Below are 131,916 nucleotides of genomic sequence, written 5' to 3' on the forward strand. Positions count from 1 at the left end.
GAAAGAAAGAAAGAAAGAAAGAAAGAAAGAAAGAAAGAAAGAAAGAAAGAAAATATAGCCGAGTCTATCTTAGTCAGACCTCTTTTACTGGTAGATCAGCAGAAGGCCTTTGGTGGGAATTTTGGCACGGTGCTGATAATTTCTTAACTGTCATTTCCATTTTTGTAAGTTTATTTACTTATTTTGAGAGAGAGAGAGAGAGAGAGCACAAGCAGGGGAGGGGCAGAGAGAGAGGGAGAGAGAAAATCTGAAGCGGGCTGCATGCCATCAGTGCGGAGCCCAATGTGGACCTCGAACTCACCAACTGCGAGATCATGACCTGAGCCGAAATCAAGGGTCTGATGCTTAACCGACTGAGGCACCAGGTGCCCCTCCATTTTTTTCTTAACGGTACAGGAGGTTCTGTGGTTGAAGAAGAACCAGAATGCAAGTATGGAAGAAGAATCTAGAGCACTATGCCTGTAATTCACAGTAGGGAGCAGAGGAGAGATTTAAGAAATATTCTTGGGATCCACAGAGAACAGTATGAAAAAAAAAACTGTCTCAAACCTGAAATGTGCTCAGGAAAAGAAATCAGATGACCAAGTATTAAGTGAGAGAAGCTGGGCACTCAGGAAACGATTTATTTCTTAATTCAAAAAAAAAAATGTTTTAAGAGTAAAGGAAATATATTGGGTTTTTTTGTTTTTAATTTTTTTAATGTTTATTATTTTTGAGAGACAGAGTGCAAGCAAGGGAGGGGCAGAGAGAGAGGGAGACACAGGATCCAAAGCAGGCTCCAGGTTCTGAGGTGTCAGCACAGAGCCTGACGTGGGGTTCAAACTCATAGACCTCGAGACCATGACCTGAACTGAAGTCAGCCACTTAACTGACTGAGCCACCCAGGCGCCCTAGTAAAGGAAATATATTGTTAAAGAAAGAATAAGGAGACTGGTTAAAATTGAAAAAGCCTTAACACTTAGATATTGGAATGTTGTATTATCATAAAAACACAACCGATAATTCAGTAATTTGAGTTGATTTTCTCATGCAGAAAGTCGCTAAGCTCTTATTCGTACCTACCGCCTACAATAAGATTTCTTGCTCACTACCCGTCTCAGCCACAGGCACACACTTGTTCTGTTTTACGTGCCTTCTTCATTCAGACTCCAGGCTGAAGAAGTGTCCCGTGTCGAGGACACAGTAATTTTGTGGCAGAGAAAAGAGCTAAGACCAAACCACTTGATGGCGTTTCACGTTTCTGCTTACATTTCATTGACCAAAATAAGTCAAACATCCACGCCTGACATCAACGAGGCAGGAAAGTGTAATCCTCACATAGACACTGCAAGCCAGGTGGTTACAAACAGGAATGGATAATGCTCTTACAGAGAGGGCAGAAAACAATTAGAAACAATAATCCAGTCTACCATTCCACAGAACGCCCATTGTCTAGCACGGGGTCTTGTAAAAAAGGAGATGCTTAATAAATGCTTTGAATTAGTACGTGAATGACATAACTATTATAATTAGTACGTGAATTAGTAAGTGAATGTATGGTAAGCTCACACTAAACGCAGAGAGATTCATCTTCTCTGGTGTAGAGTTTTATCCCATGGAGCATTACAGAATAACTCCACTCTTCTACCATAAATGACCTACTAGGAATAAATCTCACAAACGTGCTGTTAAGCAAAAAAAAAAAAAAAAAAAAAAAAAAAAAAAAGCCAGATGCCAAAAATACCTACTAACTGGTGGATGGATAAAAACCATGGTATATCCATACAAAGAAATACTACTCAGCAGTTAAAAGGAATTGATCTTTTGATACACACAACTGCACGGATGAGTCTTAAACTAATTATAGGGAGTGAAAGACAAAAAAAGAAGAGTACATTCTGTAAGATTGCATTTATATAAAACTCTATAAAATGCAAACTAATCTGTGGTGACAGAAAGTGGTGGCCTGGGGAGAAGAGAGGTAGGAGTGGAGACAGAATAGATAAGGAAACTCTGAGGATGATGGATATGCTCATTATCTTAATCATGGTTTCATGAGTGCATTCATACGTCAAAACCCAGCAAGTTGCACGCTCCAAATATATGCAACTTACTTATGTCAATTATGTCTCGATAAAGCTTTTAATTGATTTTAAAGGAGAACTTACTGTATGGTTACATTTCTATGACATTCAACAACAGGCAAAACTAATCTATGGTGGTTCCTCTCTGGATAGGTCGTGACTGGAAAGGGTGCAGGAAACCTCGCTTCTTGATCTGGATGCACACTGGAGTCACACACGTGTGTTCTATTGGTGAGATCGCATTGAGCCATATGTTTACTATTGGTGCACCTTTCTGTAGACAAATTGCGCTGCTGTTCTTTTTTTTATTTTTTTTATTTATTTTTTTTTAATTTTTTTTTCAACGTTTATTTATTTTTGGGACAGAGAGAGACAGAGCATGAATGGGGGAGGGGCAGAGAGAGAGGGAGACACAGAATCGGAAACAGGCTCCAGGCTCTGAGCCATCAGCCCAGAGCCCGACGCGGGGCTCGAACTCACGGACCGCGAGATCGTGACCTGGCTGAAGTCGGACGCTTAACCGACTGCGCCACCCAGGCGCCCCACGCTGCTGTTCTTTTAACTAATATCAACTATCTTAAAAATATGAAAGAAAGCCATCTTCACCAATAATTTATCCATGGCAGAAAAATAATAGTTATGTGATTGCATTCAGTTATCATCTACCTTTGAGATTCAATTCAAGGGCTGTGAGTGGATTTTTTCTGGCAAGTCTCCATGACTGGGGACAGGCCACAGAGACATATAGGCTGTAGTCAAGGGGAGTGAGCAACCACAGGGACCAGTGGAGGAACGTGTCAGCATGTTGACCAGGGGGGCATTATCTGTCCCCAAAAACCGTGCAAATGCTCATGCTTCTTCTCTCTTTTGTGTCCCTAATTTCAGTCACTGTCACCTGCAGTCTCTTTTTATGTAGGGACACTGGGGAATCCACACATATATCCAAATGGTGCACAGGCACCCAAAGCAACTCGAAAAGCAAGAGAGCCATGTCAGACTCACAGATGGGATAATGCTACTGCAAACAGCTGAGCAAGATAAGAAATAAAAGTTCCCATTTTCATGAACTTATCATTTGCACTTTGTGATATATTTAAAAAAGAAATGGTTCAGTCAATGGTTTGGTGGTCAAAGGGGATTAAATTTCCCTACCTCACAAGAATAAGCTTAAATAGGGGAACCTGGGTGGCTCAGTTGTTTGAGTGCCTGACTTCGGCTCAGGTCATGATCTCATGGTTCGTGAGTTCAAGCCCCGTGTCAGGCTCTGTGCTGACAGCTCAGAGCCTGGAGCCTGCTTCAGATTCTGTGTCTCCCTTTCTCTCTGCCTCTCCCCTGTTCACACTCTGTCTCTGTCTCTCAAAAATAAATAAACATTTAAAAAAAATTTTTTTTAAAGAATAAGCTTAAATAAAAATGATTCAAAAGTTTATCGTTTACAACAACCCCCGCCTCCCAAACAAAATTAGTCTGAATATCAGTCAGAAAATCAGTCTGAATATCAAATAACTTTGACCTTTGTATTTATTTTATACACAATTACTTGGTTACTATGAATGCCCCTATGGAGTAAAAACAAATTACGATGTCTCAAATTGCATGCTTAAGTAATTTTATTTTTTAAATTTATTTATTTACTTTGAAGTATTTTTTTAACATTTATTCATTTTTGAGAGACAGAGTGCGAGAAGGGGAGGGGCAGAGATGGGGTGGGGGTGTGGGCGGGGGGAGACAGAATTTGAAGCAGGCTCCAGGCTCCGAACAGTCAGCACAGACCCCAGCGCGGGGCTCGAACCCACGAACTGTGAGATCATGACCTGAGCTAAAGTCAGACGTCCAATCGACTGAGCCACCCAGGTGCCCCTATGTATTTATTCTGAGAGAGAGAGAGAGAGAGAGAAAGAGAGAGTGGGAAGGGAGAAGGAGAGAGAGAGAGAAGAAGAGAGTCCCAAGCAGGCTCTGCACTACCAACACAGAGCCCAACACAGGGCTTGAACTCATGAACCACAAGATCATGACCTGAGATGAAATCAAGAGTCAAACACTTAACTGACTGAGTCACCCAGGAGCCCCATGTGCTTAAGTAATTTGAAAAGAAAAGTTTTCAAAATGCCATTGATCCATTGTCAAAACCACTACTCTCTTCTCATGCATAAAACTTTAAGACAAGGGGGCACCTGGGTGGCTCAGTTGGCTGAGCGTCCGACTTCAGCTCAGGTCATGATCTCGCGGTCTGTGGGTTCGAGCCCCACATTGGGCTCTGTGCTGACAGCTCAGAACCTGGAGCCTGCTTCGGATTCTGTGTTTCCTTCTCTCTCTGCCCCTTTCCCACTCATGCTCTGTCTCCCTGTCAAAAAATAAACATTTTAAAAAATCTTTTTTAAAAACTGTAAGACAGACTCCATCATTGAAAATGTGAAAACAACAAAAATAAAGAGCTGACAATTCAGTTCCACAGCAAATATCCACTACTCACCAGGTGCTGTGCTGTGGATGACCTAGATAAGTTCAAAACTGATTAAAAAAAAATTTTTTTTAAAGGGACGCCTAGGTGGCTCATTCGTTTAAGCGTCTGACTTTGGCTCAGGTCATGATCTCATGGTTCATGGGTTCGAGTCCCAAGTTGGGCTCTGTGCTGACAGCTCAAAGCCTGGAGCTAGCTTCAGATTCTGTGTCTCCCTGTCTCTCTGCTCTAACCCACGTGTGCATTCTCTCTCTCTCTCTCTCCCTCTTTCTCTCTCTCTCTCAAAAGTAAATAAACATGAAACATTTTTTAATTAAAAAAAAAACAGATTTTGGTACCCAGAAGTAGGGTACTTCCCTCCCCAACAATATCATAGAATACATGCAGGCTTTCAGACTGAGTGGTTGGAAGAAGTCCTGATGACCTTCGGGAGGCTGTTAAGCAGAATCGTGACCATAGCCCTAAGGAGAAGGTTGCCAAATAACTCAAAGGAAAATGAAGAAAATGTTCCAAGAAGCTTAAAGAAAAGGGATCCTTGTGATGTAGTAACAGAAAATTTAGCAACAGCGTTGCTGTGGGAAGGTGGAATAGAAGATGTGTTTCTGGAAGGGATAACCTAGCTCAGGGGATACCCAAGCAGAGTACTGAGAATACAACCTGCCTTTATTTGCTGTGTATGGTAAAATGTGAGTAAGAGAAATAAAGCAAATTAGATAAGCTAAGGAACATATACATACAAAGGATCCAGGATTGCATTCAAAAACAAATTCTTTCTAAGAAATACCTTCTGGGGGCACCCAGGTGGCTCAGTTGGTTAAGCGTCTGACTCTTCATTTCAGTTCAGATCATGATCTCATTGGGGGTATAGCTCAGTGGTAGAGCATTTGACTGCAGATCATGATCTCATGGTTCTCAAGACCAAGCCCTGCATCAGGCTCCATGCTGACAGTGTGGAGCCTGCTTGGGATTCTCTGTCTTCCTCTCTCTTTCTGCCCCTCCCCTGTTCACTCACGCTCTAAATAAATAAATAAATAAATAGATAAATAAATAAAACCTTCGGAACAAAGATCAAATCCAAGGCACGATCAGGAAAACAGTCTAAAGATGAGGCCAAGGGTGTGACCTAAGGGTGAGGACAAGACTGTGACCAAGGGTGTGACAGTCTTTTGTTGATATCTCGAAGACAGTACCCCTTTAAAATAGAAAAAAAGTCATTGTCCCTCAACTGTCTTAGAGGGAATCTAAGCTGCAAAGGGGTTTATTCAGGGGATTTGGAGTGTTGCTTTTGCCTAATGAGATGGGTTACAAACCAAGTCCCAAAAAAAACTTGCAAATTTTTTAAAGGAATAATATTTTTTTTAATTTTTTGTTTCAACATTTATTTATTTTTGGGACAGAGAGAGACAGAGCATGAACGGGGGAGGGGCAGAGAGAGAGGGAGACACAGAATCGGAAACAAGCTCCAGGCTCTGAGCCATCAGCCCAGAGCCCGATGCGGGACTCGAACTCACGGACCGCGAGATCGTGACCTGGCTGAAGTCGGGCGCTTAACCGACTGCGCCACCCAGGCGCCCCTAAAGGAATAATATTAGTTTGAATTGAGAGGGATAGACAGTACAAAGGGAATGCTAAAATTTGCATAGACAGTACAAACGGAATGGTAAAATTTGCATGCTTAGGAATTACTCAGCTTTAAACAAGGGCCACATTTGATGGAAGAGGAAAGCTATTTCAGAGGATGAGGCCAAGAGCCACAGTGAATCATTTCCAATCTTTAAGCCTGAACCCTAGTTGTGGAATTGGCAACACTTGTGCAGCTGGATTTCAGGATTGCTATGAACCCTTAAGGGCTGTGTACCTTCACCTTCTCTGAACAGAATGCTTACAATGGTTATCCCATGCCTATCCCATCATTGTGTATTGGGTTAAATGGGGCCCATATACTGTGTCACTGTACTTACAGCTGTTTCAGTCAAAAGGAAGAGCTCTCATGGTGCCTGGGTGGCTCAGTCGGTGAAGCATCTGACTTTAGATCAGGTCATGATCTCACGGTTCGTGAGTTCGGATCTCTCATTGGGTGAGCAAGAACCCTGCACTGGGTGAGCACGAGCCTTGCTTCAGGTGAGCCCCGCCTCTCTCTCTTTCTCTCTCTCTCTCTCTCTGGCCCTTACTCAATGACACCCTCTCTCTTTCTCAAATAAAAGAAAGAGTTCCCAAGGAGTTGTTTCAGAGGTGTAATGTTCAAAAGCCTGCCTCATCCTCACCTGGACAAGATTTAAATGATGGGACACTGGGGCGCCTGGGTGGCGCAGTCAGTTGGCGTCCGACTTCAGCCAGGTCACGATCTCACAGTCCGTGAGTTCGAGCCCCGCGTCGGGCTCTGGGCTGATGGCTCAGAGCCTGGAGCCTGTTTCCGATTCTGTGTCTCCCTCTCTCTCTGCCCCTCCCCCGTTCATGCTCTGTCTCTCTCTGTCCCAAAAATAAATAAACGTTGAAAAAAAAATAAAATAAAATAAATGATGGGACACTGGACATTGAGTTGGAGCTTGCTCCTGGGATGAGGCTTTGGACGAGTGCGGTTTCCATGCAGGACAGACTTGAATTATTGTGGCCAGAAGGGAGACATTAGCAGATTGTATTTTCTAAAAATGGCTGCAACAATAGTTTTTGTCCCATATGCTCTTCCAGAACTTTGCAGCTACTCTTCCAGAGGCAGAGTCTACTTCCCCTGCCCCTAAATCAGGGCATCCTTGATTAATAGACTAAGATGGAAGTGATACTCTGAGACTTTGAAGGCTTGGTAATTTTAGAGGTAAATTTTTCAAAGTGCCCTTGATCTGTATGAAAGCTGAACCCCTCTTCTCACCCAGCATGCTTTAAGATTCCCCATGAATCCCCACCAGAAGAGAGGGAAAAATTCAATCAAACAGAATAACGTCTGACCATCACTTGAAATGTGAAAGAGGCCAAAAGAAAGAACTAGGAATGGAATTCAGAAGTGGATATCCACCAGTTCTGCTCTGTGAGCCTGGGTGTGCCCAGAGGAAAGAGAAGTGATCTCCTGATGGAGTTCACTGACAGAGGGGACAGAATGTGAGCCATTATTATAACACAAGGTAAGAAGAGCTATTAAAGATGCCCAGATACAATGGTTTAGATATAAAATAGGACAGCAAATAATTCTTTTGTGGAGAAGACCAAAAAAAAAAAAACAAAAAACAAAAACAAAGAAACCTAGTTTCAGAGTGATTATATTGGAATTAAATGCTGAAGGATGAATAAAAATCTTCCAAGTGGACAAAAGTCATTCACATAAAGGTCCTGAAATAATTAGGACTAGGTTTCACTAGGTGTGTGACAGAAAAACACACACACAAACAAAAAAAAAAACTGGCTTCACAAAACAAAGTTTTATTTCACTGTCTCAAAGAAGCACCTGCAGCTGGGATGGCATCTTTATGACCATCAGTGAGTCAGGCTCCTTCCATCTTGTTCATCTGCCATCCTCCACGTGTGTCTTCCTCCTCATGGTCCAAGGTGGTTCTTCCAACGCAAGCCATCATATCCGGACTCCAGCAAAGAAGGGAGAGCTCTTTTGTGTGGTGCTTTCGTTTAAATCATGCTAAGCAGAATGCGGCCTCACCTGGATGCATGAGAGACTGGGAAATGTGGTGTTTATCCTGGACAGTCAAGTGTCCAGGTGAGAATCAAAGGTTCCATAACTAAGGAAGAAGAGAACAAATATTGGAAGATATAATGAGTCTCTGCCACAGCTGTGGAGGAATTAAAGTGTGTGGCCCATGGAGGAGCTGGAGGAAATTCACCATTGTGAGACCATAGCGAGTGCAGAGGTGAGAAAGTAAGAAAGGCAGCTGGGAGATAGGAGGGGGCCACTTGATGATGCGTCCCTCCAAAACTAGGGAATTTTGGAATGGCTGTCTCAACACTAAGGAATCATGAAGAGATGGACTGGATTGAGCATTGTTTTAGGATAATCCTGGCAACAGTGAGGTGATGGCTCTCACAGTGAAAGAGAATACAGGTAATATAGTACGTGTGGCCAACTAGCATCTCTGAATATCCTCCCTACATTCTGGTAATTTCCCTAATTATGAGTTCCACCTTTTCAAGGTAGAAGCTGGAAGCTCTCAACCCCAGACTCCCTTGGAGCTGATAAGTGGAATCCAGGTCACAGCCCCAGACCCCCTTGGGAATTTGTATAATCTATGGATGGGAGAAATGGGATTAAGATCTGGGAATACCCATGAGGGTATCCTGGGTATGCTCCTCAGGAATGGTATAACTTCTGGGATAGGGCCAGTTCTTGAACTAATGGGCCAAATTTGGATTCAATTTTAGCCTTCTTCCTTTTGTTATAATTCCCTGTAGTTGCCTTGACCCTTCAGGAAAATCAGGTGGTGTGAAAGAAAACAAAGGAAGACAGCAGAAACAGTTGTGAAGCCTGCCTATCTTCACCCCTCCACAGGCACACAGAGAGGGAGCAAAATGTATCAAAAAAATGTATCCAGCAGAGAAATGAGTAGATGTCCATGGGAAAGTTGGGAGCAGAGATGGAGAGGGCCAGCAGCCAAGAGAATAGCTCAGGAGGAGCACAAATCAAAATCTTCTCTTTCAATTTACACCAAGACCCTTCAAGACAGGAAAGTTTAAGTTCCCTATAAAATTGAATCATGGGAACTTGAGATATCACCCCAGCCAGCAGTTTCTAAATTCATTTCCTATGGCAGCCCCTGTCTTCAAAGGAAATGTTATAATTGTTGAAACTGAGGGATTGGTAATGGGGATTCATTCTAGTATTCTACTTGGTGTGTGTTTGAAATTTTCGATAAAAAACTATTTTAAAGAAAAACTGCATTGACATTTAATACATAAAACAAACTAAATGTATGCAGTTTGAACACTGTGAAATTAGTCTTCCAAGATCCAGCATACTTGCTAAGAACCATTTCCAAGGAGTCCTTGGCAGATGGTCTACCATTGCCTAAATACTTATAATGACAAGGAGCACACGGATCTTGAGGCACTCGGAGTTGGCTCTGCTTGTCAGAAAATGCTGATATTGATCCAAAATATGACCCCCTTACAACTTCAATTGAGAACCAGATAGTTCCTCTATCAAGGAATTAGATTTATCCTTTTTGCTTCATTCAGTGCATTTTCAAATAATCCCAAATAAGTGGCAAAGTTTGGTATTCTATATCACGGTAATACATGCTACGAAGTCTGCGAGAGAGATGCTATCCTCTGGGTTAAAAAGATGTGAGCAAAATGTTTAAGTTCAATTAAGATGCCTACAGGCAAAACCTGACAGAGTGTTTTACATTGTGCTACATAACAGATTGAGATTTTTTTTTTTAATATCATGGTACTCGTCCGTCTTCACCCACCTGTCAACTCCACATCATTTGTTATTAATTTAACACCAGAGAGCCTGGAAAGAGCTGCAAGCTACCAAGGGCACACAAATCAGGAGCGAAGACAGCAAAGCCTCCCTGGAGATTCTTGTTCACAAACTTTAAGGGAATTTGAAAAATGCCCCTCAATTTGGAAAATGCTTGATATGAAATCAAGGGAAGTCTAGAAACACAAGTCTCAGTTGCCTAATCTCAATGCAGCAACTGAGGATAAGGTACGAACAGACAAGTCATCCGTGGAACTCCAAGACCACTGTGGGAACACATACCTGTCCCCCTGATTTTCTTTGGCATCTCCCTCCTCAATTACATGGACCTGTTTCCAGCACCAGCTGATTCTAACACAGGGACATCTATGCGCACCTCAGCAGGATGAGCTGGAGGAAAAAGCGTGTCTAGTTTGCAGGTTGATCTTTGACGCAATGCCCCCTTACAAAGAATCACAGTTGGCCTTACACTGGAATATTATATGAAACATGCTTTTCCCATGTTAGCCAGAGCCCAGTCTCAGATGAGTGGTGTTCATTCCATGTCTAAATGCCATCCTACTCTCAAAAATGTTTTAAAACAAAGTGACACTTTAGCGTCAAGTACATGGAAAAAAATCCTCCTCTACTAAATGCCCTAATCAAATCCCATCTACTTATGTCGGCATGCATATATATCCAAATCTGTTGAAAGCCAAGGGTGAAACTTAAATATTGGCACTGACCATCATGCAACAGCAACTAACAAAATGCTCAGCAAACCTGCTATCTTTTCCAGTGTAAATCAGGATTCTTGCAGGAAACAGAATCCAACTCCAATGATTCAAGAAACTTTAATGGAAGAACTATTTACAGAGGTGTGGACATGATTAAGGAAAAACAAGAAGGGATGATGAGGTACCCAGGGATTAGCAAGAAGAGAGAGCCATTGCCACTACTAGGTTGCCAGCTGCTCTCAGATAACATGGCCTGTCTTCTGCTCATTCCACACACAGGATGGACTCCTCCTCAAGGCTGGCCATCTTGACTGACAACAGTTCTTCATCCACAAAGAGAGTTGGAAGGAAGTCTATTACACACACCCAACGGACTTCAGGGGAGAGAAGGGTAGGTGCAAGGCAGTCTAGAATGGCAAGAGCAAAGAGCAGAGAAGAATGGCTTTGGCCTTCATCATGCCTAGGGCATCAGAGCGGAGAAGAGTTCCCTTACTCAAGCTAGGACTATGAGGTTCAAATTTCCTGTTGATGTCAAGACCTCAAGGAGGTATGTGGAGTTTCCTTACATAAAGTACCAGATGTGCACTGGTGGGGAAGGGTTAGGTTGATGCCTAAAAGCTGTCAGCCATCAAACCTCAAAACTGGAGTCAGACTCTATCAGACAACCAAACAAATGCAAGAAGGGAGAAAGACATAGAAACTCCAAACTCTAGCCCTCCAATCTCCTGCCTGTGCCTACCACACTGAACCTTTCTGGAAGCCTGAATCTGAATCTGGAAGATTCAGAGATCTTGGGTGATGTCATCCATAGTGTGATGTCAGTCTTCTGGGGCACAGAGCAGAGCTAAAGAGAGTGGAGAATGGAACCAGGGGGCAAAGGAAGAAGAACCAGCTGATACATAGACACCATTACTCAGCCTCTCTTCAGCTAGGTGAGGCTTCATGACAGAGTTCTAGCATGTGGACAGAAGTGATGTGCCACGTTTTTGGTCCTGGCCCATAGCACTTGGCATGGCCCTCAATGCTCTGTCTGTGCTCTCATCTATAGCTCAGACTGAAAGGATCCAGAGGAGGATTTTTGAGGTCTTCAGTGATCATGGCGCCATTAGACTAGCTGAGCCTGGGTATTTAAATGACTGTGTCTGTCACAGACCCACACTCAACAGTGACATGAGTGAGAAACCAATTTGTATGTGCTAAGCTTCTGAGATTACGGAATTACTTATTACATAGACAAATGTAGTCAATACATACATGAATATTTGGGGGGGTGGAGAAAAATTCTAAAATTAACCAAAGTTTGCAAAAGATTTTAAGAATAACTTTAGAAAATCTATCCTAACAATTATTAGCAGAAAAGGACCATGAAACAATAGGTTACCCACTTGGGGCCAAAGCAATCAAACCTTTGCATCTTAAGTTTCTCCTGTACTTTCTGTCAGTATTATAGAAACTGTGCCCTATTGGATGGAGGAAAAGGAAAGAAAAATAGCTTCTGGGTATGAATCCAACAGTAGCTGCCATAAATGGGGACAAGTGCGGCCCTTCAACACCAGCATGTGGACCGATAGTCCTTGAGTATATATATATAGTTTGGACCCCCTTTCTTCAACGCTATTCTGTCTCCCTAAGATTTCATTCCCAAGATTACTATTCATTTAATCATTCCTTCATTCTAGAAACATTTATTGAATGGCGACTCTGCGCCAGTCACCTTCCCAGTGACTTAGTGTCTACTTGTAAGAGACCTACAGGTCAAGTGTAGCAAGTGCTTTGTTGGAAGGACCTATGGGGTTCAGGAGGACCCAAAATGGGGAGTGACCAGCTCTGCCTTGGTCAGGAGCAAGAGTATGGATGGATTAGGAAAGTCTTCAGAAAAAAGGTGACCCTGAGCAGGCTGAAAAGTAGTAGCTATATGGACACCTGTCCTTCTAACAGCCTGTACTCTTACGTGAAAGAATTAACCTGTGCCAAGAGATGGGTCAGTGTATGCTAAGTCTTCACTTTAAGGGTAGCACAGAGGACACGCCGCGCCTGTGGGCCTTCCTCCAGAGAGGTTGGGAAGATATTCTGCCGCTACAAATCCTGTGATTATCTGCCATCATCACCCCCAAGGCTAAGGTTGAAGCTGGGCCAACAGCTCTTCCCTAACGCATTCTCAGCTCAGCAACAATATTGGCACCAGCAGCAGCTGCTGGCAGGCGGGCGAGCCGCCACGGCACAGCAGTGACCCTTGGATGGCTCTCCGGCTGAGTTCTAGCTGAGTTGTGATGAACTGCTGTCCCCAAGAAGAGCCTGGAGCTTCTCGGAATTGCCGCTGAGTCTGAGAGTTATGAGGCTGTGAGAACAGGTCCAGCGGGGGCGGGTCTCAAAACCTACTGGGAACTGGATTATTTCTTTCTTCTAAGGCATTTCCCTCTCTGAATGCTCTAGAAATTCATTTTCTTACCCTTATTTGAGCCTCAATTTCCTCATCTGTAAAATGGGGTTAATAATGGTATTTGCTTCAAAGGTTGTGGTGAGGATCCGTAAGTCAATACAAGAGCCCAGGGCGCTGTCCAGCACACAACAGTGAGTGATAAATGTTTGACAGTCCAATGAACAGGATAAGATGGCTGTGATGAGGTGATAAGTGGCCACTTCCAGAGCTCAAAGAAGGCAGGCAGTTCAGGAAATCAGTAAAGGTGTGACTGGGGGCTGCTGAAAGGAAATGATTTTTCCTTTAGGAAACTGCTTGCCAACTCCTGATTTTAGTTTTCGGAATCGTTTTTATTTGCACTGGCCCACCCATCACATGTGGATTTTTTTGCTTTTAGGGTTTTAATATTTACTTAACGGCAGAACTCTACAATATCTTCATGGTTTGCGTGTTCATTGCTTTGACCCATGGCCCTAGCTTTCAACATCATTCTGTGTCTCTGTGCATCCATTTTTTCATTCAACAAATGAATTTATCGAGTCCCCACTCTGTTCGGAGCCTTGTACAGGTGCCAATGACTCAGCAATACATAGGACGCGGTCTTTGTCCTCAGGGAGCTTGCTGGCGATGGGCAGAGAGACAAGAAAGCGGTTTCAGTGCCATGGGCTACTTCTGCCTTGTGGAGGGAACATTCCCAAGGAGGCCCTGAGAGCTCAGAGCCTCAGCCCTAAGTGAGGGTGGTGGCATTCTTGGTGGGAACAGATGCAAAGACCCAAAGGCAAGAGGGCACATGGAGCTTTCAGGACTGTGAGGAGACAGGCAGGGCTGGAGCAGAGAACACCAGGCAGGAGGCATCGAAAAGTGAGTTTGAAGAAGTCAACAGCAGTCAGGTTATAAAGGACCTTCGTTGGCAGGCTAAGGAATCTGGACTAAATTCTCAGTCCTCGGCAGGGGACTGACAAAATAAACTGGCACTTTAGATAGATGTCTAAAGCTGCAAGGTGGAGGACAGAAGGGAAGAAGCCAAAATGATGTGCGGAGCCCATGTAGGAGCTACCCCAGGTAGCTGAAAAAATTCACACAGTCCATGACAGTATTTATGCTAAGGCATGAGCAGTGAGGATGGGGAACAGCAGATACAAAAAGCAGCTTTCAAGGGCTAACAGTGACCAGAAGGCAGTCTGGGCTCAAGTACAGATCCAGTGTAGACACTCTGAGCCAGTCTGCCCATGCTAGGGAGGCAGGGAGGGCATGGAAGACTGTCTTGGGCCTTGAATCCACCCTGGGTTGTCCTGCAGTGGGACATGAAGGAGACGGAAGACTCAAGATTGGTGCCTGGACTTCTGACTTGGGCAAATGTTTGAATGTCATTCGGTGAGATGGAGACCAGGAGAGAAGGGGTGGCCCTGGGGAAAGGGCATGAGACAGCACAGGGAGCTCAGTTCAGACATGCTGCGTCTGAGGTGCCTAAGAGACTTTGGAGTAAAGACTTCCGAAGCAGCTTACAAGGCTCTTCTGACTCAGCCTCTTCTTACCTGTCCAGCCTCCCCTCTCACTACTCACCCTGAGAGGTTCCTGCAAAGAATCAGGTTCTCCTCACATTACAACCTTTGCACATGCAATTCCCACCACCTGGAACTCTCCCCTAACACCCCACCACCCCAGCTTTCTCCAGACCAATCCATGCATTCTTCAGGTCTTGGGTTCAGTGCCAGGACCTCCTGGAAACTTCCCTGACCTCCCCCAGTTCCACATTAAGTGTCTCTCTGTGTGTTCTTGTCACTCTCTCTATTTCCCAATCATTGCCTGCCACAGGATCCCAATTATCTGTTTTCTAGTCTCTTCCCTCAAGATGCCCTAAACCTTATAGGGCAGGGGGTTGCTCATCAGTGTGTCCCTAGTGTTTGGTTCAGTGCCTGGCACATAGTAATGGCTCAACACACACACGGAACACCTGTAGATGTGTGAGGTACCTGTGACAAAGAGAAACGGGCGCACAGGGTGCAGGCATCACCTATGTACCTCCCAATCGATGTCGCTTAAACACGCGTTCAAAATCCCAACATATTCTGAAATAGAAAGTTACATTCCCCGAAACTGCTAAGAGCAATCTGATACAGTAACAGTTTCTGGCATCTGCAGCTCATTTTAACAGATGCCAATATGACACACAGAAAGCTGTCAGGCCTGCTCCGAAAAGGAAAGTCAGCCAGTTCATGTTCCACTTGCCAAATTAATTTCACTTGACGTTCAATTCATATCCTAAGGTGCTGTGGATTTAAAATTTGACTGTAATAAAAGCAGATTAGAGAAGTGTTCCATCTGACAAACTCAAGTCCCCGAGTTATCTTTATTGTGAGTAAGGCTGCCTCGACAGTGTGCTCTCCGATCAAATATGCGAATCATCTAAGAAATGCGTCCATTGATTATTTTAAATAAAATACCTTTCTCCTCTTTCCTATGCCTGATGTTGACTGGAGAGGAGGCACCAGCTCACCATAATCACAGAGAAAGGAGACAGCAGGAAGTTAGAACTCTAGGGGCTTGAGGACAGAAAACTGAGTTGAAATCTCAGATCCTCTATTTGTTTAATGTTTATTTATTTATTTATTTTGAGAGCACAAGGAGGGGAGGGACAAAGGGAGAGGAAGAGAGAGAATTCCAAGCAGGCTCCGCATTGGAGCCTGACGTGGGGCTTGATCCCATGACCCTAAGATCATGACCTAAGCTGAAATCAAGAGTTGAACACTTACCTGACTGAGCCACACAGGCACCCCTCCTCTATTAAAGGGGGTCTCTATTAAAGGGGGTCTTAACCCCAGTTGCACATTAGAATCACTTGGGGACTGTTTTTTGTTTTCTTGTGGTTTTTTTTTTTTTTTTTTTCTTTTTTTCAATACCAATGCCTGGTCCCAACCCAGATAAAGTAAATCAGGGTCTCCTGGAGTATAGCATGACATCTGCATTTTTTAAAACTCCAGGTGATTCATGCACATATTTATTAGCTATATGAATTTGAGTAAGTAATTTAATATCCCTGGTATGCAAAATGGAATGTGGTCGATGTGTGCCACTGTAATGGCTGACTGCCAACTTTTTTTTAATTTAACAGTTTTTTGCTAGAATTAGGTTTAAGAAAATATCCATACATTGCAATTGATTGATATGTCCCTAGACCTCTTTAAATTTTTAAGTTCTACTTCCCTTTTTTATTTTTTTTTTCACAATTTATTTACTGAAACAGATCATTTGTTCCAAAGAGTTTCCTATAATCTAGAATTTGCTGATGGTTTAACATGTTCTTTCCCCCTATGGGTTGCTAGAGCAAAAAGCTTAATTACATTCAGATTCAATTGGCAAGACTACTTGTTTTTAATTTTTTTTATTTTTTATATGTTTTATTTATTTTTGAGGGAGAGAGAGAAAGAGACAGAGCATGAGCAGGAGAGGGGCAGAGAGAGAGGGAGACACAGAATCTGAAGCAGACTCCAGGCTCTGAGCTGTCAGCACAGAACCTGACGTGGGGCTCGAACCCATGAACCGTGAGATCATGACCTGAGCCAAAGTTGGGTGCTGAACCAACTGAGCCACCCCATGGCCCCACCTACTTGTTAATGTACCTTTCTCTGAAGCACTTTATATCTATTGTCTCCATTTTTGTGATGTGAGCAACTGTTAATAACCATTGCCTAGATCTATTATTTCATTGAAGGATGCAAAACAATGATAGTCTATTGTTTTATCTTCATTTCTTAGCTTGAGCACTTCCATAAAGAGAAAATTACCCCTCAACAGTATTTGGTTTCCCCAAAATGCAGTAACTATATAATAATCGAGGGGGAAAAAAGTTCCCTTTTTTAATTCTATTATTTATCATTTTGCAAAATGATGAACTGGATCTCTAGAATCACCCAAAGGTGATCAATGAGGGTCGCTTTGATTTTGTTCTTTTTTGTTTTTTAGTATCATTATGAATTCATAGATTCAAATATATTTAAAGTGTTTTAATCCACTGCAGTCTTAGTGACACTCAAATGATCTTATCTCACCCTTTCACGCTTCCTTGTCACTCTTTGATAACTTCTTTGCTTTCTGCTCTGACAAGATTATCCAGGATTATCTGATACATGTCTTGTCCCAGATCTGGAATCAGTCAGTTCTCCACAGAACGATTATTCCTTTCAGTGGAAATAGTATTCGAAACTAAAACCTGGGTCTGATTGACTCTCAGTGTTATGCAGTTGTTCCTGTTTCTAAGACTTCTAAGTGAACAGAGCTAGATAGAAAATACCTTTCATTTTCTTTAAGATAAAATCATTATGAGCTCATATTAGGATTTCAATTCAATGAAATCTTGCCATTTGCAACTACGTGGATAGAACTGGAGGGTATTATGCTAAGCGAAATTAGTCAGAGAAAGACAAAAATCATATGACTTCACTCATATGAGGAATTTAAGATACAAAACATGAACATAAGGGAAGGGAAACAAAAATAATATAAAAACAGGGAGGGGACAAAACAGAAGAGACTCATAAATATGGAGAACAAACTGAGAGTTACTGGAGGGGTTGTGGGAGGGGGGATGGGCTAAATGGGTAAGGGGCACTAAGAAATCTCCTGAAATCATTGCTTCACTATATGCTAACTAATTTGGGTGTAAATTTTATTTTATTTTATTTTTTTATAATTTTTGCTTCAACCATCAAAGAAAATTTATTTATTTATTTATTTATTTATTTATTTATTTATTTTAATATATGAAATTTATTGTCAAATTGGTTTCCATACAACACCCAGTGCTCATCCCAAAAGATGCCCTCTTCAATGCCCATCACCTACCCTCCCCTCCCTCCCACCCCCCATCAACCCTCAGTTTATTCTCAGTTTTAAGAGTTTCTTATGCTTTGGCTTTCTCCCACTCTAACCTCTTTTTTTTTTTTCCTTCCCCTCCCACATGGGTTTCTGTTAAGTTTCTCAGGATCCACATAAGAGTGAAAACATAATGGTATCTGTCTTTCTCTGTATGGCTTATTTCACTTAGCATCACATCTCCAGTTCCATCCACGTTGCTACAAAAGGCCATATTTCATTCTTTCTCATTGCCAAGTAGTACTCCATTGTGTATATAAACCACAATTTCTTTATCCATTCATCAGTTGATGGACATTTAGGCTCTTTCCACAATTTGGCTATTGTTGAGAGTGCTGCTATAAACATTGGGGTACAAGTGCCCCTATGCATCAGTACTCCTGTATTCCTTGGGTAAATTCCTAGCAGCGCTACTTCTGGGTCATAGGGTAGGTCTATTTTTTAATTTTTTGAGGAACCTCCACACTGTTTTTAAGAGCAGCTGCACCAATTTGCATTCCCACCAACAGTGCAAGAGGGTTCCCGTTTCTCCACATCCTCTCCAGCATCTATAGTCTCCTGATTTGTTCATTTTGGCCACTCTGACTGGCGTGAGGTGATATCTGAGTGTGGTTTTGATTTCTATTTCCCTGATGAGGAGTGATGTTGAGCATCTTTTCATGTGCCTGTTGGCCATCTGGATGTCTTCTTTAGAGAAGTGTCTATTCATGTTTTCTGCCAATTTCTTCACTGGATTATTTGTTTTTCGGGTGTGGAGTTTGGTGAGCTCTTTATAGATTCTGGATACTAGCCCTTTGCCCGATATGTCATTTGCAAATATCTTTTCCCATTCCGTTGGTTGCCTTTTAGTTTTGTTGATTGTTTCCTTTGCAGTGCAGAAGCTTTTTATCTTCATGAGGTCCCAAAAGTTCATTTTTTTGCTTTTAATTCCCTTGCCTTTGGGGATGTGTCAAGTAAGAAATTGCTGTGGCTGAGGTCAAAGAGGTCTTTTCCTACTTTCTCCTCTAGTGTTTTGATGGTTTCCTGTCTCACATTCAGGTCCTTTATCCATTTTAAGTTTATTTTTGTGAATGGTGTAAGAAAGTGGTCTAGTTTCATCCTTCTACATGTTGCTGTCCAGTTCTCCCAGCACCATTTGTTAAAGAGGCTGTCTTTTTTCCATTGGATGTTCTTCCTGCTTTGTCAAAGATTAGTTGGCCATACTTTTGTGGGTCTAATTCTGGGGTTTCTATTCTATTCCACTGGTCTATGTGTCTGTTTTTGTGCCAATACCATGCTGTCTTGATGATTACAGCTTTGTAGTAGAGGCTAACATCTGGGATTGTGATGCCTCCCACTTTGGTCTTGTTCTTCAAAATTACTTTGGCTATTCAGGGCCTTTTGTGGTTCCATACAAACTTTAGGATTGCTTGCTCTAGCTTCGAGAAGAATGCTGGTGCAATTTTGGTTGGGATTGCATTGAATGTGTAGATAGCTTTGGGTAGTATTGACATTTTAACAATATTTATTCTTCCAATTGGGTGTAAATTTTAAAAAACAAAAAATTAAATTAAAAAAAAAGATTTCAATTCAAGTTCAGAACTGAGGAGCTTTGATTCAACTCTTCTTTCTTGCATCTGCTTCTCTTTTCTTGCAAACCATAATTACTTCTTTGCTTTGTGCCACAGTATACGTGCCTTCGTAGGCATACATAGTGCACACGCCTTAGAATATGAACACTGCCAACATGCTAAACAAACAAACAAACAAACAAACAAACAAAACCCTGCACATCTTCATGAACTTTTGTCTTTAGGGTATATCTCACTAAAGAATGTACAACTAAATTATTGCGTTACAAAGCCATTTAAAAGAGTTCCACACTATGTGATTGTGCCCCCAACTTGACGTACCATTTTGCTTTATTTTGCTTTCAGTATTTTAGGGACAAATTCTTAGATGTGATATGTTTATAATTATGTGAAAATGTGTATCTGGTTCCAAAGTCAAACCTATAAGAAAAAATGTAATCACAAAAGTCTAGTTTCTATTCCTGTCCACTTCATTTTTTTTAAGTTTTTGGTTTATTATTCCCTTTTTAAACAGAAGCAAAAATATACGTGCATTTATACTACCCACACTTCATTCGATGAATGGTAGGATGCCATAAACACCTTGTCTACCTTGCTTTTTTCACTTAACAACATATTCTGGAGATCATTTTCTACCACCATATAAAGACGTTCTTTATTCCTTTTTTAGAGCTACTTAGCACTCTGCTCCCTATTTCTTCAACTCATCCTCTATTTCTTCAACCTGCTCCCTCTTTAAGGACATATGGATGTTTACAGTTTTTTACTATCATAAACAGGATGGCATTCAATAGCCTTATACACATATATCTTCTTGTTTCTATATTTTTATCAGTATTCCGTGGAATCAAGCCTGGTGGTGGAATTTCTGGGCCCAAAAGTAAAGATGTTTGTAATTTTGCTAGGCATCACCCAGTTCCACTCATGGGAATTATATCATTTTGCTGTCATCTGAGATGTATGAGAGCACATATTTCTTCACATAGCGGATCACAGATTGTGATGTCACCCTTTTGGATTGTTGCCAATATGACAGATAAGAAACGGTATCAATGTGGTTTATAATTTTCATTCCCCTTATTGTAAGTACATTTTATATTATTATGAGTACATAGTGTAAGTACAAATTACCCATGTTTTCTTTTGGTACTTGTATGCTTTTATTTTATACACTTAAGTCTCTAATATATTTGGAATTTATCTCTGTGTGTGTGGCGGAGGCTATTGAAAAAGTCCAGGGGCGCCTGGGTGGCTCAGTCGGTTGAGCATCTGACTTCGGCTCAGGTCATGATCTCACAGTTCGTGAGTTCAAGCCCCACATCGGGCTCTGTGCTGACAACTCAGAGCCTGGAGCCTGCTTCAGATTCTCTCTCTCTCTCTCTCTCTCTCTCTCTCTCTCTCTCTCTCTCGTAAATAAACATTTAAAATAATAACAATAAAATAAAATAAACGGTCCATCTTTCCCCCACTAATTTGAGTTTATTGCATATTAACAAATACAACTGGGTATCTATCTGGGTTTTCTATTCTGTTCCACTGATCTGTCTCTTCATATGTCAATACCACCCTGTTTTGATTATAGAGGATTTATAATAAAGTTTTAATATGGTAAAGGGCTCTCCCGGCCCCCAAACTACATTGCTCTTTTTTCACACACAGAATTTTTATGGCTTTTTATTATTATTCCAGAATAATAATAATAATAATAATAATAATAATAATAATAAACTACCTGTTAGATTTTTCTTGCAATTTAGTAATTTATAAATTAATTTACAGAGGCTTGACATCCATATGGCATGCCTGCCCATTTGTTCAAATGTACTTTTGCAGCATTGAGTTTTCATATTGTTTTACATATAAGTGACACCTATGTTTTTACATCTCCGTTTTTTTAATATTTAATACAAATGGGATCTTCTCTTCAATTATAACTTCTAACGATTTTTTTAATGTTGCTATTATAATCTACTGCTTTGGTAAATTCTCCTACTATTTGTAGTTTTCCCACTGATTAGCTTGCGTTTTTGAGATATAAAATCAAATTCTCTACAAACAGATTTGACCTCTCATTTCCATTTGTATGCCTCTAATTACTTTTTCTTACGTAATGATGCATTGGCTAAAACTGTCTCACACAATGTCATGAAATAGTGGAGATGGTGAGCAGTGTTACCTTGTTCCTGATTTTAACAAGAAAGCTTCTAATGTTTTCCCATTAAATAAAAAATAAACTGCTACCTTTGGGATTTTGGCACACACTCACTCATACACATATATGTATATACTAATTGCCATTGTATTCAGTGTTCTTAATGTGAATGAGTATTAAATAATGTCAAATGACTTTTTTGAGCCGGCAAAAGGATTATATGATTTTTCTCCCTAGCCATATTAACATGATGGATTATACTAACAGATTTCCCAGTGTTGGACCACCCTAGCATTCCTGGAATAAAATCCACTTATTCGTGATGTATTTTCTTAATATGCCATTGGATTCTGTTTGCTAATATTTTATTTACGATTTTTACATATATATGTATAACAGATTGTTCTGTGGTTTTCTTGTTAGGAAAAATCTTTGACAGGTTTAGGGATCAATGCCTTCATCTCCTTGTAAAACAAATTTCCAAGTTTTTCTCTTTCTATGTTCTGGAATAATTTCCCCAGCATTGAAATGATTTGATCTCTAATTTTGGTAGACTCCCACTGTGAACACATCTGGAGTTGGTACTTTTTCGTGGGCAGTTCTTCCACTCCTCCCTCTATTTCTTCCCTAGTGACTATTAGTCTCTTTACGATTTTGTTCTCACTGGTGTCAATTTGAAGTCACATTTTTCCAGAAAATAACTCAAAACATTTTTCTAGGAAGCTTCATCTAAGTGTATATTTACAGGGACTTACACAAAACAAATCTCTTATGATTTTGAAAATTTTCTCCGTTATGATGGTTATTGCCCTCCTGTCACTTCTAATTTTGTGTATTTATGCTTTCTCCCTTTTATATCTTTCACTACATACAGTAGCTGGTGGTTTGTTAATTTTGTGAATTTTTCACTTTTGCAATTTGATTTTATTCATAAATTCTACTCTCATTGTTATTGTTTTCTTACACATTTTTTAATATTTATCACTTCTTTTCTTGTGCTTTCTTTTGGCTTATTTTTAAATTCCCTATCTACATTTCAATTTTAATTTATTTTTCATTTTTATTAATATAAATATTTCATAGTATAAATTTTCCTCTCATAACTGTATTCATAGATCCACAAATTCTACTATTTCATCCTGTGTTTCCTCTTTGGTCCAAGAGTCGCTTATTAAAACGTTTTCACATTTCTTTTTTTTTTATTTTTTTAATACTTATTCATTTTTGAGAGACAGAGACAGACAGAATGTGAGTGGGGGAGGGGCAGGGAGAGAGGGCGAGAGATAGAATCCCAAGCAGATTCTAGGCTCTGAGCTGTCAGCACAGAGCCCAACGTGGGGCTAGAACTCATGGACCGCAAGATCAGGACCTGAGCTGAAGTCGGATGCTTAACTGACTGAGCCCCTGTTTTTACGTTCTAAAAGAAGTCTTAAAATGTTTATTTTATTCTTAGTTTATGATTCTACTGCATTGTGGTCAAAAAAGGTGCCCCCCTTTTTACATTTCTAAAAGAAGTCTTTTTAAATTTTTATTTTATTCTTAGTTTCTGATGCTATTGCATTGTGGTCAAAAAAATAATGCTTTTGTTATTTTTATTCTTTAGAATTTGTTACTTTTCAAATTTATTTATTTTCTTTGTGACCAAAGATGCAATGAATGTTCATGAATGATCCAGGGGTGCATGTGAAATGAAGGTATGGTAGGTGACAATTGCCCCCAAGAATATCAGGTCTTATTTCTAGAACATGAAAATATATTACTCTATAAAGCAATATTAAAAAGGTCTGCGCAGATACGATTAAGTTAAGGGTTTGTAGATGGGGAAATTATCCTGGATTATACAACTGAGCCCTATATGCAACTACAGGTGTCTTTATAAGAGAGGGGCAGAGGGAGATGTGACAAACTAAAGAGCAGGGCTGTGTGAAGACGGAACAGAAAGAAATCTGAGGATTCTGGCCTTGAATATTGGAATGAGGCAAGCTGCTGACATCTTGATTTGGGCACAATGAAACTGATTTTGAACTTCTAGCCTCCAGAATGTGACAAAATGAATTTCTGTTGTTTTGATCCACCAAGATGGTAGGAATTTGCCACAGCAGCCATAGGAAAACTAACACATAAGGTGTTTTCTCTATTTATCAGGTTTCAGAGATTTGTTCATATGCATGTGTTCTACATTACTGATTCTCTTATCTGGATTTTCTATATTCTTCCTGATTTTTTTTTTCCACTTGCTCTGTCTCAGATTGAGAGAAATATACTAACAGCCCCTATTATTCCTGAGTTTCTACTTCTCCTACCGTCTCCTGTTGTATCTGCTTTGATAAAAATTTTGTCACATCCTGGGGCATATAATATGGGGTATATATCTTTAGCCCTTAACATTATAAAGTGCCCTTTGTGTTTTTTTGGATGTGGTCTTATAAATAATACAATGTGAATTTTGCTTGTCAGCCAATACTTGGCCTCATTATTTCTGTCATACTGGTAGAGACAGACATACAGTCATCCACTTACATGGGCTGTTCCATTTACTTGCATTATCTCTTTCTTTTGGTGTTTAGGAAAGTTTATATTTTTGTTCTAAGGTTACCTTTAGAGTACTACCTTTATATATTAATCAAATCCTCTCTTCTTTGGGATACTGCTTATCAGTTGTCTATCATGAACCATATTGGAACTAGCTAGAAATCTTTTCTTTCTCCTTCCCTCCTTTTACTTCAGCACCTAATGTAAAATAATAGCTTTTTTTTCCTTCTAATTAACACCAACAGGGCAATCAGCAAGCTGCTCTCATTCCTGTATGTTCATCATCTTATCTTCCCATTTTTGATAGTCTTACAAATAGTTATAATTTTTAATAATTATATATTTTTTATCTTAGAGAGAGAGAGAGAGAGAGAGCATGTGCAAGTTGGGGAGAGGGGCAGAGGGAGAGAGAGAGAATCTCAAGAAGGCTCCACACTGTCAGCACAGAGCTCCACGCAGGGCTTGATCTATGAACCATGAAATCAAGACCTGAACCAAAATCAGAAGTCGGACACTCAACCAACTGAGTCATCCAGGCGCCCCTGCATTTTTTATAGTTATATTGTTCCACATTTCAGAGCAGATAAGCAATGTATAATGACCACCTCCATTATTTCTATAATTTAGATATGATATTAGAGATAAGTGTGAAATCAATTCTTTGAATACTGAATACTGAAGTCAAAACTGAATTTCTCAGATTAGCTTACAGCCAGGACACAAGCAAGTGACTAAATTATGCCAATCAGAACTTTGATCCAGGGGTGCCTGGGTGGCTCAGTTGGTTGAGCGTCCAACTTCGGCTCAGGTCATGATCTCGCAGTTTGTGAGTTTGAGCCCTACATTGGGCTCTGTGCTGACAGCTCAGAGCCTGGAGCCTGCTTCAGATTCTGTCTCCCTCTCTTTCTGCACCTCCCCGCTTGTGCTCTGTCTCTCTCTGTCAAAAATAAATAAACATTTAAAAATAAAAAATAATAAAAAAGAGAGTAGTCAGGGACACCTAAACCGCTCTCTCTATTTCTACCCCTAAATTCTATTTAAAACAAGCAAGCCATGATATTTATATACCACAGCTGGCCACAGCAAAAGGCTTTCCAGCCAACCATACAAAATTGCTTTAGTGGTGCAGTTACATTTCAAGATTACAATTACAAAATTACATTAGTCATACAAAAATACATGTTCACTTTAAGGCAAAAAGTGAAACATATGATCACCTTAAATACTGAAAAACAGAATATCAATGCCAAAAGGAACCAGAGAGAATCCAAGCCCATTGGGTTTATATTTAGGGAAATTGAGTCTCAACAAGGCTAACTCCCTGCCTAGAGTGACATAAACAGCACTGAATAGAGAACAGAATCTTTGGGCTCCTGAAATCCGGTTTAAATTTGCCTCTTTTTATGTGTCACCACCTCCCTTCCTTTTCATCTCAGCAGCCCTGCAGTAGTTAATTTTCTCCCCCAGTCATTAATATCTACAACAAAAGTAAGAATACTAGAGAGTAAAAAGACATCCAGTATTAAAAGTCATCAGGGCTTGAAGGGAAGCTTTCTACATTAAAACAAATTTTCTTTTCAATTACAAATCTATCCACAATAATTCAAATCAAAGTGCATAAATTAAAAGATGATATTCTACCCGATTATCCACTCAAACTTCCCAAAACTATCACTTCTATCATTTAGAGGAATATCCATTCAGTTATTTTTATCCCAGAACTCAAATCATCAGTTCAGGTAATTTAGATCAAGCCTTATTTTAAATACACCATCCACTAGAATCACATAACTGTGGCATCTTTTTTATTGTTTAAAGTTTATTTATTTATTGTAGCAAGAGAGGAAGATGAGCGGGGGAGAGGGAGAGAGAACCCGAGCAGGCTCCACACTGCCAGCGAGGAGCCTGAGGCAGGGCTTGAACTCAGGAACCGTGAGATCATGACCTGAGCAGAAATCAAGAGTTGGAGGCTTAATTGACTGAGCCACCCCAGCGCCCTTAACTGTGGGATTTTTTTAAATGTTTCATTATAAACAGAAACTGAACCTAAATACTGAAAATAGATTATGTGAATTTTCTTAGAGTACTGACCTTTTTAGAAGTAGTGAAATAGTCATTCAATTCTCTGTATTTTGGAAAGTAAAGAGAAAATAGATGTACAACAATCCACTTACACCAGAATTTCTTTTGTATTTTGTTTATGTTGATTTGGCCAAATTCTCTTTTCTCTACATTTAATTCTGCTACCAGTGTTAACTCATTAAGTATTTTGGAGTAAGAAAGGTGCCACACAGGGACAGCACTCTCCATGAAACTTCCATATTTCTGATTTAGTGAACTACCTTGTAGTAATTCTTTTCCATTTTTCTCAGACTGACATAAATTTTGTTTATTCACTCTTTAACTTGGAAAAAAAATCTTTCTAGAAATCTTTTGGAAATTCAAGGCTTCAACATATGCTACCCATTTTCTGTCTTGAAGATGTAAGAATATAGCGGCTCAGGAGGGAAACATCACTGCATTGCTTATTTACATGCCAAAAGCTACTTAAATTACATCATTACTTTATCTTCGTGGCATGGCAAATAAAGCTCATTAAAACTATTAATGGCTGATTTTCTTGGGCCATAGGAATTGCTTGATGTTATCTAACATACCAGTGCTCTATAAATAGTCTTTTCTACTGTTACTATTAAACTGTAGATTGACAGACGGAAAATTAGTTTTTCCAATACAGCATTACGACGCTATTAAAATTCCTATGACTAACACCATGTTAGAAACTCCTCATAGATTGTGAACTCTTTGCTATTCAATTTGATTGTTCAAGTTCACAGATTCCTAAGCCAAACTAAAGTAAATCTTGGTTCCAATTATGCATAAGAAGACTCTTAGCATGCCAAATCAGCTAACCAGTTAACTCTGGCAGCCAGGAAAGCAGCCTGCTGTCTAGAAGTTTGCCGACTCCGTCTACAGCAACAGCAAAGCCCCGCTCTGCCAGTAAGCTCGGGAGCTCCAAGACCTCACACAGCTGTTTGCTACCACCTCTCCCCCTGTCTCACACCCATCCTTCTGCCCCGCCCCTTACCTTGACCCCGCCTCTGCGCTCAGCGAGACTTCCACGCCCCCCCCTTGCGTTCAGCCAATAGATGGTGACATTGGTGGGAGTGGGCCTTCCCTCCCAGCCAATGCAGGAGATCCTTGCTGTCCTGGTCCCGCCCCTGCCAAGAGCTCCTGCCGGAAGATGGCGGCGGCCGCGGAGTTGAAGCTGCTGGAGAAGTCCCTGGGACTGAGTAAAGGGAACAAATACAGCGCTCAGGGCGAGCGCCAGGTGAGAAACGGGGGCGGCGCGGAGGGGGAGAGGTGGACAGGGGCGGGGCTTGCTGAGGTAGGACGGGGTGGCTGGCAGAGGCGGACAGAATGAGGAGGCGGCTTTCCTTCTCCCCACGTGTCTGCGCCGCAGGACCGGCTGGCGTCTCTCGGTCTCCCTCTGCGGCCCTGGCTCCTAGAGGGTGCAGGGGAACCTCCCCAGTTCGGGTTCAGCCTGAACGTTTTCTCCTGGGAAATTGTCGTCATCCCGTTCTGGGAAAGCGAGAAAGGCCCTCAAAGAGTCCAGTCTGGTGGCCCCGCGTTTGCATTCAGTGACAGCATTAACTAGAACACTACCTTTCATTCAGTGTCATTCAGCCACTCCAGAGAGCTAACAGGATGCCAGGTAGCGCTGTGCTGGAGCTGGGGAATGCAGCAGTGGTTGAGACGGACTCACTCCTTCCTCCTCCGGAAGCTTGGTTTTTTCCTAGGTGGACAAACTTTGCTGCTGTTTTAATTACAAGTGAAAAGTGCTCCATTGAAGGGCAGATGTCTGAGAGAATACATAATTGGTTTTGCTCCAATCTGGGAGATTCAAGGAAGATTTTTCTGAGTTTTTCAAGTTCAGTGTGCAGCGTGCAGAAAATGAAGGGGAAAGGTACTGGGTATGAAATTGACTGGGAAGGTATAAGGACTCCCGATTTCTCAGGGCGTTGACAGGGCGTTGAAGAACGTTTGTGTTTCATAAACATCGTTGTGGACGTGGATGGAATGTGTTAGAAAAGAGGAATGATTGTAAGCAGACAACTTTGGATAAATACGTTTTTCGTCCCTTTGAGATTTTTTCCATGTGACACTTTTCTTTTTCTGTTCCTCGGTTTGGTCCATGGTAAAAAGCAGTTTTGTGTCGTTTTTATACATAAGTTAACCTGAAGCCTAGAAAAGTCATGGGACTTGCCTAAGATCAGCCCATTGATTGGTGGCAAAGTAGACATTGGAGACAAAAGGCCTGCTGTTGCGTTTTCCTCTGGCCTCTTGCTGATCCCTTCCCTTCGCCCACTATTCCTTAGTTCGGTTTCTGTTTTTTAGAGAACATTGCCAAGACATGAGTCTTGGAGGCTTATCTAGTATGAGAAACAGTCTTTGGCAATTTAGGGCAGAATGGAATATATACTAAGTGGAGGAAAACATTGTTGAGGAATGTGAAAGGAGAAAGTTAATTTTAACTGTGAGATTGGGTTTGTAAACTTCACAGAAAAGCTGCTATGGAAAGTGTGTAAGACCAAAATTATGAAAGATTGGGAAATTTGGAGCAAGAAGTAGACCAATATGAAAAGTGCTGCAGTGCAAAGTAAGCCCAAAATTATAGTTTGAGGGCAATTGTGAGGGCTTTGGAGTTCAGAGTATGGTTTCTTACTTTATTTTAATTTAAACTTTTTTGTCTTAGCAGAGGGTAGCTATTGAAAGTTTCTATTTGTGTGTTTGGGGAAAGGGTTGGGATTATATGAAAAGATTCAGTCATTTTGGGGGAAGACAGCTGACAGCAGTAAGCCAGCAATGATACGAAAAGTTGGAGTTCAGGAGCAAACAGTCGAGAAAGAATTCTTGACATGTCTTTGGTGCGAAAAGGGTGGTTTTATTAAAGCACAGAGACAGGACCCTTGGGCAGAAAGCTGCACTGGGGTTGTGAGGAGTGGCTAATTATATACTTTCAATTTGGGAGGGGGTTAGGGAGTCTCTAAGGGGTTTGGAATCAAGGTTTCCAGGACCTGGAGGGGCTAGCTGTTGTTAGGAAAAGGTCATTTACTACTGTCTAGTAAAACCTTCTGAGACCCTTCAGATGTATATCAGTGGGCCACATGCTTGGAAGATGATTGGTAACATATATCTTTGAGGAGGGGTAGAGATAAAGAAAGTTTCCAAAGGAATTTTTTTGTGAGACTTACAGGTTCCTGGAGATTAGGCTAATGTTAAGCTTAGGTTGCCTTTTCCCCTTAGCACAGTATTAACATCAAGGCAGTTGAGTTTCTAGAGGAAGGTCACTCTGCCTTTCTCAAGGACTTGTCAATGGATTATAAGTTGTAAGAAAGTTTAATTTTTTTCTTCTGCCTTCATTCTCCACATCAAGCAACAGGCATTCTCTGTAACATTACCAATTATACATTAGTCAACTGTCTACCACCTCCCCATCCATAGTTTCAATGTCTGCAGTTTCAGTTCCCTATGGTTAGTCATGTCCAGAAATAGACACTATGTCAGAAGGTCAGGAGTAGCCTAGCACTATGTCACAATGCTGATGCTGTCCACCTCACTTCATCTAATTATATAGGCATTTCATCATCTCGCATCATTGCAAGAAGGGTGAGTATAGTAGAATAGGATATTTAGAAAGAGAGAGAGAGAGAGACCACATTCACATAACTTTTGTTATATTGTTATAATTGTTCTACTTTATTATCAGTTATTGCTGTTAATTTCTTCCTGTGCCTAATTTATAACTTCAACTTTGTCATAGGTATTTATGTATAGGAAAAAACATAGTATGCATAGATTTGGTACTATCCAAACCTATGGTTTCAGGCATCCACTGGGGGTCTTGGAACATCTTCCCCACAGATAAGGGGGGACTAGTATAATTAAAAATTGACGGGGCACCTGGGTGTCTCAGTCAGTTAAGCTTCCCACTTCAGCTCATGTCATGATATCATGGTCCGTGGGTTCTGAGCCCCACATTAGGCTCTGTGCTGACAGCTCAGAGCCTGGAGTCTGCTTCAGATTCTGTGTCTCCCTCTCTTTCTACCCCTCCCCCCTTGCACTGTTGTCTCTGTCTCTCTCTCTCAAAAATAAATAAACATAAAAAAATTTGTTTTTTTTTTTTTAATTGACAACAATCCAGGGGCACCTGGGTGGCTCAGTTGGTTAAGTGTCTGACTTAGGCTCAGGTCATGATCTCGTGGTTCATGGGTTCAATCCCCACATCAGGCTCTGTGCTGACAGCTCAGAGCCTGGAGCCTGTTTCAGATTCTGTGTCTCCCTCTTTCTCTGCTCCTCCCACACTTGAGCGTTCTCTCTCTCTCTCTCTCTCTCTCTCTCTCTCTTTCAAAAATAATAAAACATTAAAAAAATGTTTAATTGAAAATCCAGGGGCACCTGGCTGGCTCAGTCAGTAAAGGATATGACTCTTAATCTCTTAGGGTTATGAGTTCAAGCCCCACGTTGGGTGTAGAGATTATTTAAAGAAATTTAAAAAAAATTGAAAACAATCCAAAGATGCAGCTTTGGGAGAATGGTTCATTAAATTATGGTACATCAGCACATTGGAATATTACTTATATAGCCACTGATGGTGATTACTTAGAAAACCATGGCGTTCTAAGAATAATATGAAAATAGCATGTGCCCCATGATTGCAGCTATACAAGATTTGTGTACTTTAGGCTGTATAAAGGAAAGAGAATGGACTTTACAAGTCAGTCTTACTTTATCCAAACCCTGACATTATCCACCTTGCCATTACAAAGCAGGTGACCCTGATTCTTTGTAAGATGATGATGAAATTACTTTCCAACTTAGAAGATGTAGTGATTAAATGAGAAGGTAACTGGGAATTTTTTGAGTTAGCATGGTGGGATTGTGGATAATATATTTTTACAAATAATCCTCTTTAGAATTAAGTGTCATTTCCCCACACACAGTCATTGTTTGCAGGTTCTTTTTCAGGTTTTGTAATGTTTTGTTTTTTAAATATAACATACATTCAGAAAAATGAATAAATCTTGATGAGTTGCCACAAAGTGAACACAGGTAGGTAACAACACAGTCAAGGAATAGAACGTTACCAGCAACCCCAGAGGTGCTGACAGCAAAAAGCCTGGTGTAGGACTCAAACTCACAAACCGTGAGATCATAACCTGAGCCACAGTCAGATGTTTAACCGACTGAGCCACTCAGGTGCCCCTCCATGCATTTTTTTTAAAGGATATTATCAGTGATCTTAGAGGTAGAGGCTTCATTTGAGTATGAAGGCAAAAGTGAAATTTCAAGGAGCTAAGTAGTGAATGGGAAGTAGGTAAGGAAGTAGAAAACCAGAAAGTACCTTTTGTTACTTTAATTTTTAGGAGGTAACCTTTGAATTTGTATCTGAAAATGTTAATCTCTCCGTATACTTCACAGGGTCCTGTTGACCTAAATGTGAGCATGAAAGTGCCCCACAAAGTGTAAATCACTTTACAAGTACAGGTACTATTTAGTGACTGGAAAAAGCAGCCATCTTCCCAAGAAGATATTCTTGTTTGGTTTGTTTGGGTCATTTAGACTGTATACTTTTTTTAATGTTTATTTACTTTGAGAGAGAGAGAGAGAGCATGTGTGTGTGTGAGCTCAAGACAGGCAGAGAGAGAATCCCAAGCAGGCTCTGCACTGTCAGCAAGGAGCCTGACACAGGGCTGGATCTCAGGAATCCTGAGATGACCTGACCTGAAATCAAGGGTTGGTCGCTTAACTGACTGAGGCACCCAGGTGCCCTTGTATACTTGTTTTTGAGTAATTGGTCAGTCTCCCCATCAGGTGATACTTTTTCTTTCTTTCTTTCTTTAAGTTTATTTATTTTTGAGAGAGAAGGAGAGGAACAGGGGGAGAGAGAATCCCAAGCAGGCTCAAGAGTTAGATGTTCAACTGACTGAGCCACCCAGGCACCCCACCTCCCCATTTTCTTTTAAATTTCTCATAGGTCTTTGCTTGGTTGTACATCAAAAACATTTAAATTAATTAGCAATTTCTTATAAGCTGACCTTTTGTATTACTTGTTCTAATAAGGGAAACAAAAACAGTATTATTTTTCAGATGATTACCTGAAGCCCAGACTATTATCATTGGCCCCAATTATATTTTAGAACGTTTTTAAAAATATAAGATATTGGCCAACAGTGACCTTACTCTAAATAATTCCAGAATTGATGGATATGCAATTCATAGCAACCAAGTCACCATCACAGTCCATACCTAGTTAATGAGATCGCTAATTATATTAAGATCACATATCACTAAAAGCAGCCTAGATCTCATTTGGTGGTTGTAACTACATCAGCATTAAGTCAGTGTTACTATAATTGTATCTTTTTGTTATTACAGAAGTTAGGTTTATTTAAGTATGTTCATCTTGCTAAAATAGGGTATTGGTAAACTTGATTGAAATTAATGCAGTATTATTAGGCTTTCCATTTTTTCCTCTTGTATAAGCATAGTTATAAATTATGTAGAAATGTACTGATTTTTGCAATGTTACTACAAGTTTTACTCCAAACATCTGTTACCAAATTGTAAATAATAGAACAACTATTTTGCTGATTTTCATATGTATATAATTTAGTACCTTAGAGTAGAATCCTAGATTGTCTTGAAAAAACAGTGAGGGGGGCGCCTGGGTGGCTCAGTCGGTTAAGCGGCCGACTTCGGCTCAGGTCACGATCTCGCCGTCCGTGAGTTCGAGCCCCGCGTCGGGCTCTGCTGACAGCTCAGAGCCTGGAGCCTGTTTCAGATTCTGTGTCTCCCTCTCTCTCTGCCCCTCCCCTGTTCATGCTCTGTCTCTCTCTGTCTCAAAAATAAATAAACGTTAAAAAAAAAATTTTTTTTTTTTTTAAAAAACAGTGAGGGATTTGATACATAGAACTTAAAAACATGATGGTACTTGTTTTTTAAATTTATCTGAAGAATTTTTTCTTTTTAAGATTCCAGTTCTTCAAACAAACAACGGTCCAAGTCTGACAGGACTGACTACTATAGCAGCCCATCTTGTCAAGCAGGCCAACAAAGAATATTTGCTTGGGAGCACCGCAGAAGAAAAAGCAGTAGTTCAGCAGTGGTTGGAGTACAGGGTAACTCGAGTGGATGGGCACTCCAGTAAAGACGATGTCTGCACTCTGTTGAAGGTATTGTGATTCGCTATAAAGGCTAAAATAAATGCGTGAACTGTTAATAGCAGGAAGCTCTCTCTCCCCTGAGATTCAGTAGCTGAAGCTATGGGCCTTCTTGTTTCCTTTTGCCTCAGGGTAGTTTGTACCTGTTATTACCTGTGCTGGTAAGAGTCCACCAGCCCTCCGCCTTCAGATCTCAGCTCAGATACCCCTTCCTCAGAAATGTTCTCAGCCACCTCTCTCTCTCTAACAGATGTAGGTCCTTATTCTGTGTCCTTTTTCTCATAACGTTCATCACAGTCAACAATTACTTGCATGATTTTTATTTAATGTAATGTCTTAATACTTATTTTCTCCATTCAGCAGTAAAGTACTTTGTCAAGGGCAAGAAGGGAATCAGAATCTTTGGGAGTTACTGAAAAACACTGTTAGATTGATCTGAGAAAGCCCACATTTTTTCCCTTGAGACGTATTGCTTTAAGATTTGTATTTTCTTTCCAAAGAACCTAGATCAGAATAAAAGAATCTATTGATATAAGGTATAAACTGAAGATGGCTCCAGAATCACCAATAATAAAAACCATTGTGGGGCACCTGGGTGGCTCAGTCAATTAAGCATCCAACTTCAGCTCAGGTCATGATCTCATGGTTTGTGGGTTCGAGCCCCACATTAGATTTGCTACTGACAGCCCAGAGCCTGGAGCCTGCTTCAGATTCTGTGTCTCCCTTTCTCTCTACCCCTCCCCCCCCCAAAAAAATAAACATTAAAAAATTTTTTTTAATTCCAAATGATATTTTTTATTAATTACATAAAAATAAAGCAGATTAAAAAATTTTTATAGAAGTTTAGAATTTGAAGGAACCTTAGAAATCATCCAGACAACCACATACCACTGCAGGAATCCCTTCTGTTTTCTAATTTTATTCCCATTATATAAATTGGTAGTGTAAGTTGTGTAAGAAGGTCTCATAGTATGAAAAGCTTTTCATTTATCACTCGGGGAAATGGTTTAAACTATATTCTTGATAGATATCATCAAGAGAACTGGTAGATTTCAGGCCTTGTTTCCTTATAGGTGCTATCCTGATCAACTATTCATGCTTAATATCCACACTGACCCTTCCTGCTGGCCTCTGCCGTGCTCAGCAGCATTTCCAAAGGGAAGCAAGCATGTCTGTTCTCTCAGTGAATGTGAGATTTCAGGCAAATGTAACTATCTCTTGTAATTTCCCAGAAGAAAGGATAGTAATAGTACTTAATTCTGAAAGATATGAACAGGATTTCACTGCATTGGGTTTATAAGTCCAAAGTTGTATTCAGAGATTTGGTATTAGGCACATGGAAGTAATTCCGCCAAAATGGTGTATCTGGGATATATAAATAGTATTTGAAACTCCAATCCAGAGAATCTGACCAGAGATACTACCATTTTTGAATGTATAAGGGGATAGGTGACTTGGTTGTCCTTGCCCTGCCACAGTTTCCTAATCTGTACCTACAATGATGTGTCAGATGCAGCTCTAAGGGCTTGTGATCCAGTGACCCATTAAGGGTAGGCTGTAAGAACACAGCCCCTGTCCTTATAGAACGCAGACTGACTAGGGAGACTAATGTAGGGAGACTAATGTATAATGGACTGTAGTGTGGTTTTTGGCCATATGAGCATAGATGAGAAAGTGTTGTCTTCTGTTTGCTTTGCTTTTTGCTATTTCGTGATAGTGTTTTTATCTTAAAGACAGTAAATACTTATTAAAGAAATTTAGGGAATACAAATAAGGGAAAAAAATTTTAAGCATTTATAGTCCCACCAAGAGAGAACTGCTACTAACACTTTAGTTGTCAGATATTATTGAACTCCTTTTGTGCTCTTTCCATGCTTTTCCTTTCTGTATATGCATGTGTGCATTTTATTTTAAAAGTGGGTAGCTATTGGACACTGTAACTTGTTTTTTTGTTGTTCATTGACAGTGAGTTCTGAATATCTTTCATGTCCCTAAATATTCATTTATACTACCTATTTGATAACCTGTTAGTATTGCATCATATAGTTGTACCTGAATTTAAATGATTTTTAAAAATTTGCTTGTATGTATTCTTTGCCCAGTTTTATAATGGGCTATTTATCTTTGTATTACTTATTTTTAAAACTTTTGCTAATAGAATATTATGAAAGGGTTTACTTCTTACTCTCTATAGAGTTCCATTTCAGGCTAAAACCATGATTGTAAGTTTAAATGGCTCACAAATAAGGTAATACAGAATTTCAAAATGGCAGGCATTGCAAAACATTAACATTTGTTGAATCTAGAAAGAGGATATATAGCTGTTTATTATACCACTTTTTCAATATTATTAGGAAGTTTAAAACTAATTAGGAAAACAGAAAACTCAGAACTCTGTAGGGGGAAAATATCTGATAAAGTTGGCAATGGCATGGGAAAGACTTTAAAACAAAGGAAATGAACATCAAACATTAGTTCTGTGACTATCTGAATATGTGAAATTCTGTAATGTGGTAGGGACAATTTGATTTATATCACTAATCAAAAATATTATTTAATTGTAGTTTTTTAGTCTAAAGGTGACAACTTTGAGAGTCTTTATAGCTAAAACATCCATATGAATTCTATTTTAAGGATATATACCCAAAATAATTCACAATGGGTCTTAAAGAGATATTTGTACACTCATGTCCATAGCAATATTATTGACAATAGCTGAGAGATGGAAACAATCCACGGGTCCTTTGATGGATGAATCGATGAACAAAATTTGGTATATGTAAACAATGGAATATTATCAGCCCCAAAAGGAAGAAAATTCTGACTCATGTAAGAGGTTATTATACTAAGTATAAGCTAATCACAAAAAGACAAACTCTCTATGAGTTCAGTTATATGCTGTATTGAAAGTAATCAGTGCATAGAAACAGAAAGAATGGTGGTTGCCAGGGTCTGGGGTGGGGGAGATGGGGAGTTGTTTAATAGGACAGAGTTTTATTTTATTTATTTTTTTATTTTTTTAATGAAATTTATTGTCAAATTGGTTTCCATACCACACCCAGTGCTCATCCCAACAGGTGCCCTTCTCAAAGCCCAAAACCCACTTTCCCCTCCTTCCTACCCCCCATCAACCCTCAGTTTATTCTCAGTTTTTAAGAGTCTCTTATGGTTTGGCTTCCTCCCTCTCTCTTTTTTTTTTTTTCCCTTCCCTTCCCCCATGGTCTTCTGTTAAGTTTCTCAGGATCCACATAAGAGTGAAAACATAATGTTATCTGTCTTTCTCTGTGTGATTTATTTCATTTAGTATAACACTCTCCAGTTCCATCCACATTGCTACAAAAGGCCATATTTCATTCTTTCTCATTGCCAAGTAGTATTCCATTGTGTATAGAAACTACAGTTTCTTTATCCATTCATCAGTTGATGGACATTTAGGCTCTTTCCATAATTTGGCTATTGTTGAAAGTGCTGCTATATAAACATTGGGGTACAAGTGTCCCTATGCATCAGCACTCCTGTATCCCTTGGGTAAATTCCTAGCAGTACTATTGCTGGGTCATAGGGTAGATCTATTTGTAATTTTTTGAGGAACCTCCACACTGTTTTCCAGAGCGGCTGCACCAGTTTGCATTCCCACCAACAGTGCAAGAGGGTTCCCGTTTCTCCACATCCTCTCCAGCATCTATAGTCTCCTGATTTGTTCATCTTAGCCACTCTGACTGGCGTGAGGTGATATCTGAGTGTGGTTTTGATTTGTATTTCCCTGATGAGAAGTGACGTTGAGCATCTTTTCATGTGCCTGTTGGCCATCTGGATGTCTCCTTTAGAAAAGTGTCTATTCATGTTTTCTGCCCATTTCTTCACAGGATTATTTGTTTTTCAGGTGTGGAGTTTGGTGAGCTCTTTATAGATTTTGGATACTAGCCCTTTGTCTGATATGTCATTTGCAAATATCTTTCCCCATTCCGTCGGTTGCCTTTAGTTGATTGTTTCCTTTGTAGTGCAGAAGCTTTTTATCTTCATGAGGTCCCAATAGTTCATTTTTGCTTTTAATTCCCTTGCCTTTGGAGATGTGTCAAGTAAGATATTGCTGCAGCTGAGGTCAGAAAGGTTTTTCTTCTGCTTTCTCCTCTAGGGTTCTGATGGTTTCCTGTCACATTTAGGTCCTTTATCCATTTTGAGTTTATTTTTGTGAATGATGTAAGAAAGTGGTCTAATTTCATTCTTATGCATGTTGCTGTCCAGTTCTCCCAGCACCATTTGTTAAAGAGGCTGTCTTTTTCCATTGAATATTCTTTCCTGCTTTGTCAAAGATTAGTTGGCCATACTTTTGTGGGTCCAATTCTGGAGTCTCTATTCTATTCCATTGGTCTATGTGTCTGTTTTTGTATCAATACCATGCTATCTTGATGATTACAGCTTTGTAGTAGAGGCTAAAGTCTGGGATTGTGATGCCTCCCGCTTTGATCTTCTTCTTCAATAATACTTTGGCTATTTGGGGTCTTTTGTGGTTCCATACAAATTTTAGGATTGCTTGTTCTAGCTTCGAGAAGAATGCTGGTGCAATTTTGATTGGGATTGCATTGAATGTGTACATAGCTTTGGGTAGTATTGACATTTTGACAATATTTATTCTTCCACTCCATGAGCACAGAATGTTTTTCCATTTCTTTGTATCTTCTTCAATTACCTTCATAAGCTTTCTATAGTTTTCAGCATACAGATCTTTTACATCTTTGGTTAGATTTATCCCTAGGTATTTTATGCTTCTTGGTGCAGTTGTGAATGGGATCAGTTTCTTTATTTGTCTTTCTGTTGCTTCATTGTTAGTATATAAGAATGCAACTGATTTCTGTACATTGATTTTGTATCCTGCGACTTTGCTGAATTCATGTATCAGTTCTAGCAGACTTTTGGTGCAGTCTGTCAGGTTTTCCATGTATAATATATCATGTCTGCAAAAAGTGAAAGCTTGACTTCATCTTTGCCAATTTTGATGCCTTTGATTTCTTTTTGTTGTCTGATTGCTGATGCTAGAACTTCCAACACCATGTTAAACAACAGTGGTGAGAGTGGACATCCCTGTCGTGTTCTTGATCTCAGGGGGAAAGCTCAGTTTTTCCCCATTGAGGATATTAGCTGTGGGCTTTTCATAAATGGCTTTTATGATGTTTAAGTATGTTCCTTCTATCCTTACTTTCTCGAGGGTTTTTATTAAGAAAGGATGCTGAATTTTGTCAAATGCTTTTTCTGCATCGATTGACAGGATCATATGGTTCTTTTCTTTTATTAATGTGATGTATCACATTGATTGATTTGTGAATGTTGAACCAGCCCCACAGCCCAGGAATGAATCCCACTTGATCATGGTGAATAACTCTTTTTATATGCTGTTGAATTTGATTTGCTAGTATCTTATTGAGAATATTTGCATCCATATTCATCAGGGATATTGGCCTGTAGTTCTCCTTTTTTGCTGGGTCTCTGGTTTAGGAATCAAAAAAATGCTGGCTTCATAGAATGAGTCTGGAAGTTTTCCTTCCGTTTCTATTTTTTGGAACAGCTTGAGAAGGATAGGTATTATCTCTGCTTTAAATGTGTAGTAGAATTCTCCAGGGAAGCCATCTGGCCTTGGACTCTTATTTGTTGGGAGATTTTTGATAACTGATTCAATTTCTTCGCTGGTTATGGGTCTGTTCAAGTTTTCTATTTCTTCCTGTTTTGAGTTTTGGAAGTGTGTGGGTGTTCAGGAATTTTTCCATTTCTCCCAGGTTGTCCAATTTGTTGGCATATAATTTTTCATAGTATTCCCTGAGAATTGCTTGTATTTCTGAGGGATTGGTTGTAATAATTCCATTTTCATTCATGATTTTATCTATTTGGGTCATCTCCCTTTTCTTTTTGAGAAGCCTGGCTAGAGGTTTATCAATTTTATTTTTTCAAAAAACCAACTCTTGGTTTCATTGATCTGCTCTACAGTTTTTTTAGATTCTATATTGTTTTATTTCTGCTCTGATCTTTATTTCTCTTCTTCTGCTGGGTTTGGGGTGTCTTTGCTGTTCTGCTTCTATTTCCTTTAGGTGTGCTGTTAGATTTTCTTTTGGGGATTTTTCTTGTTTCTTGAGCTAGGCCTGGATTGCAATGTATTTTCCTCTCAGGACTGCCTTTGGTGCATCCCAAAGCGTTTGGATTGTTGTATTTTCATTTTCGTTTGTTTTTTAATTTCTTCTCTAATTGCCTGGTTGACCCATTCATTCTTTAGTAGGGTGTTCTTTAACCTCCATGCTTTTGGAGGTTTTCCAGACTTTTTCCTGTGGTTGATTTCAAGTTTCATAGCATTGTGGTCTGAAAGTGTGCATGCTATGATCTCAATTCTTTTACACTTCCTAAGGACTGTTTTGTGACCCAGTATGTTGTGATATATCTTGAAGAATGTTCCATGTGCACTTGAGAAGAAAGTATATTCTGTTGCCTTGGGATGCAGAGTTCTAAATATATCTGTCAATATAGGACGGAGTTTTAGTTCTGCAAGATGAAAAAATTCCAAAGATTGGTTACACAACAGTATGAATATTCCTGATATTTACACTTAAAAGTGGGTAAGATGATAACATGATTCTACTGCAATTAAAACTTTTTAAGTATGCATGTATAAAAAATACAGCAAGCCAGTAAACTATATAGTACTCTTAAGAGAAATTATTGAAGAGTTTTTTTTATATTTTGATGGAAAAAGTAAATCTAACATCATAATTTACAAAATGATCTCCCCAACCCTGGGGGGGAAAATGCGTGCCTTTGAAATGGACATAGATGGTATTTTGAATAACATTTTTAATGTTTTTTTAATTTCTTTAAAATAAGATTAATAACGTTTACCCTATTTTTTCAAAATGAGGTGATTGGTTTGTGATCGGTTCTTTTGAATGAATCTGAGTCTATTAATGTCAGAAATTAAAAAATTAAAAGTCAGTGTTTTGTTTTCTAATAGTCTTCTAAATGTTCCAAATCTAATGATATGGTAGTTGACTTGATTATTATTGCTTTTTAGATTAATATCTTATTTGTTTTTTCTAGGATCTTAATTCGTATCTTGAAGATAAAGTCTACCTTACAGGATATAACTTTACCTTAGCAGATATCCTGTTGTACTATGGACTCCATCGCTTTATAGTGAGTATTTGAATAGTTGTTAGCTTTTTTCTCTGTAATGTTCAGAATGATTTTTTTATTTGTCTTGAATTTAAATCAAATTTGCATTTCACCTTTTCAAATAAAAATGAATTTTTTTATACAAAGTACCTTATGCACATATTCCTTCCACATAATCCATCAAATGCAGTAGCTTCCTGTTCCTTGACCTGTTTGCTTCCTGTTCTTGTCTCTGCCCCTGTTCGCAGCTACTTCTCTTGCCATTCCGTAGACTTGACTGTCATCATGGCCTGGACTAGCCCCCCATCATCACCCTCCCACTCTCTAATTCCTTTTTTTTTTTTTTTTTTTAACGTTTGTTTATTTATTTTTGAGAGAGAGAGCACAAGCCAGGGAGGGGCAGAGAGAGAGGGAAACACAGAATCTGAAGTAGGCTTCAGGCTCTGAGCTGTCAGCACAGAGCCCGATGCAGGGCTCAAACCCTTGAACTGTGGGATCATAACATAAGCCAAAGTTGGATGCTTAACCAGCTGAGCCACCCAGGTGCCCCTCCTTCTAATTCTTAATTCCAGTACCACGTCTTCTTAGCTCTTAATCTTCTACTTCTTAGCTCTTAATCTCTTACTCATCCCGTCATTATCTGAAACAACTGGATCCCTTCCCTTTTTCCAAACCTACATACTTTCTCTCCATCCAACCTGGATCTCCTTTTGTGTAACTTCAAATACTCTTACTAGTATCTTCAGCTTCTTTGCTCCACTATACATTCACCACCCTTTCCCTGTAAATCCCCACCTCTTGGTCAGTTCTAATAAATGCTTCCATCCTATGTCCTTGTCCAGGCTGAGGTCTGTGGGAGAGATCACAAAGCTGCAGATTGGTGCCACTATGAATTTATACTGTTCAGTTTCAGCCGGGCTCTCATCTGCGTCAGCTCTTCATTCCTCCTAGGCATACTTCAAGACCCTTAGCGCTTTCCTTAACCCCTCCTTTCCCCCCTCCTTTATCTTCATTATCTCGGAGCCTTCCTCCCTCTTTCAGCTATAAGGTGGAGGCTATTGATTTGAATGCCCTCATCTTCCCCCATCTTCCAGCCCCCTTGCCCTGCCCCCATGCATGCATCCCTCTTGTCTCCCTTTTCTGCTCTCTTACTTGAACTCCCCCTCCTGCCCCATTTCTGGATCTTGTCAAATGTTACTTCCTTTCTTCCTCATATCTGCCATTTTTCCCTTTATCTGGTCAATCTCTTTAAATTGTTTCCCATCCTAAATTTATTTACAATTATATGGAACTCACTGTGTTCTCTATTCTTCATAAGTGTTACCTCATTTAATCCTTATAACAGCCCTATCTGGTAGGTAGTATTATTATTATCCCCATTTCACAGATGAAGTAAGAGAGGCATAGAGAGGTCACATGTCTTCTTTGAGATCACACTGTTAGTGGCAAAACCATGTCTGGAAACCAGGCAGTTTGACTCCAGAATTTGGGCTTCCTTATGTCTATCTCCCCCTGAACTTCCTCCCAACACCGATCTTCTTCCTTGTGCAAAAAAACAACCCATTTTCTGTATTCCGTGCCTCGTGCATCCAATTAATCAGGTTCTTTTGTTTTCACCTCCGGGATGCCTCTCACATACATCTTGCTGCGATCCTGGGTGATATTGCCCTAGTTCCAGAATTCATTATCTTCTGCCAGTGCTGTTGAAATGGCCTCCTGCCACCAGTCTCCTCTCATACAGTCCATCTTCATTGCCACCCGAGCGATTTTTCTCATGAATGTGTCTTTCTTTCTCAAAATAATGAAGTAGCTCCTCACTGCCCGGACGGGAGCCCCTTCTTCATGTTGACCCTCCGGCCTCATTGCCATCATTCTCCCCACATGCCTCTCTCTCGGCCGTAACATACTCCCTGGTCTCTTGCCCTGCGCCCCCTCTGCTCAGGGCCCTCACTCTGCTCTTCTCATTCGCTGCCTGGGCCCAGCCCTTATCTTCCTCCCAGATTCACTCACATTTCACCAAGGGTCACTCAGCTACAGCACTGATTTCCTGGTGAGGCCCCTTCGGGCTCCTGAAGCCTACTGAAGTGCTCTTTCCTCGGTTTCTCTTTGTGCCTCCCAGCCTCCCTCAGCTCTGGCTTGTTTCCTTTATACTGTAATTTTCTTGGAAAATTTCTCTTTCAAATCGTAAACTGCTTGAGTCAGAGACTACGGCAATTCGTAACTATAACACCGCTGTCAGACATAATGCCTCCCAAGTACATACCGTCTACACTCCCCTCCACGAACACTGACTAATGTAATTAACATATTTCTCTGTATTTTTCAGTTTTATGTATATTTTCTCCTTGTACCTCAGATAAAGGAGACGGAACTAGTGGTACTACCCTCTTATTATACAGAAGGAAACTAGTGCTTTGTGCAAAGACCGCCTGGGTTTTGGAAGGGCCAAGACAAAGTCTGTCTTCTGCTGCAAGTGTCACAATGTGTGGGGATGCCCTTCTTATGCTGTCAAATACCATAATGTACGATAGTTTTTCTTCACACCCTGCTCAAGCTCGAATTCCTCAGTTGGATTTACTTGGCTTATTAAGCATTGTTCCTCTAAGATCCTTGAGGGATTGTGCTCAGTTCTGTAACATTGTCACGGTAACCACCTAGGTACGGTCCTTCACTCAGCCTAATAGTCTGTGTTCTCACGACGATACTTAAACTGAGTTTATTATTTGTGCCCATTTTACTATCCTTGAGAGACATAAAAGAAGTATAAAGCTTGTTTTCAAGTAACTGTTGATCTCTTCAAAGAAATAAGAACATTTTACAGGAAGAGAATTATTGAATAAAGCAAAGGGCTAATTTCTGGTCAGAATATTATGTGAACAATTAAAGAGGCAGATGGAGTAAAGTAAAATGTAGAATCATCAAATTGTCAGAACAATATCTGCAGGATTTGGGTGGCTTTAGCTATCTAAGGGAATTTTCATTGCTTCAGAAAGCTAATGATAAGTTTGAATATAAATAATTGCATTTAAGTAGGATGATCATAGGATTTCTCGTCCAGAACAACACTTTGACAGTGAAAGGAGGGTTATTAATAATTATTAGTCATTACTGATACAACAAGAATAAAGTGAGACAGATGATTCCTTACGCTTAGAAGAGATAAGACTCCATTTCAGGCAAAATGAGGGGACTGAAGAAGGTCATGTCATATCATGTACACCTCGCAGCTCTTAGCAAACGCATCGTACAACTAGATGCTTATTGAGATCAGCAGTACTTAGCAATCTCTTCCTCTTTGTGTTTCCTGTTTTAGGTTGTAAATCTTGAGAGTGCGATCTTTAGTTTTAAGCTTCAGTATGATTAAATCTAAAATTATCTTATTTGAATGCGAAGCCAGTGGAAGTAGAGCTGAAATTCTTTGATCACCCCAGCCTCCTTTTAGTCCGTTCCAGATTCAAAATATTTTAGTAGCTTTTTGAATGTAGAAGGGTGACATGGCACGGTTTACCTCATTTCCAAATGCAAAAGCCCACAAGCTAAAGATTGCTCTTATGGTATCTGTGTATCTTTATCCTGGTGGGAAACCTCCATCTTTCAACTAGGAGGCATCTGTGGCTTGACTCGAGGGAGAGTTCATAGCCAAGAGCGTGGCTACTTTCCAGAGAGGCACAAGAACAACATCCGTCTAACAACCACAACACTCTTGTTGACATTTTTAAAACATTTGAGTGTGACACTATTTCATTTTAAAGCTTAACACTAGGAGAAATGTAATCTAATCTTACATGTGGCGCTATCCGCAGGTAGGGAAGGCCTGTCGGGCCTTCCCTAGGCCTGCCTCCTTGTAGTGTCGAGCTCTCACTGACAAAGAGCCATTTCTCCCATCTAATTAAAAAAAAAAAAAAAAAAAAAAGACAGTAATGAAGTGTAACTCTTACAACCTGAGTATGTATTTACATTTTTCTCTCTTCTGGCTTATTCAGGTCACGTGGTAGGGAAAGGAAATACTCTGAGAAGGAGGGAGCTTGTATGGAATTTCTTTGCCAGCAGAGTGACCAAGGTCATAATTCTATAATGCAAAATATTCATAGCATGAGCTGCAAAGTTACTTAGGTGCTCCCAAGGGTGTTTGGTTTTCAAGCGGTTTAGAAGTATTTTGTCCAATGCAGCAAGTTAAAATTAGGGTTACGTTAAGAATATTTAATGATCCATGCCTATTTATATTTTCCTGTTTCGGAATGTATACCTTCTTTACATGTAGTGACCTAGGATACTATGATGAAGGATATTATACTTCTCTTTTTCAAAACAAAAGTGAGTAGAATAATATGTACATCATGTGGCAAGGCATGCGTTTGGCTTCATGAAATGAGTACATAACCAAAGCATGTCTCCGACCCCGGTCCAAGTGTAGGCAGAGTACGTCAGAGAACATCTTCTCAAGGAACCCCTCACAGACTAAAACCTCTACTGTGATGGACTTGCACTGTTGTGTTAAATGACATCCCTGTTGAGTTAGGTGTAAATCTATCCATATGAGAAAAGGTGATTACTGGGCATTAAGTTCAGACAGAATCGATGTGCAGTTCAGTTTGGCCACCTGCTCGTATTCATCAGACAGTTTTTGTGCTTCATTTGCTTTGGCGGTATATATTTATCTTTGCCCTCATGCGTTCCTTTGTTTTCACGTTATTAAATACTTCGTATGTAATCAACGCAGTGCACTAAACAGCAGTCAGGGAACCTTCAAGTCCTCAAATAATCCCACAGTATTTCATTTCAGTGTAAGCCCATCGTTAGTTGTGGCTAAGTTACTCTAATTATAAGATCTGGTCTATCATAATTCCCTTTGAGGAATATTACGTTGTTCTCCCTTTGTTAAACTGCCAGTTAGTGTGGCTCTTTATTGTCATACCAGTGACTCATTGCTTTCCTAAAGTGATTTCACTAGTAGATAGCAGTCCCTGTGAGCAGACTGTTGCTCAAGATTATGAAAATCCTTTGTAGCGTTATCTGTTGCCTGACTATCAGATTGTTATCAATTAAATTACATTTGTTCTGAAGTCTGCAACACGAGTGGAGGTATGTCGTTCTTTTAGGAAAGAAAGGAAAAGTAAAAGAAATTGCTGTGGTGCTGTCCAGGAACACTAACCATAAAGATTGTCCCAGGGGTTGCATGGTGCCAGTCGGAAAGATAGCAAACCAGCCTTACAGCCCGATCTGGAATGGGTCACTTAAAGTGTTTCTCATGTGTCTTCATGGGAAATTAGTGTCTAAGAATATTATCTGTTTGGCTTTGAAGTTCAGGCTAGGTATAGAGAGCCAATATAAATAAAAAGGAATGATTAGGTAGAAAGAGTCAAGCATCGTCACTGTAGACACAGTGGCATGTGGGCCAGTGAGAAGCAGGAAATGGTGACTGGAAAGTTGCATTGTGTTTCCTGTTGCAAGAAAGGAAAAGAAGCCGACTAGAAAGGGATGCTGTGAAACCAGTGTTGTAAGTGAAGTGGCCCAGGGGGTCCCATCTAAAAAGTTCTAAAAACCTGTAAGGTTACTTGGGGGGTGGGGTGGGATCTGTTTTTTGTTTGTTTATGGTGAGTTCAGAAATAGAACATCTACCAAAAATGTAGAAGAGCTAACAAATCGATCAGTCATAATTTTCTCAGCCTCAGGGGACAAACTCTACAGTTTAAAAGGAGGGTAAGTGGTAGCCTGAGCCTTTTGGAAAAGCTCTTGTGTATTTCTGTCACTTGAGGTTTTTTGTTTTTTGAGAGAACGAGAGAACGTGCACTTGGCGGGCAAGGGGCAGAGGGAGAGAATCTTAAGCAGGCTCCATGCCCAACGTGGAGCTGGATGCGGGGCTCGATCCCACAACCCTGGGATCATGATCTGAGCCAGAATCAAGAGTCAGATGCGTAACCGATTGAGCCACCAAGGTACCCCACTGGCACAATTTTCTGAGGGAAAATGAACAGATTCACATTCTCTGAAATAGATCCATCTTGTTAGAATAGATTGGAAATGTTAGAAGAAGGTTTAGAAGCTCTTGGAATAGAAATTATTTCACACCATCTACTGATAATCTCTATACTGGAGACTCTAAATGTGAAAGTTTTAAGTTGGAGAATATTGGTTTTGCTGTGTGTTATATTTTATTGTTATTACTTTAAATAATAGTCTGAGCAGCAGCATTAGCCAGTCCTCCCTGATAGCAAATGCTGTTCTGAAATGTAAATAGTAAACAGACATTGCCCTTTTGACTTATGTTTGGAATCTGATTGAATAACTTGAACGTAGATCATAGATCAAACAAGTACTTTATTGTTTGGAAATGCTTTCTTCTCAGTGTGTTTTAATTCATCCTTAAAAATAACATCTCACACAGTGGCTGAGTGGAGACTTTTAAATGGAAGTTTTGAAAAGAGTAAATTGTAAGGAAGCGGTCAGATTTGAATCATATATTGCAGCAGCTAACACAAAATCGAGTTGGAGTGGAACTTGTTCTGTTTGCTTTAACTTTTGGTAAAGAGGTTTGCTGAAGTTGATTTTGAGTTTACATACGTATGTATGTGTGAATGAATGAATGAAGAAAATTCACCCCCCATCTCCTGTTAGACTTGAAATTATGTTTAGCAGTGGTTGAGCTTTTTCAAAACCTTATATTTGGGGGGCACTTGGGTGGCTCAGTCGGTTGAGCGTTGGACTCTTGACTTTGGCTCAGGTCATCATGATCTCGAGCCCCACTTCAGGCTCTGCACTGACACCACAGAGCCTGCTTGGGATTCTCTCTCTTCCTCTCTCTCTGCCCCTCCCTTGCTCACGTGCTCTCTTTCTCAAAATAAATAAGTAGACATTTAAAAACTATATAAAAATAAAGTCTATGTAAAAATTTTTCTTTTAAATCTTACATTTTCTTTTGAAGTCACTGGTGAAGTTCACATATGGAAAGCATTTAGAAAGAACAAAACATTAGCTCTTTTACAAAATGTTTTTTACCTTTTGAAACATAAACTGATAATTCAGTTTATTCAGCAATGTTTATTTCCCTCCTGTTTATAGACCAGACAGTTAGGAATAAGATAATTCTTCACATGTGAAGCCATGAATTCTCTTGTAATAAAAAGTACCTTATACATATAGATGTGTATATATATATATGCACACACATATATATACGTGTATATGTTTATATATACATGCCATAGACTAATGATACTGTAAGTGAAACAGAGTAACAGATTTCTGATAACTAGATTCAACCTTACACTGCCTTAAACAAGAGGAATATGTTTTCATCATTTGTGTAGCAACTTATATGTACGGACTTAAACCTGAAACTTAAATTTTTTATGTAGCAGAGGCAGAAGATTCTCACTGCTGATAATCTAAGTAAACTGAGCCAACAGAGATGGACTTTTGAAACTACCCAAGACAATGTTAAAAGATCAGATATTGATACAGTAGTATCCTCATGTCATCGGTAAAAAGGAAGGCAGGATGATTTGTATCGGTTTTGCTTTTTTAATTGCCTTCTAATAAATATAAAGTGGAAATAATGAGTTCAGCTAAACATCTGAGAGAATATTATGTGACTGCCTTTTAATTTTATCAACATTATTTTATATTCTGCAATAAATTTTGCATACTAGAGTGATTTGTCCTCAGTTTTGTTGACCCAGGCAGAATATTTGCCTGTAGACACAAGTATATGCGAACTTCTAAACAGCCCCAGGACAGCTCTCTCACTAAAAGTGCCTTCCAGTAAGCAGACCTCTAATGGATTTGAACCACAGGAGGCTTTTTCCCTTGTGTAAAATGTTCTAGTCCGTTTTCCAGACATTTGTAATATCTGAATAAATGTGGATTCAACAACAGCAAAAGGAGCCACACTATCGTAAACATGGGCCATGGCTGTTAGTTACTGGCCCACTGGCTCTCTCTTTACCTGACAACTCTCCTTGATTCTAGTTTAAGATTTGGCTTAGAGAAAAGTCGTTGAGTCACCTACTTTGGAATTTGAGCCCAGTGAAATGATAGGACCAACTGTTTTTATTACGTCTTTTTCTAAGGAGATCTTGGGCATTCTTGTAGCTTGACAGGAAATTGTGTGACCTGCTGCACTCAATGGAGATAGATAGAGTTCAGCTTTGTGACAAACTTAATTGAGAAGGTCTGTTCATCTGAGGCACATGCCACTGGAAATAGCCCTTCCTTGTATTAAGCAATAATCACTTGAAATTAAGTGGGTCATTGTCTTCCTGAGTACAGTTCTTCCCCAGAGTTAATGAAAAGAAAGTGATAGTCTCTCTCTATCTGTCTCTCTCCCCCTGTGTGCGTGTGTGTGTGTATATATATATATGGTATATATATGTATGTATATATATATATATACACACACACCAGCCATCTATTAATATGCGTGTATATCCACACATGTATTAGAGTTTACATAGTATTCTCTTGTTAAGCATGTTAGATCCTAATAAACCTTTCTTTTAGATTTGCTAAAAAAAAAAAATATTGTGGAAAGAACCAAGGTCTTACCTTTTGGGAGCTATTCTCTAACTTTCTCCTATCTTCCTTTCCAGTAAAGTAAAAAACAAACTCTTTCGGCCTCCAGATGCTGGGTTAATGTAAACTGTTCATTTGTTGAAAATTTGAGACTTCCTTAGAAAGCATATCTGGTGTTGAACTGAACATAAAAACATTAAACAAATGGCTCTTCTAAGTGGCTGAAATTATTTAATCCTATCCAAATATATTGGCTTTTGAGAACTGGGGTTGGTTTTTTTTTCCCCCAGTTTTTATCTTTTAGTCAAATGATATTGATAATTGTTCTTATGTAATGTCTGTGTTGTGTGTGTTTTTAATCTCTATTTAGGTTGACCTGACAGTTCAAGAAAAGGAAAAATATCTTAATGTGTCTCGCTGGTTTTGTCACATTCAGCATTACCCAGGGATCAGGCAACATCTGTCCACTGTTGTCTTCATCAAGAACAGACTATATACTAATTCCCACTAGAAGCTATCCATGACATACAGAAGCGTGGTCACAAACATTTTAAATGGAAAGTATATTCCGGACCAGAGGACTAACGTAAATTGATACGCAGTCATTCTTTGTTTGCTGAGGTTGATAGAATAAACTTATATCTGAATGTTTTCTGTCTTCTTTAGTTGAAATTTTGCAGCTTTTATATGTAAAAATTCAACTGTCAAAACTTTGAGTTGAGATCAAGTTGTAAATTACTTTGTTTTTATAGATGAAACTTATTTTAGTATATAAACTTGCAAATCAGTGGCTTAATCTTAAGAGAAAAAGTAGTCCTTTCAGTGGCTGACATATTTGACTATTTATTGACCTCTCCCTCATATTTTAAAATTCATTTTCCGCTTATGGATATTTACAGTAATTTGTTTACTAAAAACTGTAATAAATTGTGCCAAGGATACAGAAAGGGAAGACAGATGGATTTGTTTTCAAATATTTATGCAGGCCAGTAAATGCGGTTGAAAAAATCTTTTTTGTTTGTTTCTTTCTTTCCTGTAGCCAGTATTCATTGAGGTGAAACTAACTGCTGAACTGCCCTGGAGGGAGCTGGAATAAGATACATTCATTGGAGTTAATGGTTCTTTTGTTGTTGTTGGGCTTATTGGAATAGGCAGTGGCTAAAGACAAGAGGGGAAATTCTTGCTATCCCACCAATTTTAGGCCTGACAACTACTAGGTTTTTCTGAACTAAGAGCCAACTCAGGCTGCTGTTGAAGCGCTGTAAAGAACAAAGAGGCACATTATTAACAGATCTATACATTTTATAACTTACTTGCTGGGTAAATAATCAATTATTGAGATCTAAAGAACTTATATTTCTAAATAATAAGAATAATAGAGCCTTTGAGCACTTACTGTTTAATACTGTTATTTTGGTGCTGATGCTGAGTCTAAGCGGTATACAGTTCAAAGGTCAAGTGAAAAAAGAGATTTGGGAAATATATAGCCCTTTGGTTGAGTTCTTTTATCCCTTACTAGCTTTATGACCCAAAGCAAATCGGTTAACCATATTTCCTTATCTATAAAAATAAAGATCACTCTCGCTTACAAGGATTAAATGAGGTAATATATGTGGAAAAGCCTAACATAGAGCCCATGTCTATCAGTAAAATGTTCTCTTTTTGTTTGTAAGACCCCCCACCCCCCGCGCCTCCATTTTTGTCCTTTATGTTACTAAGTCAGATTTAAGAGGCCAACTGTGGTGAGTGCTTTGTAAAATAGGACAATTTTTATAGGATTAAATCTCAAAGTGTATTGCTCTTAGGAACATTTTTAATTTTATAATACAGCCTTTAAATTAGAAACTATAAACTTGTATTTGCACACTGAGACTAGAGGGCTCAAGTCAATCTTGGGAGTGCGTATGTGTGCCATAGAGGCAGACCCAGTCTGTGACATTTCGTTCAAACCACCACCCCAGCTGGGTCTGCCACAAGTATTCCGTGTCATGTTTTACTGCTGCAAATTCCTCCTTACCCCTCCCCCCCAACACTTCTCTCTTTTGCCCCTGGAACTGCTGGGGGAAGTAAGCAGGACAGACAGGATAGCTGAGAGATGGCTACCCAGCTTTCCCATTCCAGGCATGTCCCTCGTTCCCTTCAGGGTTAGGTCGGTTGTAAGGAAGCGGCAGGAGGACCCCTGTCTACCTCTTTGCCGAATGCCCCCTCCTCCCACATCTACCTAGCGAGTCCTTGGTACCCTTACGTCTGTTAGTTCTTTATGTAGGTGCATGGCATTGCTTCCACAGGTGTTATCTGGTGCTGCTAGGTACCAGGACTTCCCGTCACTAACTTGGATCTTAGAGGATGAGAGAATGGCAGAAATGTAAGAGACCTGGCTCCAGTAAGCAAAGGTCAGATGATGTTCTCAGCATCTAAAATAGAAACAATTCATTTCCGTGTAGAAATATTGCAGTGCCTCCTAGATCATTTCTGTCAGGTACTTCTCTGCCAGAAATGCCCGTCCCATCTCACCTGATACTCTCTTCAGTATTCAACTATGTCTCGTCCTCCTGAAAGTCAGGTCTATCCTGACTGACCCACCTCCCCCTCCCCCTGCTTCTGGCAGTTGACATTCTGGTACCATTAGGATTCTGTCTCTCTTCTGCCAGACTGTTAATTCCTTGAGAGCAGAGACTTCCCTTACACATCCATCCCTCAAAATAATGACTGGCACGCAACAACAGACGCTAAGCGTATGTTTGTTGAAAGACTATAGTAGGGGCGCCTGGGTGGCGCAGTCGGTTGAGCGTCCGACTTCAGCCAGGTCACGATCTCAGGGTCCGTGAGTTCCAGCCCCGCGTCGGGCTCTGGGCTGATGGCTCAGAGCCTGGAGCCTGTTTCCGATTCTGTGTCTCCCTCTCTCTCTGCCCCTCCCCCGTTCATGCTCTGTCTCTCTCTGTCCCAAAAATAAATAAACGTTGAAAAAAAAAATTAAAAAAAAAAAAAAAAAAAGAAAGACTATAGTATTATTTTAAGTCCATTTTGTACTGACCAAGAAAAATCTAAGGGTGAGCTGCAGTTAGGTACAGCTGTAAGTAGCAGAAAAACCAAGTAACGTCATGAAAGTGGTTGGTTTCCTCTCATGTGAAAGAATGCACACAGTCCACAGTTGGTATTGGGCAGGCAGCTGCCATCTTTCTGCTTCTCGGTACCCAACAGGTAGTTTCCTTTCTCTCAATTTACAGTCCAGGATGGCTACGAGAGCCCCAGACATCAGGGTCCATGATCAAGAACCAGAGAAGGGGGAAGAAAGGAATGGCAAAAAGACTGTCTTCTCCCAACTGAATCAACTGAAGGACCTTTCCTGGAAGCTTTATTCAGCACTATCTGTTTACATGTCTGGCCATCTGAGCTGGGAAGAGGGCCGGAAACCTAGTTCTCTGTCCCACACATTGTCATCCAGAATAAAATTGGTGCTCTGACAAGAAGAAGGGGTGAAAAAGGATACTGGGCAGACAGCTAGTATCTGTCACAGGAAGTAGTGTTTAAATGGGGAAATACCTTCTGAGTGCCAAAGTGTAAAGGAAATTTTATTAGTAAATTGTTGACATTCCATGGATCATCAATTTGCAAACAATTAGAATACAGTAAGTACTTTTCACTGACCACAATTTCCATGCTTCAGAAGCTATTTCAGAATTCTACAATACTCAAGAGTTACCAGGAGGGTCTATTAATGTACTTTTAATAACAATAATAGCTAACACTTTTTGAGCATTTAGTATATAGCAGGCAGACTTCTAAGTGCTTTAAGTGAATTCACTCCTTTAATGATTATTCTCTTTTTTGCAATTAATGAAACTGAGGCACAGATTTGTTAAGGAACTTACCCAGGATCACACAATCAATATCAACGAGCTGGGGTTCAGACAAAAGTTTGGCTCAAACTTAACCTGTAAACTACTTTACCCGTGGACCAGTAAGTTTCTGCTTAAATCAACTTGAGAAATCAGTTTTTACCAACCTTAGGGGAAAAAGCTGCCCTCCTAAGCATTGGATAAAATAAATGAGTAACTTCAAGAATAAATGAGGTAGTTACACATTCTGAATATGCTTAAACTCATAGATATGTACACTTCAGGTGGGTAAAATGAGTAAACTTTGTAATATGTGAGTTATAGCTCAGTGAAGGTTTTTTTTTGTTAGTTTAAGGCTGGAATCATAGGGGGAGCCTGGGTGGTTCAGTTGGTTAAACATCTGACTCTTGATTTTTGGCTCAGGTCATGATCTCATGGTTCTTGAGTTCAAGCCCCACATCAGGCTCTGTGCTGACAGTGCAGAACCTGATTGGTATTCCCTGTCTCCCTCTCTCTCTCAAAAATAAATACATAAACTTAAAAAAAAAAAAAAAAAAGAATGGAATTACGTATCAGCCTCACCATATAAGACCTTGAATAAGTCACTGAACATGAAATTCCTCTTATGAAATAGAGATGAACATTTCTGATCTCATTGTTTAATTTGCAATGAGAATGTATAAAAAGTACATTGTATAGTGCCTAGCACACAGAACGGGATCAGTACAATCTATGGAAAGTTGTAAAATCATAACCTACAATTTTATAAAGTGAAATCCTTAATCTAATTCTTAAGTCTTTTCCCTTCTGCTGTCCCTGGGACACCTGTGCAACATGAGCCCATCTGAGAGAAGACAGTTGGGCAGAGCATCTTATGATTTTGGAAAACATGAATTTGTCATATTACTTACCAACTTAAAAATCTCTGGTCCTTACATCTTTCAAGCTGTTCCAAAAAGGGACCATACTATTCATTTTGTTTTGTTTTGCTTTCTAAAGATCAGTGAGACTCCTCTAAAAGAAAGTGGGGCAATCTTTGTGCATGTTATTTCTTCTGAAGAGTGTATGCCCCTTTCCAACCATTTTCTTTGTTTCGCAGAAGCCTGCATCACTGATCATTCGATAATCCCTCAAATATTTATTTAGCACCTACTATGTATCAGAAACTGCTAGTTCCTGAGGATGACAGTGACATTGGTGCTTACATTTACAATCTAATGGTCTATGACCAAATTTCTGAAACAGCGTGTAAAGTTTCTTTGGGAGGCCACCATCACTCAACATTGTTGGAAAGTAAAAACAATCAGGTACCATTTACTGAATGTCTACTATGTTGCAGACTCTTTACTAGACACTACACATTCAAATTGTCTCATATTAAGAAGTTAGGTTGGGGCATAGGCCAATCCACATGCTAACCAACACCTCACTTAAACTGTCATTGGAATGAGCAGGAATTGTACAATTTCAGAGTCAGAGGACATAGTCTGCCACCATAGTCTGTTACAGGGGTTGATTTGACTGCCCTGAGTGGACAGATGGCCCTGTCTCCATATTCCACATGCAACTTTCAAGAACAGATAAAAAATTTCAAATAGGAAAGGGTCATTCTTCAGTCAAGAATCCATGGATTTTTCATTCATTAAAAATGAACACTGGTGGGGCGCCTGGGTGGCGCAGTCGGTTGAGCGTCCGACTTCAGCCAGGTCACGATCTCGCGGTCCGTGAGTTCGAGCCCCGCGTCGGGCTCTGGGCTGATGGCTCAGAGCCTGGAGCCTGTTTCCGATTCTGTGTCTCCCTCTCTCTGCCCCTCGCCCGTTCATGCTCTGTCTCTCTCTGTCCCAAAAATAAATAAACGTTGAAAAAAAAAATTTTTTTTTTAAAAAAATAAAAAAAATAAAAAAAATAAAAATGAACACTGGTTTTAAAACACACAGATATAGTAGGACTGGAGGCAATTTCTAAAGGTCATCTGACTTTAGGCACAGTTATATCCAAAGCTTCCAGATGTCATGAAATATTTTGTGCAGTTCTGTGGTTGTAAATCTCAAGTAGCTGCTGTCTCAGTGTGGTAGGAAAATGTAACAGAGCTTCAAGAATGACCTAATCACCTATCCATACCTGACTTTCTGGTTGAAACTCCACTCCCTCCTCATCCAAATTCAGAAATAAGATTATTGCACTTAACAGAGGTTCTTAACAGATATGTGGACATTCTCATTTTTACTCCTTGTTAAATGGACGTCCTCCATTGGCTCCACCCAACTAAATGTGAAGCCATAGTTAACTACAGTCAGTGAGAAGCTCATAAGGTCTTCTGCAAGGATGAAAGCAGGAAGGTAGGAACAGAATGAACAGGAAGATCACCTCCTGCCAGTGCATCGTATGAGAGCCCTGCTAAAAGTCCTTCCAGAAAAACCTGAAGATATGTTGATAAAAATTTAGCAGACCTATCATTGGGAAAGAATAGAACTCTTATTATAATCAGGTACAGGTGCATCCCACTGTAAGATCGAACACGCAACTATTTGACAAGTAGTCAAATTAGAATTATTGTGAAGTATAGCTTTTTCATTTATATATTTTTTTCATTTAACTTCATTCCTTTAAAAAAAAAAAAAGTCAGATGTTACCTGAACTTTGATATTAATCTAGCTTTGGCAGAGATGTGGTGGTTTAATGGATTAGAGCATTTAGCTTTTTACCCCAGAGAGCAATATTTCTTCTTTCTCTCCATAATTAGATAATCTGCCCCTACCCATTACCAGGGCACTAAATTTCAAGTTCTCCATACACCTGAGCAGGCTGCTACATATCTGGCCATCTTAATTTTAGTCTTGATTTATTGAAGCTGAATTACATTTCTAACTTCCTGGAGCTCTGGGTGAATTTTATTGCAAAAGCAATGGGGAGAAAGTTACCATCATATATCTCTCTTGCTGGGCAGAGCTTTTAGTACACAAGGGGCTCTGTATCCCACTGCTCCATGTCTTATATGCTGAATTTATAACACTTTGAAGCCCAGCTCTAGGGTTACATACAGGCATATCAGAGATGAGATGGGGAATTTGATTTTGCAATAATGATTACTTGTTGCTGAAGCCCACATTCCTGCAGGCTCTGCCTTTATTCCCAATACTAGTGGTGAATAAAACCAATTCCAACTGCTACCTAATCTAGCAAAACTCATCTTTCACTTACGAGAGAGGCCAAAAGAAGGTAGACGGAAGTCAGGAGCATTTGAGATGTTGGCTAGTTTTACTACTACGTCTCAAGGATTTCTGATTCCATTATCGTGATTCCTTTAGGAATATTTTAATCTTTTAAACTTTGATTTCTTTGTAGGGAGAATGAAAGCTTTGCATCTTTTCCGGCCTGGTGAGTTAATGTGATGGCTCATTCGTGCTGTCTCTTCCACTTCAAAGAGACTGGGTCCCTAGGGCTAGCCAATTGTATTATGGATCCTGCAGATTTGGCTTGCCATTCCTGCTGAGTGTCATCTGCCCTCAGTCTTGCGGTGGGTAATTTTTGTCCTCCCTAACATCATCTGCTTGAGAAATTCGTGCCTGGCAGGCCTGTCTGTCCAAGTTAAGCTTGAAATACAGTAGCCACACAACTAATTTGACAAGGCATAGCTCTAAACAATAAAGCCACAGGCTTGCTTTGACCAAGACCACAAACTTCCAGCCATCTGATTACCAAGTCCCAAGTTTCTTTGGTGCGGTCCATGAGCTAGTCTGTTCATGTCATATAGGCTGTCCTTCCTCTACTGCCTCATTTTTCCGGACCTTCTACAACACACACACCCTTATCTTAAAGTCAGTTAAGAGATTTTTAACCCTCTGGTTGGCCTCATCCACTTGGCAGTTTCTAACTGTTTTCAGCATTTGACTTGAGCCCTGTCACTTGGATAAAAGAATCTAAGAGTTGACTATCCTTGTCAGAAGTTTGGGGAATGCGCGATAGACATTGCACTAAAGCAGTGGTTCTCAGACTTTAGGGTGCGTGGTAAATCACCTAGGACTTCTATACAAGTTTCTGGGTCCCAATCTGTGTTTGCGTGGTTCAAGAGGTCTGTTGTGGTTGGCCCTACCCCAAGGACCCCGGTACGACACTTGTCCAAAGATTGGGTGACAGTAGGCATAGAGCAGCCTGGTCACTCAACGATGGGTGCTTTTGTCCTTTGGCATGGCTGAGTCGAATTTTCTGAAGGTGTGGCCAGCATGGTGACAGAGCACTCTATGTTCTGATCCATTGGCCCTATCACAGGAGCACGTCCCTCTCGTGGTGGCTCTGCAGTAAAGCACCACATGCACTCCAAGCAATGTATCTACACCAGAAGCATCCGTAGGGGCAACAAGCAGGATTCAGTACAGGACTATGGAGTGGCTGTCCCCCGGAAGACGGTGGATATCAAAGCACAGCATGCTGCTTCCACCAAATGGCCTCTCAAGCCTTGTGTGCCAGGTGCATTCCCAAAACTTCATGAGATGCGGTAATATTTACCATCTTACGTCAAAAGACCCTCTAATCTTTCCTTCTCCTTTGCTTTTATTCGTTTCTTCCATTTTTAATTGTTTTCATCCTCCTCAAAAATAGGTTAGACAGAAGAGGATAAACAGTGATGTCAACAGAGAATGTTCCAGAGGAAAATCTTGTGAAATAGATATGATAAAAAGCAAAATAGATTTAGGAAGTCCCCCCCCCGCCCAGCGATGCCTCTAAGGATGCCTCTAAGGTACCGCCCAGCGATACCAAGGAATGAATTTCAGTGTTGTTCTTAATATGTATATAATTAAGTGCTCATTTTATTTCTATTTTCTAATTTTCATAAGATTCAATATGGATTTAGCAAATAGTACCCCGAAGTCAGAAGTTTACTCCTATTAAATTAACATTATTTCCATGATTTAGATATCTTAACTCTCATAAAGCACAATAACTGGAAAAATCCCTTTGTATTTATATGGTCTGAAACTGTCTGATATTGAGCCTCTGGAAAATGATCTTGGATCATGTAAATATGAAGGTGAGAATACCTGCTCTTAAAAACACAGAAGTACTTAATGTATGATTCCATGCATATAATATTTTTTAAAAAGACAGAATTTTAGAAATGGAGGATATATTATAGGTTGCCAGGGATTGGGATGGGAACAGAGAGGAAGTTGTGGTTGTGGTTACAAAAAGGCATCATGGGCCATCCTTATGGCTTTGAAACTGTTCACTATCTTGACTGTGATAAAATTATATAGAGCCAGAGGCGCCCGAGTGGTTCAGTTGGTTAGGCATCCGACTTCAGCTCAGGTCATGATCTCACAGTTTGTGGGTTCGAGCCCTCATCGGGCTCTGTGCTGACAGCTCAGAGCCTGGAGCCTGCTTCAGATTCTGTGTCTCCCTCTCTCTCTGCCCCTCCCTCTCTCTCTCTCTTTCTCTCTCTCTCTCTCTCTCTCTCTCTCTCTCTCTCTCTTTCAAAAAGAAATAAAAACATTTTTAAAAATTTTTCAGAATTGTATAAAGCCAAATACACGCACACTCTCTCTGCCTCTCTCTCTCTCTCTCTCTCTCTCTCTCTCTCTCTCACACACACACACACACACCATGAATATAAGAAAATGGGAAACCTGAAAGATTGGTGAATTGAATCAATGTCAATATCCTGTTTGTGATATTAACATTTGCAAACCATTACCACTGAAGGAAAACTAGGTGAAGTGTACAAGGAATCTCTCTGTATTATTTCTTACAACTGTGTGAGAACCCATAATTATCTCAAAGTTTCATTTAAGAATACACAAAAATCTCATCAAGCCAGACAGCAAGAGGTAATACCAGACCTTTGGCAGGATGACATAGGGTCCAAGCAGCCCTAATCCTAGCTGAAGTTTCCTGATGCAACAACACTGCTAATGTGACTCTTCTCTGACTCCTTGCTATGAATCTAACCATCCCAGAGAACAACATAACTCAGTAGCATGTAGAGCAATACAATCAAACAGCTGGAACATGTATCTACAGATTATAAGCAACAGAATTGCAGAAAAGTAATTGTACAGTATTTTAATATTGTTCCCTCTGGTAGATTGTACCCTCACTGAGAGAAGGAAAAGGCTGAACGGTCTTGCTCACCGCTATATCTCAGCTCCTAGCACTTCACTTGGTACATAGAAAGTGCTCACTACATGCTTGTTAAATGTGTTGGAATGAAGTTTACAGCCCATCTGCCCTTTTAGAGGTCAAATGGCTTCTCTCTTCCCTCCTTCCCAATCTCCCTTCCCCACTCTCTACTCACCCATGTAAATGCATGCAGAGAGACCAAGGTTGTTTCTACCACACGCAAACTTAGGCAGTCATTTAACCTCTCTGTCCCTCAGCCTCCTCATCTGTAAGATGGTAATAATAACAGCAGTATCTGCTTCAAAAGACTGACATGAGAGTTAAATTAATTCATATGTGTAGAGCACTTACAACATTATCTGGCAAACCATGGTTGCCACGTAGGTGTCTGTTCAATTGCAACACAATTCTGACACTGATTACCAGAGTTAGCTTAGACCCCACAGGTAAAGGACACCATCCTCTACAAGACTGCCCTTACTTCAGACACCAGGCACAAGCTCCAGGTTCCCAAGCTACCAATGTTAGCTGTCTACAAATTTTGGAGGTGCCCACTCTATCCCCTCAGGTGCAGTAATTCACTAGAATGGTCCTTGGAACTCAGGAAAGTACTGTACTTAGGATTGTAGTTCTGTTGTAAGGGATACAAATCAGGACCAGCCAAAGGAATACATGCATAAGGTGAGACCTGGGAGGGTCCCAACAGGAAGCTTCTATATCCTCTGTATACCCCACCCTCTAGGCACATCAGGGGGAGATTGACAAGTAGGAAGCTCACCAGGGCTTGTACAGGTTTTATTTGGGTTTCATTACTTAGACATGGATGCTTGACTCATTGGCCACGTGATTGAACCCCCTTGCCAGGACCCACCCCCCTCCCCCCAGAGGTCAGACTGATATTACATGGCTCAGAACCCCAACCCTCTAATCACACAGTGGTCTTTGAGCTCCCATCCTGAAACCATCTAAGGGCCTCTGAGAGTCACCTTGCTAGCATAAACTCAGGCCACCATGAATAACAAAGTTAATATCTAAAGTGAGATATTCCAAAGATTTAGAGGTTATCTCCAAGGAACCAGGAACAGAGATCAGCCAAATCCTTTACTATACACCATAAATAAAGTTTACTGAGTTGAATAGGTGGAGGGGTAAGGAAGGGAGCGTTCAAAGGGAAGAAGCAGAAATATTCCTGGCACAGCCATGGCACAGTAGAAAGACCCCCTAGCTGACTGGGCTTTGCTGTATTGTAATGCACCAGCCTGGTCATCTAAAGACTCTGTCCATGGTTCCGCTCTTTGGTAGCTGTGATGTCATCCTGTGGGAGTACCCGGATCATTGTAAGCCATCTTAAATCCTGTCGATGAGAGGGAGGGCATAATTGAAACACACAATTTAATGGATCTATTTATTTATTTACTGTTTCTCAAAATTGTATTATTTCTCACAGAATTCATTATTTCTCACAATACAGATCAGGCAGCTTTCTGGCTTCATGTGGTGGTATCAGTTTCACTGCAGATGGTGTAACTGCATTCAAAAGGCTGATGGTCAGGGTGAAGGAACCAAGAATGGCTCCCTCATATTTCTGCGGCCTGGTGCTGACTGCTTGGTGCCTTAGTTCTCACTCACACAGCCTCTCTTTACATGTGCTGTCTCAGTTCTCAGGGCAGGAGACCCTGGACTTGCTGACAAGAGAGCAAAAGTAGAAACCACCAGGTGTCTCAAGGTCCCAACCGGCACAGCATTTTTTTTTCCCACCATGTTCTATTCATCAAAGCAAGTCAAAGAGCCAGTCCAGATTCAAGGGGATAGGAAACAAACTCCAGGTCTTGAGGGGAAGAGAGAAGCATGTTGCATGTGTACACAGGGAGGGAAGGAATCACTGCAGTCATCTTTGGAGGCTCTCTACCGTATCCTCTGAACCTCAGTTTACTCATCAAAATGGGTATTTTAATAGCTACCTCAACTAGATTCATGAAATGATTAAGAGACATGGGGAAGATGGTATGTGATAACATTTTATAAATTGTAAAAAAGTACAAGATATTTTAGTGGTGGGTGATACAGGTGGATTGTAAGAATGAGAAGAGATTATACAAGGCTTTAAAAGGAGATAAGGAGGTTATTGTAATCATAATAACATTTATTGAGCATTTGGTTTGTGCCAGGCATTGTACTAAGTGCTTTATAGGTATTATCTTTTTTAATCATCACAACCTCATAAATGGATATTTTATTGCCATTTGACAGGGAAGGAACTGCAGGCAAATGGCAGAGCCAGAGCTTCAACCCAATTCAGTCTGGTTCTAAAGTCTTAACTACTGCACCTAGAATTCTTCTATCACTTAAATCATAATCAATCGGCAGTTGGGTAAGGGGAGGTGGGAGCTACCCCAGAACTACTGAAACAGAACTTTTGAATATGGAACCCAGGATCTGCATATATATAACAGCCACATTAATGTGGAAGAAGCATTAACCTTCCATAGTGAGCCTTTTCAGATTTTTCAGTAATTCAAAGACACTAAATGTTCCTTTATTTTCTTGAGAAAGAGAGTAAGAGGGAAATTGGAGGAGGAGCAGAGAGGGAGACAGAATCAGAAGCAGGCTCCAGGCTCTGAGCTGTCAGCACAGAGCCCAAAGGGAGGCTCGAACCTGTGAACCACAAGGTCATGACCTGAGCCGAAGTTGCATGCTTAACCAATTGAGCCACCCAGGAGCCCCAGTCATTCAAAGACACAAGAAGACAAGCTATGAGAGGAAATTTGGGTTTGCAGGTACAGAAGAAAACTTGAGTAAGAAAAGTACCTAGAAGGGGGGAGAATAGTGAAGGGCTTTAAAAATAATTATATTTTCTAGAGGTTGATGCTAAAGCTAGGGAAATGAAAGTGAGACTAGAAACGTTACAAACCAGAGGCAACAACTTGGAATTAACCAGCTGTACATTTCATGTATTAATCCATCTATTTTATGTCTCTGCCTTTGGGGTTGTTGTTTCCTCTGCTAGAAAACCACAAGTTCCATCTTCTTCTCACATACCCTGATTGACATTTCTTCATTTCAGGTCTGAGGACAAATAGGTGCCTCCTCTGGAAGGTCTCTCCTGGCCACCTCCCACCCCCCCGGGGTGTCCCACATGTGCTGCACCTTCCTCCATGCTATTATTTGTAGGATTTATATTTTAAATGTTGGTTTATGTTTCTTCAGCACTTGACTGCAAGACCCTTGACAGTAAGGACTGTACAGAAAGTGGGGGGGCTGGGGGACAAGTGAAAACATAGAAATGATTCCTAGGACCACTGGATGAACACAGGAGGTGAAGGAGCCATTGCAAAGCTGCACAGTCTGCACAAAGACTTGTTGAGGCTTCAAGGTGAACTTTATGGAGTTTAACAAAGAGCAGCAATTAGATATATGCATCCCCAAAGCTGACACTTCATAACCACAATTCAAAGCAGCCCAGCAAATCTTTCTCTTTCATAATGACATGTATTTTCTCTTAGACCATATAATACACAACCGGTTGATATTTCACAAACGCAAATGCCAAGAACAAATTTGTTTTTTCTTCACAGCGGCACGGATGAGCATAAGTGATTAGACTTAGACTCAAGTTACTTAACCTTTAACCCTATTTCTTCATTTGTTATAAAGAAATGATAAAATCGTTTCCCCGAGTTGCTACCATGACCAAACGCGGCAACGCACGTCAAAATGCTTTATAAAATATTGGTGGCAGGTATAACAGAGATAATATACTTCTACTACTACTAATATTGCTATTATTCTGCGGCTGTATCTTCTCTCTTTCAATCTCTCTAATCCAGAATAAATTCTAGCCAGTTTAAGGTGCAATAACAGACGTTCACTCTAATTTTCAGGCAAATTCCAATTCCGCCAGCATCTGCCCTAACCCAGCATGGCGGCATCGGCTTCTTCAAGTTTACAACTCTGGCTACCCAAACGCAACTTGTTGCCCGCTGGGTGGACTCAGCTTCCCCGATGCCCTTTGATGACGCTTCAAGCCTGCGCCCGGAAGGCGGGCAGTTCAGGTCTGCGCAGGCGCAACGCGGAGGCGGGTGGGCGGAGCAGGTCGCGATGAGTGGCGGAGGGACGGAGACGCCTGTGGGTTGTGAGGCCTCCCCGGGCGGCGGCGACAAGAAAAAGGACTCGCTGGGGACCGCGGGCTCTCCAGCGCACCTCATTATCAAGGGTACGGAGTAGTGGGGCTGCGCTCTGGTGGATCCCGGCGCTGCTCCACCTCCGGGGCGGCGCCCTCTGACCCGGGCCGCTCCCTGGGGCGCCCCCCGGCTGCAGGGCGGCCTCGCGTTCGTGGGAGGTAGGGGGAGTCGTGGCCGGAGTCCGCATGGTTCCCCACGCCAGGTGCTTTCCAATAATAGCCAGCCAACTCAGCCCCTGTTACTACTTCGAAAAACCCGCGGACGTGAGTCTTGAGGCCCGCCCCCTCTCCCCTTTCCCAAGCCCCGGACCTTTGGGCGCAGAACTTCTTTGGACGCCGCCTCTTGACGGTGCTGTAACGCGTAGATATAGCATCGGGCGTAGGGGTCGAGAAGGGTCTGCTCCCTCAGTCAGGTCGTTTAGGAGTTGGGTGACTTTGGTTCGGCCGCTTTACCTACTCTGCCCCTGTGTGCTCCTGGGTCATGCAAGGATTAATTAGATAACATATACGAAAGCATCTTAAAACATGAAAGCGCCGTATACAGCTACAGATGTCCATTTGGTTTGTCGGCTTTACGCTGGGAGAAGGTTACAACCTGGATTCTCACAGAACTTGAGTAGGTTTGATTCCCAAAGCTCACAACAACCCTGTTTTCCCGTAGCAGGATCTTTGCCGGTTAAATACTGCACTTTCTCATCCTCGTCCTTTCTTAACCCTGTGCTGGTCGTGTCTGTCCCAACATCTTGCAGCGTTGAACACCTCCCCCCCCCCCCCCCCCCGTAGGATTCCAGAGTCCTTCAGCACCACCCAGGGAATGACATCCTTCGGTTGCTGCCTATTTTAACCTTATCTGTCAAGATTGTAGGCAGCCCCCAGCACGGCTGGCTGTGGCTATTTGTAGACTTCATGTTGTCTCTTAAGTCTAATTAGGAGTGTTGAGAGTGGTGCGTGGGTGTTAGGGCTAAATTATAAATGTTTATATGTGCGATCTAAGTGAACTGCTACTTAAAAATGTTTTAAATTGCGGTGAAATACATATAAAGTTTATCTGAACCATTTTTAAATGGACAGTGTTGTGCCATTAGTACATCCATATTGTGCATCCATCACCACCGTCCATCTCCATAACTTTTCATCCTCCCGAACTGAAACTCATTGTAGGGATGAAACACTGACTCCCCATCTGAGCCTTCCCTTCAATCCCTAGCAACCACCATTCTACTTTCTGCCTCTGTGTGTGACTGCTTTAGATAATTCATATACATGAAATCTTACAGTATTTGCTCTTTGGTGACTGGCTTATCTCACTTTGAATAATGTCCTCAACGTGTCCTTTATGCACGTTGTAGTCTCTGATGGAATTTCCTTCCCTTTAAAAGCTGAATAATGTTCCATTGTATGTCTATACTACATTGTTTGTATCCATTCATCTGTGGATGGACCCTTGGGTTACTTCCACCTTTTGGTTTTTGTGAATATTGCTGTGAACATAGCAATATTTGAGCCCTTTCTTTCAGTTCTTTCGAGTATATGCCCAGAACTGGAATTGCTGGACCAAATGATAATTCTATTTTTAATTTTTTGAGCAATCACCATACTGTCTTCCATAGCGACTGCACTATTTACAGTCTTACCGGGCACAAGGGTTCCAGTTTCTCCACATCCTCACCAACACTTGTGATTTTCTGTTCTTTGGTAGTGGCCCTCCTAATGGGTATGAAGTAGTGTCTTGTAGTTTTGATTTTCATTTTCCTAATGATTAGTGATGTTGAGCATCTTTTTATGTGCCTATTGGCCATTTGTATATGTTCTTTGGAGAAATGTCTGTTGAAGTCCTGTACCCGTTTTTTGATCAAGTTTTTGTTGTTGAGGTAGAAATTCTCTGTATAGTCTGGATATTAACCCCTTTTCTCATGGACGATTTGCATATATTTTCTCCCATTCCATGGGTTGTCTTTTTCATTGTTGATTGTATCCCTTCATACACAGTTTTGTTTTGTTTCTTTCATGTGTTACTTTTTTTAAAAAAAGAAAAAGATTATTCAGGGTAAATTTTTTCAAGTTAATCGAAAAGTGAGCTTTAATTAAAAATATGTCTAGAATTTTCTTGGCTTTTTTATGGAACCATTCACTCTTCATTCTGAAAGTCTATTTTTAGTTCATCCTTACTTGAAGACCATTGGTTCTGAACAGATCATTGTTGAATTTTATTGCGAGAATTAGTGAAAAGGAAATAAATAAATGATTTCACTGCTTATGCCCTGGGTCTGTAAGGGTTTGTGGCCCAAGGGTTTGTGGCCCATGGGTGGGGGTTAGGAGGTAAAGAGTGGGAAATAGGAAGGGCTTCCTGAACTTTTTTTTTTACACCGAAGAGTAAAGTGTTAGCAATTAAGAAAAGAGGGCAAGGGTATTTTGGACTTAGTTTGCAACAGCCTGAGCAAAGGTGTGGAGGCCTCAAGCAGCATGGCCATGTTTGGGAAATTATATATATTGCTACAAAGTGACTCTCAGAGAGGTGGAGTTTGGTGGAAATCAGACAGTAGAAGACTTCTTGCCTTAGATTGGACTTTTTCTTAAATTAGGAAACTAACCAGCAAGTATGAGAATCATGTGGTTAGATTTGTATCTTTTTAAATTTTTAAAAAATGTTTTATTTATTTTTGAGAGACAGAGTGTGAGTGGGGGAGGGGCAGAGAGAGGGAGAATCAGAAGCAGGCTGCAGGCTTTGAGCTGTCAGCACAGAGCCCAGCATGCGGCTCAAACCCATGAACTGCAAGATCATGACCTGAGCTGAAGTCGGACACTCAATCGACTGAGCCACCCAGGCGCCCCAGATTTGTATTTTAAATAAAGCACTCAGGCAGATAACAGTGGATCCTCATCTTGTGGATTAGGTATTTGTGAATTTGCCTAATTGCTAAAATGAATTTGTAACTTCAAAATCAATATTGATGATGCTTTCATGGTCATTCCCACATGCACAGAAGGGAGAAAAATTTGAGTTTTTCTACATGCACATTTGTAGTTGAGGCTGAACAAGGCAACCTTTGCTTTTTGTTTTACCTCTCATACCGTAAATATGTCCTTTTTGCTTTTTATTTAGTATATTTTTCACATTTTTGTGCTTTTGTTGCTGATTTTGCTTTTTCAAGTGATCCCCAATGTGTAGTGCTGAGTTTTCCCTAAGTACATACATATTCTGTTGTGTGCCTTACAGAGAAAACACTGTAGAAGACACGTTTCTTTCAGGTATGAATTACAGTGCTGTTTGCTGTGAGATAAATGTGAATTAGTCAACAGTCCACAGTAAGGAAGGAGATTCACCAATTTGTGCGTTCGGCCATTCCAGAAAGTGCCAAAGCAACATTCATAGTGTGTGATGAAGTGATGGGAAAGCAGCTAAATTTGTGCATTCTTGAGATGATTGACTGAGCATAGTGGACAGCATTGTCGTAAAGCTGAAAGCCACAGAAATTTATGGTCAGTTGTGTAAGGTCAGGAAAACGTTCAACTCTTCTGTCTAGTGCTAGCCACACTTTCAAAGGTGGTACAGGATGAAAGTGTTCAGCTTGCAGGTGAAGTAGGTTATGCAGGTCAAGGGGCTGTGGGAGAACTTTAAGAATACCTGGTAAGTGTTATACACGGAAAAGGATTCTATTGGAAGAGCAGATGGTAAACACTAAGAGTTGGGGCGCCCGGGTGGCTCATTCGGTTGAGCATCCGACTTCAGCTCAGGTCATGATCTTGAGGTTCGTGGGTTCGAGCCCCCATGTTGAGCTCTGTGCTGACAGCTCGGAGCCTGGAGCCTGCTTCCGATTCTGTGTCTCCTTCTCTCTCTGCCCCTCCCCCACTTGTGCTCTGTCTCTATCAAAAATAAATAAAATATTTTTTAAAAATTTAAACACTGAGAGTGGCATGTTTCACAAGGATGTTGGAAAAACAAACCTGTGTGACACAAGTGGCATTTTGGTTTGACAAAAAAATGTGACCAGAAGCTTGCAGGAACCCAATTTTGTATTTCCTGGAGGACCAGTAGTTCAGTGCTTGCTAGTTTAGTGTTGGAGGCAACTGTGTAAACATTGCTACTGGGAATGACAAGAACTGACTCTGTGTGGAGTGGGTTATAGAGAAAAGTGACTAGTTAGTTCAAATAGTCCTAGTGAGACAAGCAGGGATGAAAAAGAGGGAGTGGTTTTGAGACCTGATAAGGAAGAAGAGCATCTTTTTGGTGATGCCATGGGAGTTATCAGAAACAATTGCAGTAAATTGTTCCTTATGATGTTACAATAAAGGCCTGGAAATTCAGGGCCAGAGGAGAAAGTTCTTCTGTTAGATCATGAGAGCTCTACAATTGACCATATTTCTCCATGTTCCATAGCCACATGGCATATTGATCTTCCATTAAAGTGCTTATTTTTCTCTGTCTTTTTTGTGAAGGGGTATTTGTCCAACACTTATGTTAGAGTGTGAACTTTTGGAGGATGAAAGATTATTTTATCTTATATATCAAACAACAAAAGAATGCTTTGCAGGGTTAGGGTTGAACTTAGGTGAAACTCTGTAGCTTACATTTACATGATCAGACTTAGAGAATTTGTCCTTGGGACTCCTGAATTATTTTTATATGCTTGCTTTGTTGTTGTAATGTTACAACAAAAATATTTAGTGGCTTAATTTCTGTAGTAACATGTATGTTCTCCCCAAGTCTTTACTATCTTAAAATTTGGGGCACAGTTTTAGAAGTGATCACTATCCATTTCTAAACAGAATTGAATTCTCTCTCCAAAGGCCACCTAAATTCTATCAGGCTGCAGAAGATCTCCCCAAATCAACAAAGCCTAATAGCTTCTCATCATATAGAAAAATACATGTTAACCCACATATCCTCTGTGGGTAATACAAATAATGTTGTCTCTGAGATACTCACTGGAGGAGAGAGATGATTTCAGGACAATATAGTAAGTAAGTAGTAGGATAGAAGTAATTGCCCCGGGTGCTTTGGGAGGCATAAAATAGGGGCAATCCTTGAAACCTTGGAGGAAACTGAATAGAACAAATGAAAATTTCAAGGAAGTGTGATGTCAGCGGTTTGGAAGGAAGAGCAGGGATTCAGGAAGGTTCCCGGTGGTGACGAGAGCACGAGCTGTGGCAGGGATGCATGAGGTAGCACGATGTGTTTGGAAAACCGCCAGTCGTTCAGAGTTGTCAACATGGGGGGAGATGAGGCTGGAACCAGGCATATGGAGGACCCTGTGTGGCTACTACGAGGCGTGAACTTCAGCCTGTTAGACAGTTGTGTTTCAAAGACACTGGTGTTTGTTGAAATGTGAACAGATATTATTTGCCACATAGGTTCTCTTAATCAAATAAGGTCCATGAATTTCTGCATAGTGCAACCCTCGCTTGGGCATTAATAATTCATATGAGTAACTATCGGCTCCCAGAAGATCTGAGGTAAAGGAACTTGTCTAACTTGATTTTATCTAGTGTTTCCCAAATTTCACTAAGCATAGACCTTTCTCCTTTCTCTTTTTCTTTTTCTTTTTCTTTTTCTTTTTCTTTTTCTTTTTCTTTTTCTTTTTTTCAAAATGAACTCCTGTTACCTTCTTATAGAAGTGATCTGGGTAATGAGTCATTGAAGGACTTAAGCAAAAGTTATGTATCTGTTTACGTTTTTTTATTTAGCATACTTCCTAAGATGTGTCCTAATAAACTCCTTAAATAGAGTAATGAAATTTGCCCCATTGCATGTCTGCAAAAATAAAAGATTCAAGGAATGGTTATACCAGTAAATGAACATGAATGGTGCGTGTTACTTATTTGGAGACTTAATTTCCTCTAGGAGTTTTGAGGTTTACCCCTTGCACAATATAATTGTTACAAAGTAGAATGAATAGCATGACTTACCAAAAACAGTTAAAATTCGGAACTGTTTCCCTTAATTTTTTCAGACTTGTCAAAAAGTATAGAGACCTGTAACGAACACTCTACCCATCTTAATAAACACCCAAAGCCCACTGGGTACCTTGCTCTAATTGTGTTGTCCTCTCTCCTCTCTAAAGGTAGCCACTGTTTTGGATTTGCTGTTTACCGTTCTCATGCATTTCTTTCTACTTTTATTGCTTCTGTATGGGTCCCCAAATTAAGTGTCTTTTATATGTTGTTTAAGTTTAGATAAATACATTTATTCTGCTGAAACTGGCTTTTCTGTTAAGCATTATATTTATGGGATTTATCCATGTTAATAAATGTAACTTTAATGTATTGGGGTTATTTTCTAGTTTATTTATTTTGAGAGAGCGTGAACGGGGAAGGGGCAGAGAGGGAGAAAGAGAGAATCCCATGCAGGCTCTGTGCTGACACGCGGTTCTATCTCACAAATTGTGAGATCATGACCTGAGCTGAAGTTAAGAGTTGGATGCTTACCCGACTGAACCAGCCAGGCACCCCAGTGTATTCATTTTTATTTGCTGATTTATAGTATTCCATTGTATGAGTATGTTTAGGTTGTTTGCTTTTTTTCTTCTTTTGACATTATACTCATATTGTAGTAAACATTTATAAATGTCTTTCATTTGTGCAAGAGATTTTCCAGGGCACATACATAGGCATGGAACTGCTAGGTGTGCAGGTCCTAAGCTGTATTAGATATTGCCAGATTGCTCTCAGAAGTACTTGTACCTATTTACTGGCAGTGGGTATGATTTCCTCTAAATCCAGTCTAAACTAGATTTTAACCTACATGTATTCGTGGGAATTGGGAAGAGTGAATCACGCTAGAGATTGTGCCCCCCAGTGTGGATTAACTCTGAATTTCATTTTGTCTTTATAGACCTTGGAGAAATTCATTCAAGGCTTTTAGATCACAGACCAGTTATTCAAGGTGAAACCCGTTATTTTGTGAAAGAATTTGAAGTGAGTATTTAAACCTTACTTTGTAAAAACGCTGCCCTAGTTGTTAGTGTGTTAATATATAGAAGGGGAACTCTTTGGTTTTAAAATCTCTGATTTCCATTCATGTGTTCGTAACATAGACAAAGTAGAGCTCATTAGGAGGCATTGCCATTCATGGAAGGAGCGGGAGGAGTAGAAGGAGCAGGGGTTTGGGCTCAAGTTCCGGTGCCTGCTCTGGGGTATTTCATATCTGTTGATCTCAGCTTTTTTCATCTGTAACATGAGATACAGTGAAAAAAAGATTTTAAAGACTGATGGGTGTAGGTCTTCCAGATCCATTTTCTATTTTTTTTCCTCAGTTGGAGCATCAGCACCCACCCAGAGCACTCGGGTTAAAGCATGAGACTCATCCTTGGTTGTTCCGACCCAGTTAGGACCCACATTCAGTGACCATTTCTTTTGGATGTTACTCATAAATCTCCATCCCTTCTGATTTGTGTGCCTGCTTCATCAGTCCAGTCAAAGCCAGTGTTTCCCATGCCACCAGAGTGCTCAGACATTATTTCACTTTTTAAAACCCTTTGATGGTATTTGCTATGCACAGGATGAAGTCCACGCATCCTTGACCTGGCCCCTGCCTTGCTGGCTTTACCATCTGCCAGCCGACCTTTCATGCTGCGCTCCAGTGATACTGATGTGCCAGCCTGCCATCCTGTTTCATAGTACTGTTGTTTTACACGTGTATAATTGGTTCACTGTGCATTAAGCAGCAACATCCCAAGCTGCTGTCAGATAGATGGTAAATGGTGTTGCACAAAAAATTTCATGGTTCTGTGTAAGTTGGGGTTTTATTTCCAAATAAGACTCCAAGCAGGGAGTCTAAACCTACCAAAAGGAGAGAACCTTTTCATAAATCCTTTAAAACTTCAGAAAGCCTGTGGTACAGAGCGCTCGAGATAGAGGGACAGAGCTGCAACATCAGATATCATTTCTAGGTTCAATAGACTCATACTCAAAATCTGCATAATACCTACCTCACAGGGTTGTTGGAAAGATTAAAGGTATGCACGTTCACACAATGAATGCATCTCTGTGTGTGTATCTTAGAATGTTATCTGGTACCTAGGAAGAAATAACTGTTAACTATTTTATCATCATTACTGTCGTGGTAGGATACACATAATCTGGGATACACAGAATATTATCCAGAGATGATTCCCTTTTATGCTATTTGAAGATTATTGCCAGTTCCTTAGAATAAAGTTTGAGCATCACATGGCTCGGTTCTCTGCTCACACTCTCTCAAGGTTAAAATCAAGATGTTGGCCAGACATTGTTCTTATTTGGAGCTCAGAGTCCTCTTCCTAATTGACATGATTGTACCAAAACTCACTTCTTTGTCCTGATACAGTGAAGTGCCCATTTCCTTATTTGCTGCCAGCCAGGGGCCCCTCTGAACTCCTAGAGACCACTAACGTTCCTTGGTACATGGCTCTTTCCATCTTCAAAGCCACAAATCAGTCTCGCTCATGTGGAGTCTCTCCCTCTCATGCTTGCCAGGAAGAACCTAGACTCTGTAAAGGACTCACCTGATTAAGTCAGGCCTACTGAACATAATCTCCCTTTCTTAAAGTCAGCTTATTTGGGACCTTAATAAATCTGTAAAGTATAGATACAGTGGCACCTAGATTAGGGTTTGATAGAATAACTAAGAGAAGGTGTGTGTACGCTGGGTGGCGGGGGGTCTTGAGGGCCATCTTAGAATTCTGCCTACCATAAGCTCTTATAACTACCTGATATTTTTCTTGTTATTTATTTGTTTATTGCCTGTCTTCTTTCATTAGAATAGAGGTACCATAAGAGTCAGGACTCCTGATTGTTTAAAAATGCCTTATTCTCATTATATTAAAAATGCCTAAACCAATGTCCAATGCACTATGAGTGCTTAATATGATTCAAAAGAAAAACAGCAGAGCCTTGACAAAAATTTGAGTTTCCTAATGTCTAGTGATGTCATAAGTCATCTTTTTCATAAGTTATCTTTTTTTCTTTTCGCTAGTCTGATTATTTTGAAATACTGAATAGTTTTTAAAATATAACTTTAGAGATCTACTTGGTATTAAACATAGAATTTTGGACTTAAGATGGATTTTCTGATCCACCCCCCCCAACCCACTTCATAGAAACTGAGCCCAGAGATGGAAAGCAACATTGAAAAGTTGCACATTGCTAATTAGTGGCTGAGTTATCCCTAGAAAATTTATCATTATACCTATATCAGCATTCTTTTTTAATTTTTTTTAATGTTTGTTTATTTTTGAGAGAGAGACAGAGCGTCAGTGGGGGGAGGGGCAGAGAGAGAAATAGGGAGACACAGAATCCGAAGCAGGCTCCAGGCTCTGAGCTGTCAGCACAGAGCCTGACGCGGGGTTCAAACTCATAAGCTGTGAGCCCATGACCTGAGCCGAAGTCGGACACTTAACGGACTGAGCCACCCAGGTGCCCCTATATCAGCATTCTTTGAATAATGTAGGTGGTTTTTGTGAAAGGGCTATCTATACAAGTGAAACTGAATGTTGAATTCAAAATGAAAAAAGTTTTACATTTATGCCGTTAAGAGCTCACTTCCTGTTGAAGCCAATGCCTCTTCTAACTGGGATAGAAGATAGTTGCCAAGGGAAGATGGGCATGTGTCTCAGAGGAGAAAGATTACCTGCATTCCACATCGTGAGCCCTTCCAAGGTCTCTTTGGAAAGGAGGCTGTGTTGAGGAATAAAAAGAACATGGGCCTTGGAGCTTGACATCTTTGGATTCAAATCCTGCCCCCCTCTTACTAGCTATGATTACTTGCTTTACTGAGTCTTAAGTTTCCCACTTAAAAATGGGAAGAGCAATATATACTGTGCAGTTTTTGTGAAGATTAAATGATATGTTATTTTTAAATCCCTGATACATAGGTGTTAGACAAATGTTGGTAACTGTTGTTACTAAGAAAAAGATGGTAGCAAATACAGTCAAAAAATTGTTTTAACTCAGAATTTACAATAATTTGAGCTTGAGTTCAATTTTTAATGATTTTAGGGAAAATAGAGTTTTGCTAAGCAGGTGGCAGAACTGTTATCTTAGAAAAATGTTTGTTTACTAGGGACACCTGGATGGCTGAGTCAGTTAAGCATCCAACTCCTGATTTTGGCTCAGGTCATCATCTCCTCATTTGTGAGTTCAAGCCCTGTGTTGGGCTCTGTGCTGTCAGTGCAGAATCCTGCTTGGGATTCTCTCTCTCCCTCTCTCTGCCCCTATCTCTCTCTCTCTCTCTCTCAAAATAAATAAAACTTAGAAAAACAAAAGATGTTTGCTAGAGAATAAAATTATCACATTGGGTATGATAGAAACAAGCTTGTTTTGCAAGTGTCTCGAGCACTTACTTTGTGTGAGACATAACATAGAAACCAGTGCTGCTCTGATAAAGAGGACGGACACAGACCCACCCTTCATGCCCTTCATGAAGCAATATATTCTCATATTGTCATTGAAGACTGGCCTCTGAAGGGCTCAAAAATATCTTGTCAGCTAAGTTTAACTTGTTACCTTCAACTAAATGTAATATAATTCCTTTTCTTGATAGATACTTGATCCAGGTTTTTACACGATAACCTCCCCGGTTGGTCTTCCTGAGGGTTTGGAATAGCATGGAAACTTTCCTGTATTTTCTGTGTATTGTATTCTGACATTTCTCCTCAAATTAGAAGAAAGCTGAAAGCATTTTAGAGGCTTTGGATTTGAATATATATCTGCATTATTTACAGTTCCTTTTCTATCTTGGTCCAAATAGTAGCATCCACTAATTCACCCCAGATGGCATGGTTGGGCAGAGAGGAGTGGCAGAGCAGTGTTAGTGCACCCTAGAACTTTCATCTCTCTCGCATTTAAACGTAGTTCACCTTAAGAAAATCTGACTAGTATGTAAAACTACAGATGTTTATAGTTTTTGTATTTCAGAAAGTTAATGCACGGGCCAACAATCATCTTTGTCTATATAAAATTTGATTTCTAAAGGAGGGAAATAAGTGCCACATGGTGGCAGCATTACTTAAAGTATTGAAGTTCTGTTATATTTAAGCTCTCTTTTTGTGTTTGTTAGTATTTCTGGACAGTTGACTGACTGTCTTTCTCCTGACTTTATGCAGATCTTTTATATCCTTGATTCCACTGAACAGAGATCCCTGTAGGTCCTTTTCCATGAGCATCAACTTGGTAGTGTGAGTGGGGAGAGGCATTGTCTGCCGTACCGTTATCTTTCTAGCCCCAGAGGATATGTTGTGGCCTCTCATGTGGAACACAGGAAAGACCCACATTAGTGAGCATTTCTGATGTGTTTTGGGGATATATGGTCCTGTACAAGTTCCTTGTTTCTTTTTTTTTTTTTTTTTTTTAGTTTCATAAATCTTTTTAATGGAAAAACATTTTTTATTGATTATAGTTGGCACACAATGTTATATTAGTTTCAGCTATAGAATGTAGTAATTCAGCAAATCTATCCATTATGCTGTGTGCCCCACAAATGTTGCTACCATCAGTCACCACACAAGGCTGTTACAGTACCATTGACTATACTCCCTGTGCTATGCCTTGTATCCCCAAGACCTATTAATTTTGTAACTGGAAGCTCATGACTCCCACTGTCCACCCATTTTGCCCATCCCCCCGATACCTCTCCTCTGATTGCTTATTTCGTTTTTAGCAAATTTTATTCCTTCAGTGCTTTATTGAACAGTTGTTGATTACCTACGTGTATCAGTAAGGAATGTGTTTAGGTACTAGTAACGAACACCTGAAAAATAGTGTCTTTAACAAGTATTTATATTTCTCTCACAATACCTGGAGCCTAGGGCTCTATGATGTCAGCTTTTCTTCTAACTTTGCCTTCTACCTCCTTGGAGTGTTGCTCTTACCCTTATGCTTATAAGGTGGCTCTGGGAACTCCAACCATGATATCTGCATTTCACGTAGCAAAAAGGAAGGCAGATGGCAACGAGAAGCAGTCTGTGTACAGGCCCATATACCACCTCAAATAGTACTTGGAGACTGATAGGAAGAAAGAGGAGGAGAATGGATCCAGAACTATCTGTCACAGTAGGTATATAAAAATAAGTAAGAAACAGTCTATCTCCAGGAAGTTGACAGTCTAGGGAGAAGACCTATAAACAGTGAATTTTCATGGTGGAATTATTATGATAAAATAAGCACAAAGCACTTGAGATCTCAGGAGGAAACAACTCCAGAAACAACTCCCCACAGAGCTGGGAGGAAAGTTTTCATAGAAGGGATGGTGTTTGAGCTGAGAAAGGAAAATAGATGTTAGCAAGTAGGAAAAAAAAAAAAATGGAGGAAATGATGATTATAATTAGAGGCTAAAAAACGAAGGTATTCAAATAAGTACAGTAATTGCAGGAGTCAGGAGGGATTGTGTCAATGAATTTGAACATGGATTGAATTCATGAAGAGAAAATCCTTCAAAAGGCAGACACGTCAAGCTAGAATTTCACTTGATGTCCTAATCTCTCATTTTTGGTTAATAATTGCTAGCACTTTTGAGCACATACTTAACCAGGCACTGTTTTAAGAACATTACACGAGCACTTGCTATTCATTTCAACTTAGAAATTAACTGTGTGATTTTATGGAGTGTTACACATCAGAAGCCAAGCTTCATTAGTGCTGAGCTTTGATATTTATGCACCAGAATATATGTGAATATATATGCAGTTAAATAGATGTTAAATAGTCTTCCTTTTGTAATGAGTGTCAACAGTACACCTTGGTCAAAAATACCAGCATAAAAACAGGCACGTACCAGAGGGTAAGTTCAAGGGCGAGACTGTTTTCTAATTTCTAACGTCTTTTCTAACACTGTCATTGGGCCTATATGTTGTTTAAATGAACGAGGCTATAAACTCCCTTTCTACAACGTGAGACTCCCAATTTGCCTGCTAGAAGAAATAACCCTTTAAATAAGTGGTTCTTTTTTATCTTTATTTTTATTGAAGTATAATTGACACAACACGTTACATTCATTTCAGGTGTACAAATTAGTAATTCAGCAAGTCGGTGTTATGCTGTACTCACCATTAAGTGTAGCTACCATCTGTTACCATGTGATGCTATTAACAGTACCATTGACTGTATTCCCTCTGCTGAGCCTTCTGTCCTTGAGACTTCTTCCATAAGTAGAAGCCTGTACTTGTCCTCCGCTTTCATTTCATTTTGCCCATCCTCCCACCTCCCTCCCTTCTGGCAACCATTTCTTTGTTTTCTTTATTTATGAGTCTGTTTCTGCTTCGTTTGTTTTGTTGTTTAGATTCCACATATAAGTGAAATCACATGGTATTTGTCCTTTTCCATCTAACTTATTTCACTTAACGTAGTAAGTGCTAGGTCCATTCATGTCATTGCAAATGCCAAGATCTCATTCTTTTTTATGAGTGAGTAATATTCCAGTGTGCGCGCACGTGTGTGTGTGTGTGTGTGTGTGTGTGTGTGTGTGTGTGCGCACACACACACACACACATACACATCCCACATCTTCTGTATCCATTCATCTATTGGTGGACACTTGGGTTGCTTCCATAGCTTAGCTATTGGAAATAATGGTGTAGTATAGGGGTGTGTGTTTTCATTTTCTTTTAATTTTTTTTTAATGCTTATTTATTATTGAGAGAGAGAGATAGAGCATGAGCAGGGGAGGGGCAGAGAGAGAGGGAGACGCAGAATCCGAAGCAGGCTCCAGGCTCTGAGCCATCAGCACAGAGCCCAAAGCAGGGCTCAAACTCACGAGCCGTGAGATCATGACCTGAGCCAAAGTCAGATGCTTAACCGACTGAGCTGCATAGGCACCCCGTGTGTTGTCATTTTCTTTGGGTAAATACCCAGTAGTGGAATTACTGAATTGAATGGTATTTCTAGTTTTAGTTTCTTGAGGAACCTCCATACTGTTTTCCACACTGTTTGTACCAGTTTACATTCCCACCAACAGTACATAAGGGTTCCTTGTTCTCCACATCCTTGCCAGCACTTGGTGTTTCTTATCTTCTTGATTCTAGCTATTCTGACAAGTGTGAGGTTTTGATTTGCATTTCCCTGATCATTAGTGATGTTGAGCATCTTTTCCTGTGTCTGTTGGCTGTGCATATATCTTAAAAAGAAGTTGGTTTAGGTCCTCTGCCCATTTTTTTTTTTTAATTTTTTTTTTCAACGTTTATTTATTTTTGGGACAGAGAGAGACAGAGCATGAAGGGGGGAGGGGCAGAGAGAGAGGGAGTCACAGAATCGGAAGCAGGCTCCAGGCTCTGAGCCATCAGCCCAGAGCCTGATGCGGGGCTCGAACTCACAGACCGCGAGATCGTGACCTGGCTGAAGTCGGACGCTTAACCGACTGTGCCACCCAGGCGCCCCCTGCCCATTTTTTAATTGGATTATTTGTTATTTGGTGTTGAATTATATAAGTTATTTATGTATTTTGGATATTAACCGCGTATCAGATATATCATATGCAAATATCTTCACCCATTTAGTAGGTTGCCTTTTCATGTTGTTGATGGTTTCCTTGGCTGTGCAAAACTTTTTTTTTTTTAATGTTTATTTATTTTTGAGAGAGAGAGAAGAGACATAGAATCTGAAGCAGGCTCCAGGCTCTGAGCTGTCAGCCCAGGGCCTGTTGTGAGGCTCAAACTCACGAACCATGAGAAGACCTGAGCCAAAGTCGGACGCTTAACTGACTGGGCCGTGCAGGCGCCCTAGTGCAAAAACTTTTTATTTTGGTATAGTCCCATAGTTTATATTTGCTTTGCTTCTTTTGCCTAAGACCAATATAAAAGAGATCACTGTCTGTATTTCCTAGGATATTTATGGTTTCAATCCATTTTGAGTTTATTTTTGTGTATCAGGTAAAATAAGTGGTCCAGTTTTATTCTTTTGCATGTGGCTGTCCAGTTTCCCTAGCACTGTTTATTGAGGAGACTATCTTTTCCTCACTGCATATTCTTGCCTCCTTTGTCATAGCTTAATTGATTATATAAACATGGATTTATTTCTGGGCTCTCTATTCTGTTCCATTGATGTAGGGGTCTTTTTGTTTTGATTGCTACAGCTTTCTAGTATATCTTGAAATCTGAGATTAGGATATCTCCAGCTTTGTTCTTCTCTCTCAGGACTGTTTTTGGTATTTGGGGTCTTTTGTGGTTTCATACAAAGTTCAGTATTCTTTGCTGTATTTCTGAAAAACGCTGTTGGTGTTTTCATAGGGATTCTTAACTTTATATTTTAACTTTGATAGTGGCTCTTAACATTAGTAAGTCAAGGTGTCCTTGAAGAATTTTTTTTCTCCCAGAAAAATGCATAGAACACCTATATGTATTCAATTTGAGTACAATTTCAAGGGGATTCTGGAACCCCAAAGCCCATCCATTGACCACCCCCCCCCCCAAGTAAGACCTATACCCTGAGTAGAACTGCAGAACTCCACTCTTTGTTCTTCATTGTCTTTGTATTTGAATTGAGAGACCATTCCTTTGCATCTTGACAAAGAAAAAATGCACCATAAGAAATGAAATAATCTTTATAATCTTGATTCATTCAGATTCCAATGCCATGGGGGGAAGATGGCAGCAAGCTTTGACATAGTTTTTTGTTGTTTTGTTTTGGGATTTTTTTGCTTCAATCTGTCTATAGAAACAGAACTACTAGAGTAGCAAAATCAGGCAACATCTATAATAAAACCAGGGGACAGGGTATCCCCAAAATACCAAATGACCAAATCACCAGCTAAACAGCTAAAAAGCTTCTGTGGTATCAGAAACTAGAGGAAGACATGGACGGATGGCAGAGGGTCTTGTGAAGCCTTGAATGTTGTTGCTTATAGTAGGGAACCAACTGACAATAACCAAATACATGGAGACCAAGGGTATTCTATAAGTACTAATGTAAACATAACCATGAGAACAGAAACACCAAATTTTTCTCAATCCTGAAAGATATACCAAAAAAGAACAAATAGACCACATGATCACACAAAGATGATATACATTGTGTGTGTGTTTATGAATTTCATAAAGTGAAATAAGAAAAGTCTGTATATCATGTTTACATTTAAGAAGGAATTGAAAATATATATATACTTATACATATGAATAAATACATATATACATTTATATATATCTTTGTGTATATATATGTAATGCATGTGTATATGCACATATATATATATATATATATATATAGATGTGTATCCTTATACTTAAGACAGTAGTAGGATAAAGTTTTAAAAGAATTACCTAAAGAGAGAGGAGGTAATACAATGCAAAGACATACATAGAAGCTAGACTTTATATATATAGATCTATATATAGATATATATATGTGTGTGTGTGTGTGTGTGTGTGTGTGTGTGTGTGTATTTTTTTTAATACAGTTTTGGAGACATGGAAATATCTTACATAATTTAAAAGAAAATTTTTAAGGAACAATCCCTAAAAAATCAAGTGAAATGTAAAAAAGCAAACCTGTCTTTCTGGATGGTGGCATTGCCATGCAGAAAGAAATTGTTCCAAGTAACTATAAAACATAGTAATTTGTGCATATATAGTCGAATATCCCTTCAAAACAGCAACAACAACAACAACAAACCCTTAATCTGTTTTCAGTAATCATTTTGTTGGTACTAGTGTTGCTGTTGTTTGATTGAAGTAGTAATAAAGTAAATTGTAGTTCTGTCTGGTGTTTTGAGAACTGCAAAGAGACACAAGACTCAGAAGTATAATTAAAAGCGTAATTTTTCTTAATTAATCAAATTTCTTGATTATAAACTTAAAATGCATCTTTTTAAAAATTATTTTTAATGTTTTTATTTCTTTTTGAGAGGGAGAGAGAGAACTAACGGGAGGGACAGAGAGAGAGAGGAAAAGAGAGAATCCCAAGCAGGCTCTGCACTGTCAGTGCAGAGCCTGATGCAGGGCTCGAACCCATGAACTGTGAGATCATGACCTGAGCTGAAATCAAGTTAGACTTCTGACTGACTGAGCCACCCAGGTGCCCCATTAAAATGCATCTTTTAAAAACAGATACCTTGGGGCACGTGGGTTAAGTGTCCTACTCTTGATTTAGACTCAGGTCATGATCTCATGGTTTGGTTTGTGGGATCGAGCCTCGTGTTGGGTTCTGCACTGACAGTGAGGAGTCTGCTTGGGATTCTCTCTCTCCCTTGCTGTACCTTCCCCAGTTGCAGTCTCATGTGAATGCTCTCTCTCTCAAAAAAAAACCAAACATTAAAAAAAAATAAAAACACCTATTTCATAGCCTTGTTCACTAAAAGGCCTAGAAATAATGACTGACATGGTAGCAGTGAGCACCCCCAGTGATCATTCTCTAAGTACGATTTCTAAATAGTGGCGTTTAGAGACCTGCTGATTCCAAGTCTGAGTCTAGAAACGTACTAGGTGAGCCTAGAGCACCCATTCGTATCAGAAGCAGAGAGGCTACTAAAGAACATAGAATTTTGTCTGAAGCATTGCAGAGCCAACTTAACTAGGCTCCCACTGGACAAAAATAGGACAGTTTGAGCACCAATAAGGAAAAATACTGTAATGGCTTGAAGAACTTCAAAATCGTTAAATCTATGAGTCATAGGAATGCATAGAACAAACAGAAACCTTTAGAGAATACTAGGGAACCATATCATTATTTTTGTTAAATAAGTTAAACTGTTAAGTAAGAGGAAGTAATCAAGTATTTTATTTTGCCTTGCATATGTAAACAATCCTCAGAGTAACCAAGTGGTTATGGGGAAATTTCCCTTTACAGAGGTTATTCCTGCTGATAAATGAAGACGGAATGCTACCAACATCCTGCTGAAAGTACACAACCCACCTCCCTCTGAAATATTCCTGCAAACAAAAACCAAAACAAAACCCTGAATCTGATCAAGCCTCTAGTTCTAACTACTAATTTACAGGAAGGAGAACAGACAAAGGGATATGTTAAATTACACCATGGGGATTCATTCAGCCAAATAACAGACTGTGGGAAACTGCAGAACAGATGACTCAACTTTTTTCAACAAATTGCAAAGACAAAAGTGATGGAGGGGAAATCTATAGATTAAAAAAAAAATTAAGAAACATACTAACCAATTGCAATATGTGTTTTCCTTAGATTTGGGTTTAAACGGGGATCAAAAAGAACATTAATGGGATATTTGAGGAAATGGGAATACGACTTTGATATTTAATGATATTAAAGAATTGAGTGTGTGTGTAAGTGAGTGAGAGTGAGGGGAGAAGGGGCAGAGAGGTGTATTTTTTTTCTTAAGAAGAGTCTTTGTCTTTTAAAGATAGATGTTGAAATATTTACAGTTGAAATTATATGCTTTCCAGGATTTGCTTCAAAATAATCTAGGATTGTGGGTAGGAGGATGTATGGAATGTTACAGAGGGAACAAAATCAGCCAAGAGTTAAGAATTGTTGATTGGTGATAAGTACAGGATTCATTGTTTATTCTTTCTCAACTTTTGTCTGACTTTTTAATTTTTTACTATGGAAATATTAGAGTAAAAACCTAGCCATAGCTGCTCCATAAGAATGGCTCAAAACAAAACAAAAACCCCAGTGTCGCAACTAACTTATTACTTCTCTACAGTCAAGTTAACTGCCCTTCTTTTTTTAGTGAACTTTTTATTTTGTATTAATTTTAGATTGACATTAAAGTTGCTCAGTTAGTATAAAGAGTTCTCCTGTACCTTACCCTCACTCAGTTTCTGTCGCTATTAATGCCTTATATTACCATACTAAATGGGTAAAAACTAAGAAATTAACATTGGTATGTTACTATTGATGAAATACCAGACATTATTCAGGTTTCACCAGTTTTTCCATTACAGTTCTCTTTTTGTTCTGGGACCTTATCCAGGGTACCACATTGCGTTTACTTGTCAGTCCTGCTAGCCTTCTTTGGTCTGTGACAGTTATCTCTTTCCATGTTTTTCATGACTTTCACAGTCTTGAATACTGGCCAGTATCCTGTAGAATGTCCCCCAATCTGGGTTTGTCTGGTGTTTTTTTTCAGATTAGACTGGGGTTATGGGTTTTGGGGAAGTGCCCTTCTTGTCACATTACATCAGAGGGTACATGTTATCACCATGACATCACTGATGATGTCAACTTTCATTGTCTCCACCGTGCAGTTAATATTTTTCTCTTTCCCTACTCTGTTCCTTGGAACCAAGTCACTGGCCTACCCTCAAGTGTAGTGGTAGGTAGTGTTAAAGTCTGCTTTCTGAAGCAGGGTGTGTTAGGGATCAGGACCACATTCAGGTTCAGCGATTGACTAAATAGGCTTTAGCATATGGTCATATTGGTAGCTAGGCTTTAATATGGCAAAAGGATATAGAGCAAAATCAACAAAGGGAACAGGTGTGTGACAAGAAGTTTGGAGAAAACCAAATAGAAGCTTCCCAGAGTCCTCTCCCAGTGGAGTCACACAGATGTTCTTCAGTCCCCCAGCAATGAGCTGTGACAACACATGTGAAATGTCTACTGGAGAAGCTCACCTGAGTATAGGAGTCCAGGGATTTGATTGGCGACTGGTTAAGTAGGCACTCTCTGCCCAGCATGTATCAAAATTCCAAACTCCCAGAAGAAAGGATGTGTCTTTTCATTTATAGAAAGTTTTATACCAGTGTAGGGAACTATTTACTGGTCAAGTTTCTAGCCCCCAGCCGAAGGCTAACCATGCAAGCAGGCCTTTCTAAGGACAGTGGTCAGTGTTAACTCTTTTCTGCATAGGAAAGTATTCCCTTTATGACGCATTTTTGAGAAAAATGGAATTAGTTTTAAAAACAGCGTAATAGTAGGACCTATTATTATGTATTTTATATAAAAACAACAAAAGTAAAATTAGATCAGGGGTGTCTTAATTTCCCTGCTGTACAGAATGAAGTATGTGGCAATCTAGGCCTCTTTTCGTTCATTTGCTATTTCTCATGCCCATTAAAAAAATTTTTTTATGTTTATTTTTGACAGAGAGAGGGGGAGAGGGAGGGGCAGAGAGAAAAGGAGACAGAGAATTCCAGGCAGGCTCTGCACTGATAGCAGGGAGCCCAGTGTGGGGCTCGAACTCATGAATGGTGAGCTCATGACCTGAGCTGACTAGACACTTAACCAACTGAGCCACCCAGGCGCCCCTTCTCGTGCCCATTTTTAAACATTGCTATAAAAATATTACTCACTGCAGCTTTTGAAGCATTTCATAATTAAAAAATGCCTCCAGGTTGTGACTTCATTTATTGCCAAATAATTGGAAGAAAGCTGTAAATTTCAGTAATAACATATAACCAAAACCTGGGTGGAAATCCCAGAAAGTAATTACTGAGATTTAAGACACAATATGTATTCATAATTTACTTTCTTTTAATAGGAAAAACGGGGTCTTCGAGAAATGCGAGTTCTTGAAAATTTGAAGAATATGATCCATGAAACAAATGAACATACTCTTCCCAAATGTAGAGAAATAATGCAGGGCGACTTAAGCCAAGTTCTCCAGAGATGTAAGCCAGCGTTTTTTGTGTGTTTTTGTTTTGTTTTTTAACGCTGTTTTATTTCAAATGAATGCTATGCCAAAATGTATTTCCTTCAGTGTTTTGGTGGTAGGTGGAGAGAGAATTCTTAATCAAAACCTATAAAATGGAAGCCCTGTCACAGAGCATGTGACTATCTAGTGATTAATGTGTGTTGCCAACGATGTTGAGAGCATTAATCTCCAAAGTGAGATGTGTGCATCTGGGGTACACAAGATAAGCAGTCCTTTTAGGATGTGAGAAAATTGCAGCATTATTTACCTTTTTTAAAATTTAATTATGCATAAGAAGTTTGATGACTAAGAATTAGGCAGTGAAATGAAACTTGTTTTTCAAACAGGATACTAGAATTTTTAACTTTTTTTAAAAAAGGATCCCATCATAAATGTTCGTAAACATTTTATAACTTTTTTCGTTAAGCAAAATATTGTAATATGGAGAAACATTAAAAAAGAATACTTACTAAACATATAAAATAAAAGGAGTTTTATTACTAACTGATTTTAAAATTAGAAGGGTATCAAAAACTCAAGGTTTCTCCTTGGATCTAGATCCATACTGACACTGTTCAGCTTGTGTGAGGGTAGATAATGCTGGCAAATAATGATGGATTACTGAAGTGCAAATGAAAAAGTACCTTTCTGGGGGGTGGGGGGGTGGGGAGAAAACAAAACTAGCCAGTAATATAATGACCTGTGAAGGAATACAGTAGGGAGATTTGGTTAATAATTGAAATTAGCAAGTGTTTGTATTCAGGTCCAAGTTAGTCTCATGTACTCTAATGCTAAAAGGGGCTTGGAGAGAATTAATGCCCCAAGATTCCATTTGGTATCTTTGAACGAAACAGCAGAAAGTCTAAAATTGATTGTAGGCTTTTGCATCTTAGTACACACATCATTTGTTTGTTCAGACTATTACTTCCTTAACCCTGACAAACATTGTAGATATTATACTAAAAAACTCGATTATTAGTAAGACTACTTATGTATGCATTTGAGATATGCCTGTAACTGTTCTTTTCTACACTTTGAGTCATAAAGATAAATTGGGTAAAACTTGGTAAAAATCTGTGAATGGTTATTTTGATTTAATTCATTCTTGGGCTAACATAACTTCTGATGTGAAGACTAGCCTCTTAAAAGTAGTCTCCACAATGAAATAGAAAAGTATTACTAGTAAAATGGAATTCAGACTGTAAGTGTATCCTGAAAGGAAGAATTAAAACACATAAAATCCAAAGTTGATAATTAAGGTTTTAAGATATGTGGACTACTCTGGGTGTAATTAGCTCTGTGGACCTAAAAAATGGCTTTGGAGGTGTTTTCCTGCTAGAAGCATGGAAGGCTTCTTCAGTAGGCTTCAGCCCAGGTATTTTCTGCTAAGTATTATGAGCATGGGTAGAATGGAGATGATTATGTGCTTTAATTTTAAAGCTTTGCCTGGGCCCATCTGTCGTTCCCAGGGAATTGCACGTTTAAAAATCTGACATTTTAAGTCAGAGTGCTGGCTTGTTTATTTTCGATACTGATTCATCAAGGAGTTGTACAAAATCATGCAAGCCAGCTTATGTGGAATGTAGTGGAGTATATTCTGGTCTAAGTAGTACTCTACAAGCCTAGTGATGAGTTAAGTTTTGTTTTGTGCCTGTTAATACAGCTGCCACATTTATCTCTTCCTGTGCTGGTGGTGCGGTCAGCTGTGCCGCTCAGAACTCTGCAGCTGTGGACCTCCGGCTTCTGGTCTCACATGTTGCGCAGAGCTAGGTAACTGTGGAGCAGTAAGGTGGGGACATCTTGAATTATTGGAATGTAGACCTATTACAGAATCCTCAGCTTGGAACTGTTTCCGCTTTTGGCTGTGTGGCCACCCACCTTGTATAGTGTCTTTGGATTTGATGACCAGAAGCTTTAGAACAAAAACTTACCTGTGGTTCCTTTAAAAATCACAAAAAGTAGGGGCGCCTGGGTGGTGCAGTCGGTTAAGCGTCCGACTTCAGCCAGGTCACGATCTCGCGGTCCGTGAGTTCGAGCCCCGCGTCAGGCTCTGGGCTGATGGCTCGGAGCCTGGAGCCTGCTTCCGATTCTGTGTCTCCCTCTCTCTCTGCCCCTCCCCCATTCATGCTCTGTCTCTCTCTGTCTCAAAAATAAATAAAAAACATTGAAAAAAAATTAAAAAAAAAAATCACAAAAAGTAAATGAGAGTTCTTGGAGGGTACAAAAAAAGCAACCCATAAAGTCATCAACATATAGCCTTTATGGGGCACCTGGGTGGCTCGGTTAAGTGTCTGACTTCAGCTCAGGTCATCATCTCACGGTTTGTGGGTTCGAGCCCCACTTCAGGCTCTGTGCTGACAGCTCAGAGCCTGGAGCCTATTTGGGATTCTGTGTCTCCCTGTCTCTCTGCCCCTCCCTGCTCACACTCTGTCTGTCTCTCTCAAAAATAAATAAACATTAAAAATTTAAAAAGAGACAGCCTTTATGTTATTTTTTAATCCTGAAAACAGTATTAGTGTCTATGCCCTGCTTATTAATTACTTAATAGACTTACGGATTTCACCACATTTGTTGTCTGGAGATCTTGCCTTAGTATTAAGGACCTAGACCTTGATTTTAGAGTAAGAAGGACAGACCCTGTGGGTTTTCCTTACGCTAACTAACACGGTCATAGGAAATTTTCTTTTCTTACCTGCTTCCCTCTTTTTTTAGAGAGACATGACTTTATTTTTTTATTATTATTTAAGCAGAAGGTTGTATGTTTAAGTAATAAGAAAAAAAAAAAGGGAAGAAAGCAATAAATCACCCTAGTAACTACCTGAAAATAACCATTGCTTTTTAACATTGGTGAACATCATTTTAGACATCTTTGTGTAAATCCAAATAGAAGGATGGATAGAGACATGATAGCTGAATGAATAGCTGGGCCGGTATGAGGGAGAGAGCGCATTTGATAATGAGATCATACACTTTTTTTTTTAATGTGTATTTTTGAGAAAGAGAGGGAGAAAGAGAGAGCGAACATGCCAGTGGGGAGGGGGAAGAGCGGGAGGGAGACACAGAATCCCAAGCAAGCTCTGAGCTGTCAGCACAGAGCTGGACGCAGGGCTGGAACTCACAAACTGGCGATATATCATGACCTTGAGCTGAAGTCAGATGTTTAACCGACTGAGCCACCCAGGCACCTCTATTTTTTTTTTATTTTTGTTTTGTTTTTGTTTGTTTGTTTTGTCTTATGGGGAGGGTCATACACCTTTTAAGCTTAGGTATTAATTTTTAATTTTATTTGAATTTAATGTAACAGGCACTTAAAACTGAAGGAAATACCTTAAAATAAGTGTCACTTTTGCATAAAAGATAGTACTTACTAAAAGATCGTTCAAGGAAAAATAATTATAAAAAACATTTAGAAGTTAGAGTCATGATGTTATTATTTCTGCATTAATTAATGCCTTGAGAGTTGGAGGCATTCAGACATTCACAGCTTCCCTCACCACTCTCTTCCCCAACCTCACTTTTAACTTGATCAAGGTTTATAGTATTTGCTTTCTGTCCTGAAGTCCTAATGCTGCCACTTATTTATTTAGTCTTAGACTCTTGACTTCCTTCTCATTTGTTTACTGGATCTTTAATGATGATTTTATAATTCTGTTTGTTTCCTTAGCCCTGTACTTTCAATTTTTATTTCATGCAATATGTTTGCTCTCTTTTAACAAAGAGAGATTTTGTATAACGGAGCACCTATGGACAATTTTATTAGGTTTTCTTTCAGAAGAGAGGCTGTGTCTGTTTCATCTGTCTCTCACATATTATGAGCCTTTCTCCACCCCTCATATCTGTTTCTGTACAAATTAAAGCATATTAGAGTTCTAACAATTTTGTCAACTTATTTTCTTTTTCTGACTTTTGGGGGATGAAATAATTAGGGGTTAGGAATCTCAGTTCTTGGCCATCATACCACATTTCAAAGTTTATAGTATACAATTATAATTTTTCCTTGTTCAGTAAGTGATGGAATTTTTTACCTTTTATTTTTTTTTAACTTTTTATTTATTTTGTGAGTGATTTAGGGGACTAAGTTTGTGTGGTTTTGCTTCAATTTGTCTCTACCTAGAAATGTTTAAGAAGTCAATGATTTAAAATACCAATTTTTATTTTTTTTATTTTAGGGAGAGAGAGAAAGCCCAAGCAGGGGAGAGGGGCAGAGGAAGAGAGAGAGAGAATCTTAAGCAGGCTCCACACTCAGAGCAAAGCTTAACATGAGGCTTGATCCCACGACCCTGGGATCGTGACCTGAGCCAAAATCAAGAGTCTGACGCTCAACTGACTGAACTACCCAGGTCCCTAGAATTAACCAAAAATTTTATAGCACTTTACTAGTTAGAATTTTTACCAGCATCCTCTTCACGCACTGCCTCTCCCTTTTCTGTTCTCCCTGCCTCTGCTCACATGTAGCTTACTAACAGATTTTTTGGGCACAACTTTGAGAACATAACTGGGATCTGACCATCCTCACCATTTCACTAACTGCTGCCACCCTGGTCTAAGCCACTCTGATCTCTCACCTGGATTGTTCTAGTAACCACATAACTCATCTTTATGCCTTTCCTGCCTATAATCTGTTCTCCACATAGGAACCTGAATGATCCATTTGAAATGTAATTTGGCTCTTATCATTACTATATCAGAATCTCCTCCTCTTGCTTACTGAACAGCCAGACTCCTCACAGTGGCCTAGATGATTCTACATAATGGCGCCCACTCTTTTATTTCCTTCCATTTTCTTTTCCCACACTTCATTCGAGCTACTCTGGCCTCCTTATTCTTCTAATATGTGCCAAACGTGCTTCCACTTCAGGGCCTTTGCACTTGTTTCCTCTGGAATACTCTTGTCAGCCTTTTTTTCTTTTTTTTAATTTTTTTTAATGTTTATTTTTGAGAGAGAGAGACAGAACGCAAGCAGGGGAGAGGCAGAGAGAGAGAGAGAGGGAGACACAGAATCCAAAGCAGGCTCCAGGCTCTGAGCCATCAGCACAGAGCCTGATGTGGGGCTCGAACCCACGGACTGCAAGATCATGGTCTGAGCGAAAGTTGGCAGCTTAACTGACTGACTCACTCACGCGCTCCATTGAATACTCTTGTCAGATTTTTGTACATTCTCATTTCCCATCCATCTCTGCTCAGGTGTCAACAGTGAGACCTTCTTAGCTACTCTGTAATAATCATGTTCCCTCGCTCTGGCATTCTCTGGTCTCTTTACCTTGTTTTTTCCTCCAGAGTATCCACCCCAGCCTGGCATGCTAAGTATTTATATGCTATCTGTCTCCTCAACCAGAATATAGGTTCTATGAGTTCGGGGACTCTGATTGTTCTCTCCAGTACCCCTGGCACCTAAAACAGTGGAGTTCCGAAGTAATTATTTGTTCCTTGAGATGAATGAATGAGAATTCAGCTAACATCTAATACCAAGCCAAAGTTACTTGCTTATGTATGTATTTGAGGTTCACACATACCAATCATGATAGAATGTATTTGTTTTTCTTGTGTGAGGACAGTCGGGACGTTGTCACCTATCGTATGTGGCACTACTGTATGTGGTGCTAATTTCAAAAAATCTTTTGGTTGACAGAAAGTAATTTGACATTTCTTGACTCTTTAAAATAAGTATGGTCTCCTGAAATGCAGACAACAGGGGAAACGGCTTCCTGCTGCATTAGGTACAACCAGTAAGTGATGTGGAAGTGATAGGAAGGTTGAATAATAGGCCTTTTCCTCTTGGGGTCTCTAATCATGAAGAAGGAATGTTTGGTATGGTCACGTGATTTTCTTGTATTTTAGAAAAGCAGGTTTCATTAAATTTAGAAAGTAAACCTTTCTTATTGTGTGGCTAAAGAATTAAAAAGTCAGCAACTTCTAAGGGACTGAGATTTCTAAAAATGGGCGTTCTGTCTGAGCACAAAGACAATCCCTGTAAGGAACAAAAGTGTGCCTTTGTCAGATGTGTTCTAATTAAAATTTTAAAGGACATAACAGATGACAAAATAATGTCATAGTCTTGTAATTCTTCTCTTAGGTTAAGCCCAGAATGATCTGAAAATGATGAAGCACCCAAAGACCACAGAATGGATTTTTTTTTAAGTTATGTTCAGAGTCAGGGGGAAAAAAATCCAATCAGGAAATGATAGAACCACTGCTTGGGAAGAATGATGTAATATTAATATGCCACAGAAAGAAGGCAGATCTAATCAGCTCCCATTTTGTTTTGTTTTCATCTTTTCTGTTAGAACAAACAATGATTGGGAACATAATTTTCAGGGCTAAAATATTATCTTTGATATAACTAAAATAAATGGCTACTGATAAAAACATTACATTTTAAAAGCAGAATCCTCCTCTTTTACCATATTCTCACAGGGAGGGACCTAACATTTTTCTGAAAGGGAAGTCACAGTCCCTGCCCTGCTGAGGAACTTGGGACCTTTTCGGGACTAGGTTTGGGTAGGAGAGGAAGGCATGTTGTGAAACACTACTAAACCTCTGTGTAAGCAAATGCAAGGTAAAGTGGTGAAATACCCACATACCTGGTAAAGGAATTTCAAATAAGAGAAAATCCTTATAGGGAAAGGATTAATCTAGGAGGGCTTTATTATGAAGCCAGGACACCATAAACTGTTCTCTTAAGACAAGTAAAACATTGTCATTAGGAGACAGGACTAAGGAAAGCATTTTCAGTAGGGATAGTAAGTAGAATAATAGTAATAACAACCTTTCTTGACTGCTTACAATGTGTGAGGGACTGCTCTAAGTGCTATTAATATTTAAATTACTTGTCAGCCTAGTATCCACTCTGTTATCTCATTTAATGTCAGTTCTGAAGTCCTCTCATTAGTTGTTCCATTAATTTTACAAATGACGAACTGAGGTGCTGAGGTGTTAGGAAAAGCAACAGTGACAGTGCCTGGCTCATAGCAAATGCTCACTCGGTATTTGGCAAGTGAATGAGTGAGCAAGCAAACATGCAAGTTACACAACTAAGTCCTCAACTCTACATTTGACTACAGCTCCCTGTCACCTGCGTGCAAAACAGTGAAGTGAAAACATTTGTATATAGAAATAAAATGGGTTCAGTAAATGAAGAGGTCTGAAGAACTAATGGATGAAAACCAATTTCTTTGATGAGATCACAAGAGGAGAATGTTGAGGGTATGAGCCATGCCTTTAGAGGCAGGGATCTGATTGTATTTATTTTTGAAAAAATTTTAAAAATTTTTATTCAGTGTTTGAGAGAGAGAGACAGAATGCAAGTGGGGAAGGGGCAGAGAGAGAGGGAGACACAGAATCTGAAGCAGGCTCCAGGCTCTGAGCTGTCCACACAGAGCCCGCCATGGGGCTCGAACTCACGAACTGTGAGATCATGACCTGAGCCGAAGTCGGATGCTCAACTGACTGAGCCACCCAGGCGCTCCTTACAACCTGCTTTCTGCACTTATTAGTCATATTACCTACTGTTTGTACCTCAGGTTTTTACAGATGCCAGAAATCTGTGAAATGGGATAATGATCCTCTCCTAATTTAGGAAGATGGGATTGAGAGGAGTAATACATGGAAAGTACTTAAGACAGGTCTGGGCACATAGTGATAATAAATAACTCTAATAATTATCATGAGCAGTTGTGGTTCATTAGAAAGGGAAGTCACTCGAAGGAAACAGTCCAGAGAAATTTATTTGAATCTGGCAGTGGCAGTCAGGATGAACTAGCAGGCAAGAGCAGAAGCAGGAATGGGAAGTTGTTGAAGCCTTGTGGGTACCAAGTATTGCCTGCAAGAGAGAAGTTTGTATGAATGAGAAAAAGGGAGAGGGAGGGCTAATGAATCGGAGAGACATTGTAGACATAATGAGAATGTAATGATAAATTTATCAGGCATTTTATATCTTTTTGGAGAATTCTGAAGTCATTGTTGACAACTTGTCATTGGAATTAGTACCTAAATGCCCTTGGCTTATACCTCAAGGCTCATGAATAATGTTGGTTCTAATTATGACATCCTAAATATATTGGCAAAACTTCTTTTTTCCCTTCTAGCCAGCCTATCACAGCCAAAATAATATCAGTTTTTTTGCATAGTTTCTTGAGATCAAAACAATTCAAGTTTTGGGGGTGTTTCTTTTGGCTAAGTCTTGAACAAGGGCTGCTGATTGAAAACCCATTGTCTGTTTTATTTCAGTGCAAACAGCTTCTGATGCAGTCTGTAGACTCCAACAGAAGGAGCAGGAACGAAAGAAGGTAAAAGTACATCATTTGGATAATGGGACCTACAACTCCTATTATCATCATATTATTAGCAGTTGCTTTTTTATTTAAAAAGTCTCTGAATTTGTTTTCTTTATGCAGTGATTTAAAAAGTTTAAAAATGGCTAATTCATTGAAGATGTGTTCAGGAGGTATGAACACTTGATTGTACCACCCATATTTTTATAATTCAAATTGCAGATCTCTCTTTTTTTTTTTCCTTTTCAACATTTCCAACTATTCCCTGAAAGCAGTATTTGTCTCATTGAGGAGAGAGAATAAGACTTTTACATGAAACAAAAAATGCCTACCAGATTGGGAATATAAATCTTTTCTTTGAGCCTGAAGCACTGATGAGTATGTTATGTGTATTTCTTCTAGAAAAGGAAGCATTCATGCCCGTGGATGGGTTACTTAATGAATAGTCATAAGAGTATGCAAAACACTTGCTGGGTAATGCTTTGCTTATTGAAAGTATATCTTAAGTAAGTTTAGATGTAGAAAAACAACACAAGAATTTAAGGTCCTGTGATCATTTGCTATTTTCACTTACAGTTTCCATAAAGTATTTTTATAACTTATTCATTGTTCTGAACTAATAAAGATACACTTTTTAAGAAATGCTGAAAATACTGAGTCACTCTGAATGTAGTATCTTTTATGGGTAAATAAGTGTTGCTATCTCCATTTCTCTGGAATGTGCTGTGGTTAATCCACAATAATAGTTCAGATCTGCACTGTATATAAAAATACAGTGGAATAAACCATGCCAGAGTTTACATTGCTGTACCCTCTGCTCAACTCTAAATATTGATACAGAGTTTAAAATTCAGCAATTTGGTAAATTAGGCCTTAGTGAAAGGACTAAACATTTCAGGCAGGTGGGAAGGCTGCCTGAGAGGTGTAAGGTCACAGCAGGCTGGGTCAGGAAGCAGGGCCATTGAGCGTGTTGATAAAATGGCAAGGCAAGGCCACGGGCAGGATCATCTGTTACGGTGTCATGCTTGCATCATGTCCAGAGAACACTGTGAAGACAAGCACAGGACCTTACATAGGCCATGCCAGGCTGACACCGGATGAGTTTCTTTAGTTCTCTCCTCTGCAAGGTGCCAGTAGGGATATTTCAATTTGTTAAGTGTAAGGCAGTTCATACACTCAGGAATTAGCAGTCTAGAAGAGGGAGCCCCAAACCACTAACACTGGTGCAATGTAGGATAAACTAAGAGCTGTGATCAAGTTCTGAAGAACTTTGTAGGATCTTGGCTAATGTATTCAGAAGATGGTGACATTCAAGCCCAGCCTTGAGTAGGGACTCAAGTTTGATCGGAACTCAGTTTGATAGAGGATGGCAAGAAAGATATTGTAGGGCGAGGGATACAGTGTAAGCAAAGGTAAAAGATGTGAGAAGTCAGTAGTCTCACGCAGCTGATATGTAGAGTATCTAAATGTGTATTTCCAGAGATAATTGTAGAGTCTTGAATGCTGTATTGAACGGTTTGTTGTTGAGGGCATCAGGAGTATTTCTGTTTAAACAGAAATACTAGTGGATAGAACGCTGGCTGTACTGGCTATTCCTGTAAATAAGCAATTCTCTTGGTTTTCAAAATAAAATAAAAAAGAGTTGTGGTAGCACATTGCTTTGTGATTTAAGCAGATTCACGTGAATGTGCACTCACACATTATTGGTCTTCCTAAGACATTGTCAGTGCAGTTATGATTGTGATTAAATGTCAATTTTTGTCATTCTTGAGCATAACCTAAAATTATAATTGGAATAGTTCCTCTTGTCACTTGGAACTTTTATCACATTTGGTGTATTAACTGTATATAGGCAGGAGAATGACCGGCTTAGGTGAAGAAGTAACTGGCATCTTCTACTTGTGGTAGTTCCTTTTGTCAGCCAGCTGTTTGCCCTTGGACAGGTCCTTGCCCTTCAAGCTCCTCATCTGCAAAATAAATACCGGTTTTACTTACCTGATAGGTTGATTCTCTCCTTACCAGATAAATTGTATTACGTAATCTACATGAAACAGCTTTGCAGATTGTCTGTCACTCCAAATGTAAGGCACCATTTCTCCCCTGCCAGCCCAGTCATTTGTTTAAGGTGCAGGTGTTCACTGTGCGGATAAGAGCCCTGCTGTGGTCTGGTTAGAGTTGGTGAAGCATTGAGAATCCTGCCCATTCATGATTTTCTAAATTAAAAGATACTAAGATACCATCACATGGTTTGAAAGAAAAAAAGAAAAATGGCCTCAAGAAATAATAAAAGCCCTTAGATTGTGTTGATCTTAAATATACTTCTTATAGGTATTATGTCAGAGAATGTTACTAAACCATTTTTTAATGTGGAATACACATTCAGTACAATGTACTGAAATGTGTTTCACTAAGAATTAGTATGCCATTTATGAAACCTACATGTATAAGAATCTGTTCTAGGGGCGCCTGGGTGGCTTGGTCGGTTAAGCATCTGACTTCGGCTCAGGTCATGATCTCACGGTCTGTGAGTTTGAGCCCCGCGTCGGGCTCTGTGCTGACAGCTCAGAGCCTGGAGCCTGTTTCAGATTCTGTGTCTCCCTCTCTCTCTGCTCCTCCCCTGTTCATGCTCTGTCTCTCTCTGTCTCAAAAATAAATAAACGTTAAAAAAAAAAAAAAAGAATCTGTTCTGATTATTTTCTCACGATAATTTAATAAAATTAACCAGCTGAAAGTTACACAAAAATGTATTTCTCAGAGCTCAGAGAGAAGTAAAAATTCCTTATATCCTTTCAGGGCAATAAACTTTTAGTCTTTGTTTCTTTTCTAGTACTTCTCTAATTAGCAGAATATTTGAAATATGTATCTTTAAGGACTTTTTTTTTTTTTTTACTGCTCTATCTGGTTTTTGCTGAAACTGACATGGCAGAGGTTTCAGATTACATATGTATATATAAAAGATGTAGACATAAAGTTTAATGTTTTATCTAGCAAAGGTGTACAAAGCAAAATCGACCTGTAGCTTCATTTTACAATCTAATGGTAATTGTTGCCCTTGGTTATACTTTTGGCTACATTTTGTATATTTGAATACCTCTCAGGACAAAGAAAGATGGGAGTAGTAATGGAATAAAATAGACTATTGCCATTAATCATTAATTCTTTTATGTCAAGACAATTTGTGGAATTCTGTCGGAAGTAAATTATGATAAACGTCATTCATCCAAATTACACTTCCCACAATTGATACCTAAAAGTACATTCAGAAGAACAATAAATGCACATTCCCCAGTTATTTGACATATGTCTTGAAAAACTACCCACTAACGCAAAGCTGCATTTTGGAAGCTAGCATTAAGAGTAGCGAAATGAAAATACAACTAGCTTAGAAAATTCACTGACTCTGAAAAATATTCCATCAAGGGAAACGAGCTGTTAATATCTGTAAGTAGTTTAAACTTAGGTTTGTGCACAAGTGTCAGTTTGTGAAGCCGTATTCAACCAGACTGGACATGATAATAAAATAAACATGAATCCTGTAATTCATCTTGTCTCTAGAAATTTATTAGATTTGGTTATACCCCTGCATGATTTTTTTCATGAGAGCAGTGAAATAGCATATACATTATTCTTGATAGAGCTTAAAAATACAAATAGATCAGTATGTAGTATTCTATTTAAAATCCTTACTGATGGCAGTTATTCTGACACTTCTTACTAAATGAATTAAATTCTTTATTTGCTGGTGTAAGGCATAGGTAAAATTAGTGACAGCGTATTATTGACAGATGTTTGAAAGGGCCTTAGACTTTCATTGGCTTATTCAGAGTTTTCCCTTAGACTAGGGTTTCCCAGCCTCTGCAGTATTGACATTTTGGAACAGATAGTTCTTTGTTGTGGAAGCTGTCCTGTGCTCTGTGGGATGTTTAACAGCATCCTTGGCCTTTACCCACTAGATGCCAGTAGCCCGTCCTCTTGTGCTGTGATAACCAAAAATTTGAGGGACAAGAGGGTCAAAATCCACCTCCCCCCCACCCCAGTTAAGAATCACTTAGACATAATATATGCAAAACTTTTATGTATCCCAGAGTTCATTTATAGACCTGTTTAAATTTATCTCTAAAGAAGTGTATGTAAGCCATTTTTTATTACTATTTCTTTCTCTCTTGTAGAAAGAGATAAAATCATTAGAGCTAAGTACTTCTGGTACACAGTTATGGTGTATTAATAAACTTTCTCTTCATTTTCTTTTTTTTATGTTTACTTTTTGAGAGAGAAAGGGAAAGAGAGACAGAGCACGAGTGGGGGAGGGGCTGGGAGAGAGGGAGACCGAATCCAAAGCAGGCTGCAGGTTCTGAACTGTCAGCACAGAGCCTGATGCGGAGCTCAAACCCATGAACCATCAGATCCCGACCTGAGCCAAAGTTGGAGGCTTAACTAGCTGAGCCCCCCGGAAGCCCCTCATTGTTTTTTTAAAGTTGGCATTTTCTAATTTTATCTTGAGAAAAACAAACGTATCCACTTACTTAAGAAATGCAGTTGATTTCATTTAGGAGGAACACTCAGAAACCTGATTTGAGAATTTTTTTGTTGTGGTAAAATACACAGAACATAAATTTTAACTATTTTTAAGTGTGCAAATCTGTGGCATTAAGTATACTCCTCTTGTTCTACAGTCATTACTACCATCCATTTCCAGAACTTTTTATCTTCTCCAGCTGAGACTCTGTGCTCATGGAACACTAGCTCCCCATCCCCACCTCCTCCTCCATTCCTGGCGACCACCATTCTACTTTCTGTCTCTATAATTTGACTACTCTTGGCACCTTTTCTAAGTGGAATCATACAACATTATCTTTTTGCGAGTGGCTTATTTCTCTAATGTAGTGTCTTCAAGGTTCGTCTGTGTTGTAGCAAGTATCAGAATTTCATTCCTTTTTAAGGATGACTAGTATTCCGTTATATGTATATTCCATATTTGTGTATCTGTTCATTTGTGGATACTTGGGTTGCTTCCACCTTTTCGCTTTTGTGAATAGCACTGCTTTTAACATGAGTTCATGGTTCTTCTGGGTATATATTCAAAAGTGGACTTACTGGATGAAATGGTAATTCTGTTTTTAATTTTCTGAGGAAAATTTCCTGTTTTCCATGGCAGCTGCACTACTTTATAGCCCCTTCAGCAGTGCACTAGGGTTCCATTTTCTTCACATCCTGGTCAACTTGTTCTGTTTCTTTGGTAGCAGCAGTCCTGATGGGTGTGAGATGGTCTCTTATGGTTTCAATTTGCATTTCTTTAAGGATTAATGATGTTGAGTATCTTTTCCTTTGCTTATTGGCTGTTTGTGTATCTTCTTTCTAGAAATGTTCATTCAAGTCCTTTGTCCATTTTTTAAACCAGATTGTTTTTGTTGTTGTTGAATTGTAGGAGTTCTTTATATAGTTTGGATATTAACCCTTTATCATATATATGATTTACAAACATGTTCTCCCATTCTATGGGTTGACTTTCACTCTGTTCATAGAGTCCTTTGATACACAAAAGTTTTTAATTTTGATGAAGTTCAGTTTATTTTTACTTTTGTTGTCTATCCTTTGGTGTTCTAACAAATAAGTCATTGCCAAATCCAGTGTCTTGAAGCATCCCTCTCTTCTAAGAATTTTATAGTTTTAGGACTTAACATTTAGATCTTTGACCCATTTTGAGTAATTTTCGTATATGATGCAAGGGTCCATTTTCATTTTTATTTGCATGTGGGTATCCAGTTTTCCCAGCACCATTTGTTGAAAGGATTGCCCTTTCCCTATTGAATGGTTTTGACACTCTTATCAAAAATTACTTGACCTTATATGCAGGGGTTTATTTCTTAATTCTTCTATTCTGATGGTCTCTCTATCTCTGTGGCAGTACCACACTATTTTGATTATAGTAGCTTCGTGGTAAGTTTCGAAATCAGGAAATGTATTTTATAAAATGTAGGTTTTATTATTATTCAGATATGGTGAGGCCAACAGATAAGGGGGTGGTTGCCATGGAAAGGTTGTTTGTTACTCATAGTTCCCAAGAAGAGGATGCCTGCCATGCACATGGGACCTATGAGGAAGCACCAGAGTTAGTCAGGAGGCAGAGAGCGGGGAACATAGGTTATTGTAGTTGCAGCAGGAAGGAACATGTGAGGCAGGATTAGCAGGTTTAGGATTGGCTAATTTGAATGATTTCAGCAGACTCTGGGGCATAGGGCTCTCCCTGGCTATCTGGCCTTGTGTGATTAGGGCAGGTGGATAGTGGCCCAGAGGGTGAGAGCCCAGTAGAGGTGGTTGGGGTATAGGCTCTGGGCTGGTTAGCTTGCATATAAAAGGTATGCTGTGGGGGGGTTGTTTACTATCTCTAGGAATAGGCTGGCCCTGGGAGGGACAGTCTCTCCAGGGCGAAAAGGGTCCCAGATGTCAAAGCCTCCTGGACACATGGTTGAGTGTGAAACCAACTTCATTCTTTTTTCAGGATTGATTTGGCTATCTGGTGTCACTTGAGATTTCATACAAATTTTAGGATGAATTCTTCTATTTCTGCAAAAAACATCATTGGGATTTTAATAAGGATGCCATTGACCCTGCAAATCACTTTGGATAGTGCTGACATCTTAACTACATTAAGTCTTCCAGTCCATGAACATGAGATGACTTTCCAATGACTGTGTCTTTAATTTCTTTAAATTTCCTGAAATTCTTTAATTTCAGGAATGTTTTATAGTTATCAGTGTATATCTTTTTTCCTCCTTGGTTAAATTCATTCCCAAATACTTTATTCTTTTCAATACTGTTGTAAATCGAATTTTCTTAATACCTTTTTTGGATTGTTCATTGTTAGAGTATAGAAATGCACTGATTTTTGAGTATTGATTTTGTATCCTGCAAAATTTGCTGACTTTGTTTATTCTAGTAAGTTCTTTGTTGCAGTCTTCTGGTTTTCTACATGTAATATCATGTTGTCTGTAAGAACAGGTAATTTTACTTCTTTCTTTCCGATTTGGATGCTTGCTCGCTCTCGCTCTCTCTCTCTCTCTCTCTCTCTCTCTCCCTCTCTCTCCCTCCCTCTCCCTCTCTCTCCAAATTGCCCTGGCCAGGACTTCTAATACTATGTTGAGTAGAAGTGGTAAAAGCAGAATCACTGTCTCCTTCCTGATGCTGGAGGGAAAGCTTTCAGTTCTTCACCACTGGATATGAGGTTAACTGTGAGTTTTTCACCTATGGCCTTTATTATGTTGAGATAGTTGCCTTCTGTTACTAGTTTGTGCAGTGTTTTTATCATGTAAGGGTCTTGAACTTTGTCAAATGTGTTTTCTGCAGAGATTGACATGATTTTGTGTTTTTCCCCCTTCATTGTGTTGATGTAGTATATTTCATTTATTGATTTGCATGTATTGAACCACCCTTATGGTCCAAAAACACTTGTTTATGGTGTATGATCCTTTTAATATGCTGTTGAATTCAGCTTACTAGTATTCATCAGGAATATTGATCTGTAGTTCTTTTTTCTTATAGTGTCTTTGTCTAGCTTTGGTCTCAAGACATTGATGGCCTCATAGAATGAGTTGGGAAGTCTTCCCTCCTCTTCAGTTATTTGAAGAGTTGGAGAAGGGTTAATGTTCATTCTTCTTTAAATGTTTGGTAGTATCACCAGTGAACTCGTCTGGTCTGGGGTGACTTGATTTTTAATGCCACATGCTTTTTCATATGACCTCTTGCTAGAAAAAGAAAAACTAGTGCAAATTTAGTTCTACCTTTGTTTTGAAAATTAGGAGGAGTCCCACATATAAGTCCCCAAGTGGGTGGTACACAGTGTGTGCCTATGGATTTTTTTTTTCTGCTTATTCAGGCATATTCAGTCAGGTTTTTTAAAGCTCTTAATTACTTTTGAAACTGGAATGTAAAATACTTATTAGTTTCTGTCATTTTTAAAACATTGCTGATCCTTAGAGACTAATAATTTAAATATTTCATTTAAATAGCATTATATAGCAAAAAGAGTAGAAAACTGGATTTTTAACCTTACTCTACCCTGTTCTCACTGTGTGACCTTGGAAATTGGTCTATAGGAGCAGTGTATGTACAATATTTTATACCTAGAATAGACCTGGTTTTAACATCCCCCCAACAAAATTATTTTTAATTAATAAACCTGATGTTAAAGAATAATAACAAGAAAAAAAAATGCAGGTGGTGTTCTTTTTAACTTTATGTATGTAGTCACACCGGTAAAAAAAAAATTAAAAATTTAAGAAATATTACACCACCAAAGGAAAAAAAGAAGAGATTAATAAATTTAAGTACATCAATTATTTTTTTTTAAAAAGGAAGCACCTATTATCCAAATTAATGTTATGATAATGAGTAATAATATTTTAGTTTGCTTTTGATTCTTATGCAAATTTATTAATAACTTCATCTAATTTGATCTTTGCTATTTAAATAGTATTGACGGATTTATCAATCAGGTTTGAGTCATAGTTGATTAAAAATGCTTTTTTTTATAATTTTGAAAAATTTCTCACATGAAGCAATAGATACATAGTTCAGAAAAGTTTTAAGCATAAAGTCTGGAAGAGCTTTATAAAAATCACATATCACGATCAATTCCAGAAATTGCAATACTGTCTTTGTTTCTTTGGCAACTATTCTAATGGCTCCCAATGTCCCCACAGTATAAAAAAGTTTAAGTACAAATAAAAACATATGCAAGTTTAAGTACCAAGAAAAGATAATGTAGAATAATGGATTGGAACTAATTCAGGTTTCATCTGCAGTTGCTCTACTCTCATTATTTAAGTGCAGTAATATTTCATTACTCCCAAGGAGTTGGAGGGGCTGAGCATCTAAAGAAAGCTTAAATGATTCTGAATTATTAGGAATTTGCTTTTTAAATAAACCTGTATAGCCGACTTCACCTTTGTCTGGGACGGGCTATGTAACTAGAAGTCCTCTAAATTAACTTCAGTGTAAAACACAAAACTTATTAAAGGATAAACAATAGAAATGTGTTAATTTGAAACATGTTATTAAAATTCGACAGTAACCTCAGTAATTATTTAGAGCTTTAGACCAAAGAGAGATTTTTGGTTTAGGAGTATTTTATCACCAGCATTTTTCAGTATTGTCAGTGCCTGCTGATGATAAAACACAGTCTTTCATTTGTTTCTGTCATTGATTTAAATTCTCTACAGACAATACACTCTCTTATTGCTTGCACCCAGGGCAGAGCTCTCCCACCCTCCTGCTGTTGCTGTGCCTTTCGTACATATTGTGTCATTACTGAAAAGAGAAGGCTGCAGACCATCCTATGTAATAGGACTTCATTTTGTTCTTAAAGAAATACGTTTGTATAAACATCAGGAAAAAATCTTCAGTACTCATTGAACTACTAATAATGCCAGGAGAAAGGATCCTAGAGAAAGGATTTGGTATGTATGTAGGGGAACTATCACTTCCTATTAGACTTGTATGAATCTGTTTGAATGTAACGATAGTTTGATGGGCTTGTTTTTCAGATGTGTTTTAATTAGAGGAATACTTATTTCAGACTAAGTCTTCTGTAGAACCCCATTAATTGAACATAAAAGCAGAATGGCTATTTTTTTTAAAGTGATGGGCACAGGTGATGGTAGTGTACAGTGAGTTCAGTATTTATAAAAGATTTTTCCTTATTTCTGAGAGTTCTTTGTATTATAAACAGATTCATTGGCACGTCAAGCTAAATCTGTGGATTTTCTAAGTGTATGAACTGGGGCGCATGCTGGCATTAGATGGCTCTGGTGGCACCGAGGACGTATTGTGGCAGTCTGTCGGGAGGCATATCTGCTGCTTCTGATGAAGCAGCTGCTCAGCTCCTTGTTATTTTGTCCAGTAAAGTCACAGCTGGCCAGGTCGCATGTCCTCACATTTAGAGTAGATACACCCTAGGATAACCTTTACGCCTATTGACTTAGAACACTGTTTACCTTTTGCTTGAGTGATAAGTAAGAGACAGCTAATTGGGGCATTTTCTGCTATTGTATACGGCAAAACCTTATGTGTCTAGGAGTTTTAGCCAAGTTTACCACAAGGCTGAGGTTTTATCTTCTTTAAGCACACCACTTTTATAACTTTATCTTGGATGGAAATCTTTAAAAACGTCTTTCATAGTTGTTTAAGCAGCTGATGTGTTTTGCAGATGGATTCTGAGTCCCATGGTCTTTGGGACCTGTAGGGCTCTAAGAGTAGGTGGCAGCCTGGGGAGGGCAGGAGGCTCCATGATGTCCCCGAACCCCCAGGACCTCCTCTGCCTGCACGTGCTCCACACTATGTACACATGCTGCTTCACAAAGAAAATAATAAGTTTAAGAATCAAAAAAATTTATATATGTGTGTGTATATATATATATATATATAATTTCATACTTTCCTGGTTTTTGCAAAAAATTTACTGAATATTATAGACTAACTTTCTTTATGAATTAGGAATTACTGAGAATATACAGTTTTACATTATGGTGAATATGGAGATGTCCTCAGGGAATTAAGAGAGAGAGAATGTTCTTTTTTTTTTTTAATCTATTTTTTTTTTTTAGAGCGAGAGAATGTGAGCAGGGGAGAGGGCACAGGGAGAGCGGTAGAAGGAGAGAGAGAGAGAGAACCTTTGACTTATTTATTTGTTTGCTTGTTTATCTTGCAAGAGAGAGAGACAGAAGGCACAAGCAGGGGAGGGGCAGAGAGAAGGAGAGACAGTCCCAAGCAGGCTCTGCACTATCAGCACAGAGCCTGATGCTGGGCCCAAACTCACAAACTGTGAGATCATGACCTAAGCCGAGATCAAGAGTCAGACACTTAACCGACTATGCCACCCAGGTGCCCCAGGAGAGAGAATATTTAAGCTGGCTCCCCACTCAGCACGGAGCCCAACATAGGTCTCAATCCCACAACTCTGGGATCATGACCTGAACCGAAATCAAGAGTTGGATACTCAACCGACTGAGCCACCTAAGCACCCCAAGAGAGTGGTTTTCTGTACCAAATGCCCTCAAAGACTGTGTTTTAGGTTTTTGTTATCTGTGTTCTCCTGCCCTATATGTAAGGCTGATGCCTATCATTTCTTCTGGTCTCATTTATCAGCATTTTTTTTCTAATTTGTGACATTTAATATGGTATACTTTTGGAAACCCAGTTAACTAACGGTTGGAATTATGTGTAAAGTGGGGCGCCTGAGTGGCTCAGTTGGTTGGGTGTCCGACTTCAGCTCAGGTCATGATCTTGCAGTCTGTGGGTTCAAGCCCCGCATCAGGCTATGTGCTGACAGCTCGGAGCCTGGAGCTTGCTTCGGATTCTGTGTCTCCCTGTCTCTCTGCCCCTCCCATACTCACGCTCTGTCTGTCTGTCTGTCTCTCTCTCTCTCTCAAAAATAAATAAACATAAAAAGAATTATGTGTAAAGTAAGGTAAGTAGATTCAAAATCAGAAGAGCTTTTCAGGAACACCACAATGCTTGTAATTGGACTTCTTGATATCTTTTTTTTCTTTTGATGGATTAAGTCTTACCATATAGTTCTCAACTAAATTTCAGTTAGATGTTATTTCCAGGTAGCCAAATTTAATTTATGTATATAAAGAGTATGGGATTGTCAGTATATGAATGTATAACTGCCTTCCATTTTTTGTTTTTGTTTTTGTTTTTACTGATTGCTATGAAGAATGCAAGTTTGCATAGCACTTAACTGTTATTAAAAGTGAGAGGCTATGAAATAGAATGACTTTAAGAACTTCTTGATAAGAAAGCAAGACTAGATTTTCAACTGGATTAGAAACTGGTCAGCATTCAACTTCTTTTCACCTGGACTGTGAGGCCAAGACATGATCTGTCTTCTATGAAAAAGCTAGTTTGAATGGATATATGTATATATATAAAATATCATAATATCCTGAAACTATAAAATAGACATACCAGTATTTAGCAACATCTTAAAGTCTTTTCTTAGAATCAGATGGTAAATAGTGGAATCATCAAGGAAGATTGAATTGAGTACAGGAATGGGAAGAGGAAAGTCACTTTTATTTGAGTGCCTGTATTCATATTATTACAAGAATCTGTTCCTGAAATTAAATTATTAAAATTAAAGGGAAAAATGGGGAAGATAAAAAATGGTGGTTTGATCTGGCTTCTAGATGTTTTGCTTATAATTCATATAATAGTAATATCAGTTTTCATTAAGCTCCACAGGCACTGAGCTAGGACCTTAACATGTATTACCTCTGGTCTTCATAAATATTATTTATGACTGTAAAGTATTAGTCTCCTCATTTTAAAGTTAAAGAAACTTTAACTTGCTCAGCCTCATGCAACTAGTAGCAAGTGAACCAGAATTTGAAGTGTGCTTCCCAAATCTTCTTTTTTCTGTGGAGTGGTACTAGAAAAAGTGCTCTCTGGTGGGAAGTGGAGTCCGGCCTGTTGCCTTGTGGTCCAAATCACAGGGTTGGCTGGGCCAGTTATGGTACGTATCCTAAAAGAATAAGAAGAAAAGAAAAGGCGGTTAAACAGCATCTGAGCGTGCATGTTTCGTTAGTGTTTTCTGTATTTATTAAAAAGTAAGTTACAGCTAAAGCAGGATTCCATTTTTGAGGGAGCTCGTTTGCATTTTCTTCTCTCTCAGAATATAATATGTTTGCCAAAGTTCCATGAAAAGAGTTTAATGAATTCTTCATGTTTTATTCATCTTTTGGAGAATTGTAGTCCATGAGGTTGAAAAGTTAAAAGGTAAAGTGGATTTTGGTTAGCCTGTTTCCCAAATTTATAGCATCAACAACCCCTCCCTAGCCCTCTCACCCACCACCGTAGTGCCTCTGCAGTTCCCAGGGTCTGGGACACATACTAAAAGGGAACATTTGACTTTAACTCAAACCTCAGCCTCTAATCCAGCCTCTTTTTGCTTGAAAAGGCTCGGTGCAGAGGAACTTCAGATCACATTGGCAGAAAAAGCTCTTCTAATAGTTGTTTCTGTCTTGCGAAAGAGACTTTTAGCTACCTGTGTAAACCTTCCTCTGGAAAGATCCGATTTGCTCTTTGTGATAGAAAAGGCATGGGTTGGGTATCACCAAGACCTAAGTTTGAGTCCAACTTCATAGCTGAGTGACCGTGAAGAAATGAAATGTGGTGTCCTTTAAACCTTAATTTCTTCATCTGTAAAGTGAAAGTAATATAATTTTATGAAAGCAGTTTTTAGAAGCAGGTAAGATAGGCAACATAGCTAGCAAAAATATGCACTTCATAAATACTCAAAGAATGATAGATCGTCCAGCTTTTCATCCTGTTTATCATCAGGACTCAGAGGGGAGAGAAACCAGAGCAGCAAGGACACATGGCAGCATGAAAACACAGCTTCCTTTTTTTCCTGTTACCTATCTTTCTGGTGTGGCCAGGCACCTGGGCACCAATGTCTGCTTATACCAGGTATCCTGTTTTCATTAGAGTGCTGGAAATCAGTGCTGACTTGAGGCGCTTTGTAACTTGTTATGGTCTGCATCTGTCACAGTTTTTGTTTGCTTCATAGGACTTAGTCTGTGTCAAAGCTTAACTTCTGAAGACATGTATGTAGAACATTTAAGGCAGGGATAAAGGATAAAGTTATTTTGCAGACTCTCTTTTCCTCTTCAGCTCTTTGTTGTGCATCTTCAAAGATAATAATTTTAATTGTACTAAATGTATGCCTTTTTGACTTACACGTGGTTTTGTCTTTATTGTCGTGGTACTCAAAAGGAAATTTTTTCGTCTTCGTCTAGAAATACTAAGAAAATCTCAAGAAGAACTTAATATATCTGACGCAGATGCATTAGGTGTTTACTTACTTTAAGGGATGGAATTGAAGACATGTCTTCCATTCTTTTCCAGTGATTCACAATCTACTTTTTTCATGCGTCTAAATATGGAAGACCTGCACTTTAATATAATAATGCTTCTTTTTGGCATATATTCTTTAAACTTGATGTGAAATTTATAGGTAGTTAAATGGACCTTGAGGAGAAATAGATGCATAAACTTTTACTTGGATTGTGTTTGATTTTGTCATTTAAAGATACCAGATATTTTTGAGATTTCAGAAATATGGTTACCCATGTTCAGTCATGGTAAGAGAAGCCTTAGATGTTTCTATACGTCGTGTTCCTATTGGACATTAAAACTGTAATGCAATTTTAGCATATGTCTTTCAAACTTATTGCTGTAGTAACCAAATATTAAGAGGTAAAGTTATGTTTGTCTCTTCTGCATAGCAGAATAATTGTCTGGAAAATGTCATGTGACTTTTAAATTTCTTTTCTCAGATTCTTAATGACCATTTAATAGCTAGTGAAAAACAGCATATAATCCAGTGGGAAGATTTCATGAAAGAACAACACAGCAAACAGGCTGAAGTGGATGAAGAACACAGAAAAGCCATGGAGAGACTTAAAGAACAGTATGCCGAGATGGAGAAGGACCTAGCAAAATTTTCAACCTTTTAAGAATTTGAACCACAAGAGTGACAAAGTAATAAAACATTGACTTCCCCCAAAAAACTGTTCCCACCAAACCATTTAGCCTCTGCTTCAAACTTAGCAATATATTCAGTGGCACTCTTACATCAGAAGAAAGAAAGGTCTTACTGGAGTCTTAAGTGTTTAATAGAAGAGAGCTACATCTTTCCAGTTTTAAGTGCCTACATATGATTATTTGAATGGGGAGGAGTAGCAGGAAAAATGGTACAAATTTGTTTTTTGTTAATCAGAATTGGGTGTTCTTTCCATTGATCATCTCAGAGAACTGTTAAGTACAGGCTTCTTAGAAAAATAATTTAATTCATTCTCACACAGAGTGAACAGTAGTTATTTGACTTAGAAGCAGATACAGTAGCTGCCTGTCATAACGTCCTTGGCTATTGGAAGAGTGTTATACAGTATTATTCCATGAGTAATGTAGACAAAACAACTGTCTTTGGAGCAGAGATCATATTTAAGAGAGGGGACAGTCAAAACCTTGTCTCTACTGAGGCAAAGATGGCCACGTTGGCCTTTGAACTGCCTGCTGGGAAAGGTTACAGATTTTGCAGTTCAGCATAATGCCGTGTGTTTCACTGAGTGACAAAACACACTTGTTAAATTTTGTGGCCTTCCGGCACTTAATATTTTCAACTTTTAAAACATACTTAGAAGGAAAAGCTTACCAAAAATATATTTGACTTTTAGCCTTTCCAAGAACCATAATCTTGTCCGTAGTATTCACCTCATTTACCTCATTTTTGTGTCTGTTTTGCTGTGGGTAAGCTTTGTAAGATAAATAATGTCCATACATGTTTCAACTGTTTAATGAGTAATCAGCAGAATCTGCCAAGGAGTCCCTCTGGAACCATATAAAGATTCTGGCTCTGAATAAACCAGAAGTGTTTGCCCACATAGCAAATGATCCATGTTAAATGTAAATCCTTTTTTAGTGTTCAACGTCTGTTCTCATAAGCAGGTGTATTATGATGAAACATGTACCAATTCTGTCATCACTGTGATCTTTAAAAAAAAAAAAATCTGCTTTTAACAGTCTAATTGAGGAATTAAATTGATTTTTTTATTTGCCATAAACCAAGCAAAATTAAATGCAATAATTTCTTGAGATTTATGGCAAATGAATTTGAGGTATGGGTAAATCTTTCAAATATTTTTTTAGTGCTCTTCAGTAAAGAAAGGGGCAGGAAAGAAAATACCCAACTCTCTTGTGTTATCTCAGTCTTGCTACTGCAGAAAAGTGACAATGCTTGCTTGTGTAAATTTATGGCCCCCTGTCAAAGCTTCATTCTTGGCTCCATGTTCAAAATGTGATTAAAGTTAATAGAGGAGATGAAATAAGTATTTGAGATTCTTTCAATAACACTGAACTTCTGCCAACTTTCTCTGTCCGCTACTGTAGGCTTGACAGGTTCATCAATCATTCTCTGGTACCTGGACTAAAAAAGAGCACTTGCTGACACAAAGGCATGTTGGAATTTTCTTAATTCTCTTTCAGTGGATGGAAAAAAATAAAACCGTACTTCCAAAAATAGCCCACACATGAAAAGGGAGGGGAACCTTAAATGAAAATTCCCTTTGTACTGTAGGCAGTTTTTGGAATGCTGTTAATTGCCTGTGCACCGTTTGAACAGATGCTATAACCAAGAAATCAGGACTGTGTGTGAGAGAGCAAACGTACTCTTAACTGGTTCCTCCATCCACTCGTGCAGCAGAGGTTTCTGATGGTGTTTGTTCATCTCATATGAATAATAAATACCATTGTAAGTTCGTATATTTTACATAAGGATCTAAAGGACTTCTTAAACCAAAATGAATTGGTGGGCATCTTGAACTTTAAACGTTAAGATAGTACATTCTTTCTTTATAACTTTGTGAGCTGTTCAACATAGTGTGTGAAAGAGACAGTTGGTTTGCCTTCCCCTTAATATTTTCCCTCACATCTCAGTTTCCAAAGCACTTTTGATAGATATTTTATTTACATAAAAAGTTAACTTTAATTTTCAACATTTCTACTGTTTATGTGGTTGAGCAGAGGTAATATAGGTTCTGTGTAGCTCACAGGATTATTTTATAATGATCAAATGAAATAATGTTCTGTCCTTTTAAAGTGCTATAGCAACATTTGTTTTTAAGGCCTAAGTATTTTCTGTTTTTCATTATGATTTCTTTTTTTGACTTACATATTTGCGGGTGGTTTTTCATTTCATACCCCGTAGATTTTTAAATTGTTCTTATAATGAATTTATGCTGTAATTGGATTGTGGTTAGAGAATGGGGCCGTATCAGACTGGTACATTGAAATTTATTTGCTTTATGACCTAAAATATTGTTAGTTTTTGTAAGTGCTTCATTAGTGTTTCAACATACACTGTTTTCCAGTTATTGGGTATCCATTAAACAAACTTACAGTGTTGTTCAAATTATCTGTTTCACTGTTGTTTTCCTTCTCAGTGATCCCTCAGATTCTGAGATATGTTGAAATTTCCTACTCTAGTGGATATTCTAATTCTTCCTGTCATTCTGTCAATTTTCATTTTCTGTATTTTGAAACTTTCTTATTAGGTACATATAAGTTTAGCATTTTCTTTCTTCAAAGCTTAGAATAAATCTTACATTTATAGTGTAGCTTCTATTCCTAGTAATGTTTTTTATTTAGTTTTGTATTACTTTTAAATCTGTGTTTTTTAACAAAAATTCTAGGTGGATTTTTTTCTTTCTATCTGATTATCTTTTAAGTGGAGGGTTTAATCCATTTAAATTTGTTGAAACTAGTAACTTACTAGGATTCATTTATCTCATCTCTTGTGCTTGTCTGTTTGCTCACTGCCCACGTTTTGTTGGTTGGTTGTTTTGTTTTGTTGCCTTCTTTTAGATTGAGTTTCATTTTCTTTTTCTTTTTTTTCTTTTTAATGTTTATTCTTTTTTTTTTTAACGTTTATTTATTTTTGGGACAGAGAGAGACAGAGCATGAATGGGGAAGGGGCAGAGAGAGAGGGAGACACAGAATCGGAAACAGGCTCCAGGCTCTGAGCCATCAGCCCAGAGCCTGACGCGGGGCTCGAACTCCCGGACCACGAGATCGTGACCTGGCTGAAGTCGGACGCTTAACCGACTGCACCACCCAGGCGCCCCTTTAATGTTTATTCTTGAGAGACAGAGAGAGAGAGAGAGAGAGAGAGAGAGAGTGTGTGTGTGTGTGTGTGTGTGTGTGTGTGTGTGTGTGTCTGTCTGTCTGTCTGTGTGTCTGAGTGGGGGAGGGACAGAGAAAGGGAATCTGAAGCAAGCTCCAGGCCCCGAGATGTCAGCACAGAGCCCATCGTGGGGCTCAAACTCACGAACCATGAGATCACGACCTGAGCCGAAGTCAGACGCTTAACTGACTGAGCCACCCAGGCGCCCCTTGCTTTCTTTTTCCATTCACACTCCCTCTACTAGTTTAAAAGGTAAAACTTGGGGCGCCTGGGTGGCACAATCAGTTAAGCGTCCAACTCTTGATCTTGGCTCAGGTCATGATCTCAGGGTCCATGAGTTTGAGCCCCACATTGGTCTCTGCTCTCATGGTGCAGAGCCTGCTTGGGACTCTGTCTCTCCTCTGTGCCTCTCCCCCACTTGTGCTTTCTCTCTCTCTCTCTCTCAAGATGAATAAACATAAAATGTTTTTTAAAAAAAGATAAAACTCAATTTTTAACTTTCAGTGCTTACCAAGAAGTTTAACCTGCATAGTTAACGAAATCCAAAGTTAGTGTCTTTCCTATCTTCCTAAACAAAGTTTTATTTCCTCAATCAATTAGTGTCTAGAATTTTAATTTTATCTGTTTCACTACAAAAATAGCTATTTTATTTTATACAGTCAGTATTTAGATTTATCCACAAGCTTATCATTTTATTATCCTTGAAAGTTAGCTGGCTCTACAGTTCTAGGTTGATGATTATTTTCTCTCAGTATTTAATGATATTCTTTCATTATCTTCTCGCATCCATTGTTGCTTCTGAAATCACAGTTGTAGCTGATCACTACTCCTTTGAAGCTAACTGTCTTCTCTCTCAGGTTCTTTATAGTCTATCTTTGGTGTTTTACAGTTAAAGTCATCATAATACAATGTGTCTAGCTGTGGATTTTCTTTTTTATTTTAATTCCAGTATTTTTGATCTTTTCAAAATTCTTTTTATTATCCTATTCAAATTCATTGAGCTTTCTAAACCTGAAAATTAGTGATTTTTCACAATTCTGGAAAATTCTCAACTACTGTCTCTAAATATTGACATTGCTCATTCTCTCTGTTCTCTCCTTTAGGAAATCAAATTACACTTATATTTTACCATCCCACTGTTCTTCAAATCCCTTTTATATCTGTTTCATATTTTGTCTCTTGTCTGCAGTGTGTTGAATTCTGGATATTTCTTTAAAAATCTATTTTCCAGTTCCCTAATTCTGCGTTCTTGCCATCTCTAACCAATTTATATCTTACTGAGTTTTGTTTTAATTTTTAAAAATTTATTTATTTAGAGAGAGCAGGGGAGAGTGGCAGAGGGAGAGTGAAAGAGAGAATCTTAAGCAGGCTCCATGCTCAGCACGAAGCCCAAAGTGGGGCTCGATCTTGTGACCCTGGGATCATGATCTGAGCCAAAATCAAGAGTCAGACACTCAACCAACTGAGCCCCTAACCCATTGAGTTTTTAACTACAGTTGTTTTTTTCTTTACCAAAAGTGTTGTCTCTTTCTTTCTCAAACATTCCTGGTCATTTCAAATAGCTCCATTATTTCCTCTTTTTCTTTTCTTTTTTAATCTAATGTCTATTTATTTTGTGAGAAAGAGAATGAACAGGTAAGGGGCAGAGAGAGAGAGAGAATCCCAAGCAGGCTCTGGGCTCTCAGTGCAGAATCCAACTCAGGGCTTGATCTTAGGAACCATGAGATCATGACCTGAACCAAAATCAAGAGTCGATTCAGACACTTAACTGACCGAGCCACCCAGTTGCCCCCTCCTTTTCTTTTCCTAAGACATAGTAAATGTTTATGTTCTGTATATGATAATTTCATGTTTTCTCCTTTTTTGTGACTCTAAATCTACCAATTTGTTGTATGTTGTTTGATCTGAAACAAGCATATTAGTGATTTGTTTTCTAATATGATCAGTGATTTGGGTTATGAGTTGGTATTCCTCTAAACTTTATTTTGGGGAGTTTTTATTTAAAATATGTTTCTAGGGGCGCCTGGGTGGCGCAGTCGGTTGAGCGTCCGACTTCAGCCAGGTCACGATCTCGCGGTCCGTGAGTTCGAGCCCCGCATCGGGCTCTGGGCTGATGACTCAGAGCCTGGAGCCTGTTTCCGATTCTGTGTCTCCCTCTCTCTCTGCCCCTCCCCCGTTCATGCTCTGTCTCTCTCTGTCCCAAAAATAAATAAAAAACATTGAAAAAAAATTTAAAAAAAAAATAAAATAAAATAAAATATGTTTCTATAGGGAGATAGTGTTTTCATTTTTCTCGCACCACCAGTTTGTATCTTGTGGCATGATGAACCCTGGATCCCTTCAGGTTTCCTCTGGGGTTTCCTGCCTCTCTCTCCCCTGTCCTTCACTGCATGCATGCACATGTGTACATACACTTAGAAGTAGTGTGAATTCATTCTCAAACATAGGTGAGTGTTGGGCTGTGATAAGGCATTCTCAGAGGAGACTTTTTCCCCTTCATGGATCTCCTTGGAGTAAAGAAAGGCACATTTAGGTATTTTCTAGTTTACTCATTGAGAATGACACCTTTTGGGGGTTCACCAGTCCTACTGCTCATCCAGCTCAGTCCCTGTTGCAAACTGAATTTGTCCTGCCAAATTAATATGTTGAAGCCCTAACCCCCTGTGTGATTGTATTTGGAGATAGGGCCTTTACAGAGGTAATTAAGGTTAAATGAAGTCATGAGGATGGGGCCCCAATCCCGTAACCAAGTCCTTATAAAAAGAGGAAGAGACAACAGAGCACTCTCTCTCCACTTGCACACAGAGGAAAGTTCATAGGAGGACACAGCAAAAGGTGGCCATCTGTAAGCCTCACCAGAGGTAGAATTTTCTGGAATTGTGATTTTGGACTTACCACCTCTAGAACTGTGAGAAAACAAGTTTGTTTAAACCATCCCATCTGTAGTATTTTGTTATGGCAGAGCAGACAGTCCCAAATTGTAATTCCTGTCCCCCACGTAGGCATGGCTTCTTAAAACTGGAACCCTTTCAGGCTACGGGGATGGGAAAATGCTTTTAGGACTGTTACCAATTGCCAGTCTAAATGATGCTATGGAATTTCACTTTTTCCTATTAATTTGCCATTACTCAGCCATGAATAAAAAAATAAATGTTTTTCTCATTGTTTTTGGTATTCAGTATCTAGTGAGATTTCTCTGCACAGAAATAGCATGTCAGACAAATACATGTTGATTTTATTATATTAAAATTTACCTACCCCCAAGGGGCATCTGGGTGGCTCAGTTGGTTAAGTGTCCAACTCTTGATCTCAGCTCAGGTCATGATCTTGGTTCCTGAGATCCAGCCCCAGGTTGGGCTCTGTGTTGACAGCATAGACCCTGTTTGGGATTCTCTCTCTTCCTCTGTCTCTGCCCCCTCGTAAGAATTCACATGTGCGCACTCGCTCTCTCACTCTCTCTCCCTCCCAAATTTAAAAAATTACCCCCAAAAGAAATGTCCATATTCTTGTATAAAAGGTGACACCTTTCCTTTTCATTATTGTACCAAATATTGTTCATTTGATTGTTTATTATCTCTGAACTAATTTGATTGTTTTTATTACTTCTGCTGGAGTCTTCCTTACTATTTGTGAGCTACTGAAAACAAATGAGAGTATAATAGTCTTTCTGAACCTACATCACTTTCACCTGAATACATCATTTTGGATTCTTTTCAGGACATTATTGTTATTTGTGAATATGTAGATAGATACTATGGCTATGTAGATAGAGGTATTAGATCTGTGGTATTAAACCTCAAGTGCCATGAAAACCTGGAGGAGTCACAAATGCCTCCAACATACATTGTAAATTGTTGTCTTTGCTCCTGTAACACACATAGGCTTTCCATCTGAACACTTCCATTCACTTTCTCAACTGTTTTTAAATGTACATGTATTTTGATGTGTTAGGTTCTTGTTGCCATTGCAAATTAAAAGTAGAGCGTTTTATTGCTTTGGAAGTTAGCATGGTGACTGTCTTTCCTGAAATGGCACCTTAGAGGCTCTTTTTTGCAATTTGGGGCTATAAGTCTATATCTCAGTATGAAAAATAACCAGAAAAATATTTTAAACACTAATTCAGTGAAAATACTTGAAGCTACCATTCTAGAAAATGTACTTTCTAGTAGTTTTTTCTTAGTCTTTCAGAAGAATTTCACAATCATTTCATTAATTTTCAACTTCAATAAATATGGATATTAATATTTTATTGACTTAGTGTAATTCAAGGTCACAGAATGAAGAGAGGATCAAAATCGCTTACATCACTGCCTGCCTGCTCATCCTCTTCTCATTTTTAAATTTTAACTGCTAAAAACTGGTTTCTTGTCACTGGTCTGGCAAAATTAACAAAGCAGTGTGGCCTCTGAAATTTTTATCTTTATGTTCCATAAAAAACAGAAAATGAGATTTTTAAATGTGATGCATTATAAGAGCAATAAATTAATAAGTAACACCTGATCCTCACACAAATTCAAGATTATAATTATTTCTGAAGAAATAATCCAAATCGATTTAAGGTAAGTATATATACATTCATATAACATAGCTTATAGCTTCCAGTGTACATTGTGCTTTTAAGTGCCTTGCATGTAATTTAATCTTACTTCATCCTTGTAAAGCAAGACATACACCCTGTGTTCTTTTGGAGAAAAAGTAAAATGGTAGAAATATAGGTAATACAGTGTTTTGCTCACCTATCACTGAGCCAGCAGCAGTACATTAGACAGATAAAAAATACCTAATGTTTTTTTTAAATATTCCATAAATACTATCATGAAAATCCACACTATAGATGTGTCCGCCAATTTTTCTTTACCATTACATAGGTTTTTTTTAAAAAAAAGAATGTTTCATGTGCTACAAACACTAATAAGTCAATATGTGAAATTTCAGTGTTCTAAGATATTCTGAATTACTGAAAACATCTACTGTTAAATGCTGTGCCACAGGATAGAAAATGATATGAGTTTGGCCAAGGTTAAGAGATAATATCGTGCCACTAGGGAAGAGACCGCTGTGTGATTTGAGGTCACTGAGAACAGTCAACACATACCAGGCCCAAGTGGTCCAGCCTCTACTTAAATAGCAAAAGGAGAGACGGGATAGAAGAACCAACCTTTTGCAGTGCATGTAGCCCTCCTGGCCAGCCAGCCCCCTCCACAGCCAATGTGGGCAGTAGTGTAGTATAGTTTTTAAAAATGGAAGTGAATACAGAATGTGGTTCCCATTATTCCTCTGGAGTAATTGCTTTCCTCCCTTAAACTTAAAAAAAGAAAGTCAAGTTTCATTGAGAACAGGCAGGCATGGAGTTTAGACTTCATAGCAAATCTTACCATTTATGAGTGAAAATTTTGACGTAAGAGAAGTCCATGTCATCTGCAAAGAGAGACAGTTTTACCTCTTTCATGATATTATATATAGAAACCCCTGAAGATGCCACCAAAAAACTGTTAGATCTAAAGAACTAATCAACAGATTCAGCCAAGTTATAGGATACAAAATCAATACACAAAATGCAGTTGTGTTTCTATACACTCAACAATAAAAGTAAGAGAAATCAAATTAAGTAAACCCATTTACAAATGCAATTGCCTTACAAATTGCACATCTCAAAAAGAATACCTAGGAATAATTTTAACCAGAGGTGAAAGATTGATACGCTGAAAACTACCAGATATTGATGAGAGAAATTGAAGAAGACAAATAAATGAGAAGATATTCTGTGTTCAAGGACTGGAAGAATAATAAAATGTATAAAATGTCTGTACTACCCAAATTCAATACAATTACTATAGATTTCAGTGTAGTCCCTAACAAAATTCCAATGGCATTTTTCACAGAAATAGAATAATCCTAAAAACAGTATGGAATTATGAAAGAGTCAGTAAGCCAAAGCAGTTTTGAGAAGAAAAGCCTGGAAGCATCACATTTCTGTATTTCAAAATATATTACAAAGCTACAGTAATCATAACAGTGGAACACATCGGTGGGACAGAGTATAGAGCCCAAAAATAAACCCATGTGTATATGGTCATTTAATTTATGATAAGAGTCAAGAATATACAATGGGGAGGGTGCCTGAGTGGCTCAGTCAGTTGAGCATCTGATTCTTGATTTTGGCTCAGGTCATGACCTTGCAGTTCATGGGATCGAGCCCTGCATCCAACTTTGTGCTGAGAGTGTGGAACCTCCTTGGGATTCTCTCTCCCCATCTCTGCCCCTCTCCCCACTGCACACATGCACACTCTCAAAATAAATAAACTTTAAGATTATATATATATATATATATATATATATATATACACACACACACACACATATATATATATGTATGTATGTATGTGTGTATGTATATATACATACACACACACATGCATACACAATGGGGAAAGGATAGTTTCTTCAATAAATGGTATTGGGAAAACTGGACAGCCACATGCAGAAGAATGAAACTTGATCACTATCTTATACCATACACTAAAATGGATTAAAGACTTGAATATATGGCCATAAAGCCCTAGAAGAAGGAAGGCATAGAGGTAAGCTCTTTGACATTTGATGATTTTTTTTGCATTTGATACTAAAAGCAACAAGTGGGACTACTTTCAAAAAACTTATTTCTGTACATCAATAAAATGAAAACTGTGGGAGAAAATATTTGCAAATCATATCTGATAGGTTACTATCCAAAACATATAAAGAACCCATACAACTCAACAGCATAAAAGCAAACAATGAATTGGAAAATGGTCAGAGGAACTGGATAGACATTTTTTGAAAAAAGTGATACAAATGGCCAATAGTTATATAGAGAAGTGTTCAACACCACTAATCGTCAGAGAAATGCAAATCAAAGCCACAATGAGATTTTACTGCATGCCTGTTAGAGTGCTATCAAGAAGATAAGAAATAACAAGTATTGGCAAGGATGTGGAGAAAGGGGAACCCTCACACGCTGTTAGGGGAAACATAAATTGGTGCAGCCACTATGGAAAACAGTACGGAGGTTCCTCAAAAAATTAAAACTAGAACTACCATAGGATCTAGGAATTCCACATCTGGGTATATATTTATAGGAAACATGATCACTATCTGGAAGAGATATCTACACCCCTCTCTTCATTGCAGTATTCACAGTAGCCATGATGTGGAAACAACCTAAGTCCATCAACAGTTGAATAAAGAAAATGTGATAACATATGTACACACTGGAATATTTAGCAGCCATAAGAAGGTAATCTTGTCATTTGCAAAAACATGGATGGGTCTTAAGAGCATTGTAAGTAAGTTAAGTTACAGAAAAACAAATACTGTGTGATCTCACTTATATGCAGAATCTAAAAAAAAAAAAAAAAAAACTTCACAGAAACAGATTGGTAGTTGCCAGAGGTGGAGGGTGGGGAGTGAGAGTGAAATGGCCAAGAGGGTCAAAGGTACAAACTTCAGTTGTAAAATAAATAAGTCACGGGATGTCATGTAGAGCATGGGGACTATAATAAACAGTACTATATTGTATATTTGAAAGTTGTTAAGGGAGTAGACCTTAAAAGTTCTCATCACAAGAAAAAAATTATAACTGCAAAGTGATGGATGTTAACTTATGGCGACCATTTTGACATATATACATAAATCATGTTGCACACCTTAAGCTAACACTGTGTTATATGTCATATCTCAGTAGAGCTGATAGAAAAAAGTCAATATATGAGATTAGCTAGATTGTGTTTAAAAGTTTCTCTAGGGGCTCCTGGGTGGCTCAGTTGAGCTTCCGATTCTTGGTTTTGGCTTGGGTCATGATCTCATGGTTCTTGAGTTCAAGCCCTGCATCAGGCTGGCCGCGCAGAGCCTGCTTGCGATTCTGTCTCTCCCTCTCTCTCTGCCCCTCCCCTGCTCATGTGCGCATTCTCTCTCTCTCTCTCTCTCTCTCTCTCTCTCTCTCTCTCTCAAAACAAACATTAAAAAAAGTTTCTCTATTGCATAGATGTAATTCTTAACTTTTATGAAATTGCTTATATTGCTAAAATTCTAATTCTACAAAGAAAATATCCTGTAAATGATTTTAAGATTTAATATAATGCATTCCCTTAAAATATATTTGTAGAGAATTTGAAAAGAAAGCTGCAAGTCAAACCACTTTTTAAAAAACATCATGTACTCCAAAAGGCTTAAAAAGCTTTTTTTTTTTTTTTTTGGAAATGTATCATTTTTAAGAAAACAGTTTATAAAGTTAGATTATTATCACAAAAATGTTTTAAATTTTTTTTTCAACGTTTTTATTTTTGGGACAGAGAGAGACAGAGCATGAACGGGGGAGGGGCAGAGAGAGAGGGAGACACAGAATCGGAAACAGGCTCCAGGCTCCGAGCCATCAGCCCAGAGCCTGACGCGGGGCTCGAACTCACGGACCGCGAGATCGTGACCTGGCTGAAGTCGGACGCTTAACCGACTGCGCCACCCAGGCGCCCCACAAAAATGTTTTAAATGTCAATTGCATATTAAATAAATTTGTTTCAAAAATTAATTATACATCAAATAAACAATTTCTTCAAATGGAAGACATTAATGTTTAATTTTACTAAGCAAAATTTTGATTCTAAAGAATGTGTCCTTTGCTTGGAATCTAAAATTTATAGCTAAAACCAGCAGGTGTCACTGTGATAACAGATTTGTTTTCTTTTCCCCTCCATTTAAGCAGTTATGTGTAGATGGGTACATACCATCTATGAACAAAGATGTGTAAGAGATAATGAATTTAAGGTACGTCACTGAGCAAAAATACTAGAATGTAGAAAAGTATGTACAAGATTTCAGGAGGATTAGGAGTACATTTGAGAATTGTATTTTTTCATAACTTTATTCCTGTCTCAAACATACATATTTTTTCGCTATATAATTGATGTGCGGGTTTTATTAGCAGTAAAAATACATAGTAAAAAGCCTGAGGTGATGTTTTGGACTTTATACTGAAGTATATAGACTAGTGCACTGATGATTAGGTTACAGCTGTGTAATGAAAATCAAATCAAGAAACAACATTTCCAGGGGCGCCTGCATGGCTCAGTTGGTTAGGCATCCAACTCTTGATTTCAGTTCAGGTCATGATCTCACAGTTTGTGGGTTCAAGCCCTATATCAGGCTCTGCACTGACTGTATGGAGCCTGCTTGGGATTCTGTCTCCTTCTCTTTCTGCCCCTCTCCCTCCCTCCCTCCCTCTCTCTCTCCTCTCTCTCAAAATAAATAAACATTAAAAAAAAAGAAAGAAAGAAACAGGATTCCCAGGAATGTTTTCAAATGAATTTTTGAAAAACTCGGTCCTGTACTCCAAATAAAGGTAGAGTTATAATTTCTAAATGAATGTTTAGAGACAAACATATAATTGGTGGAAAATAATAGGAATCGAAGAGGTGGTTGTCAGGGCATTTTTCCCCCACCTAGTATGGAAGCCAAAGTAGGATTTAATAAGCATTTATTCCTTGGTGCATTGTGCAGAGTCTGGATTTGATTCCAAGAGAAATACAGTCAATATAGGATTCAATCTTAAAGGAATTTATAATCAAGTTGTGCATATATATAATAATAGGAAAGCCAAGACCATAATAATAATATGATATCAAAGACCATAATTTATAATATGTCAAAGGCCATTTTATATATATAAATATATATGTATATGTATACACACACACACACACACACACACACCCCATAATATACAAGCGAATTCCAGGTAGCAACTATCTTTGTGAATTATAATCAGGAAATCGTTCTTAATAGAGATAAAACTTGAATTCATTAGGTCTTAGAGAACAAAAAGGATGGCAGAATATGTCTGGTTCAGTTTAGTTCAATAAGCATTTATGGAGCACCTATATTCTAGCCACTCTATTCCTCAATAGATACTAGGGATGGAGAAGTGAATAAAGGTTGGTTTCTGCCCTTGTTTATCAAAAACACAGATGGAAATACGCCCAGCAAATTCAAAATAGTAATTCGTAGACTCTTCGATGTTGAAAACAGTGATAGGGAAGACTAGATTTTGGAAAGCACACTGGTTTGGGAGCCAAAAGACTGGCATTAGTCATACCATCACTAAATTTATACAGGGACTTAAACACATCACTTAGAAAATTTTCACATCATTTCCAACTTTAGTAATTTGTGTTTATCCTGTAGGTAATGAGACTATTAGAGTAAGTGGCACTATGAAAGTTACAGGAAGGTTACTCTGTAGACTCAGAGGCATGACTGATTGATAGAGGAAATTACTAACCTGCTCATGGGTCTTGAGAATGTACTTGAAAACAGCAGTTCCTAGTCTAGACAGGGCAGGGTTAGAAATGAAGATCTTGGTTTGGAATTTAAGGTAGTGGGGATTGTTAACATCCATATATAGATATGTTTATGTCCTATTTATATTACTTATGCCAATTACTAGCACAGTTTCAGATTTAGATAATCAGCCCCATTACCCTTTTTATATGATTCTTAATTGTTTTCCCAAGTAACTGAATTCTTGCTTTTGAGAGTACGATCACTATAAATTAGGAAAGTCAAAAAGATATTGAAGGGTCTTTTCTTCATCTTTTAGATATTTTGCTTTCATATAATTAGTGGGAAAATACTATGGGGTTTTAAGCAGCTACCCCCGTTTAAGGATTTCCCATTTCCTTTCCCAGAAGACTAAATTGTTCAAGGACAAAGAATGTGTTTTATGCTGTTTTATATCCCATGCTGAGAACATGTGCTGACTATGATTTAAACAAGGGAAATTCTCTCCATATTACAGAGCTAGTCATGAGTTTGTTAAGGAAGATTTGAATTATCCACGCTACTTACATTTGTGTTTTATAATGATTGAATATGAAGAAATACATAGACTAATGTGTTCCATTATTTTTAGTGTATACATACCATCAGGTTTCTGGTATATCATCCCTAATTTATTATTTGCTATTTCTCTTAGGAAGCTTTTAACGTGAACTATATACTGCAAAAATAGAAACTTGAAATCTTAACCTCTTTGAAACACACACACACACATACACACACACACACACACACACACACACACACACACACACACACAATTACTCCCAATTAACCAATATATACATATTTTTTTTCCCAAAAAATTTAGGTCATCTGTTTGGAACTTGGAATGAATCTCTAGATGGAAATAATGATGTACATAGTGATTAGGCTCTTAGCTAGCCCACAAAACTATTAGGTCTCAAAATATTATGGTACCAGTAGTAGAACCAGTAGTATGTAATGATGTAAGCCACTATATTTAATTTTTTTTTAATAAAATTTAAATGTACCCAGATTTTCAACTTGAGAGACCTGGAATGAACCCCTCTTGCTGTAGCTCTGAAGGTAATGTTGCCAGATAGGAACAGAGGAAGGAGAAATCCCTTAGTTCATGAAGAGAGACTTCTCTAGTTTAAGCCAAATCCTTCTTTGTCACCAGTTCTGGCCTCACACCAGTCAGCTTGCGTTTCTATTGCTACTCTTACTGCCTCAAAACAGAAAGTTCTCCACCTCATTTCCAAATGAAGTCAGTTTCTTCTCTGGTGCTGAAGAGATTTTGGAATTCTTAACATGATTTGTTAACAATAGGAAGCAGATGACAGAAAAGAAGCACCCTTCCCTACCACCATCATGCACACTCACACATTTTTGAATATCATTAGGTGAGGATTGATGGAGGGAGGTGCGTGCAGGGATGGGTTAGATGAGTGATGGGTATTAAGCAGCACCCTTGTGATGAGCTCTGGGGGTTGTATGTAAGTCATGAATCCATAAATTCTACTCCTGACACCAGTATTGCACTGTATGTTAACTAAAATTTAAATAAAATTTTTAAAAATGTACTCAGGTGACAGTGATAGCTGTTTAAACCCACCACTGGATAAAGGTATCTTCATTTGCAGGTTCAATGAACTTCATACATTTTGTCTGAGGTTCTTTCTTTCTTTCTTTTTAAAATTTTTTTAATGTTTATTTATTTTTGAGACAGAGAGAGATGGAGCATGAATGGGGGAGGGTCAGAAAGAGAGGGAGACACAGAATCCGAAGCAGGCTCCAGGCTCTGAGCCATCAGCACAGAGCCCGACACGGGGCTCGAACTCATGGACCCGGAGATCATGACCTGAGCTGAAGTCGGAAGCTCAACCGACTGAGCCACTCAGGCGCCCCTGAGGTTCTTTCTTTTAAGTGTGGGACGTTCTGTGAGGTGACCGAGTTGGCTGTGAGGGTGCCGCCTAAGGGCTTTCTTTGGGTCTTGAGAAATGACAAGTGGCTGTAGAGAGCAACTCCTAAGGGTTTATTTTCATTTTTTTCCCTCTTCCCTTCTTTCATGTCCAAACTAGTCTTCCCATCATAGATCTGGGTTACCATGAAGTGAGTTAAGGTGGTGTTGGAGATCCCAGGTCCCAATGGTGTCTACAATTATAAGATGGTAACAAAACACCTTCCTATATCTGATACATGTGTCTATGTATATAGCTCTTGCATTGCTCTTGGGTTTATTGTCTTACAATCTCTTGTAAGTATCTTCTTAAGGTCCCAGAGTGAGACTGACTTGAGTGCTGGAATGCACGGACACTACTGTCAATCACCTGAGAAAGTGGTAACTCTTAGGGCCAAAGGGGTTGAGAATCCCTCCATTCTCCCCTCCCTTTCCCTTCTCCTCTGTACTTTCAGAAATCTGGGCACACTTGATGGCATTCCTGGTGGGTTAGGGTTACAGGTAACCTCTGCTACATGGAGCTAGTCAGGGAGTCTCTCGATAGGAGTGCTTGAGCCAAAGATGAGTGAGTTATGTTTTATAAACCAGATTATCTAGTTTTATTTTATGCTATTTCCACTTTGTAACCTCCAAATCCTTGGTGAAACCTTTTTTCAATATTCCAACATGACCTCAGTGGTGTGTGTGTGTGTGGGGGGGTGGATTTTGGGAAGTGGGTGTCCCTTGGCATCATACATGGTGGTGATAGCAGGGAGAAATCTCCAAGGGAGAAGGTGGACATTATACCTGGGAGGCCTGGTTACTGTTCTCCAGTAGAAATTTCATCTGTACTGCCCACCTAGGAGCATCTAGATTTGATTTTAGTAAATAAAAGGGCAAGTTCCCTTTTAAAGTGTGATTACTGTTACTGGAAAGTAAGAGGCAATACTCAGAGTTGCTATGGCCAACCGACCGACTGAGCCAAGTCTAGATGCCCATTTGTATGCTGCCTTGTATCCTAAAAAAGCAACAAAACAAAACTTTGATTAAATGTGTACAGAAGAGGGGCGCCTGGGTGGCTCAGTCGGCTAAGTGTCCAGCTTCGGCTCGGGTCACGATCTCACGGTTCGTGAGTTTGAGCCCCGTGTCTGGCTCTGTGCTGACAGCTTGGAGCCTGGAGCCTGCTTTGGATTCTGTGTCTCCCTCTCTCTCTGCCCCTTCCCAGCTTGCACTCTGTCTCTCTCTCTCTCGCTCGCTCAAAAATAAATAAACATTAAAAAAAATTTTAATGTGTACAGAAGAAAAATGCATGTTTCAAACATAGGTTATAACCAGTTAAACTAATTTACTTCCATTTTTTCAGATGAAAAGATAAAAAATTTAGAGATGATGCAAAATCATTAATTTAACAGATTACAAATGTGTTAAAACTACCAGCTAGACTCACGAGGCCCTCCAGAGGCTCCACATTTACCCTTAGCTACTGCTGCATTTATCTGCTCACATTTACAGTAAAATGCCTGAAAATTTGCTGCTGTCTCCACTTACCTACCTTGTATTCTCCCTTGAGGCCTTTCCAGCCTGCTTTTCAGTACCACTCCTCCACTGAAACCCCTCTTGTCAAGGTCACCAGCATCCTCTATCAAGACAAATCCAATGAGTTCACAGTTTTCTACCCCAGCAGTTGATACTGTTGGTTACTCCCTCCTTCTAGAAACACTTTCTCCACTTGGCTCTCTGATCACCATACATTCCCAGGGTGCCTTCCACTTCTCTGGGTATGCCTCTTCTTTCCAACCTCTAATTTTATATGTGCCTCAGGCTCAGACTATTCTCTTGCCTACAGCCAGTCCCATGACTTTATCCCCAGTTTATATGCTCTAGCCCTGACTTTTCCCCTCACACATTCAAAAATAGGCCTGGTCAGCGTCTCTACTTGGATATCTAAAAGGTGTCAAACTTCATTGTCTCCACAGAACTCTTGATGCCCCTTCCTCCCAAACTGTCCCTCTCCCACCCTTCCAAATGTCATGAGTATGAGGCTCCACCATTTATCCAGTTGCTTGGATCAAAATCTCAGCATTGTCCTTGATTCTTCCATCACACACCACATCCAGTACATCATTTAGCCAAGTTGACTCAGCCTTCATATAATATCCCAAGTCTAACCACCAGTTTTTACCAGCTCACTGCTGCAATTCTAGTCTAAGCTACTACCGGTTTTCTACCTAGATCTTAGATCCTAGACTACTGCTTCTTGACCCGTCTCCATGCTTTTTCTCTTGCTCCCATCAATTCATTTCCCTCACAGCAGACATGTGTCTTTCAGAAAGCACAGATCAGAGCATTGTCATTCACCTGCTTAAAACTAATGACATCCTCTCCCACTCAACAAAATCCGTGCTTCATGGCATGGCCTATGAGGTCCTGTCTGTGTCACATTTTATCTCCCACCCCTGTGCACATTTGCTTAGTTTCATCTAGCATGCTGGCCTTCTTGCTGATCTTCAAACCTATCCAAGCTCATTTCCACCCAGGAGCCTCTGACTGATATGCTTTTGCCCCATATCCAATCAAGACTCCCTCCCTCATTTTCTTTAGTGCTCTGGTCAAGACATCACCTCCTCAGAGAGGCCTTCCCTGACCACTCAGCCTAAAATAGCACCCTCACATTTGTATTTAATGTCCCCTGACTAAAATATAAGCCCCATGAGGGCAGGAACTTTGTCTGTCTTACCCATTCTGTATTCACAGTGCCTGGCATGTGGGACTTATTGATTGGACGGATGGATGGGTGGATGGATGGATGGATGGATGGATGGATGGGTGAATGGGTAGGTGGATGAGAGGAAATGCTGTAGTCTAGCACTCTTCACCTGTATTTCTTCATACCTGATTTTTTTAAAGTGTAGAATAAAAACAAATGTAAGAACTGAGGTATTTCTTAATAGCTTAATTCTACATTTGGTAATGGATTTTTAAAAAAAACTTTGCAGACAATGTATTCTTAAACTTTTGAATGACAATGCTAGACATAGATATTTCATATAAATGGCTTTCTCTTTATTGACCCATCCTATAATATAGTAATATGCTATTCAAGGGGAAAATAAAACTTCTCTTCTGCAACTATTGGAAACGAAGGTTGAGTCATAATAGAGACTCTACCTAGAAAATTCTCAGGACTTCTCATTTCATTAACAAACCATCCAAATAATAACCTCTGTTAAGAGGAGATATGACGATTGTAATATACATGACTGAATCAGACAGAAGTATCTGAGAACCATGAAATATGGGATAACTGAGGGGGTAAAAGTGTCCATTGTGAGTTCAGTTCCACCTTCACTACTTATTCATTAGGTGACCACGGGCAGGTTACTTAACCGCCTTGTGCCTCAGTTTCCTCATCTGCAAAATAGGGGTGGTGAAAGTACCAAAACTTACCTCATAAGTTTGTTCTGAGGATTAAATGAGCTAACTTACGTACTATATTTCCAACGTAGCCTGACTTATAAGTACCATATTTATGTTTGGTTTGTTTTTCAACAGTTTTATCATCATCATCAACTCTAGATATCCATTTGGGAATTCACTCTTTTCGGTTCATCCATAAAAAGGTTGATAGGTCATGATTGTAAGTAGATTAAGCTTCTTAAAGTGAAGTCCGTAGTAGTTCCCCTTGGAGCACTTAACTGGATTAGACTGCTTTCTATGGTCTTAAAATACATACTAAAGCCAAAGAAATACTAGTTTTGTAAACCCTTAGATGACACACCCATACAGCTGGTACCACAAATGATGTCACATTTCAGGAAGATCAGCTAATATATTCCATGGAATCAAAGGTACTTCTCAGGATGAAATGTTTTACTTCTGGTTCCCAGGCTGGTCTTTGATTCAGACCCAAATTAGAGAAAAACCTAGCCTTTCAAATAGGTCTTTACTGAACCAATTTTGACAGCACTTAATTCACCAAAGTTATTTATTACCACATTTAGTAATTTTGGTGAAATTTCTCATTTCTCAAAACAAGTTTTGCTTACACCCTTTCAAAAGAATGTTATTGGTATGTGGGTAGGTTGTCTAGGGCCAGCCTCTTATCTAGAGACCAGATTCAAAAAGTCTGAGTTCAGCGAAGTGACTTACTTAGACTGCATGCTTTTGTTTTGTTTTGTTTAATAAGCATGTATGAGTCTTGCTAAAACACAGTGCTACCCCCATCTAAGAACAATGCCGCACACATCATTTCCTGAAATAATGGAGTTGGAAGGCAATTATCTACTCACAAAACAGGCTGAAACAACAGTTCCTGATATTCTTCTCAAATACTTTAACTTCCCAAGGAATCCGGAAAAAATAATTCCATGAGCCCATGTTGTGAATGAAGGTATGACATTTCAGTTTCCTTCACTGGAATCCAGTGACCAGCAGTAATGAATTAGTACCACTTGGCGTTACTAAGAGGGGCTCTGGCTGGGTAAGTTGTTTGTCTTTGCTTTGGGAACACTGTACTGCCTTATAGCCTCTGGTGAGATGATGGCCTTAGGTCCTTTTTTGTCCATTTCTGGGAACCTTCCCAGAGATTACCTGCGGCCTTTGGAACTATAGTTATTTACGACATTGTTTTCCTTTTACTCCTGAAGAGAATTTGGGGCTTCTGTTTCAGGCTTTCCGATAAGAAACATACACTTGCTAGAGAGAATGAATATCCATTTCATCAAAACATGTTTTTGAGTAGCGTGAGAGCTTTTTGAACCCCGTGGGTCCTTTGTCTTCAATGCGGGTTGGTAGATATTCATAATAAGAGCTGCCTTCTCTGTGATCCTTCACAATCTGGCCATCACCGAGGTAGCCTAATCATGTTCGTGGCAAACAATAGAAATTAACATTTCTAATATTTAGACACTACCTTCTGGAAATCTCATCTGAAGGACAGTGGCACGATAAATTACTTCATTACTTCATAGCTTCATATTACGGGTTTTCTTCTTTGTGTCCAGAGAAAAAATTGGGGACAGTCATTTGGACTTGAAGCCTATACTATGCCAACTCTAAAGCTATTTGGAAACTTCCATAGGATTGCCTGTTTGAAATGTCATCTGAATATTGGACTTTGTGTTGACATATCCTCCCTATGAAATAAGAGGTATAATGTATTGTGTGTAAGTGTCACAGGGAGTAACATTTAACAGAATGAAGAGAAACTTGAGACACTTCATTACGTCAGGAGGTTGCATAAACTGCGTCCAAAAGTTTTTCACAGTCGGGTAGACTATTTTCAGCCTGCCTTGTTTAGGTATTCATAAATCTTTTCCCTGTCTGGAAGCATAGATACTGATTCAATGCCTTTTCATTAGGATACATCAGAATCAAATTGTTTGACATGCTCTCTGGTGAAATTTGTAACTTTCAGAAGTGCAGTGTGAAATTTGCATTTAAAATTGTTTGTTTCTGATTTGTATTAGACATAGACCATTTCTTCAGAAATAGTGGAAATAGCTATATTGAGGTTTCCTTCCTTTAAGATATCTTTCCATTTAGCCCGGCCCTCACTTGGCTGACCTGTGTGGTTGGCAACCTTCATCTAGCTCCTTCTAATGGCCGTTATGTCCACATTAGAGAATTCCTTACCGCTTGACGTTGTCTTCTTTTGATTCCTGTTGACCCTTCTTAAGCCAAGAGGCCCAAATTGAGAAACTGTAGATGGAGATGGTCAATGTTTTAAAGAGGTAATGGATGAAATTAAGAACATCTAAAGAAGAGTCCATGACAAAAGCTGAAAGCAACAGTAGGGCCTGTGCCGTTACGCAGTACTGGATGGAAAGTAGACCACGTACGGTCCCAGGATTGTGGATAAAGCCGTCTCTCTGGGTGGAAGCGGGCCAGGCATGAGGTTTGGTACTTGTTCCTTCTGTGGAGTGTGCCGGGGCCAGGTTCTGGTGGTCTTAGGTCTAATTTAAGAACTCAGAGAGAATGAGCTGTGTTTGGATCCTTAAGTCAGTTGCCTCTGTTGTTTGGCTGTGGTTTCTATCAGTGGAATCATTTTTTTGGCTTCTCATTTTGGCTCACTCCCAGGATTGGCTTAACACAATAGTTAGCCAATTCTACAAATTCCAGTTATTTTAATAGTCTTTATAATTACCTCAGAGGGAAATCACCAGCTATGAATAATTAACACATCTGTGAAGCACTTAAATCCTAATTGCAGCCATACATATTTAAGGTTGGGTGCTATTAATGTTTTCTAGTATCAATGTTATTTCCCTGGTAATATAGCAATTTGGAAGACATAGTTGGTTTTTTAATAACAAGAGTTTGTTAGCCTCGACATCATAGGCTGTAAGCAAAGAGAGTTAGAGTTTGTTCCTCATTTTCTACTCATTGTTACCCAGGCTGGATAAATGATAAATCACGAATCTTTTTTTTCATAATGCCTTTTCTAATATAGAAAGCTCTTGTTCTAGGGATACGTGGGTCATTCAGTCAGTTAAGTGTCCAACTCTTGGTTTCAGCTCAGGTCATGATCTCATGGTTTGTGAGTATGAGCTCCATGTTGGACTCTGCGAGGCTCTGTGCTGACAGTGCATAGCCTGCTTAGGATTCTCCCTCTTCCTCTCTCTTTGCCCCTCCCCACCTCACACACACACTCTCTCTCTTTCTTTCTCTCTTTCAAAATATATAAAGTTAAAAAAATGAACTTGTTCTAAAAAAATTGTGTTTAATTTTTTTTAACATTTATTTATTTTTGAGAGAGAAAGAGAGAGAGAGAGAGAGTGTGTGTGTGTGTGTGTGTGTGTGTGTGTGTGTGTATGTGTATAAGCCAAGAAGGGGCAGAGAGAGAGGGAGACACAGAATCCAAGCAGGCTCCAGGCTCTGAGCTGTCAGCACAGAGCCTGACATGGGGCTCAAACCCACAAACCATGAGATCATGACCTGAGCCGAAGTCCAGCACTTAACCAAGCCCGGCACTTAACTAACTGAGCCACCCAGGTGCCCCAAAAATGTACTTTTTCTAAAGCAAGATCTATCTTAGACCATATCCAGGAGGCTATAATGCTAATCCAGCCAACATTTATCTAGTTCTTACCACGTATTTTGCAAAATACAAGGGATGTGAACAGAATAATATGTAGCTACTGCCTACAAAATATTTTAGGTGGAGATGAAAAGTCTAACCTAAAGGAAATAGTTGGAACACAATTTAAAACTAAATATTAGAACTCCTGGATTGTGCAGGAGGAAGAGATCATTGTAGGCTGAAGTGGTTCATTCTTTCTTCCAAGGAGGCTTCATGAAAGAGACAGAATGTAAAAGATGAGTGGAATATAATTGAACAGAAAAGAAAGGAGAAATATTTATAGAGCCTCTTGAATGCCAGATTCTGTGACAGTAGCTTCATATACAGAATCTCATGAATCCAGTAGAGGGGATATTTATATCCCTGTTTATACAAGAGAGTCTTAAGGATTGGACAGATTAAGTAGCTAACTCAAGCTCAAATATCCAGTGAGTTGCTAATCAGTAATGGTTAAGGTCATTGGCTCTGAGTTGCAGGCAGTTTGGGATTTGAATCCCAGCTCCTCTGCTGACTGGCTGTGCGTAGTTTCCTTCTGCCCCAGTTTTTTCACCTACAAACTGGCGGGAGATAATAACAGCTGCCTCATAGGTTTAACGTGATGGATAACTATTTAATGAGACAAAGAATTTAGCCATTTCTGATGTACTGTAAGCAATCAATAAATGTTTAAAAATATATAGAGAGAGAAAGTTTGGGATTCTCACCTCCATCTTGTCTGACCCCGAAGACTACACTCTTCATATTAGATCACCTTGCAAAGGGAGCAGGTAGAAAATCCCACACAGAGTAAGAACAAACATTTTGTCTGCTAAAGAAAAGCCAAGTCCCGTGGCACCTAGGTGGCTGAGTCAGTGGAGCGACCGACTTCACGGCTTGTGAGTTCGAGCCCCGCATTGGTCTCTGTGCTGACAGCTCGGAGCCTGGAGCCTGCTTCGGATTCTGTGTCTCCCTCTCTCTCTCCCCCTTCCCCACTCACACTCTGTCTCTCTCTGTCTCTCAAAAATGAATAAACATTAAAATTTTAAAGAAAAAAAAGTCAAGTCCTCTTCATGCCTGAAGTAGGGTTGGATTGATGAAATCATGAAAATCGCGATTGGATAAATCCTATGGAATGATATAGGGCCTTAGGAGCTAGATGCCATAGGGACCAGAAAAGCCAGCTGGTTTATGAATGGGAGAGCAGCATGGGAAAGTGTTGCTCTAAACAGTGTAGGCGGAGGGCGGGGGGTGTTGGAAGTCCTCTTGGGGAGCTGCCCCATAAAGCGTGAGGTGATGTGGTGCTGCTCTGGGGGAAGCAACGGGACGTCCAAAGAAAGGACACCCAAGGGAGATGCTGGTCCTGGTGACATGACCTCTCTCAGCTGACGGCACGGCCCCTGGGCTCTCAGTGCTGCCCTTGCCGCCTGCAGTCCCCACGCATTACTGGTGCCACCCTGCTGTGGGTTCTCTGTTCCAGACCTTAAAACCTCCAGAGCCTCGGTCAACTTGCTCTAAAAATAATCCTGTCTTGAGTAAAAAAGAAAAAGCAATAATGTTTTCTGCTAAATAAATCACAAAATAAACTGAACGAGATAGTCGACTACAGAGTCTCTCCCTAGTTTTTTGGCTGCAGCAAGCCTCACCTGCTGTTTTAATGCCTACCTAAAATTTGCTGAAGATTTGGTAAACTGAATCAGCACTTCTCAAACTGACTTCACATTTTCAATTTCATATCCCCTACTCCCCCGTTTTTTACAGCTCCCCCCCCCGCCCCCGCAAGGACTTATATGTCCAGTTTGAATATAATAATGCCCAATCTTTTTTCTTAGCAATATAGGTGAGTGGTTATATCAGCTAGGTCATATAGGTAGCTACAAAGGTTAATCAAACAGATTAAAAAAACAAGTGGCATGTATTAGCTGAATGGCCCCTGCACGAATCCCTTGTGATTAAACTAAAAGCTATTATCTGTAGGTATTGCCGATAGAGGAGCCTGAGTCTGGCAAATGATTAATAACCATTATATGTTCAGCGAGGAGCTGGAATTAAAACATACAAGAATTGTAATAATAATAGTAATAATTAGATGATTAATTGGGAAAGGGTGTATGGTAATGATTAAGAACATGGAATTGGAACCAGGCAGCCAGGGGGTCAAGTCCTGGCCTTACTCGTCTCTAACCGAATAAACCTAGCACATTACTTTACCCAGAATCAGCCTCAGCTTCCTCATCTGGTGGCTACAAGGGCTAGGGGGAGTAATATTTGTGTACAATAATACCCAGCGCTTTAGAAATGCTGAGTAAATTCTTTTGTTGTTTGTTTTGTTTTTTGCCCAGTAAATGTTAGTACTTAAAGTTAATCACACATTATACCTTCTAGAAAAAACTTGCCCACCTATATATTTGCTTTGAACCCGTCGGTCCTGTGAAGTAGGCAGGAAATGTGTTACTATTCCCATGTGATGTCAAGAACTGAAGTTCGAAGAGAGGTTAAATAACTAAAGTTAATTAATGGCAAATCCAGGACTCAAAATCCGGTGCTGTCTCCTCTGGGCTTTACAGCCACACGTATTAGAAAAGAGACCAGTGCTAAGGAGTCCTGGCTTTCGTGACTTCAAGAGCCAGTCCCTGATCACGGTAACTTCCAAGTGCCAGTTCGCAATGATAGTACGTGACAGTTTTGCTGTACGCACCATTTGGATGCTTGGCCAGATGACTGAAGTGAGAAAATGAGGGTCAGTATAGGGAGTTTTAAACAGTTAAATGTATTCAATTTAAAGAACTCTGCCTTTTACTCTGAAGTTTGTATCTTTCCTACTTTTTTTTT

At 39.3% G+C, this 131,916-nt stretch overlaps 2 protein-coding genes across 4 annotated transcripts; both read left to right on the forward strand.

Moving 5' to 3' along the window:
- Positions 1 to 27,406: 27,406 nt before the first annotated feature.
- Positions 27,407 to 70,147, forward strand: EEF1E1 (eukaryotic translation elongation factor 1 epsilon 1). Of its 3 annotated transcripts, none has more exons than XM_040460667.1 (5): positions 27,407 to 27,539; positions 33,244 to 33,444; positions 40,510 to 40,605; positions 62,933 to 63,103; positions 70,064 to 70,147. In XM_040460667.1, exons 1-4 carry the CDS (start codon positions 27,453 to 27,455, stop codon positions 63,062 to 63,064), a joined length of 516 nt encoding a protein of 171 aa, XP_040316601.1. In that variant the 5' UTR covers positions 27,407 to 27,452; the 3' UTR covers positions 63,065 to 63,103; positions 70,064 to 70,147. The 3 variants fall into 3 exon arrangements, with proteins under 3 accessions (XP_040316601.1, XP_040316602.1, XP_040316600.1); XM_040460668.1 differs by lacking the exons at positions 62,933 to 63,103; positions 70,064 to 70,147 and adding exons at positions 47,940 to 48,084; positions 49,466 to 49,574; XM_040460666.1 differs by lacking the exons at positions 62,933 to 63,103; positions 70,064 to 70,147 and adding an exon at positions 49,466 to 50,105.
- On the forward strand, positions 63,116 to 108,985 carry BLOC1S5 (biogenesis of lysosomal organelles complex 1 subunit 5). The gene is made up of 5 exons (XM_040460665.1): positions 63,116 to 63,264; positions 70,064 to 70,146; positions 83,591 to 83,720; positions 91,970 to 92,028; positions 106,353 to 108,985. The coding sequence occupies exons 1-5, from the start codon at positions 63,150 to 63,152 to the stop codon at positions 106,530 to 106,532; spliced, it is 567 nt and encodes a 188-aa protein (XP_040316599.1). The 5' UTR covers positions 63,116 to 63,149; the 3' UTR covers positions 106,533 to 108,985.
- Positions 108,986 to 131,916: the final 22,931 nt, after the last annotated feature.

The sequence above is a fragment of the Herpailurus yagouaroundi genome, unplaced genomic scaffold (genome assembly GCF_014898765.1).
Source record: "Herpailurus yagouaroundi ecotype Mexico unplaced genomic scaffold, PumYag 250, whole genome shotgun sequence".
Classification (NCBI taxonomy): domain Eukaryota; kingdom Metazoa; phylum Chordata; class Mammalia; order Carnivora; family Felidae; genus Herpailurus; species Herpailurus yagouaroundi.

Excerpts from the sequence above, each read along its gene's own strand:
- EEF1E1 (XM_040460666.1), top strand. The coding sequence starts at position 27,453 with ATGGCGGCGGCCGCGGAGTTGAAGCTGCTGGAGAAGTCCCTGGGACTG. Across the intron at positions 27,540-33,243 it reads GCGCTCAGGGCGAGCGCCAG|ATTCCAGTTCTTCAAACAAA; the intron begins GTGAGAAACGGG and ends TTTCTTTTTAAG. Across the intron at positions 33,445-40,509 it reads ATGTCTGCACTCTGTTGAAG|GATCTTAATTCGTATCTTGA; the intron begins GTATTGTGATTC and ends TGTTTTTTCTAG.
- BLOC1S5 (XM_040460665.1), top strand. The coding sequence starts at position 63,150 with ATGAGTGGCGGAGGGACGGAGACGCCTGTGGGTTGTGAGGCCTCCCCG. Across the intron at positions 63,265-70,063 it reads AGCGCACCTCATTATCAAGG|ACCTTGGAGAAATTCATTCA; the intron begins GTACGGAGTAGT and ends TTGTCTTTATAG. Across the intron at positions 70,147-83,590 it reads ATTTTGTGAAAGAATTTGAA|GAAAAACGGGGTCTTCGAGA; the intron begins GTGAGTATTTAA and ends TTCTTTTAATAG.